This window comes from Phyllostomus hastatus, unplaced genomic scaffold, assembly GCF_019186645.2.
Source record: "Phyllostomus hastatus isolate PE091 unplaced genomic scaffold, TTU_PhHast_1.1 phas_contig_64, whole genome shotgun sequence".
NCBI lineage: Eukaryota > Metazoa > Chordata > Mammalia > Chiroptera > Phyllostomidae > Phyllostomus > Phyllostomus hastatus.
The window spans coordinates 8,746,717-8,868,612 of record NW_025333928.1 but is presented as its reverse complement, the minus strand read 5'-3'; the positions used below and the strand labels follow the sequence as shown (position 1 = coordinate 8,868,612).

At 46.1% G+C, this 121,896-nt stretch overlaps 5 protein-coding genes and 2 non-coding genes across 13 annotated transcripts; 4 read left to right on the top strand and 3 right to left on the bottom strand.

Annotated features, from left to right (window-relative positions):
- The first annotated feature begins 1,398 nt into the window (after window positions 1-1,398).
- Window positions 1,399-36,804, top strand: LOC123825656 (Snf2 related CREBBP activator protein). 2 transcript variants are annotated; one of them, XM_045849251.1, is made up of 34 exons: window positions 1,399-1,547; window positions 3,121-3,194; window positions 3,779-4,041; window positions 5,425-5,676; window positions 7,269-7,454; window positions 7,724-7,864; window positions 9,767-9,989; window positions 10,105-10,382; window positions 11,244-11,337; window positions 11,471-11,560; window positions 12,260-12,448; window positions 12,558-12,886; window positions 12,982-13,159; window positions 14,709-14,845; window positions 15,065-15,234; window positions 15,350-15,542; window positions 16,645-16,781; window positions 16,878-17,064; window positions 20,121-20,290; window positions 20,653-20,918; window positions 21,139-21,423; window positions 21,887-22,051; window positions 22,302-22,487; window positions 22,699-22,965; window positions 23,317-24,776; window positions 28,295-28,560; window positions 28,700-28,902; window positions 30,495-30,664; window positions 30,815-31,011; window positions 31,108-31,222; window positions 31,439-31,558; window positions 33,238-33,432; window positions 33,586-33,669; window positions 33,761-36,804. In XM_045849251.1, the coding sequence occupies exons 3-34, from the start codon at window positions 3,988-3,990 to the stop codon at window positions 36,404-36,406; spliced, it is 9,633 nt and encodes a 3,210-aa protein (XP_045705207.1). In that variant the 5' UTR covers window positions 1,399-1,547; window positions 3,121-3,194; window positions 3,779-3,987; the 3' UTR covers window positions 36,407-36,804. The 2 variants fall into 2 exon arrangements, with proteins under 2 accessions (XP_045705207.1, XP_045705208.1); XM_045849252.1 differs by lacking the exon at window positions 1,399-1,547 and adding an exon at window positions 1,620-1,683.
- Window positions 36,805-36,935: 131 nt separating this feature from the next.
- LOC123825658 (phosphorylase b kinase gamma catalytic chain, liver/testis isoform) lies at window positions 36,936-55,530 on the top strand. Of its 4 annotated transcripts, XM_045849255.1 has the most exons (12): window positions 36,936-37,381; window positions 38,376-38,546; window positions 45,140-45,211; window positions 45,613-45,725; window positions 49,745-49,920; window positions 50,196-50,250; window positions 51,325-51,390; window positions 51,474-51,637; window positions 54,339-54,429; window positions 54,525-54,678; window positions 54,750-54,875; window positions 54,965-55,530. In XM_045849255.1, the coding sequence occupies exons 2-12, from the start codon at window positions 38,379-38,381 to the stop codon at window positions 55,256-55,258; spliced, it is 1,479 nt and encodes a 492-aa protein (XP_045705211.1). In that variant the 5' UTR covers window positions 36,936-37,381; window positions 38,376-38,378; the 3' UTR covers window positions 55,259-55,530. The 4 variants fall into 4 exon arrangements, with proteins under 4 accessions (XP_045705211.1, XP_045705212.1, XP_045705214.1 ...); XM_045849256.1 differs by lacking the exons at window positions 49,745-49,920; window positions 50,196-50,250; XM_045849257.1 differs by lacking the exons at window positions 36,936-37,381; window positions 38,376-38,546 and having other exon boundaries at window positions 45,204-45,291.
- Window positions 43,387-43,490, bottom strand: LOC123825721. The gene has a single exon (XR_006786946.1). It is a non-coding gene; the product is annotated as a U6 spliceosomal RNA (small nuclear RNA).
- Window positions 55,531-55,578: 48 nt separating the features above from the next.
- CFAP119 (cilia and flagella associated protein 119) lies at window positions 55,579-59,671 on the bottom strand. Of its 3 annotated transcripts, none has more exons than XM_045849260.1 (9): window positions 59,181-59,671; window positions 58,837-58,868; window positions 58,193-58,258; window positions 57,854-58,023; window positions 57,216-57,286; window positions 56,914-57,030; window positions 56,750-56,819; window positions 56,576-56,673; window positions 55,579-55,808 (listed from the first exon to the last, which is right to left on the bottom strand). In XM_045849260.1, exons 1-9 carry the CDS (start codon window positions 59,379-59,381, stop codon window positions 55,689-55,691), a joined length of 945 nt encoding a protein of 314 aa, XP_045705216.1. In that variant the 5' UTR covers window positions 59,382-59,671; the 3' UTR covers window positions 55,579-55,688. The 3 variants fall into 3 exon arrangements, with proteins under 3 accessions (XP_045705216.1, XP_045705215.1, XP_045705217.1); XM_045849259.1 differs by having other exon boundaries at window positions 56,587-56,673; XM_045849261.1 differs by lacking the exon at window positions 58,193-58,258 and having other exon boundaries at window positions 56,587-56,673.
- Window positions 59,672-59,781: 110 nt separating this feature from the next.
- Window positions 59,782-71,315, top strand: RNF40 (ring finger protein 40). The gene is made up of 20 exons (XM_045849254.1): window positions 59,782-59,928; window positions 60,044-60,245; window positions 60,639-60,806; window positions 60,940-61,081; window positions 61,688-61,894; window positions 62,466-62,587; window positions 62,696-62,842; window positions 62,950-63,024; window positions 63,749-63,868; window positions 63,965-64,144; window positions 64,333-64,468; window positions 65,323-65,444; window positions 65,533-65,960; window positions 66,046-66,163; window positions 66,286-66,435; window positions 66,621-66,833; window positions 66,913-67,038; window positions 67,947-68,087; window positions 68,195-68,296; window positions 70,121-71,315. The coding sequence occupies exons 2-20, from the start codon at window positions 60,117-60,119 to the stop codon at window positions 70,295-70,297; spliced, it is 3,003 nt and encodes a 1,000-aa protein (XP_045705210.1). The 5' UTR covers window positions 59,782-59,928; window positions 60,044-60,116; the 3' UTR covers window positions 70,298-71,315.
- A 3,140-nt stretch (window positions 71,316-74,455) lies between these two features.
- Window positions 74,456-83,186, bottom strand: ZNF629 (zinc finger protein 629). The gene is made up of 3 exons (XM_045848986.1): window positions 83,023-83,186; window positions 80,443-80,550; window positions 74,456-80,287 (listed from the first exon to the last, which is right to left on the bottom strand). The coding sequence occupies exons 2-3, from the start codon at window positions 80,513-80,515 to the stop codon at window positions 77,757-77,759; spliced, it is 2,604 nt and encodes an 867-aa protein (XP_045704942.1). The 5' UTR covers window positions 80,516-80,550; window positions 83,023-83,186; the 3' UTR covers window positions 74,456-77,756.
- A 21,562-nt stretch (window positions 83,187-104,748) lies between these two features.
- Window positions 104,749-104,912, top strand: LOC123825710. Its single transcript, XR_006786937.1, has one exon. It is a non-coding gene; the product is annotated as a U1 spliceosomal RNA (small nuclear RNA).
- The last annotated feature ends 16,984 nt before the right edge of the window (window positions 104,913-121,896 follow it).

Below are 121,896 nucleotides of genomic sequence, written 5' to 3'. Positions count from 1 at the left end.
ACGAAAAGGTGTACGTGAAGACTAAGAGATGTGAGATCTCTTGGAAGCTTGGGAAGGTTCTATTACGGAATCTCAAATATATAAACCTGGACTAAAAAAAAAATGCTTTGAACTGGGCCTAAGTGGATGGGCATTCATCCACTTATTCAATCAAGAAAACCATTCCTGGGTGCTTCTATGTGCCTTGAGGCTCCATGAGAGGCCACAGGTAGCACACTGGCAGCCTTTGGGCTGAATGTGACCCTTACATGTATTTTGGCCCACATTCCTATAGGGTGGCTGGAATAGTGGTTTGAACAGTGGCTGTTCCTTCAGACAGATCATATGGTCTCTTGTTCTTCAAATTCCTTACTTGCTTCTCTTCACTTTATTTACAATTCTTCCTGGCCCTTTTAGGTTTTTGAGTTTTCAACCCCCTGCTTTTTGTTGTAGGAAAAACAGGACTTCAAGTCAATGACACAAAGAGAAAATGATCAACATTTTGAGTAGAATAGGTAAGAGGGTTTTTTAAAATATACATATTTTATGTACTTATTTTTAGAGAGGAGGGAAGGGAGGGAGAGAGGGAGAGAAACATTAGTGTGTGCCTCTCATGCACCCCCTACTGGGAACCTGGCCTGCAACCCAGGCATGTGCCCTAAATGGGAATGGAACTGAGGACCCTTTGTCAATTCACTGAGTTACACCAGCCAGGGCAGAAGACGTACTAGTTAACCTGAGTGGATGAAAAGGAGATGAGAGCTTTTTCAGGGCTTACTAATCTGGCTCCTATGGTGGGCTTTTGTGAGAGTATGAGCACTCTTATGACTTAGACTGGCATGAATCTTGGCTTTGGGCTCTGTCACTGGTTCATCTATGAGCCTCAGTTCATTTGTAAAATGGAATATTGGTGAGATTAAAGGAGATGATCAGTGCACAAAGTGACCTCAGGAGAAAGTAACTTATTACTACACTATTCTGAGGTTAGGGTATGGATTCTCCAAGGGGTTCTTGACCTAGAAGTTGGCGAACAGATGGCACAGGTGCTTGGGAGCTATTGGGAATACCATGTGCAAATCGAAGAGGCTCTCTGTTAAAGCCCAGGCTTTCACTGCTAACTTCCTGAAAATACCTGACAAATCGTTTCAGCTTTCTAAGTTATGTGTTAAAAATGAGGGAACTGGTCCGACTTGCCAGCCGCAATGCACCCCTGTGATAGTTTCTGTGATAGCGGGCAAGTGGGGCGAGTGGGGCAAGCGCCAAGACTCCAGGCGGACTACACCTCCCAGCCTTCCTTGCGCTTCAGATTGCGCCCTACGCTAACACGCGAGCCTCTCCGCTTTCCTAACCTCCAGTTACCGTCTATCGCGAGAGGACGGGCCGCGCCGGCGGTAGCGATAGCCGTAGTGGTGGTGGTGGTGGTGGTGGTGCTGTTGCTGGTGGCGGCCGAGACGGCGGCGGCCATTTTGGTGTGGCCTCGGAAGCGGCGACGAAGGCGGCGGCGGCTTGCTGGGACTGCTGTCTCATTTTTCCCACTCACCGCCAGCACCTCTGTGGCGTGAGAGGAGGTAGTGGAAGCAAGGCGGTGGCAGTAGCTGCGGGCCCCAGGGGAATTTAAAGGCCGCAAAGGCGGCTGCCAAGAGGGGGCCGTGCCCCCTCCTCTTCCGCGGGAAGGGGGTGGTGCGTGTGCCCCCGAGGACGCAGGTAAGGAGAGAGAGACAAGATGGCGGACGCGCTAGAGTTCCCCCTCCCTTGACGGGTGACTGCGCGCGCATCACTCCGCCACCGCCTTCCCTCCCTCCTTCCCGGGGTGCTGCGCGCGCACCTTCGGCCAGGGCCCCGGGGCCGGTACGCGAGGCTGTCGGCGCGCGCCCATACAGACAGATTGAGGGGGCCTGGCCAGCCGGTGCTAGGCCTGGGCGCGTCTCTTCTCCCTTCCCGCCCGTCTGCGCACGCGTGCCTGAGCGAGCGAGCGAGCGACCCCTGAGAGGACGGACACAGGTGTGCTGCTGCCCGCCCACCGACCCCAGGCCCGCTCAGGGACGCGCGGGAAGAGGAAGGGGGGCGTGGGATGAGTAGTCGGGGCGTGTGCCCACTCTATCCAGATACCAGAACCTGGTGGCTCGAACCCTTCCTTAGCTCAGCCTTTCGTGGTCTGGTAGTGGGAGTTGCTCCCTGACGGGCAGGGGTAACAGGCTCCCCAGCCCTGCGACCCTTGTGTGCGTGGGTTTTGGGTTCTAGCGGGAGCCCCTGGGCGATGCGCGCAGCCGGCTCAGCCCGCCTCCAGCCGCGCACGCGCCGGCCCCTCCCCCACTCGGTCGCGCACGTTGGGTGGGGTGGGAGTCTAGTCGGAGGCGGGGCTATCTTAGGGCTAGTGGCAACTTGGGGCAGAGGTCAAGGGTCATGCTGGGTCAGGCTGTTGGGAGGGCTGAGAGACGGTAATGAAGCCTAGGGTTAAGAGTTCAGGCTTTTTGGATTCCAGTTACCTTGTGTTTTGTGAATCTTGAGAAGGGAGTGAATCAAAGGTAGCACCGTGGTTAAGGAATTTCCTTAAACAGTGGGGTAACACTTCCGGGCCTTGTGAGGGAAAACCTTGCCTGTTTCCGGGCTGTGGTTGGTCGCTATGGGCCATGGTTTGTCGCTATGCGATCTTCCTCACATTTGCTTGTTCCCCTCATGTTTCCTGCTGTAGTTCTCTTGTATTTGGGGAAGTGGCTAGTGGTGCAGGTATGAGAGTCAGGGGCCCCTTCTCTGGGGAAGGGTGGGTTCACCTGTGTTCTGTCCTCACTGGCAGGAGAGAAGGCTGCCAGCAGCCAGCACCTTTTTGAGGTTCTAGATGTGACTTTTTTCTTTTTGTTATTTGTCCTCCATTCAGTAGTTGGAACCTTTACACTTAGGCTTTTTAAACTTTTTTTTTTTTTTTTTTGCTTCCCTTCTCTTACCACCAGCCAGAATCTTGATTTGCTTTTCTTTTTGTGAAATGTGAGCTTTTCCTAATGCTATAACTTTTTTTCAGTCTTTGAACTGGGTTGGGTATGTTTAAAAGCCTCAAAAGTTGGTGTAAAGAAGGCTCTGATGGATGCGGATATACATATACAGCAGTGGATTGAAACCTCACTGCTGTTTTCTTGTTTGTTTCAGTTGTGATTCCCCTCAGTACGGCGGCACCGTGGAAGTACAGACTTTCACAGGGGGTGTGGTCTCAGCTCACACAGGTGAGGGTTCAGATATTGTTTTGTGACTGATGGTAATGGGAGAGGTGTTTGAGATATAATGAGAGAAATTATAGGTTAATACTTCTGGATGGATAATAGCATTGTCATGATAGCACTGGGACTGTGGATAGAGAAAGATCTTACCACACTGGCTCTGCCAAGGAATAGCTTGTGCTCCATGGTTTTGGCATTAGATTTATGTCTTCCTCCAACCACTCCTGTGATCTTTTACAAGTCATTTGGTCTCTTTTTTTCCTGATTTCTTCCTAACTTGTAAAATAAAGAAAATATTAGAATATAATTTCCCTTTAGGTCAGGAGTCATTTTTGCATGGCTCCTCAGTATATAGAAGGAACTAAGTTAACATTTATTATGCTGTAAAAAGTAACTCATTCATAAAGTAGAAGTGAGGGTATAGAATACATCAAGTAAGTACTAAGAAAAGTATCTGACACATAGTAGCTGTTCAAGAAATGCAGACTGTAATCACTGTTCATTTATCTTTTTCAAGTGTTATCTCTGGCAATTTAAAAGATTCCTTAATATAGTTAAGTCCCATTTCTATTCTTTTTACCCTTCTTTAGGTGCTCCAGAGGCCAGTGGACCTGAGCGGAGGCTGGGACGCCCTAGTGGGCCCCGGGCCCTGGAAGGCGGGTCCCGGTGGCCTGTGGCCCAGAATGAGGCCAGCTCCCAGCATGCCCTGCAGCCGGACGCAAGCCCCTCGGCCAGCAGCAGTGGTGACAACGACCCAGTCGTTCTTCAGGCATCCAAAGAGGAGCCTGGGAGTGGGACCATGCAGAGCAGCCCCTCCCCTCCTCACCCTCAGCTCTCAATTCTGCAGACACAGGTTTGAAAGTGGGGAGAGTTCCTTCTCTGCTTCTGCTTTATTGTCTGCTGGCTCTGAGGCAGAAGAAATATGACAGGTCTTCCCTGGCTGGTGTCGCTCAGTGGATTGAATGCCAGTCTGAAAACCAAAGGGTCCGTGGTTCTGTTCCCAGTCAGGGCACAAGGCCTGGGTTTTGGGCCAGGTTTCCAGTGGGGGGTGCACAGGAGGCAACTATACATTGATGTTTCTTTCCCTCTCTTTCTCCTACCCTTCCCCTCTCTCTAAAAACAAAGTCTTTTTAAAAAATATGACAGGTCTTAGCTATATTTTTATGATCATAGCGACCTGGGTACTAAATTTAGAGAATCTCATATGAACTCTTAAGCCTGTTGGGAACTTATATTGTACTTGGTATGAGTGTAACGTTGATCTCTGAGAGTATGGAAACTTATTACCTGACAAAGGTTGAACTAGGCCAGGTTGAAAAGGCAGGATGGGACAACTTGCTTCTAAGACTGTGATTAGAGAATAGCTCAGTTTCTTTGGGTGGTGTGTATATGTGTGTAGTGTTCATTTTTCATACCAAGAAGGTTAAGGGAGTAGGGGGGAAAACCATGACATTTTACCGTAGACAGACCTAGGTTTGTATACAGTAGGCTTTTGATGGTTATGGATTTGATACTTATAATTAGCTTGAGTAGCTAGGAAGTTTTGTGACATAATAGTTTTTTGTCATTCAGCTGAGTAGGAACTTGAGTGGCACACAGAAGCTTGCGTGCTGGAGTGAATTTCATGAGTTCCCTCACTATTCATATTTAATTAGGACTTTTTCGTTATTGCTTGTGTAGGACCTTGTAAAATAATAGATGGGTGTTTGAGGACAGTACCCACCCCCCACTCCCCTGCTTCCCCTCACACCTCCCCAGTAAAGAAAACTACCAAGACTGGTAATGAATATAAAAAGGTTTAGGTGATTTTTTATTTTTCAGGCATTTTGAATTTGGTGGTAGCTCAAATTTATTTACATGGATGACTCATACTTGCCATGAAAAGGAGGGAAAAAATAGGGATTTATTTACGTAAGTGAAATCATTGAGGTTCTGAAAGGCTCATCAAAATTTGAAATTATAGGCTCTATAGTATTGTTGAATACTCACCGTTAAAGAATATTGTGTAATATTCTTTAATACTATTAAACTGTAACTACTATTGCATGTCAAGCTTCTGTAATAAGCTTGGTTCTGCCCTGTCAAACACCTTACTAAAACCTTACCCCAAAGGTTTGTGTTTATAAGATAAGGTTAATACCTTACTTCAGAGTTTTTTTTCTTGTGAAATAATTTACTTTAAATTCCTAGTACAATGCTAAGCATTCATTTTATCTTTCTTTTTCCCCTTTCCTAGATGGTGTCGGACGGCATGACAGGCAGCAATCCTGTTTCCCCTGCCTCATCCAGTTCCCCAGCCTCTAGTGGGGCAGGTGGCATCTCCCCCCAGCATATAGCTCAAGATTCCTCTCTGGATGGACCTCCAGGACCCCCAGATGGTGCCTCAGTGTCCCTGGAGGGGCTCAGCTTACTCCAGGTTGCTGACCTGGCTAACAAGGGTCCAAAGTGGGAGAAGAGCCATGCTGAGATTGCAGAGCAAGCCAAACATGTAAGCATAGAAAAGGCTTGTGAGGATTCTTGAGAGCCTTCTTCCCTGAACTCCTGTGTCCATGGATATTTTACATTTCTTTTCTCGTGGTATATGGGTTCTGCCTTAACATACATGATCTTGAGTAAGTCATTTAAACTCTGAGCTTCATTTTCTTTTCATAAGATAGGGATGACGTAATTGTCTGTAGGCTGTTAGGTTTAAATCAAAGACATAAAAGAGCTTTGTGAGCTGGGAGGTTCTTAAGATTTACAGGTTGCCCTGGCTGGTATGGCTAGTTGGACATCATCCTGCAAACCAAAAGGTTGAGGGTTCAGTTTCCGGTCAAGACACATGCCTGGGTTGCGGGTTTAGTCCCCAGTTGGAGCATGTGCAAGAGGCAACTAATTGACATTTCTCTCTGACATTGATGTTTCTCTCCCTCTCTTTTTCCCTCTCTTTCCCCTCTTTCTGGGGTCAATAAAGAAAAAAAAGTTTTGAAAAGAGGAAAAAAAAGGTTAACTGGTTTCTGCTTATTTGTCCAGTGGTAAGTGTGGTCCATGGGTCTGCAGCACCAGCGTAACCTAGAAACTTGCTAGAAATGCAAATTATTATTTTTTTTTTTAGAAATGCAAATTCTTGTTACCTCTCTTCCACTTACCCATTTAAAATTAAAGAGTAGGGCCCAGCAATCTGTCTTAAAAAGCACCTCAGATGGTTTTGATGAATGTTCACATTTGAGAGCTATTGGTCTAAGTGCCCATTTTTAAAATATTTTGTTCACTATCAGGCCATTTAGTTCCCTGATTCATCTCTGGCTGTTATTTTCTCTCAATCAGTTTTTGTAGGGAGGCAAGAATAATGAGGGCAATTGTCTTATGTTTTTTAAGTTACCTCTATTAAAAAAAATTTTTAATGCTTTTTTCCCCTTATGAAATACAGGGTGGGGCAAAAGTAAAGTGGATTTACAGTTCATATGGAAAATAATACAATAATCTGTTTCTTATACTTAACAACTCTAAACCTGCTTTTGCTCCACCCTGTATAATTAATGTAGAAGCAATGTTATTTTTTGGTTATAGTAATCACTGTTAATGTTTTGGTGTATAACTTTTTAGTATTTTCACCAAAATACACTTTTCTAAAAATAGTACTTTTGGAAGGCAAACAAGATTGTGTAGGTTGGGCTTTATAGCATACTTCTAAACAGGAACACACTCCTGTGTAAGTAGAATACTACAGTGATAAGAACGCTTGTATCTAGAGTCAGTAAAGAAACCTGTGCCCCTTGCTCCTCTGAGAAGTTCCCTTGGGATATGTTTGCCCAATTCTTACCTATATTCATGGGGAGTAGAGAAAGACATATTTTTAATTTTCAGCTTATTAATACTTCTTGGCTTTGTGATCTCAAGTAAATCACGTAATCTCCTTGATCTTTTTTTAATCATTTGGAAAAGAGTATAATACCTACTTGTAGAATTGGTATGTGGACTTAAGTATAAAACACTCAGTCAAGCCAGGTCTTTTATCCAGTCAGTGTTCAGTAATTCAGCCGTGGTCATGAGGTGGAGTATATGTCCAGTAACTTGACTGACCTAGTTCTCCCTCAATAGGAGGCTGAGATTGAGACACGGATTGCTGAGCTGCGGAAGGAGGGTTTCTGGTCACTGAAGAGGCTGCCTAAAGTTCCCGAGCCTCCCCGCCCCAAAGGCCACTGGGACTATCTATGTGAGGAGATGCAGTGGCTCTCTGCAGACTTTGCTCAGGAGCGCCGTTGGAAACGGGGTGTGGCCCGTAAGGTACGTCTTCCATTGGGTACGTCTTCTGTTTACAATGGAAAGGGCCTACTTTCCATTTCTTTTCCAGGTTTGCTTTTTTTTTTTTTTTTTTTTTGGATAGGTGGGTTGATTGGAAGGAAATCAAACAGAACAGTGTAAGATTCTTATTAATGCTCATACCCTCAAGAGGCAAGCTGGCTTTCCTAGTTTCCTGGCCTTGATTATTTTCTTTGCTTTTGACTTGGGATCTGGCCTTGGAGTGCTTTTATACTGGTTTCTAATTCCCACAGGTAGTGCGAATGGTGATTCGGCACCACGAGGAGCAGCGGCAGAAAGAGGAACGGGCCCGGAGGGAGGAGCAGGCCAAGCTGCGCCGAATCGCCTCCACCATGGCCAAGGATGTCAGGCAGTTCTGGAGCAATGTGGAGAAGGTAGGGAGCAGGAATTGAGAAGGTAGATCCCTTGGGTTTGGTTGGTGGGTAGCATGGTAGCAGGAATGGTCAAACTTTGTGAGTAAATGAACATTATAATTTCATGCAACTCTACTGACATTTCTGTTGTGCTCTGGATCTTTCATTAAGTGCTGTGAAGAAGAAAGAAGTACAGTGGAAATAGGCCCTGTATTTGGGGATAGTTTTAAATTTCCATTTTTAATTACAGTTGATATTCAATATTATATTGGTTTCAAGTATACAGCATAGTGGTCAGGCATCCATACATCTTATAAAGTGATCTCTTGATAAGTTCAGCACCACCTTGTTATCATACATAGTTATTCAAATGTTACCATATTCTCTATGCTGTACTTAACATATCCACAACTATTTTGTAATTGCAATTTGTGCTTCTTAATCCTTTCATCTTTTTCACCTAGCCTCCCTAAAGCCCTTCTTTCTGTCATGTATCAGTTCTCTGTATGTGTAAGTCTGCTTCTGTTTTTTGTTTTTGTTTTTTTTTACTTAAGATTATATTTATTTATTTTTAGAGATAGGGGAAGGGATGGAGAAAAGACATCAATGTGTAGTTGCTTCTCACCTGCCAACTGGGGACCCGGCCTGCAACCCAGGCAATGTGCCCTGACTGGGAATTGAACCAGAGACCCTTTGGTTCACAGGCTGGCACTTAATCCATTGAGCCACACTAGCCAGGGTTGCTTCTGTTTTGTTTGTTTGCTTATTTTATTTTTTTATATTCCACATATAAGTTAGATCATGTGGTATTTGCCTTTGTCTGACTGCCACATTTAGCATAATACTCTGTGTCTATCTGTGTTGTCACAAATGGCAAGATTTCGTTCTTTTTTATGCTTCAATAATACTTCATTGTGTATACGTACATCTTTTTATCCCTTTGTCAAAGGACACTTGGGTTGCTTTGTATCTTGGGTATTGTAAATAACACTGCAGTGAACATAGGGGTGCATATATTCTTTCGAATTAATGTTCCAGGTTTCTTTGGATAAATTCCCAGAAGTGGGATTACTGGGTCATATGGTAGTTTTATTTTAAATTTTTAAAGGAACCGCCATACTGTTTTCCATAGTGGCTGCACCAGTTTGCAATCCCAACAGTGCACAGGTGTTCCCTTTTCTCCCATTTCCTCACCAGCACTTTTTGTTGATTTATTGATCATAGCCATTCTGACAGGTGAGGTGATGTCTCATTGTGGTATTAATTTATACTGCCCTGATGATTAGTGGTCCTCTAGGTGTGCTCTTTGAAGAAATGTCTATCGGGTTCCCTGAACCATTTTTGGGGGGGATTGTTAATAGGACTAACGGGCTCCTCTAGGCTATCTGTCCTTGATAGGGCATTTAGCATGCTTTTTCTAATACCTGTTTGTACCATCAAAGTTCTCATTAATTAAGTTATTCACATATATTAACTTGCTATTGTTTCTCAAGAACTACCTGACTTCTCTCTATATTTTCAATCTTTAATGCCCTGCCAGTTCCTTTTCTTCTCCTTTCCACTTCAAACTGTTTCTTCTTTTGCATGTCCCTGGCCTATACCCCTGGCCAATACCTGGCTTTCTTTCTAATGCTGGGAATGGCTTTCTCCTCATTTCCACTTAGGGAAGAGCTACTTAGGCTTTAAGATCAGTTCCAGATACATTTGCAAATGTTTTCTCTGTTGCCTGAAGCTAAGCTGACTCCTCTCTCCCTTTGCTTCCTTTTGTGTTTTCCTTAGACGCAACCCTTACGGTTATTTAGTTCTTCTTTCTAAAAAGCCAGTTCAGGGCTGAGGATAGAGAAGACTTCCCTAAATGTTGAGTAAAAGAGTGCATGAATAAAAGATTATCTTGGTAAACCATCCATATCATGCTTGTGGCAGGTGGTGCAATTCAAACAACAGTCCCGGCTGGAGGAAAAGCGCAAAAAAGCTCTGGACCTGCACCTGGACTTCATTGTGGGGCAAACTGAAAAGTACTCAGACCTTCTGTCTCAGAGCCTCAACCAGCCTCTAGCCTCCAGCAAAGCTGGCTCCTCCCCTTGCCTTGGCTCTTCCTCAGCTGCCTCTAGTCCTCCACCCCCAGTTTCCCAGCTGGATGATGAAGGTGTGTGTCCTCTTTGGCTCTGCTACTCTTCCTCATGTACCCTTTCAAGAGCTGAAAACCCACCCTGTGGCTTGCAGGGGCCCGTGGACTTTGTGACCTTGTTCTCCTGCTATAGATGGGGACTTCCAGCCCCAAGAGGAGGAGGAAGAAGATGATGAGGAGACCATTGAGGTTGAAGAACAACAGGAAGGCAATGATGCAGAGACCCAGAAGCGTGAGATTGAGCTGCTTAGACGCGAGGGAGAACTGCCACTGGAAGAGCTGCTCCGTTCCCTTCCCCCTCAGCTGCTAGGAGGGCCTTCCAGCCCTTCAAGAACCCCATCATCTCATGATAGTGACACCCAAGATGGGCCTGAAGATGGTGGTGAGGAAGAGCCCTCTCAAGCACTGAAGGTATGGGGGTATGCGCAGAAGGGGTAGAGGGAGGCCTGGGGGAGATGGGGAGAGGTTCTTGGATGGAATTCTGGTCTATAAGGTTGGCTGTTGTTTTCAGGAGTTCTCCCTGGTTAAAGGTAATTTTGGGATTCTCATTTGGGGATGGATAGGGAAGACTCTGCATTTGGGCAAGTTGCAGTTGGAGATGGGCAGTTCCTAATGCTGTAGTGGAAAAGTGTACTGTACTCTGCTTTTTTTTTTTTTTAAGATTTTATTTATTTGTTTATTTTTGGCGAGAAGGAGATAAAAACATTGATATGGGAGGGAAACATCAATCAGTTGCTTCTTCTGTGGCCCTAACTGGGGAGCTGGCCTGTAACCTAGGTGTGTGTCCTGATCAGAAATTGAACTGGTGACCTTTCAGTTTGCAGGACAACACCCAACTCACTGAGCCACATCAGTCAGGGCTGTACTCTACTCTTTAAATTGCTGTGAGCTTGAAAAACACATATTCTGGCCTTTGCTACTTCTATGAAATGGTCCTGTTACTCCCTTATTGGTTTGTAGATTTGAAGCTGAGATGGTAAACTTGAAGTTTCTTTTAGACCAGGCCTTTGTGACTCTATATGTCTGAGTGCATGGGAATGGTGTTGGGAGCCTGTATTTCTTACCTAGCACTTTCACAGGTCCTCCCTGAGGCAGTTGGGCCAAGCAAGATTTGGTAGCTTGTGCTGAGAGAAAACCCTTGATTGCATCCTTGCACTGGGACTCTGCCAGTGGCACAGAGAGACTTAACTTTGTGACATTGCATTTAACATTGTGCCTTTCTCTTGTTCCTCTGACTTTAGGCTCTCTACCTTTTTATCCTTTGACATACAGGTAAACCCCCCACCTTCCTCTGTTACACAGCGAAACAAACAGCCTTGGCATCCAGATGAGGATGACGAAGAGTTCACTGCCAATGAAGATGAAGGTCGGGTCTATTTTCTTTATTCTGTTGCCCTATAACCCTTTTGAATAGTTTGGATCTAATGTTTCAGGCTTTCTTACCACTTCCACTTGTGCCTCTGTCCCCATTGATCTTGCTTTATTATTCTCTTTCCTAGCGGAGGATGAAGAGGATACCATAGCAGCTGAGGAGCAGTTGGAAGGGGAGGTGGATCATGCCATGGAGCTGAGCGAGTTGGCTCGAGAAGGTGACATCTACTAGACATTGTAATGTGCATACTCTTTGGTATCTCCTCTGCAGAGTGGCAGGAATAAAGAAATGAATGTGATAACATTTATCCTCTCTGGAAGAACTCTAGTTCTAATGTCAAAGACAGATTTATAAATGAATAATTATAAATAGAATATGATGGAATTTTGAACAAAGTGATGTGAGAGCTCATGGAGAGAAGAGCCATTGTAAGAGAGGATATTGGTTATGTTTTATCTGTACCTTAAAGGGAGGTTCATCAGATTGATAACTGTCCTTTTTTTTTTAGATTTTATGTATTTATTTTTAGAGAGGGAAGGGAGGGAGAAAGAGAGAGAGAGAGAAACATCACTGTGCGGTTGCTGGGGGCTGTGGCCTGCAACCCAGGCATGTGCCCTGACTGGGAATTGAACCTGCGACACTTTGGTTCGCAGCCTGCTCTCAATCCACTGAGCTACGCTAGCCAGGGCAATAACTGTCCTTCCTGTTGGAGGGTGACACCATCCATGGTTCTAGCCCATGTTGTAAGGCTTGGCTTTGGTAGCTGGTAATGAAAGTAAACTTGCTTTTAGTCTTCCCTTGGACCTGGGCCTAGCATTGATTACAGAGACATAGGTAAAAGGAACTGGCACCTCTCAGATATCTCGTCCTCATTTTCCCTGAAGCACCCAAAACTTACCCTTAATTTCTTTTCCAGGTGAGCTGTCTATGGAGGAGCTACTACAGCAGTATGCAGGAGCCTATGCCTCTGATGCCTCTGTCCCAGGTTCTGGGAGTAGTGAACAGGAAGATGAAGATGAGGTTGACACTAACAGTTCTGATTGTGAACCAGAGGGGGTCACAGAAGCTGAAGAGGCTCCTCAAGAGAATAGTAGCAGTCAGTCAGGTAAATGTGTGGTCATAAGGCAGGAACTGGGGAGGGTCAGCACTAAAAAGTAGTGCTTTTCAGTGGTGCTTTTCAATGGTGAGTGCTAAGCCTTGGTCTTGTGCTTTAGACTCTGCTGAGGAGCAGAGCGAGGACGAGGAAGATGAGCATTCAGAGGAGGAAGAAACAAGTGGTGGTTCAGAATCAGAGGAATCTGAGTCTGAGTCATCCGAGGAGTCCCAGTCACAGAGCCAAGCAGATGAGGAAGAGGAGGAGGAGGATGACTTTGGGGTAGAGTACTTGCTTGCCCGGGATGAAGAGCAGAGTGAGGCAGATGGGGGCAGTGGGCCTCCCACCCCAGGGCCCGCCACCACTCTCGGCCCTAAGAAAGAAATTACTGACATTGCTGCAGCAGCTGAAAGTCTCCAGCCCAAGGGTTATACCTTGGCCACTACCCAGGTATTCCTAGACCTCAGCTTTTGCTTTCTCATATTGACTCTCCTGTTGCTGAGTGATAAATGCCTCGGTTTAACCGTAACATCTCTTCCTACCAGGTGAAGACGCCTATCCCTTTGCTTCTGCGGGGCCAGCTCCGGGAGTACCAACACATTGGGTTGGACTGGCTGGTTACTATGTATGAGAAGAAGCTTAATGGCATTCTTGCCGATGAGATGGGGCTAGGCAAGACTATTCAGACCATCTCCCTGCTTGCGCACTTGGCCTGTGAAAAAGGTATCTAGTCAGGGCCCTTCTGCTTGGTTTCCTTGGCCAACTCCTTGGGGAGCTTGTTTAATGGTAACTCCAGCTGTAGGATGGTATTTAGTAGCTTCATTGACTTTGGTCAGTAACTGTACAAGGGGGGGACTCATCCTCCCAAACCTGGAATTTATAAAAAATTGTATTCCTACATGTTTAAATTTCATTCACTTTCAAAGTGCTGTCCATTTGTTGCAGTACACCTATGGAGACATTTTTTCCACTGCTCAAGATAGTTTTTGAACATGATTTTTTGATGCCCGTTAGTGCTTCTGCTGTTTTTTTTGTTTCACCTCTTTCACATTGGCAAAACATTTCCTTTTGAGGACTTTTTTCACCCAGGGAGGCAAAAAAGAAATCACTTGGAGCAAGACTGGGTAAATAAAGAGGGTGGGGCATGGGGGCATGCCAAAACTGCCGAACACTCAGCATGGTGTAGGCAGGTGCACTCGTAAGTCACCCATCATGAAATGGGCAAACATGTTGAACATCTTCAAGAAAAAGTCACTGAAGCCAAAAAGCCTCTCACAACAATGCCAACTGGTACACTGATACAGATGGGTTCCTAGAATACGTGGTGGGGATGGGGGGGCCTGGACAACAAGGGGCCCATCCTCCAGAAGATAATTCTAGGTATTTTTTGGGTCGTCCTCCCCTCATATAGAGAGGCCAACATAAGTGCTACGATTCTTAGGGAGGGCCATTAGGACAGACTGGTGAGAGTTAGGCATAAGGATGAAGACCCTAAAGTTTCCTTGTATATCTTTACCATTTCTCATTTAAAAAGAATTTTTTTTCTTAAAGATTTTATTTTCATTTGTTTTTAAAGATTTTATTTTTAGAGAGGAGAAGGGAGGGAGAAAGAAAGGGAGAGAAACATCAGGGTGTGGTTGCCCTTCACGTGGCCCCCACTGGGGACTTGGCGTGCAACCCAGGCATGTGCCCTGACTATGAATTGAACCAGCAACCCTTTGGTTTGCAACCTGTGCTCAAACCACTGAGCTACACCAGCAAAGGCAAGATTTTATTTTTATTTATCTTTTTTGAAAGATTTTATTTATTTTGGGGGAGAGGGGAAGAGAGACATCGATGTACAATAGAAACATCAGTTAGTTACCTCTCTCACATCCCTGACTGAGACCTGGTCCGCAACACAGGCATGTGCCCTGACAGGGAATTGAACCGATGATGTTTTGGTTTGTAGGACAACGTCCAACCCACTGAACCACACCAGTCAGGGCCTGTCTCTTGTTCTTCCCCCCCCCTTTAAAATTTTTCTATATCTTATTTTAATTGAAGTGCGTTGACATATTATGTATGTTTTAGGTGTACAGCATAATGATTTGATACTTGTATTCATTGAGAAATGATCTCCATAAGTCTGGTTAACATCTGTCACCATACACATTATAAGAAAAATTTTTTTACAATAAGAACTTTTTAAGATCTAAGCAACTTCCAAATATGCAGTACAGTACTGACTATAGTTATCATGTTACACGTCTCTCATTCTTTTGCTAAACAGGTAACTGGGGTCCCCATTTGATCATTGTCCCCACCAGTGTGATGTTGAACTGGGAGATGGAGCTAAAGCGTTGGTGCCCCAGCTTTAAAATCCTCACTTACTATGGAGCCCAGAAAGAGAGGAAGCTCAAGCGGCAGGTTTGCAGCTACATGTGAACACCTCCTCCCTCCCCTGCCCAGCACCTCATTTTCTTTTAGGCTCTTTCCTCAGATGGTTTCTCTCCCCTTTCTGTTGCTCCATTGTGCTCCTGGGACTTTGCTTTCTCCTAACCCGATTTCTGTCCCATAAGGACTTTAACCGCCCCCTCTCCCCTTTTTTTTCATCCCACTATCTGCTGCTTTCTTCTGATACCTCAGGGCTGGACCAAGCCCAATGCCTTCCATGTGTGTATCACATCTTACAAGCTGGTGCTGCAAGACCACCAGGCCTTTCGTCGCAAGAACTGGCGCTATCTCATTCTGGATGAGGCTCAGAACATCAAGAACTTCAAGTCACAGCGTTGGCAGTCACTGCTCAACTTCAACAGGTGGAAATGGAGATGGGGATTCATGGAAGGGTTGACTTGGTCTGAAGGGTGGGATGCTCAGAAAGTTGAGAACTGGCTGACCATCCTCCCTCTAATTTCCTCTGTCTCTTCACAGCCAGAGACGCCTGCTCCTCACAGGAACTCCCTTGCAGAACAGTCTCATGGAGCTGTGGTCTTTGATGCACTTTCTGATGCCCCATGTCTTCCAGTCTCATCGAGAGTTCAAAGAATGGTTCTCTAACCCCCTAACTGGCATGATTGAGGGCAGCCAAGAGTATAATGAAGGTCTAGTCAAACGCCTCCACAAGGTAGGACCTGTAACAGTTTGTCACTTGAATTGGGAAAGGTGAGAACCTAAGGGCAGAAGCCCTTAGGGAAAGGGAATTTAGTCAGAGAGAGATTTAATTCACCCAGATGTCAAGCTGCAGTGTTCCAGCGACTATCCCATTGCCAAACTGACCTTGTCTTAGTCATTGTTCTACTTGTTTTCTTTAATGGTGACATTTCTGTCTTTACTTTCTGAGTAGAATGCTATTGTTCATCAGTCCCTGCTTGGATTTCTCTTTTCCTGGCTTTCCTTAACTTTGTATTTTGTGTTTCTTCTCACCCCACCTTTTTCTCTCTCTCTACCCCTCCACTTTCCTCCCTTTCTTGTCTTTTCTGGCTCCTCTTTCTTTGTCCAGCTTGTAAATAATATTTCTCATCATTCTGATCTTTGCTTTTTTGCCTTCCAATTTATGTATCTCATAAGCATACTCATTCATAAAGCTTTAAAGATTCTAATTTGTGTTTTTATTCCCTTGAATCTGTAGACCATGTGACCTGTATTTAAATTTGATGTGATATCTTTAAAGTTGTTCTTGAACTCAGTATTCTAATCCAAACATCTCAAGCCTTGTAGCCTATTATTTTTATTCCATTTGGTAAATCACACCATCATTTTGTTAAATCGAACTAGAAACCAAGAAGTCTTCCTTAACTATACCTTTTTATCTCTCTTCACTTCTTTCATGTTACCTTGATGACCATGTCCTGTCATATTTTACCTCCTGAGATCTCAGATTTGCCTTTTGTTTTCTGTGCTGCTGTCACTGTGCCACTTTTTGTTCTCAGTTTCTCTCCTGGGCTTAACTTTCATCGTCTTGTTCTCAGTGCTGTCTTTATCACTTCTTATGTTGTGGTATAATTTTTATGGGGGTCTCCTTTGGCAGAAAGGAAATTCCTCGAGAGGAGGGGAAGGCCTGCATCTGACTCGTATTTGTGTGATCAGTCCTGGCATATTCCATGAGTATTTACTGATGGGCTAAGGCAGCACCCAGCTGGTTATCAGGCCAGCATCCAGCTAGATGAGCTAGACTACAGCTCAGTGTCCATTGTTCTCTTGTCAGCTTCTTGATTATTTGCATTTAGGTTTTGCGGCCTTTTCTGCTTCGCCGAGTTAAGGTGGATGTTGAGAAGCAGATGCCTAAAAAGTATGAGCATGTTATCCGCTGCCGGCTCTCCAAGCGCCAGCGCTGCCTCTATGATGACTTCATGGCACAGACCACGTAAGGGAGGACTGAGGGTGGGCCCTGGGACTCTACATTGAAGCAGAGGTCAGAGGTGCCAGTCAGGATACCCCATTTATTTTTCTTTTCTCCCAGAACTAAGGAGACACTAGCCACTGGCCATTTCATGAGCGTCATCAACATTTTGATGCAGCTGCGAAAAGTCTGCAACCATCCAAACCTGTTTGACCCTCGACCTGTGACTTCCCCCTTCATCACCCCAGGCATTTGCTTCAGCACTGCCTCTCTGGTCCTGAGAGCCACTGATATCCATCCCCTCCAGGTAAGTAGTTTGCCCCCAAGGCTATTGGCCCTATCCCAAACCTTCACTTCTTTAGACTAGAGTCTGATCTTTTGTATCTTTCCTTCTCCTATCATCTCAGCATTATTCCCCTAGTTTCATCGTTTTTCAGTTATGTGACTTGGAGCAAGCTAATTATTAATCTCTGTTTGTTTGTTTGCCCTTCAACATAGGGATTATATGGCCCTGTTCTGCAGTAATTTGTGAGAATCATGTTAATCTTTTTGAAAGAGCCTGGCATGTTAATAATACTTAAGTATTATTTTGTTTTTCTACTCCTTCATTCTTTTGGGCTATTTCCTACCCCCTCCCCATTTTTGTTTTTATTGTGGTAACATACATAACAAATGATACTATTTAACCATTTCAAGTACACGACTCAGTGGCTTTAAGTACGTTCACATTGTTGTACAACCATTACCACCATCCATCTTCAGAACTTTTATCTACCCAAACTAAACTCTATACCCATTAAATATTAACTCCCCATTCTCCCCCCCTACTCCCCACTCTTGGCAGCCACCATTCTACTTTTTGTCTGTAAATTTGAATACTCTAGACCTGGCTGGTGTTGCTCAGTGGATCGAGTGCCGCCAGTTCGATTCCTGGTCAGGGCATGTTGCCTGGGTTATGGGCCTGGGTCCCCTGTTGGGGACGTGTGAGAGTCGACTGATAGGTCTCTCTCTCACACATTGACGTTTCTCTCCCTCTGTTTCTCCTTCCTTTCCCCTCATTAAGATAAAGAAATAAAATATTTAAAAGAAATTTTGAGTACTCTAGGTACTTTCTATAAGTGGAATTATACAGTATTTGTCCGAGTCCCTGCTTTCAGTTCTCTCTTTTAAAAAAACTTTTAATAAACATATTGGGGTGACATTGGGTAATAAAATTATATAGGTTTTAAGTGTACAATTCTATAATACATCATCTGTATATTGCATTGTGTGTTCTCCACCCAAAGTGAGGTCTTGTTCTGCCACCATATATTTGACTCCCTTTACCCTTTTCTCTGCGCTTCCCCTTCTCCTCCTTTAACTACCATACTGTTGTCTGTGTCTCAGGTTTTGTTTGTCTTCTTTGCTCATTTCTTGCTTTCAATTTTACATGCCACATGTGAATGAAATATATTGGGTTGGCCCAAAAGTCCATATTTTTTTTTTCTGTAAAATAACATTATTCATTTTCACCAATAACTTTTTTCACTTGGATATTTTGAGTATGTTGGCTCTTTCTCGCTGTTGGTTTCTAGTGTGTAGAGGCCAGGGGTGCTGCTAAACCTCTTAAAATGAATAAGAGAGCCCTACAGCAAAGAATTGTTTGACCAAAATGTCAGTAGTACCAAGAAACTTAGCAGAACACTTCTGACACATTTGATGAGGCATAGCACCTTCTCCATACACTGCACAAATCTTATATTGCATTTCAGTTGCATTTTTACCTTTCTTGAAATAATAAAGCATGATACACTAAAATGTTGCATACTTTCTTCTATTTTCAGTACTAAAATGACTACACACAAATTCAACCATTTTGATAAATATTTTTTTAATGCACCCTGCTATGAAAGCGGTCACAATAAATCTAACAAAATTGTTTCTAATGAAGTTAAAGACAAGCACCACCAGAGCCACTATACGGAAAAAGATGAAACGAACTTTTTAGTCAACACAGTAGTTCCTGACTTTCATTTTTCTTTTGGATATACAGTCATGCTCTGCTTAATGATGGGGATATGTTAAGAAAAACATGTCTTTAGGTGATTTCATCATTGTGGTAAACGTCATAGAGTACACTAACCCAGAATTTAATGGTGTAACTTACTACACAGCTAGGCTGTATGGTGTAGCATATTGCTTCTAGGTTGTAAGCCTGAAGAGCATACTAGACTGAATACTGTAGGCAGTAGTAACACAATAGTATTCATCTATCTAAACATAGAAAACGTACAGTAAAAATATGGTATAAAAGTTTAAAAGTGGTACTGCCGGTATAGGGCACTTACCGTGAATGGAGCTTGTAGGACTGGAAGCTGTGAGTGGTGAATGAATGTGAAGGTACAGGACATTATTGTGCACATTAAATTCACAAAAGAATACAAGACAGAGTGGAGCACAAGAGAATGATACAACAAGACATGTATGAGGCTGCTGCTGGACTAACCCAGCATACTGTTTTATAGCAAGCTTTTTTTTAATGAGTAGAAAAAGTATGCTCTGAATAACAATATAATATGGTAGATACGTAAACTTGTAATACACCTTATCATTATTAAATATTATGTACTGTATGTAATTATATGTGCTATATACCTTTAGCACATATAGACTGGTAGCACATTAGGTTTGTTTATACCAGCATTACCACAAACATGTAATGAGTTGCACTGCAATATTAGGATGGCTAGATGTCACCAGGCAGTAAGAATTTTCAGCTCTAGTATAATCTTAAAGGACCACCATTGTATATGCAGCCCTTCATAGACTGAAATGTCATTATGTAGTATATGACTATAACCAGAAATGGAATTGCTGGAGTATATAAGTAGTAATTCTATTATTAAGTTTTTGAGGAACCGCCATACTGTTTTCCATAGCGACTGCCAATCCTGTTTTGTGTGTTATGTGTGTTTTATTTTTGTTTTTTAGTAATATCTAAATAGATATGAGGTAGTATCTCATGATTTTCATTTGCATTTCCCTAATTATAAGGATGCCAAGCATCTTTTCGTGTGCTTATTGTATATTCTCTTTGGAGAAGGATCTGTTAAAGGCTTTTGCTGATTTTTAAATTGGGTTGTTTGTGTTTCTGTTAATGAGTTGTAGGAATTTTTATGTTCTAGATATAACCACTTATGAGATACATGATTTGTAAATATTTGTCCCATTCTAAGGGTTGCCTTTTTATTCTGTTGATAGTGTCCTTTGATGGAGTTCAGTTTGTCAGTATTTTTTGTGTCTGTACTTTTGGTGTCATACCCAAGAAATTATTGCCACATTGGTATCTTTGACACCATGCTTTTGTGTTCCTTCTTGTGCCAGCGGATAGACATGGGTCGTTTTGATCTTATTGGCCTGGAGGGTCGAGTCTCTAGATACGAGGCTGACACATTTCTGCCCCGGCACCGACTGTCTCGTCGGGTACTGTTAGAGGTGGCTACTGCTCCTGACCCCCCACCCCGGCCCAAGCCAGTCAAGATGAAGGTCAACAGGTACCAAGGCTAAAGAATAAGGGAATGGATTTCTAGAATGAGTGGCTATAGGTGGCTGGGGGGATTGGGATGGAAAGGAAAGAGTTGGAGACTAGGGCTAAAATGTTTATTTGGGATGGATGCAAAATGCTGTGGAGGAGGGTTTGGGGAGAAAATAACTAGAGGGGGGGCCTGAGATTAGAGGAGAAAATAACTAGAAGCTCTCGTGTTTATCATTGATTTTTCCACCCTTTCCGTGCTTAGTGCTTTTTGGTTATCTCAGATTTTTTTTTCCCTTTCTTTTTGGATCTTGTCTTTGTTCTTTTTTTCTTAGTCCTTATTTTCCCTCCTTACCTATTTACCCTCTTGTTTTTCTCTCATAGGATGCTGCAGCCAATGCCTAAGCAAGAAGGCCGGACAGTGGTGGTAGTGAACAGCCCACGGGCCCTTCTGGGTCCTGTCCCAGTCCGACCCTCCTCAGGCTCTGAGCTCTCAGCTCAGCCTACCCCTGGCCCAATCCCTCCAGTGCTGCCAGCACCACTGATGGTATCAGCCTCGCCTGCCGGACCCCCACTTGTTCCAGTGTCCCGACCTCCTGGCCCTGTTTTGTTGCCCCCACTGCAGCCAAATAGTGGGCCTCTCCCCCAAGGTAAGTTGCAAGGGAGCCAGAATGTTGGGTTGGGGCTTATTCATATAGATTGGTCAGACTGGGGAAGAAGTAAATGAAATTAGAGTGTTTGAGAACTTGGGTTAGAGATGGGTATGGTGTTTGTTTGTTGGGTTGGAAAGGAGTCTATATGGAGGCTGCTGGGAGCTGGCTAAGGTTCTGGTCAAGGTATATCTGACAGATGTTTTCTTTGTGTCTACAGTGTTGCCTTCCCCTTTGGGGGTCCTGAGTGGGACCTCACGGCCTCCCACACCAACCCTGTCCCTGAAGCCGGCCCCACCTGCCCCTGTTCGCCTGAGTCCTGCTCCACCCCCAGGCTCATCCAGCCTGTTGAAGCCCCTGACAGTGCCACCAGGCTACACTTTCCCTTCTGCTGCTGCCACCACTTCTACCACAACAGCCACTGTTCCCACCACTGCAGTACCAGCTCCTACTCCAGCACCACAGCGCCTCATCCTATCTCCTGATATGCAAGCTCGCCTGCCCTGTAAGTTCCCAGGTCTCTGAGAGTGAGGGACTTGAGATGGGAGGAAGGCTTATATGCCCTGGAGCTGAAGAAGAAAGGCTTATGAACATGAGAGCATATCATATATATAGGTAGCTAATGTATATTAAGTATTTCATCAGACATTGATAACTTATAATCAAGTAAGAGCCCTCAAGGAGTTCACAGTCTAGTTGAGGAGATGACACCTAAGCCTAGTGGTAGAAAATCATTCGTAGTATGGTAGAAGGCCATTAGATGATGTAAAGGAGATTGTTAAGCAAATAAGTGGGTTTGGAAGGAGGAGAATGTGAAAAATTCAAGACTAGTTGAAGGCTGAACTTGTTGGAATAGGGTAAATTGAAGGGAAGGGTTGGAGGAACTGAGACTTGTGTCTCATGAGAGTCTGCAAAGTAGCATTGAGCAGAGTGAGCCCTGTATACATTAAGCCCTTCTTTATTCATAGCAGGTGAAGTGGTCAGCATCAGCCAGTTGGCCTCATTGGCACAACGTCCAGTGGCTAGTGCAGGGGGAAGCAAACCTCTCACCTTCCAAATCCAGGGCAACAAGCTGACTTTGACTGGTGCCCAGGTGCGCCAGCTTGCCGTGGGGCAGCCCCGCCCGCTGCAAAGTAGGTAAAACCCACCCCCTGTCCTGCCTTTTTCTTCTTCCTTGTCCTCTTGTTTTTCATGGCTTTTTTGAAATGTCAGCCTATGTTTCTTTCTCTAGCGTTTGGTGGGTGGGGCTGAGGGGAATCATTGGAGGAAGTTTTTGATAAAGATGAAGTTATCTCCTCTGTTCTTTCTCCTCTTGCCCTGCTGCTCTGCCTCCCTCCGGCTGATAGCTGCTTCTCTCTTTCTCTCTCTCTTCCTTTACCCCAGGGAATGTGGTGCACCTGGTGTCAGCAGGGGGGCAGCACCACCTCATCAGCCAGCCTGCCCATGTGGCCCTCATCCAGGCCGTGGCCCCGACCCCTGGCCCCACCCCTGTTTCTGTGCTGCCTTCTTCGACCCCCAGCACCACCCCTGCCCCCACTGGCCTCAGCCTTCCGCTTGCTGCTAACCAGGGTGAGGCTCCTGGCCTTCCTACTTAGCTCTTGCAGGCCTTGGTCCCTCCAGGCATGCCCTGGCCTACTGTCTGTCCGACCTTCCCTCAGTATTATTTTTCCTCGCCACTATCTCCATTATCGGTCTGCTTCCCTCTTCTGCCCTTGGACTTCTTCCATTCTTTGGGTTTCTTGTTTCTTTTCTACTTTCTCAATGTAGCTTCCTCTTGCAGTGCCACCAACCATGGTGAATAATACAGGCGTGGTGAAGATTGTAGTGAGACAGGCCCCACGGGATGGACTGACTTCTGTTCCTCCGTTGGCCCCAGCACCCCGGCCTCCAAGCTCTGGGCTTCCAGCTGTGTTGACTCCACGCCCCACAGTAACCCCTGGCCGGCTACCCACACCTACTCTGAGTAATGCCCGGGCCTCTGTACCCACATCCAGTCTGGTGAGGCCCCTTCTCAAGCTGGTCCACAGTTCTTCGCCTGAAGTCAGTGGTGAGTCCAGATGGCTGAGGCCAGAAAATTTTTGGCAGGAGTGGAGATAGAATCGCCCTGAGGGTTTCTTAAGTCACAGCAGATCCCTTCACTATCCAGCATACTGACTGCAGTGGGCCCCAGAACTGGGCTCTTGAGTCTTGAGCCCTTGCCTAATTCCAAGATACATTTATTGGAACTTTGGAGGGAAAGGACATGTTAAGATGTCAGATTTCTTGAACCTTCAACCTTACAGTAGGAGTGAAAGTTTTCTGGGAAATAGATGAAGCTGATGGTTAAGGGAAGGGGTGGGATAGGGTAATAGAAGGAGCAAGAATAATTCTGGAGCTAACTCATCCTCTGTCTCCACAGCTTCAGCACCAGGACCTGCTCCCTTGACCATCTCTTCTTCCCTTCCTGTGCCATCCTCACTCCCTGGGCCAGCCTCTTCTCCAATGCCAGCTCCCAACTCCTCTCCCCATGCTAGTCCTGTGTCCCCTACAGTCTCTGTTCCAGTGTCATCTTCACTCCCTGTCTCTGCCTCCACCACGCTTTCTGCCCCAGCCTCAGCTTCACTTACCATTCCCATCTCAGCCCCCTTACCCATTTCGGCTTCAGGCCCAGCTGTGTTGACCAATGTGACTCCAGCACTTGCACCTGTTGTCTCAGCGGCTCCTGGACCTCCTTTGCCACCAGCTGGGGCTTCGCCATCAGCATCAGCCTTGACCGTAGGTCTGGCCACAACTTCATCCCTGTCTTCACCTCAGGCACCTGGTCACCCTCTGTTGTTGGCTCCAGCCCCTACACATGTTCCAGGGTTGAACTCAGCCATGGCCCCAGCATGTTCACCTGTTCTGGTGCCAGCTTCTGCCCTGGCTAATTCTTTTCCGGCAGCACCAAATCCAGCTCCAGCTCAGGCTTCCCTTCTGGCTCCAGCACCTTCTGCATCTCAGGCTCTAGCCACCTCTTTGGCTACACAGACAGCAATCCTGGCACCTCCAGCTCCTCCTCTGACTCCTCTTCCAGTCCTGGCTCCATCACAGACTCCAGTTCCAGTTCTGGCTTCATCGTCTACTTCAGGAACTCCTTTAGCCTCATCTTCTTCACTGTTGCCAGTCCCAACTTCTGTGTTGGCTCCATCATCAACTCAAACTATGGTATCAGCCCCGATTCCGTCACCTCTCCCAAGCCCGGCTTCTACACAGGCATTGGCCTTAGCCCCAGCTTTAGCATCTACTCTTGGCGGCTCATCTTCATCTCAGACACTCTCTTTGGGAACAGGGACACCCCAGAGGCCCTTTCCAGCTCAGACATTGTCATTGACTCCAGCATCGTCCCTAGTACCAACTCCAGCCCAGACACTGTCTTTGACACCAGGACCACCACTGGGTCCAACTCAGACGCTGTCTCTGGCTCCAGCACCCTCTCTGGCTCCTGCTTCTTCAATGGGCCTGACCCCAGCTCACACTCTGACTTTGGCTCCAGTATCATCATCTGCTTCACTCCTGGCCCCAGCTTCAGTGCAGACACTGACCTTGAGCCCTGCCCCAGTTCCCGTGCCCACCTTGGGCCCAACCACAGCTCAGACTTTGGCACTGGCCCCAGCCTCAACACAGGCCCCAGCTTCCCAGGCGTCCTCCCTTGTGGTTTCTGCATCTGGTGCCACTCCCTTGCCAGTCACCATGGTATCCCGGCTGCCTGTTTCCAAGGAAGAGCCTGAGACACTGACATTGCGCTCTGGTCCCCCCAGCCCTCCCTCCACTGCTACCTCGTTCAGTGGTCCCCGGCCTCGACGTCAGCCCCCACCACCACCACGTTCCCCTTTCTATCTGGTAAGTTTTACTGCCTCAAGTGAGAGGGAATGGGAAATTGAGTTTCTTTGGATTGTTGGTAGAATGGAAAAGAATAATGTTACTTTTATCTTGATAAATTTTAAATCCTAGTTTTGTGGGCCAGAATTTGAGTCATTGAACAAGCCCCTTACTTAACCTGAGCCTTTGCTCTTATCTGTAAAGTATGAATAATAATCCACGTTCTACTTTTCTCATAGGGGTAATTGAGGACCTAACGTGCTTTTAAAACTATTACTCACTGACGTGTTGAAGGCCTCCTTGTTATTATTGATCTCTTTCTTTTTGCTTAGTCTTTTGAGTTAGTGTTTGCATCTAATTGCCCCATTTTACAGATGAAGAAACTAGCGCATTAAGTGATGTCATAAATGTTACACAATTTGTGAGAACAGAGATGTGTTGACTCCATTGCTTTCTCCTCTTCCCCACAAGAGGCAGTCCTTAGAGACAGGAAGACTTACTTTCCTCAGTTGAGGAAAGTAAGTAATGAATCCATTACTATCATTAAGTATTTGAATTTCTAAGGGAGGGATGACACCATGGAATGCAGTTCTGTAAAGATCATTATCTGATTTTGATGGCCATTTCCTATGTTTGTTTGTTTGTTTGTTTGTACCTCCAAGGAACTCAGTTCCCTGTCCTTTCATTAGCTTTCTGGTAGCCTTTTTTTTTTTTTAAATCATATAAATTGTTCTATATATGTTTGGTTAAGGTAAATTCATAACTCAGATTCAAGTAAATAACCTAGGAACAAATTAGAAGAAAGATCTGGTGAGTCCCTGCAGGCCCTCTTGTCTTTTTCTCTGCTATAGAACTGTTTCTTATTCTTTGCCAACCCTCAGTCTCCCACCCTCCATCACTGACACTGACTCCATCTTTTGTCTTCCTAATACTGCTAGGTTGGTTTGATTTATTGCAAGTAGAAGAGAGACTAGATCCTAGCCCAAGTGTGGCAGCCCATGGTGTGTGGTAAATATTGGTTGCTTTGCAAGTACATAGCAGGGGTGGATTTTTTTTTTTTTTAAGATTTTATTTACTTATTTTTAGAAAAGGGGGAAGGGAGGGAGAGAAACATCAGTGTGTGCTTGCCTTTTACACACCCCATACTGGAGACCCATCGCACAACCCAGGCATGTGCCCTGTCTGGGAATCAAACTGGTGACCCTTTGGTTCATAGGCTGGCATTCAATTCACTGAGCCACACCAGCCAAGGAAGATAGCAAGTTTTTGACACTATTTTTTTCCTTAAACAATTTGAGATGTAAATTACATACCATACCATTAACCCATTTAAAGTATACTATTCAGTGGCTTTTACTATATTAAGAGTTGTGCCACCATTAACAGCCATACTTTAGAACATTTTCATTGCCCTAAAGAGAAACATCATACCTTTAACCACCATCCCCTAACCCATCCATCCTTCCTAGTGTTAGGCAACTACTAATCTATTTTCTGTCTTTATGGATTTCTGTCTGTGGAGTTATATAACATGGTCTTTTGTGATTGGCTTTTTTCACTTGGCGTAATGTTTTTTGAGGCTCATTTATGTTACAGCATATCAATACTTCATTTCTTTCTATCTATCTATCTATCTATTTATAGAGAGGAGAAGGAAAGGAGAAAGGGAGAGAAACATTAATGTGTGGATTCCCCTCACGTGCCCAGTACTGGGGACCTGGCCCACAACCCAGGCACATGCCCTGACTGGGAATCCAACTGGCCACACTTTGGTTTTCAGGCTGGCACTCAATCCACTGAGCCACACCAGCCAGGGCTCTTTTTTTTGTTGTTAAATATTCCATTTTATGGATATACCACATTTTCTATACCCATCAGTTGATGGGGACATTTGAATTATTTCTGTTTGTTAGCTGTTATGAATAATGCAGCTATGAACATAAAATTTTGTGTCTTTTCATGTTTTCAGTTATATTGGATGTATACCTAGGAATGGAATTGCTGGGCCATATGGTAACTATGATTAACTGTTTGAAGAACTGCCAAACTGTTTCCCAGTGTAGCTGTACCATTTTACATTCCTACCAGCATCCTGTAAGGGTGGTTCTAGCGTCTCCACATCTTTGCCAACAGTTGTTGTTGTTTGTGTTTTTTATTACATCCTAGTGTGTATGAAGTATGGCTTTGATTTGCATTTTCATGATAGCTAATGATATTGAGCATCTTTTATCTTTTAAGTGGTTGTTGGCCATTGTGTATCTTTGAAGAAATGTCTTTTTGGAACCATTTGTATTACTAAGTTATATAAGTCCTCTATATATTCTAGATATAATTGATCTGCAGATATTTTCTTCTTTGCTACTGTTTTTTTTTTTATCTTTAGAGGGGAAGGGAGGGAGAAAGAGAGGGAGAGAAACATCAATGTGTGGTTGCCTCTCACATGCCTGCCTACTTGGGACCTGGCCTGAAACCCAGGCATGTGCCCTGACTGGGAATTGAACCCTTTTATTTGCAGGTTGGCACTCAGTCCACTGACCCACGCCAGCCAGGGCTGCTACTACTTTTTGAGAGCTTGCCTATATTATTGATTTTTCCCAGTACTAGGATGCTTTCCTTTCTCACTTAGATTACAAGGAGCCGAGAAGTCAGGCTTAAGGTAGCCATCAAGAAGGGAGATTTGGGACACTGCTTTTTTTTAGGACCATTTTCTGGGATCCATTCTATTAACACGTTTATCAAGAGCCTACGTTGTACCAGATACTGAGCTAGATACTTGGTACATTTAGTGAACAAGATCAGATATAGTCTGTGTTATATGGGGCTTATAGTTCAGTGGGTAAAAGATATTAATCAAAGTATCCCCTTTCCCTGCATACAAAATAAAACTAAAGGATGATAGTGCTTAAAAAAAAAAGAAAGAAAAAGAAAAGGTGGTTTTATAGCCTGTGAAACTGGAAGCTCAGAGCTCAGAAAGGACTGGGTCAAAGTCATACATATATACTACCTGTCAGGGCACTCCCCCTTTCCCTTTCTGGATGATGATACCTTGATGTCTGGTTACTATTTCCATTTCTCTGCCTTTCAGCCTGGCTTTTGGCAGAAACTTGCTGTGAATTTGCTTAGCCTCTTGGTATCCTGGTCAGAGATATCAGGAAGGCTTTTAATACATGTTTTGGATTTATTGCAAGAAGATAAATTAACTTGAATGTTCTGGAGTTAAGAGTTATATAGGGAAATGCCCACAAATCATCTGTTGTATAAGATTGGTGGAATTTGGATCTTAAATTGGAATATTCAGGCATTCTGCTTTGGTAGTATACAAGGAAAGATCAGTTTTCTCTTGCAGAGAAGTTATATCATTTAATACTTGTGAAAGGAATAATTTGATGACTTGGAACTAAAAGCATACTGTATTTTTAAATCTTACGGTTTCCATAGATTAGATTATGTTTAATTGTGGAACTGTCAGGTTTTCTATGAGGACACTGATTACTTTTTATGTGTGTTTTTGTGTTTTGTTTTTTTTTTCTCATCCTCAGGAGTCTCTAGAGGAAAAGCGGAAACGACAGCGGTCTGAGCGTCTGGAACGGATTTTCCAACTTAGTGAGGCTCATGGGGCCCTGGCACCCATGTATGGGACTGAAGTCCTGGATTTCTGTACCCTACCCCAACCTGTTGCCAGCCCAATCGGTCCTCGCTCTCCTCGCCCCAGCCACCCCACCTTTTGGACTTATACTGAGGCTGCCCGCCGGGCTGTACTGTTTCCTCAGCAACGACTAGACCAGCTGTCTGAAATCATTGAGAGGTTGGCAGGGCTAAGTGCTAATGGGAAGAGGGTCTTGGGGCCTCTGAGTGGATGTAGTGGTTAGGGCTGCTGAAGGTGTTAACTTCTGGGACCCTTCAGAGTTCTGTCTTCTATACTGCTTGCCTTCTTCCTTTTGCAGGTTCATCTTTGTCATGCCTCCTGTGGAGGCACCTCCCCCTTCCCTGCATGCCTGCCACCCACCTCCTTGGCTGGCCCCACGTCAGGCAGCCTTCCAGGAGCAATTGGCCTGTGAGCTCTGGCCTCGGGCTCGTCCTTTGCACCGTATTGTGTGTAACATGCGCACCCAGTTCCCTGACTTGAGGCTCATCCAGTATGATTGCGGTGAGTTTATTGATCAGTGAGGGTCCCTTGATCTCTTTTTCTGTGTTAGTAGCAAGACTTATATCAGAAGGATGCTCTACATAACGTCTCTGTAGATTTTCATTAAACAGTAGACAGTTTTTTAAGGTTACACTTACTGCCAAGATGGAGAATTGCAGACCTTATGATGGATTCTTGGCATTCATGAATTTGGTTTTGATGAAAGTTGAAAATGTGGGCTCATTTATTGAGTAGTTATTTTGTGAACATCTGTTTTGCTAATCATTTGGGATACAATGACAAATGAGATAGCACAGCATAGTTTTCAGATTTATGGATAAGGGTGTGTGGCAGTACAAGACTTAACAGTAAATTTTGTCTTGTGAAAAGGCCAGAATCCTTATCTTTTGGTTAGAATGCATTTGGCTGCAAGTAACAAAACCAACAGTGGCTTAAACCACCAGAGTGTTTATTTACTTAATGAGAAGTTCTGAGAATAGTGGTGTATGGCTGGTTTAGCAGCTTACTGGTGTCTTCATAGACCCAGGACCTTTTTGTCTTTCTACCTTGCTTTCTACCATCCTTAGCTTTTATCTTTTTATTTTCGTGCTTATTTCTTCATGGTTTTAAGATGGCTGCCATAACTGCAGGGAGCACACCAAATGTCCTAGGCAGGAAGCAAAGGGTTGTATCAAAGTACTCCTAGCAAGTCTTTTCTGGGAAAGTGAACTTTACTTCATAATTCATTGGCTCAAACTGGGTCATATGCCAATCCCTAGAGCCATCACAGACAAAGGGAAATGACAAAGAGGAAAGAACTCTGGTTTATTTAGGACCAATTATGATTTATCTTCTGGGGTTGGGTTGGGGATTGCCTTCCCTGGGATCAAGGGATCTTTGCCAGGCGTCCAAAGTGTTATGCAGTTTCTGTTAACCAAGAATGTCTTTTGGACAGTAGTGAATTGGGGTTTTTTTGCCACAACGCTGCACAGATATTTCTGTAGTAACATGTTTTTGGAGATTTCCTAAATGCCTTAGAATATAAAACAACCAGAATATTTATTGGTATGTGCTCTTCATATTTTAGTAAAAAATAATTTTACAAAATTTGAAATCATTCAGAGTAGATCATTGAAAGTCTTTGTTACAGTGTTTCAGACTCACTCGTCAGAAATGTTATAGAAGTTAATTCTGTGTTTGATGGGAGGTTGAACTAGATTCTAATATTCTGCCTCTATTTCTCATCTCAGTGACCTTCAGTCCTTGTCTGTAAATGATGACATCAGTGAATTTGTTGATGTTTATTCTGTGAATCTGTCCTTTGTTTCAGCTGGTGTAACTCATGCTTAAAGATCACTTGCTCGTAACACTATTATGGATTCCTTTTTTCCCCTTGAGGGTCAATATTACCCTATCCCTAGTTAGACTAGAGAAGTTAGATTGAAGGCAGGAACAGACTGAAGAGGGGAGCCCTTAAGGAAAGAAAATACATAAATTCAGATATTTTTTTTGTATCCTAGGCTAATTGACTTTCAACCATACCCTTCCAGTGCTAAGTGTTCTCCCCATTCCAGTTTATATATAGTTCCCTGTACCCCTTCGTGTCTCTTCAGGAAAGTTGCAAACATTAGCAGTGCTCTTGCGACAGCTCAAGGTGGAGGGCCACCGGGTGCTCATATTCACCCAGATGACCCGAATGCTGGATGTACTGGAGCAGTTTCTCACCTATCATGGCCACCTCTACTTGCGTCTGGATGGGTCTACTAGAGTTGAACAGAGACAGGTAATCTAGGCATTGTAGCCCTTAGAAACTCACCTCAGCTTCTGTCTCCTTTTTGCAGGCTTTGGGGTCCCAGAAGGGGTTACTCTAAGCCTTGGGTCTATTTCGGGGGATATCTTCCAATGCTATCTTTTTTTCCCCCTTTCCCTCTAGGCCTTGATGGAACGATTCAATGCAGACAAACGCATATTCTGCTTCATCCTTTCAACTCGGAGTGGGGGTGTTGGCGTGAACCTGACGGGAGCAGACACTGTTGTTTTTTATGACAGCGACTGGAATCCCACCATGGATGCTCAGGCCCAGGATCGTTGTCACCGAATTGGCCAGACCCGAGATGTTCACATCTATAGGTATTGCGTTGTCTTCCCTTACCTTGCTTCCCCTTTGCTGATAGGGTTTTATTGATGTATTTGGCTGTTTACACATGGTTTTCATCACCCCGCTAGGCTTATCAGTGAACGGACAGTGGAGGAGAACATCCTAAAAAAAGCAAATCAGAAGAGAATGCTGGGAGACATGGCCATTGAGGGAGGCAACTTTACCACAGCCTATTTCAAACAGGTACTGCTATTTTCCAGCCTAGGAAGGGGAGAGAACTGCTATGCCTGTAGCAGTTACTCCTGCCTATGAAAGAGGATGCTTTGATTTCTACAGACCAGTGGCACCTTCTTCATCCAGTGATACCTCTGTTACTTCTAAGGGCCATCAACCTCATAGCTGTAGACCTGGGACCAGGATTCTATTGGCTCTGACATTTTTCCTCTGTTCTTTCCAAAGCAGACCATCCGAGAACTGTTCGATATGCCCCTGGAGGAGCCATCTGGCTCCTCTGTACCCTCTGCCCCTGAAGAGGAGGAAGAGACTGTGGCCAGCAAGCAGACCCACATCCTGGAGCAGGTGAAAAAAGTGTCCAATCCCTAGTGGAGAGCTAATAGTTACAGTGTGTGTTGTCTCTTGGTCTGTTGAGCTTGTCTAGGGGGGAAGAACTCTCTCTGCTGCTTCTTAGCCTTTGGTAGTTGTGAATAGATTGCTTATTGGTTCACATGATTTCATAGAAAAAAGACTATTTAAAGTTTTCATTTCTAATTCTGAATTCTAGCTGTGCTTCTTAATAATTGTATTTGTTAAAACAGGTCTTTTTAATCTTCTGAGCCTTAACTTTCTGCTTTTCTGAAATGCTAACAAGAAGGAAGTAATGAGATTAAGCAGCTAAGTGGATTAAGAAGTGCTTTATACATGGTGTAGAGTTCTTGTTTTCTAAACATTGATGCCAAATAGAATCACTTGGAAAGCTTTTAAAAGGATTGATTCCTGGGCCCCATCCGAAAGTCTACTAAATCATTTTTGGAGGTGAGGTCTGGGCATATGTATTTTTTTCAGAGCTCTTCAGAAGTAGACAAACATTTAAGAACTACAGGTGTAGAGTATTATAGAGATGTTTTTCTATACTAAGTACCTTCCCCTCATTGTTGAGCACACTCCAGGTTCTTTAGTGACTTTGTAAGCTCCCTGCAAATCACAGGAGAAATATTAGATGCAGTTAGTCTGTTGTCATAAGGCATCAGAGTGCAGAATAGAGTTTTGTATTCAAAATTTTCTGCTTTTTAAAAGAGATCAAAGGTTGACTTGAACAGAAAGGAAATAGAGCGAGAGATCACTAAAAGTTATTTTATCCTAGTGGGAGTCCTAGTCAAATTCATTCCATCCTATGCAGACTACTGCATTGCTTTAGTACTTTGGGGGCCCAGAAGAGAGTTGAGTTCTCTTATAAATTTGGTGGTTTGGTATTAACCTTTTAAAAATCTGGGCTGTGACCAGATAATATTTGATTGATTGATTCTACCATCTGTCACCTTTATAGCACTTCATAAATTATAAGCATACATCCTCCTGGCTGGTATGGTTCAGTGAACTGAATGCCAGCCTGGGAACCGAATGGTCACTGGTTTGATTCCTAGTCAGGGTACATGCTTGCGTTGTGGTCCGGGTCCCCATTGGGGGGCATGCAAGAGGCATCTGATTGATGTATCTGTCACACATTGATGTTTCTCTTCCTCCCTCCCTTCCCCTCTCTCTAAAAATGAATAAAAATCTTTTAAAAATTATAAACATACAGTATGTTTAAATATAATAAATGCCTCAGGGTAGGCAGGAAAAGTGCTGTGATACCATTTTACAGATGAAAAAACTGTTCCTTAGAAATTAACTGACTTTTCCATGAAAAAAGACAAGGGCAGAACAAGGACTAGGACCCAGGGTTTTTGAGCCCATTGCTTTTTTCTTTTGGTGTAAATTTGGCCTCAGATTTTGGCCAGAATCGGCCCTGGCCAGGTAGTTCAGGTGGTAGGAGTGTTGTCTCATATACCAAAGCGTTGCAGGTTTGATCCCTGTTGGGGGCACGTATAGGAGGCAACTGATCGATGCTTCTCTCTCCCCTCCTTCCTCTCTCTCTCAAATCAATAAACATATCCTTGGGTGAGAATTAAAAGGAAAAAAAATTGAGGGGGGGCCAGAATCAAATCCTACGATGTAAAGTTTGTTAATTCTCAGGAATTTTCTTCAACACACCCTTGCAGGCATTGTGTCGGGCAGAGGATGAAGAGGACATCCGAGCAGCCACCCAGGCCAAGGCTGAACAGGTGGCTGAGCTTGCAGAATTCAATGAGAATGATGGGTTTCCTGCTGGTGAGGGAGAGGAGGCTGGTCGGCCTGGGGCTGAGGATGAGGAGATGTCTCGGGCTGAGCAGGAAATTGCTGCCCTTGTAGAACAGGTCAGTGTTGGACCCACTAGTTCTCAACCTTACCCTCTATAATTCCTTCCTCTGGACTCTGTGACCCTCCTGTCTTCTCTGGTAAAAATAATCAGGGCTGATGGACCCTGAGCACAAGGTCCCTATGTTTATCATCCCTGCTCCTCCCCACAGCTGACCCCTATTGAGCGGTATGCTATGAAATTCCTGGAAGCCTCACTGGAGGAGGTGAGCCGAGAGGAGCTCAAGCAGGCAGAAGTAAGTAGTTCTAGCGGGTGGGGTTGCTTTTTCCCCACTCACCACCCTGCTTACCTCTTTCTGACCACCCTGTGGGCTCTGTTGTTGGTAGGAACAAGTGGAAGCTGCCCGGAAGGACTTGGACCAAGCCAAGGAGGAGGTGTTCCGCCTACCTCAAGAGGAAGAGGAGGGGCCGAGGGCTGGGGATGAGGTTTCCTGTGGGACTGGTGGAGGCAGCCACCGGCGAAGTAAGAAGGTTAAGGCTCCTGAGAGGCCAGGGACTCGAGTCAGTGAGCGTCTTCGTGGAGCCCGGGCTGAGACTCAAGGGGCAAACCACACTCCTGTCGTATCCACCCATCATACCCGCAGTACCTCCACAACCCCCCGCTGCAGCCCCGCCAGGGAGCGAGTTCCTAAGCCAGCATCTAGGCCTCGACTTACTCCAGGTTCAGCTCCTGCTGCAATTCCTGTCCCAGTTCCTGCCCCAATTCCCATTTCAGCTCCAAATCCATTAACCATGCTTCCTGTCCATATATCACCTTCCCCCCCACTTCCTCTGCAGATTCCTCCCTCCTCTTCTGCCTGTACACCTCCTCCTGCCTGTACTCCTCCACCAGCTCATACCCCTCCTCCAGCCCAAACCTCTGTCTTAACTCCTACCTCCCCTCTCTTGCTTGGTCTACCTTCTGTGCCCATCTTCCCTCCAGTCACCAACCTACCCTTGGGCTTGGGACCTGAGGCAGAGCTGTGTGCACAAACATTAGCATCTACTGAGTCCCTGGAGCAGGCTGATGAGGCCTGTTCTGAGACTTCCTCGCTTATGCCCCCTTGTATGCCCCCTAAGGATCTGTTGCCAGTTGCTGTTGAGATCCTGCCTGTGTCAGAGAAGAACCTTTCTCTCACTTCTTCTGCACCTAGCCCAATCCTGGAGGCTGGCAGCTTCCCCAATGGTCAAGAGCAGGAGGTACCTGAACCTGCTGAGGGGACCATCCTCACTGTACTGCCTGATGGTGAGGAGGTGCCCATGTGTCTTAGTGAGAACAATGGGCTGATGCTCCCACCTTCAGCAGCATCTGATGAGCTATTTCATTTGCCATTGGAAGCTGACAAGAACTCAGAAGAGCTGGTGGAGGCGGGGACCCCAACATCCAGCCCACAGAAGCCACAGGAACTTGTTTCAGCTGAGGTTACAGCTCCATCAACCTCATCCTCAGCCACCTCCTCACCTGAGGGTTCTTCGCCTGCCCGGCCCCCTCGTCGTCGCACCAGTGCTGATGTAGAAATTAGGGGTCAGGGGGCTGGTCGGCCAGGGCTCCCTCCAGGCCCTAAAGTGCTTCGCAAATTGCCTGGACGGCTAGTGACTGTGGTAGAAGAAAAGGAACTGGTGAGGCGACGGCGACAGCAGCGGGGAACTGCCAGTACCCTAGTGCCTGGGGTCTCTGAGACTGGTGCCAGCCCAGGAAGCCCATCTACCCGCAGCATGTTGGGGCCAGAATCCTCACCTCCCACCAGTGGGCCCTGTGAAGCTGCTCCCCCATCCACACTGCCCACCCCAACCCAGCAGCCCTTCGTAGCTCGCCGTCGCATTGAGCTGGGGGTGACTGGAGAGGGCAACCCAGAGAATGGAGAAGGGTCTCTGCTTGCTATCACCCCTCCTGCTGTGAAACGTCGGAGGGGGAGGCCTCCCAAGAAGAACAGGTCTCCAGCAGATGCTGGGCGAGGGGTTGATGAGGCACCTTCATCCACCTCTAAGGGAAAAACCAATGGGGCTGACCCAGTCCCTGTGGCTGAAACCCTTACTGTTGCAGAGTCTGTCCTTGGACCCCAGCCAATTCATAAACCCGAGCCCATCCTGTCACCTGTGGAGAAAAGAAGGCGTGGTCGGCCCCCTAAGGCACGAGATTTGCCCATTCCTGGGACCATTTCCTCTCCAGGGGATGGCAGCTTAGAGAGCCGGACACAGCCACTCCCAGTACCACCACCCGTGCCACCACTCCCAACACCACTTGTATCCTGTCCCGTTGCTACTGTCACCAACACTGTCACCACTCTCACCATTTCAACATCCCCACCCAAGCGGAAGCGGGGCCGACCTCCCAAGAATCCACCATCACCTCGCCCCAGCCATCACCCTGTCTTGGACCGTGACACCTCATCTGTCCTTGAGAGCTGTGGATTGGGGAGGCGGCTGCAACCCCAGGGCCAAGGGGAGAGTGAGGGTAGTTCCTCTGATGAGGATGGAAGCCGCCCTCTCACCCGCCTGGCCCGCTTGCGCCTTGAAGCAGAGGGAATGCGGGGAAGGAAGAGTGAAGGGTCCATGGTAGTGGCTGTAATTCAGGATGACCTGGATTTAGCAGATGGTGGGCCAGGCGGGTTAGAATCGACGGTTCCTGTGGTCTCATTAGCTCCAAAATTGCGGTCCACCCGGCTGCGTCCAGGGTCTCTAGTTCCCCCTCTAGAGACTGAGAAGGTGCCTCGAAAACGGCCAGGGGTCCAAGTTGGCAGGGGCTCTGGGCCTGCAAAGCGGGGCCGCCTACAGTCCCCAAGTCCCTTGGGGCCTGAGGGTTTAGTAGAGGAGTCAGAGGCTGAAGCCTCAGGTGAGGAGGAGGAAGGGGATGGGACCCCACGCCGCCGGCCTGGCCTCCACCGGCTTGGTGGGACAACCAACCAAGGGGACCAGCGCATCCTGCGCAGTAGTGCTCCTCCCCACCCTGCTGGCCCTACTATTAGTCACAGAGGTCGAAAGGCCAAGACGTGAGTAGGCTGCCCTTCCACCTAGGCTTTCCACCATGGCCGCTCTCCCTCCACAACCAGGCCTGATTCTGTTAACCACTACTTGAAGTCTTATGAGGGGGAAAGCCTCCAGGGAGGCATAGGGGCCTTCTCCCTCCTTTCCACCAAAGTAGGGGGTAGGCTGCTGGTTGTCGTGGAAATGGGGCACTTCACATATTCCCTTCCCTTCCACCCCACATGGCTGGGCAGTGTTAGGGTGGCAAGATAGTCTCTGTCCCCACCCCCTTGATTCCCAAGCAACCTTTCACAGCCCCCCACCCTTAGGGGAAGGGGGAGGGGCTTATCTACAATGAGTTTTTTTTCGTTTTTTTCTTTTTTTTTTTTAAGAAGAAAAAAATAATAAACTTAGTTTCTGTATGAGCATCCGCGTAAGGAGGCTTCTGATTTTCTGGTCTGGTGGAGGGTTGGATGGGAACTTGGGCATCTTTTCTCTTGCTCCTGCCAAGATCTTAGTACGTCATCTCTGACCCATACTCACATATCTTTGAGGTAGAAATCTCCGTCCAAGAAGAGGGAAGATTTGGCAGATCTTGTCTCCTGGTAGGGTGCCTTTCCCTAAAGTTTACAGTCACTCAAAGTCATACTTTTCCTCTCCCTTTTCTCAGCTCCTGGACTTTCCGTCAGAGTTCTCTGATGCCTTAGACCTTCCTGTGCTTTTATCTCCCTTACTCAGGTGCTTTTACTCCTTCTTCAGGAGGCAGGCATCACTACCTTGAGTTGCTCCCATTGTTTTCCATCCTTTGGTTTCCTCCATCTAGCCAAACTGGTTTGAGTCAGCTACACCCCCATATGAGCTCCTGGGGCTCTTCAGGTGGTGGCTGGCCACTCAACCCCACCCCTGGGCTTGGCTTGGAGCTCTGAGTCAGTTCCATCTCTACCCAAGCCAAATCAAACCTGAGGCAGAAGCCGAAACTCACAGTACCTCAAAGCCTATAGCCAGGTAAGAGCCCCTGTTCATTTTACATTTTCTCTGATCTCAACTCCCTGGGCCTTTCCTTTTGTCACCCCCAACCGTGTCTGTATCCGTTCACCTCATGGGAATTCTTTCCTCATACCTACTTCTGCAGCTTTGTGGCATATGTTCTTTGTTCTCTGCTTGTCTTGTCTCTTCCACCCTTTGTATCCTGTGTTGTATTCAGAGAACTGTAAATGCTTTAATTTTATCTAGGATGTAGGAGAATGGTTGGAGATGATGGTTTGGTACCAGAGCTCAGAGGACCTGAGAAATAGGGAAATGAGAAATGATTAAATAGGGCATCATTATGCAGGTTTCTGTGTGGGTTACGAAGTCATCCGGACTTGGTGATAATCTAATTGTGTTGTGTGGCCTGGGTTGAAATGGAGAGAGGACATGGTAAGGAGTCAGCATAGCAAAGGAGACCCCAGTTTGGGGAGGTAAGGTCTTTCTGATGTTGTTTGCTCAACTCTAAAGGCAGTTTAGATGGGTATTTTTCCCAATCCAGAGAATTGTATTTTCATGTGAAATGACTGTTCAGGGCCTAGGGTGCCATTTTCAGATCCCTCCTTAATATTCCTGAGGAACTTAAGGAAATTTTAGTGCCCTTTGAAATACAGTTTAAAAATCAGACTTTGATAGTCTCAGATTTCTAGCAGGTGTTGAGATTCTATTTCTTGTTTCTCAGTGTGCATCAGTCATATTGCTTTTCCCTACTTGTCAGAACTATACTACAGATAATGCTATGTTCACACTGGCCTGCCTTTAAAGACTCCGTATCTTAGGCTGAGGAAAAAGGATTTCAGCCACACATGTCCTCTGTTGGTCTATGAGTCATTAGAGGAATTCCCCAGTAAGGTAGCATTCCTGAGAGTTGGGCTAGGCCACAAGACAGGATCAGAAAGGGACAGAGTCTGAGCAAGCCAGGCCAAGGGCTCAGTTTTGGGGCTTAAAAGTACCTTGACTGTATTACCCACAGGTGATGGAGGACGAGGAGAATGCAGTGGAAGTCTTGGTGAGCAACACGGAAGCTGCTCATTCTCCATCCCCCATTCGCTGCTGCTGGCTCCGCCTCCGCTACTTGGCAGCTACTAGCATTATCTGTGGCTGCTCTTGCCTGGGAGTCATGGCCCTTGTGTTTGCCATCAAGGTGAGGAATGCAGTACCTATGGGAGCAGAAGGGTGGGTGTAGTAAGGCAATTGGTACATATATTGGTATATCTACCCTGATCAAATAGTTACTAAGTACCTGTCAAAGCTTAGTGTTGAGCTTTGTGCCAGAACTAAGAATAAGACATGGTTCCTGCTGTCAAGCTTCCACAGTCTAATGAAAGAGATATCTGTGAAAATGGATAATTATTAATGAAAAGTAGCTCATTGGTACTATGGTGGAAAAACCACAGGGTATTCTGGGAGCTGGGGAGGATATATGTGTGTGATTACATATGTGTACGTAAGGGTAGGTGGCAGGAAAATAATCATATAGGATGAGTGAATTAGGGTAAAAGGGCACTGCAGGTAAAGGAAGCAGTGTGTACAATGGCCTGGATTATTAGTTCAGCATGACTGGACCAATGAGAAATAGTGAGAGATGAAGCCAGAGGGCCCAGATCCCCAAGGGCCTCCAATGTTTAGGAGTTCAACTTTAACTCCTTTTGAAACTACTGGACAACTTTTGAAAATACTGGGGAACCATTCAAGGGTTTTTGCAGAGGAGAGGAACGTGGTCAAATTTGTGTTTCAGTAAGATCGACTCTCAAGGCCAACATGGAAAATGAATTGGAAGAGGCAAGACTGGAGGCAGCTGAGCAGTGATGAGAGCAATCTGTAGGAGCCCAGGAGAAGCTATAGGGGTTTTGAGAAGTCTTCACCATTTCAAAATTCCTAACAGAAACTGCACATTTACCTTTTGAAAGGTCACACATGCTAACTTGAACATGCTGGAATTTTCTCAACCCTAGTTGTATTTTAACAATCAGAAATTGTATTCCTGTCATCATAAGAATTTCTGGGCTCCATTAGGGCAAAATCATAAAAAGTAATTCTTAATAATGAAAAAGATGAGGGATGAGGACCATTGGACTAATGAGAATAGGATGTTCTTTGGACATGAGTGAAATACTCCTAGCTTACTATTCCTCACCAAGAATTTCAAATTTGGAATGAATTTGGAATGAGGAGAAAAGCATAGGGAATTAAAGGATTGAAAAGTACTTGAACATGTGTGATCTTGTGAGCTAACAGTGGCCACCCTGAAAAGCAAGCAGAGCAGAATGGATAACTTACTTTGCAGATGAGGCATGAGAAATAGAAACTGGAAAAGGAGGTAGATGATTTGGGTGTGAGGTTTTGAGCCGTGACAAAGATGGAAGATTGGAGTGGGGCACTGGGCACTTTGGGACAGAAGCAGGGAGAGAACCTAATTAAAACCTGCCCCCACAGGCGGAAGAGCGGCATAAGGCAGGCCAATCCGAGGAAGCCGTGCACTGGGGGGCCCGGGCCCGGAGGTTCATCCTGGCCAGCTTTGCCGTCTGGCTTGCCATCCTCATTATGGGCCCCCTACTTCTGTGGCTGCTCTCTTACGCCATCGCTCAAGCTGAGTGACTCTGGGTGGCCTCTGCTGAGAGTCAGCCAGGACCTCCTGGATCCTGCAATGTGACATTGCTGGAGTCCAGTGCCAGCAGTGGTCCTTCCTGGCTGGAGGATGGTGCCTCTCTCAAAGGGCTTTGGAAGAGCTCTTCTAGCCCTTCATAAAAGGAGGCAGCAACTGAGAACAGAACAGGCTGACCTCCCCAATGACCTCCCCTCATTGGGGAGGTCAGCCTGTTCTGTTCTTTCAAGTGTTCATCATTTCCTGTTCCCCCTCAATTTACCTCATCCTAGCTGCCTCTACCCAGAGGTGGGGTTGAAGACCAGGCCTGATTTTATTAGAATTTGTTTTGTAATAAAAACCTTTTTTAGTGGTGAAATGCTGCTGCTGTCTACTTGTTCTTCCCTTACTTTTCCCTGGACCTTGGTGAGACCCAGAGTGTACACCTGACTGACTGTAGAAGTCTGCATTTTCCCTCACCTAGTTGCTCCATGAGAAGGAAAGATTTTTTTGTCTTCTGGAAGTATCTCTTTTTAGAAAGATTCCAGCTTCTCCCTTACACCTGAACAGAGACCCTGAGGCCAGAGAACAAGAGTAGTAGCAATAGCTACTATTTATTGAGTGTTTGATATATCCCAGGCTGTGTTCTAAACACTTTATATTTTTTTAATTCCTTCAGTTCTCACAGTCACTCAATAAATACCATTGTTCTCATTTTATAGTTGAGAAAACAGGCACAGATTATAAGGTCACACAGCTAGCAAGAGGCAGAGCTGGGATTGAACCCAGACAGTTTGGTTCCAGAGTTGAGAGAGGAGTGAAAGGATTAGATATAGCAACCATTACTCTCTATATGGAGATGTCTATGATTATAATGAATTTTTATACCCTTTGTCTTGGGCTTAATGATAATATTTTAAACATTTTTAAAATGAGATATATCATACATACAGGAAAATATCCAAAACAAATACACAGCTCAATAAGTTAACACAAAGCAAACATCTGAAAATCCATCATCCATCAAGAGATTGAACATTGCCAACACTCCAAATCCTCCTTAATATGCCTCCTACTCACTACTTTCTTTGTTCAAACAGGTAACTATCATCCTGACTTCAAACAATGTAGTTTAGTTTTGCCTGCATTTGAATGTTTTATACATGGATTAATATGTATTCTTTTTATGTCTGGCTTCTTAACGTTGCTTGTGAGATTCATCAATCTTTGATGTAACTATACTTTTTGTTGCTGTACAGTATTCCATCACATGACTATATTGCAGTTTATCCATTTTATGTTGGTGGATTTTGGGGATGTTTCTAGTTTTGGGATATCATGAATCATTCTGCTTGTATATTCTTTCTGGTACATGTCTCTTGAAGTACATATGCCCTGGGAGTGGAATTTTTGGGTTATTTTACCATAATTCAGAGACCAGCAGAGCACCTAAAAGAATTAGAGATACTGCAAACTGAAGACAGAAGATTAAAAGGGAAGGAGAAGCATCTGATGGTTGTCTTCAGTGTTTCGATGTGCTCCAGGAAGGAAAAAGTGAAGAGAATTCATTGTTGGTCTCAGAGTTTAGAATGACACAATAGGTAGAAGCCAGGCTTATGGCAGTGATTCTTAACCTTGAACCATGTGGGGGAACCTTAAGAAGTACTTATGTTTGGGCTTTACCTTTAGAGATTCTGATGTCATTGGTGTGAGGTGCTGCATAGTCCTCAGGATAACACATTCTAGAGAGATTTTTTACAGGAACTTTAAAAAGCTGGTATTTGATTAATCAGCAGCTTCAGTTTACTGGAAAAGAGTATCTCATTCCCTCAAACTGATTGAGGTCTTGCAAATTTTTAACTCTATTTTGAAAAAATTTCAAACCTACAGAACAATAAAAGAATAGTGTAATGAACTCATGTGTACTGTTCAGCTAGACTTAAAATATTTAATATTTCCCCATATTTACTGTATATTTTTCTAAATATATATGTTGTGCCCTGACTGGTGTGGCTCATTTGGTAGGGTGTCATCCCACAAAGCAGAAGGTCACTGGTTCGATTCCTGGTCAGGGCACATGCCTGGGTTACTGGTTTGGTCCCTTGTGTACAAGAGGCAACCAATCAATGTTTCTCTCTCACGTCAATGCTTTTCTCCCTCTCTTTCTCTAAAAAATAAATAAAATCTTTAAATATATACATTGTTATTACTGAACCATTTGAAGTTAAGTTGAAGTCTCATCATTCCTAAGTATTTTATGATCTATTTCCTAAGAACAAAAATATTTTCTTGCATAACTAGGAAACAATTATATAATCCACAGAAGTTAACATCAATACAATATTTTCTAATATATCGTCCATATTCAAATTTGATGTTGTCCTTTATAGCACTTTATTTTCTGCTTTAAGGTCCATTGTGGGAACATACGCATTACATTCAATTGTCTCTTATCTTTTGGTCTTCAGTTTTTAGTAGGTCCTCATCTTTTTTTTTTTCTTTCTTTCCCTCCCTCCCTCCTTCCTTTTTCATGACATTTTTGAGGGTAGGGCAGTTTATTAAATGTTCTCAGTTTGGGTTCTTATGATTGGATTCAGGTTAGAAATAGTACATAATATCAATGTGTCCTCAGTATATCATATCAGGAGGCATATGATGTCAGTTTACTCTCACTGGTGGTGGTAACATTGACAGCTTGGTTAAGGGAGTGTCTGTTAGATTTCTGCAAGGTAAAGATACCTTTTATTCTCTGTAATTAAAAAGTCTGTATAAATATCCTGTTCCCCAGCAAATCTTTGCCAATAATTTTAATGCCCAGTTTGCCCAAGACAATTATGAGGCTTACAAAATGCTGATGTTTTATGTTTATCATTCTACATTTTAGTTGGCATTCTGCTGTAAAGAAGGTCCTTTTCTCTTTCATTATTTATTTACAGTTTTTACACTGTAAATGTCAGTGTGATCTCAGATTATTCTTTAGTTCAATTTATTACATCCACTACTGTCATTATTCTTGAAATGTTTTGAGGTATAATTTACTTACAGTAAAGTGCAGAGATCTTAAGTGTGCAGCTTAGTGAATGTTTTGATATGAACATACCTATGTAATCACCATCTAGGTGAATAGACCATTTCTGGTACATCAGAAGGCTCCCTCATGGCCCTCACCATCTCACTATTTCTGTCCCTGATTTTGGCCGGTGGAAAACCCCTTCAACCTGGTTTTTGTGTCCTGATAAGTCCCCACCTTCCTTCACTTTCTGGCACAAATTATTCTAGCTTCATTTTGTACTTCCTCTGTTCCTGCCTGAGAATTGGTCATTTCTCTCAGCGAGCCCTGGTTCCTGTCACTGGGAACTGTTATTTTGAAGTCAGTGTCTAGACACTAGCTGTACTCATTCTACTGAGGTGTTACTTTGCAAATTTGTGTGTCATACTTGTGCAGGGGCCATCCTAATTTCTGGATCATTCCAATTTTAGTGTATGTGGTGCCAAAGTGAGCACTCTACTGGGATGTTATCGCTTCCAGGCTCTTTCAGAGGCTAGAAAACACATATTTTTTCTATTTTAAATCTTTCTAAAATCACATCTCCAATTTAAATCAATCATAAGGTTTTTTCTCTCCCCATTCTAAATTCCATATTCCCACAGTAAGAACCTTGGCTGCCAAATACATAAATGTTTATTCACTTTTTCAATTACAGAATAATTATACTACCAAATAACAAGTCTACTAAGTAAAGTTAAAGGTTTTCTGCAGTTATTTTGTATTTAGATTGATGGTATAGTCAAAGTACTCCATTAAAAAGTTACTTGGACTTTTACATGGTTGCAATCCCAAAATGACATTTCTAAGATGGTTGTTAGGTTAAATGAATTCATTCTGTACCTCCTTTGCTGGAACACAACTTTTACAAGGGCAGGGATTCCCCCCCCCGCCATTGCTGTTAGTCTAGCACAGCCACTTTCAACCCGTGTGCCACAAGAGGCACACTGGTGTGCCACAAGAATTTTTAAAACATACAATACCTATTTAGTCAGGGGCACTGACATCTGTTCCCTTAGATTATCAACTTTAATAAATGACAACAGCCAACACAACAGCTATCCAATGTAAATGAGTCAAAATTATACCTGTTTTTGTCAGATCAGTAAAAATAACTTTTTTTGTGTGCCACGGAATTTCAGAATTAGTTTATGTGTGCCATGAGATGAAAAGGTTGAAAATCACTTCTATCTACGGCATAGATGCTCAACAAATATATATATATATATATCATATCTCACCAAGGATATGTTTCATTGATTTGAGAGAGATGGGGGAGGGGGACGGGGGACATCCATCAGGGATGAAACCCAGAACCTGGGTATGTGACCTGACTCAAAGTCCAACCACAACCCCTTTTTTGGGGTATATAGAACAACGCTCCAACCAACTGAGCCACCCCACCAGGGCTCAACAAATATTAGTTGAATGAGTAAGTGAATGCTGGGATTAGGCTGTGCACTGAGATGGTTTATGAAGGAAGTCGCTCCTGGCGGAATCTCACAACCTGGTAGGCTTAGAACAGAGTGTGATACTCCCCCAAGGTTTTGGGGAGGGGGTGGTGGAAGATTGGAAAAATGTATAGCCCTAGCTGGTGAGCACTGGGGCTTTAGAAGTATACTCAAGAGAGCAGTCACCAGAGGAGGAAGTCCTCACAAAGTGGTGTAAACCACTTACGTACTCCAAATTGGTGTAAAAGCTGTGTGTGTTCCTAGAGTTCTCACGGCTAGAGTTTGCCCCTCAAGCCAGGGCTGTTAATATAGAGCCTAATTCACAGAGTGATGCTGGGAGGAGATTGAGAGGGCCACGCCTAAATAGGGGAATCCTCAGCGCAGCTGGTCGTTCACCTCGGTAACCTAGACATCAAGCTTCCCAGGAAACCTAGCTTCCGGGTCGCTTTCCAGGCCTCCAACCCCACTGGTCAACAAGTTCCTGTCCCCAGCAGATGCCCTGCACCGACTGGTCTTATTTGAAGCCCCGCCTTAGCGGGGCTTACAGTCTTTGCCTTAGGTAACTTCGAGCTCCAACGCTCGCTCGCTCCAGCCCCAATATTTTCGGCTTCCTATTGGACAATCAGTTTCCAATCAGAAGGATTTTTAAATCTCAGTCTTCAGGAGGCGCTGGCTATTGGCGGACAAGGTGGAGGCGGGGCCGGAGGTTATTGCCGGCAGCGACCAGGGTAAGGAACTAAACAGAAGCAAACTCCGCGATTGAGCGGCCTCGCGTGGTCCCCCAGTTTCATTCCTCTCCCCTGCGCAGGTGAACCTCCAGGATACCCCGCGCCCCTTTGCAGTGCTTGCCCAAGTGCGCCTGCGCAGCAACAGCCACTTGCCCTTTTAACCCTTCCCTTTTCTGCACGCCTTTTCCCTCCCCCTTCCCGCCCCCCAACCCTGCCAACCTTCCCGCCCTTAGGCCCTTTGGCGGGGTCTCCCCAGTCCCTATCCTTTCCCAGCCCTGTCCCCAATCCCCAAGATCCTGGCGCCCCAGCCGCAAGGACTGTGCCTCCGCGAGCCGCAATGTGCGTCCTCTCAGAGCCTTTGGGCCTCCCTGCCATCACTACCTTCCGTTTCCTCCACACAGGCCACCACCTCCGTCAGAATGACGCTGGACGTGGGACCCGAGGATGAGCTGCCCGATTGGGCCGCGGCCAAGGAGTTTTACCAGAAGTATGACCCTAAGGACATCATTGGCAGGTGAGGCCATAACCAGGACAACAGAGGTCCAGAGAGGTAGAGTACTAGATAGGATACCCAGTTCGATCTAAGGGTTGCACAGTTCTAAATGAGAAAGGTCAGTGGTTAGTTTGGTGACTAGGCTCTTTTTTAAAGTATATTTTATTGATTATGCTATTACAGTCCTATTTTTTTCTCCCCTTTATCCCCCTTTTGCCCTGCATCCCCCTCCCATCCTCCAGCATTCCCTCCCCTCTTAGTTCATGTCCATGGTTTGTACATATAAGTTCTTTGGCTTCTCTGTTTCCTATACTATTTTTAACCTCCCCCCGTCTGTTTTTGCCTACCAATTATGTTTCTTATTCCCTGTACCTTCTCTCCCCCTTTTCCCCTCCCCCTCTCCACTGATAACCCTCCATGTGATCTCCATTTCTATGATTCTGTTCCTGTTCTAGTTGTTTGCTTAGTTTTTGTTTTTTAGTTTCAGTTGTTGACAGTTGTGAGTTTGTTGTCATTTTACTGTTAAATAGTTTTGACCTTCTGTTTCTTAGATAAGTCTCTTTAACGTTTCATATAATAAGGGCTTGGTGATGGTGAACTCCTTTAACTTGACCTTATCTGGGAGGTACTTTATCTGCCCTTCCACTTTAAATGATAGCTTTGCCGGACAGAGTCATCTTGGATGTAGGTCTTGCCTTTCATGACTTTGAATACTTCTTTCCAGCCCCTTCTTGCCTGTAAGTTTCTTTTGAGAAATCAGCTGATAGTCTTATGGGAACTCCTTTGTAGGTAACTGTCTCCTTTTCTCTTGCTGCTTTTAAGATTCTCTCCTTATCTTTAATCTTGAGTAATGTAATTATGATGTGCCTTGGCATGTGCTTCCTTGGTTCCAATTTCTTTGGGACTCTCTGGGCTTCATGAACTTCCGTGGAAGTCTATTTTCTTCACCAGATTGGGGAAGTTTTCCTTCATTATTTTTTAAATAAGTTTTCAATTTCTTGCTTTTCCTCTTCTCCTTCTGGTACCCCTAGGATTTGGTGTTGGCATACTTAAAGTTGTCCTGGAGGTTTTTAAGCCTCTTCTCTTTTTTCTTCATTCTGTTCCAGTTGAATGTTTATTTTTTCCTTCTAATCCAAATCGTTGATTTGAGCCCCAGTTTCCTTCCCGCCACTGTTGGTTCCCTGTATATTTTTATTTCACTTTGTACAGCCTTCACTTCTTCCTTTATTTTGGGCCCTCCTCAATCAATTTTGTGAGCATCCTGATTACCAGTGTCTTGAACTCTGCATCCGATAGGTTGGCTATTTCTTCATTGCTTAGTTCTATTTTTGGAGCCTTGATCTGTTCTTTCATTTGGGTCATAATTCTTTGTCTTTGTGCACCTGTTACATTATAAGGGGAGGAGCCTTAAGTATTCACCAGGGTGGGGCAACCCACATTGCTGCATGGTGGCTCTGTATGTGGCGGAGGAGGCCAAGAGGGAACAGTGCCACTTGCTTGGCTCTTTCTCTGCTTTTAGTTACTTCCCCTGCTTCCCGTAAGTGAATTGTGTCCTTTCAGGTGCTGACCTGGTGCTGATTTCCTGTGTGGGTAGACTTGGGTATGTTCTAGGACCCCATGGGCTCCTCCAATGGACTCTCCTATGAGACTGGCAGTTTCTTCCTGCCCCCACCTCCCCACTGCAACCCCACACATGTTTACAGCCAGAGGTTTTGAGGCTTTTTTTTTCCTGCTCTGGAGCCTGGGTTGCCTGGTCTGTCTCGATCCCCAGTTGTTCCTCCTGGTTTATCTGCATGGGAGTGTGGGACCACCCAGTCCACCAGCTGTTGTTTTGCCAAGTGTCCTCTCTACCTTGCTGCCCATCTCCACCCCTCCTACCAGTGTGAATGATTGTTTTTTCTTTAACTCCTTGGTTGTCGGACTTCCATACAGTTCCATTTTCTGGCAGGTCTGGTTGTTTTTTGTTTTAAATTGGTTGGTATCCTTCTTTTGCTTGTGCGAGGAAGCAAAGTGTACCTACCACATCTCCATCTTGGCCAGAAACTTCGGTGACTAAGCTCTTATTCCCCGTTAATCCCCATTTAAAAAAAAATCATTCATTTATATGTTCAAACTTAACTGAATTATCTACTGTGTGCAAGACACAAAGCTAAACAGGGGAGGGAAGAAAAGAAGCTTATGCCCTGGAGGTACTCCAAGTGAAATGACTGAAAGAGACATGCAAACAGTCAAAAAGTATATAGATGGTAGTTGGTGAGCGAATATAGATAGAGAAATGAAAGGGGTCTAGGCTCAGGCCTTCGGGCGTATCTTGAAGGAGTTAGAGAAGAAGGAGCCAGAGGGGGAGAGTAAGGAGATGCTGTCTGTGAGTTAGAAAGAACAACACAGGAAGAATGTGCTTCTGGGCGGTTGGCATGGTCTGCTGTGACGGATGCTGCTGAGGCCAGGAAAGCATGTGAGGGTGTGTCCATTAGAATTGTTCATAGTCCTTTGAGAAATCACATGGAGATACCAAAAAGTCGATTGGAATCAGGAATTCTGGAGAGAAATGAAGGCTCAAGGCAATGTAGCAAGAATCATCTACATATAGCTGGTATTTAAAGCCCATGAGACTGGTTGGAGGTCACCAGGGGAGAGTACTCGGGGAAAAAAAGAGAGCTGAGACTCAGGTCCTAAGTCATAGGATTTCAGGACCAGGTAAGGGAGGATTCCCGGAGGCCAGGAAAATCCCTCAGGGAAGATCAGTGGTTCCTCTGCCAAGGGGTGGAACCAGTTATGGAAGGGACAGATCAGAGGGTAGGGTTCTGATCATCTCATTCTGTCTTGTTTTTTTCTGCACAGGAAATTACCTACACATTATCACTATATTAATTTTCCCAAAGTACCACTTTCTTCATGTATAAAGGCCCAAAACTTTAAAATAATTAGACTAGGTCTCAGACTCAGATGCACTTAGTGGTTGGGCGTGAAATGAAACTGAGGTGGCTAAGAGTAAGACAGTGGGAGGTGGTGAGCATTGTGGTAGCTGGAGGGTTCTTATCTAGTGTAAGATATATGAATTCAGATTTGTAAAGAACATTCACTGACCAGACATAACACAGCTGTGGGCTGTGTTTGCCAGAGGGTCAGTACTTTGCATTCTTTGATTGAACCAGCGATGTGGATAACAGGCATTCTAAGCAAAGGGAATTATGTAAGGTCAAGGAGGCCGTGAGAGCACAGTGTATGTGGGTAAGGTTATGAAGGGCAGCCAGGGAACCGGCATATGAAATGTGGTGTGATCATGGAGAGATTTGGACCTTAGTCTGAGGTACTTTCAGGGTCAAATGGAGTTGGTGATAGAGCCCGAGCAAGGAAATCTCTGTCTAGGACTTTATCTTTACAATGCCAAATGGGCTTTCCTATCTTTTCCTTGTTAATGTCTTTTAACATCCCTTCAAGATATTGTTGGCCACATTTCAGAGCTGGAGAAGCAGAAGCCCAGAGACTTTATCTCAGTGGGTCCCTTGAAGAGTAATTAGTGGCAAGTCTGGGGCCTGAACCAACATCTCCTAATTCTCAACTTTGGTCTTCTAGTCAATGGCCCAATATTTATTTGAAGCCTCCTACACTTGAGATAATTAGGGGAACTTTGGGATTTGGATGGGGTAATCAGGAAGTGTAGGTAAAATTTGGAGGGAGCCTTGGATCATTTCTTCCCACTTTCTCCCTGTGGGGTTTCAAGGTAAGGGCCAGATTCTGGGGCTCAGTGTAGAAAGGACTTGCCTAGGCTCACCGTGGATGGCATGGCAGAGGCTGGATTTACATCAGGACCCCTGCCTGCCTTCTCTGTGAGCTTTGTGTTGCACCTTGCTGGTTACCTGGGTTGCTTGCTGCGGCTACTGTGAAGTTACTGTAGGCCAGGATGAGCTTCTTGGGAGGTTACCTTGTCTAGATGGGTCTTCAGTCTGGTGCAATGTGTATGAGGATGCTGAGGCTCTACCCTTCTTGGAAGTGAGAGAGCAGGAAGTCCTGACTCCTATGTTGTCTGACTCTGGCAGAGGAGTAAGCTCTGTGGTCCGCCGTTGTGTTCATCGAGCTACTGGCCATGAGTTTGCAGTGAAAATCATGGAGGTGACAGCTGAGCGACTGAGTCCTGAGCAGTTGGAGGAGGTGCGAGAAGCTACACGGCGAGAGACACACATTCTTCGCCAGGTCGCTGGCCACCCCCACATCAGTGAGGCTGCATTTCCTTCTCCTGCTAGTTGACAACCACCACCTGCTCACCCTGCCCATAGCCCACTCCCCCCAACACTGCCTCCAGCCCTCTGCTCCCTTCCTCCTGGCTCTGCTCCACTTCAAAGTGTGGCCAGCCTTTGGGTCCCTACTGCCTCTTTTGGTTCTCCTTCCTTCCCAGTAAGAGCCCAGTGTTTCCTCAGGGTGGAAAGCCCCTTTAATATGCATCTACTCCTTTCCATCTCTGTCTCTCTGCCTTTCTGCCTCTTTCCCCAGTCACTCTCATCGATTCCTACGAGTCTTCTAGCTTCATGTTCCTGGTGTTTGACCTGTGAGTATCTCCCTGCCCTGATTTGAGAAGCCTCCTCACTTCCATGTGTGGCCCCAGCCTTACAGCACAGTGGGCTGAAGACCACCCTCCTCACACCTTCCTGTCTCAGCTAGGGCTTGCCTGGCAGTCCATGGTGCTGGCCCCTTTCCTAGGTGCCCTGAGCAAGTTCTTCAAGAGTAATAATGACCAAATAACCTGAATACCATGAATACAAAGGGTCTTCATGACCCAAGTCCCCCACTATCCTAGTTCTCCAGGGTTATAAAGCTAGGGAAGAAAGGGCTGATTTGAGAGAGTCTGTCCAGGAGGTGACCACTTATACAACGCTCACCAGTCATCTCTTGTTGTTTAACAGCCTATACTGGTGTCTGTCTCTCCTCATGAGTTCTTTTTCTGGTCACTGTGAATCTGAATGTCACATGTTACACAGTATGATGCATACCAGTTGTAAAGGTACTTCAAAAGAGAATGTTTGAATGCCAAATATTTAAGTGAGGCCCTTGGGGAAAAAATCAGTTTTCACAGAGAAATTACCCTCTGCAAAAGTTTGAGGGATGGTAGAAAGTGTCCATTTTATTTGCTATTATACAACTTTGCACAACATCGATACTCCCCAAAATAATACCTGATGTGTTCTTTATATTTCAATGATTAATGTGGAGTTGCAATTACAACCACTCTTTAAAGAGAAGGCAAAATAAGCAAAATCAAAATAAAGTCCTATTTAACTTTTTGCCACTATGAATTGAAATTTTGGTTAGTAGTATAGATTCACTTTAAAGAGCCTTTTTAAAATATCAGATAACAAGGACCTCCTGTACATTATTGGCACAAGAAGGTATTCATTCATGCTAAAATAGCCCCCTCGGGCACAGTGCAGAAATTTTAACCATCAACTCACTGGGAAAAACTGCCCCTGGCATTCATCTTGCTCTTGGAGTGCTCTGTCTTGAGACCCTCAGTTTGTCTACAGAGGAATCTTTCTTTACCGGCCCCTTCCATAGTATTTTCTGTGAGCACTGGCTTATTTTCTCAGCCCTCACTGTGAGGTGCACAACCACTCCTATCCCTTAGGATGCGGAAGGGAGAGCTGTTTGACTATCTCACAGAGAAGGTGGCCCTCTCAGAAAAGGAAACAAGGTAATGGCTGAACCTGTAGCCCCTGGGGTGAGCAGGGAGTGGGGTGGGGTAGGGAGAAGTAGAGGAGACTGCCCCTCCCCCAGGTCCATCATGAGGTCTCTGCTGGAAGCAGTGAGCTTTCTCCATGCCAACAACATTGTGCACCGAGATCTGAAGCCTGAGAATATTCTCCTAGATGACAATATGCAGATCCGACTTTCAGATTTTGGGTTCTCCTGCCACTTGGAACCTGGCGAGAAGCTTCGAGGTGAGAGGACCTGGTGCCCTAACAGGCTTGAAAGGGAAGGAGACTCAGACCTGAGGCTGGTTGGCTGGGCCTGGGAACTGAGTCCCAGGTACCAAGTAAAGGGAAGTCAGAAAGCACTCCCCAAGTACCCTTTAGGTGCAAAGCTATACGTGCTGCTCAGAATGGGTTTCCTGACCTGGGGAAGATGGAGACAGGCAAGTGAGCAGATAAGTGGTACACAGCAGGGTCTAGAGGCCATGTTGGGGAAGCCAGGAGAAAGGAGCACCTGATTTAGCTGGAGGCATACAGAGCAGAGGCTTGGAGCTGGGCCTTGGGAGGCTGGCTTTTCCCAAGAGGAAGAAGAAGATAGCGGGACAGTGCTGCACACTTGGGGTCTGGGAGGGACAGGAAGGACCACAGTGTGCAGCTTAGGTGCTATGAGGAACCTGGTATGGCCAGACAGCTCTTCTCACCTGGAACCCTGGGGACTCACCCAGTGCTAATACATTTATTGTGACAGAAATAATTATGGTACAAATGGAAAACTAAACAGAGTTGAACTGCAAGACTCCTCGGAGCTCTTAATATGCTACTTTCTCTCCCTCAATGGCTTTGCACTGAGTTTATTAATACTAACACTTACTGGGCACTTACTGTGAGCTTTGCACCATGCTGAGTCTTTAAATGGCTTATTTCTCTGGATCCTCTCAACAACTCTGAGATAGAATTTGTATCTCCATTTTATATATGTGTTGTGACTTTCCAAAGGTCCTATAGCTAGAATTTGAACTTGGGCAATCTGACTGTGACTCACGCTCTTATTCTGTGGACTGTCTTTTTTCTTTTTTTAAAGAGATTTGAGGGTTTTGTTGTGTGTTTTTACTCATGCTCTTATTCTGTGGACTGTCTTTTTTCTTTTTTTAAAGAGATTTGAGGGTTTTGTTGTGTGGTTTTTTTTTGATGATGTACAATATACTAGTTTTTCTATTATATGTTATGCTTTATTTCTTAAAGATTTTATTTATTTCTTTTTAAAGAGGGAGGGAAACTTCAATGTGTGGTTGCCTCTTGTGCTGGGGACCTGGCCCGCAACCCATGCAGTGGGCTGACTTGGAATCAAACAGGCAACCCTTTGGTTCGCAGGCTGGCACTCAATCCACTGAGCCACACCAGCCAGAGCTACTTTTTTATTTTTTATTGTTGACACTATTACCAATGTTCCCTGTTTCCCCTTGTTCACCTCCACCACACCACTCCTGGACTTACATGTCTCATGGATGTTGTGCTTTGTTTTCCTTTGGGCTTCCACATACACTTTTCCTCATTCTGGAATCACCTTTGCCCTTACTCACTCTACCCTCTCCCTTGGCTTGGGTAGTTCAGGTTTCACTTGAAAGCTCTAGGTCAGGTTAGATCCCTTGCTTTTGGTTCTTTACGTCCTTCATGGCACCTGTCTTACTCTGTTATTTTTCATTTGCTTTCTGGTAGACACTGAATTTGGTAAGAACACATCTAATTTACCAGTGTGTCCTGTGTGGTGTTCGGCACATGGTAGGCAATAAATACTTGGTTTAGGAATGAATTTCCCAAGAAAAAGTCATTTTCAGTTTAGGCCTATCAAGATCTCCTGGAAGTGTGCCATGGAATAGAGTTTGGAAATTTCTGGAGGAAATTGGTACCTGAAATGGTATAAGAAACTAAAAATATAGGCTTAGATCAAGTCATGGAGGGCTCTGTACTATAAGAGTAGCCTTGATCCTGAGGCTATAATGGGGACCTATGGAAGGGCTTTAAATGAGGGACTCAGCATGTGCCTTGAAGGAATCCCATGCTCCCACTTATTCCCCTTTGTTTTTGAGTGGTGGTTCCACTGACCAGAGTAGAGATTATAGGAAGAGTGGATCTGGGCAGAAAAGAACGCAGAAAAGTTGTTTTCCATGTGTGTTAGGCATATAAAAATGTTGTAATGTGTGAGCAGTGGGTAGGCTGGTTTGGCCAGAGGGTTGGAGGCAAGTGATATAATTGGGTGGGACCTGGAAGTCAACCCGAAAATCAGGTTTTCCTTGATTTTTCTCAAGGCCACCAGGAGCCTTGGTAGATATTTGAGTTGTTCAGCAGGGTCAGGAGCTAGTGCTGAGACTTGGCAGAGGCAGTCAGGAGCAGAACAGGAGTACTTATGGCCCTGGCAGGGGTTTTTATTGTTTTAAATTTATTTTTAGAGTCCTGGCTAGTGAGGATCAATGGATTGAGCATGGGCCTGCAAGCTGGCGGGGGTCACCAGTTCAATTCCCCGTCAGGGCACATGCCTGGGTTGCGGGTTGGGTGCCCAGTGTGGGGCTCATGAGAGGCAACCACACATTGATGTTTCTCTCCCTGTCTTTCTCCTTCCCCTTTCCCTCTTTCTACAAATGAATAATATAAATTTGTTTTTAGAGAAAGGGGAAGGGAGAGAGAGAGAAAGAGAGGGAGAGAAGCACTGATGTGAGAAACATGAAATGGTTGCCTCTCGCATGCACCCCAACCAGGGATCAAACCTGCAGCCCAGGCATGTGCCCTAACTGAGATTTAAACCTTCAACCCCCTTGCTTTGTGAGACAGTGTCCAGCCAGCTGAGCCACCCCAGTAAGGAAGGCCCTGGCAGTTTTGAGACTCTAGGAGAGGGCTGGTGTTAGGGCCGTTGAGGGAACTGGTGGCATCCCATCAATCTCTGCTCTCTTCTCAGAGTTGTGTGGGACCCCAGGATATCTAGCACCAGAGATCCTTAAATGCTCCATGGATGAAACCCACCCAGGCTATGGCAAGGAGGTTGATCTGTGAGTTTCTTTTATCCCCTGCCCTCTTCCTGTGTATTGTCCTTCCGTACATTTACCCAGCACCTAGTCCTGCCTGACTTCGGTCTTTTTCCCAGCTGGGCCTGTGGGGTGATCTTGTTCACACTCTTGGCTGGCTCACCACCGTTCTGGCACCGGCGTCAGATCCTGATGTTACGCATGATCATGGAAGGCCAATACCGGTTCAGTTCACCCGAGTGGGATGACCGTTCGGATACAGTCAAAGACCTGGTGAGCTGGGGCCATGAGGGTGCAAGGTGGGAGGCCCAAGAGTTGCCCCTCATGCTCTGGAGTTCCCCTAGATTTCGAGACTGCTGCAGGTGGATCCTGAGGAGCGCCTGACAGCTGAGCAAGCCCTACAGCACCCCTTCTTTGAGCGTTGTGAAGGTAGCCAACCCTGGAACCTCACCCCTCGACAACGGTTTCGGGTAAGCTTGAGAGTGTCAAGTCTGGGCCTATTTCTCTGTCCCATTCAGAGGATGCTACATTGAGCTCACACTCTCCTCCCTGTTCCCAGGTGGCAGTGTGGACAGTGTTGGCTGCTGGACGAGTGGCCTTAAGCATCCATAATGCACGGCAGCTGAACAAGAGTGCACTGTTGAGGGATCCCTACGCACTGCGGCCAGTGAGGCGCCTCATTGACAGCTGTGCTTTCCGGCTCTATGGGCACTGGGTGAAGAAGGGGGAGCAGCAGAACCGGGCGGCCCTCTTCCAGCACCGGCCCCCTGGACCATTTCCCACCATGGGCCCTGAAGAGGAGGGGGACTCAGCTGCTATCACCGAGGATGAGGCCATGCTGGTACTGGGTTAGCACATTAGCCCCTGGGGAATCCCAGAAAGCAGGACTCTCCAGAAGGATTTTTATTATTCCAGCTCCTTTGAGCTCTGGCCTCAGGCCCTACTACCTGGCCAGACCCACCACTGATCATACTATCATAAAGACCAGCCCTGTACACCTACCCCCGCTGGCCAAGACTTTGAGATCAGAGCTGCGGTGGAAAGGAGCCACTCAGAATGTCGTGCCTGTCCTTGTTAGTGCTGCCTGTGCTGTGTACACAATAAAGTCTACACCAGGGAGCGTCAGTGCTCTGTGTCTGGTGTCTGGCTTTGACAGGGAATCCCAGAGGGGGGTGGGGATGGGGCCTAGTCTGGCCCAGGTTTTTATTGGGGCAAACGTGGGGGTCACTTGGTCTTATTCTTGCCTTTGCCTGGAGGTGGTTGGAAGGACTGCTCTAGTGTGGTCAACTTGCTGCTGAGCCTTTCCTCACTGGCTTTGAGCCGCTCCTCCACCAGTTGTTGGAGCTGCCCCAGCTCCTTGTTGAGCTGGTTCTTGATGTAGGCTCGAAGGATGGAGATCTGGCCTGCAGGGGCAGAAAGGGAGAGGCAGGTCAGGAGAGATGCTTCTGGTGCTGAAGGATTGCCCAAAGCTGGGCAAATACAATTCCCAAGGTGTCTCTGGGGCTACACAGGTGGCAATGCTGCTTCAATTCAGGAATCGTCAGAAGACAGGTGGGCAGAAAGGCTGGGCGGCACTTTCTGGATTGCTACTTAGTAGCTTTGTGAATTATGTTTCCTCCTATGTAAGATGTGGATAGTGATAGCACCTAGCAACTAGGATTGAGGGAGGATTAAATGATTTAATATATGTAAAATGCTTAAAACAGCCCTGACTGGTGCAAGTCTGTGGGTTGGGCATCATCCCACAAACCAAAAAGTCACCGGCTCAATTCCCAGTCAGGGCACATTCCTGGGTGGCCGGTCAGGTCCCTAGTTGGGGGCACGTGAAGGGCAACCAATCAATGTGTCCTCCTTTTTCACCCCCTTCCCTTCTCTCTAAAAATTAAAAATTAAAAAAATAAATAAATAAAATCTTTTTTAAAATAAAATGCTTTAAAGAGGGCTTGCCAAGCATGTAAGTGCTGGCTATTATTATCATCAGTTTTATAATCCTTTTCTGGAGCTCCCGCCTCACCCAAGCAGCTGTACTTTTATCTGTCATCTGGGACTTCTGCATAAGGAATCATTTGGAGAAAGGACACCATGACTAAAACAAAAAGTCTGAAGTCCTGATGTGGTCTGAACCCTTCATTTTACACCTGCCCAAAGTCACAGGGGGCCTTAACCCTACCAGGTCCTTACTTGGCTCTTGCTGTGGCTTGACCACTGTTTCTGGTTCCTCTTCTTGTAGGGTGACAGGCTGCTCCTCCACCTCCTCACTTTCTTTCTCTGCAAGCCAGAAGCAGGAAGAGACTTGAGCTCCAGCCCCAGCCCAGCCCAGCCCAGCCCCAGCATTCTCCCTTACTTGTCTCATCCTCTGGCCAGAGCTTAGGTGACTGTAGCCCCATGTAAGTCAAAGACAGATCCAGCCGCACCTGAGAAGAGGAAGAGGACAGCTGAGAGGAGGGCACCTGCCCTGATGGAAAGGAGGAGGTGAAGGGTGGTCTCTTACAGCCCATGGCCCAGTACCTGGGGTGTAAAGGCGTATTTGTAGAGCTTGAAGTGGCGGAAGTAGGTGTTGACCACATAATCTGCCAGGGCCAGCAGCTGTTCCTCCTTAAAAAGGTTGATACTGAAGGGGGGCCGCTGTGGGGGTGATTGGGAGTTACAGAACTGACCACCTCTTGAAGCTCTGGGCTCTTCTCCTGCTCAGTAGTCCAGAAGCAGAGAGAGCCTACTGTGGCCTTAAGGGAAAGATGAGTGTGAGAGAACAGGAGATTGAGCTAGGGTTTATCTGGGGAAGAGTGAAGATCCCATTCAGGGGAACTGACCCTGACTCCATGGCAAAAAAGAAGACTGGTGAAGTAGCGGTAACATTCCTCCACATTGCCCAAGGAGGTTTCTGGGATGGAAAACAAGATATTTGACTGAGTTACCTCTCATAATCGTTCACTCATTTCAGGCAGCAGCTACTTACTGAGCATGAACTCTAGAAGTGGACAGACCTGGGTTTAAGTACTGGTTTGTTTTATTAACTCACTCAAATATTGAGTACCCTCCATGATGTGTCTTGGCACTGAACCAGACAGACAAGGCCCCTGCCCTTAAGAGGATATGTTAGTGGAAGTGACATACAATAAATCAAAAAATACATAATTTTAGCTCTTGTTAAAAACATTCTGAAGAAAACCAGTTCTGGAAATAAAGGAAGAAAAGCAAGAGTTACTTTACTGAGTACTATGCATATATTTACATATATTACATATATCTCAGGGAAATCTCATAAAGTATTCTTATTTCATAGATAAGAAAATGGAGGATTTCAAAGGTGAAATAATGTGTATGGTAACGCTGCTAGTAATGACAGACCCCAAATGGTAATCTCCCTATTTCTACCTCCCATGGTTACTTGTGCCAACCAGCCTCTTCCTCTTCCCTGGGCTCAAACTTGGTAGCCTCCTCCTCTTACCAATACAGGCCTTGTGAAGATCTTGGAGCAGGGCACAAGCTGTTGATGTCTGCTCTAGTGAGAAGCCCTTCTGGCGGCAGAAGATGAGTGCATGAGAGAACAGGTCCAGGGTAATGGCATCCCGCAGGCTCTGCTCAGGACAGCCTAGTCCCAGCAGCTTGGCCAGCACCCTTGAGAGGGAGAGAGAAAGGAATGAGTGATGACAGAAGCCTCCTGTCACTATCTGACACTATTGTATGACATGCTTTGGAGCCAGGCTTTCCTCATGCCTTCCCAGTCCACCCTCCTCAGCCTTTCTCATGCATCTTCCCTTCCCTGTTTCTGTCCCTGCCCCCATACTCCCTCATCTCCTCAACGTTGGCCGTCTTCTCTAGCCTGTGCATGGAATGGATGTCCAAGTACTTCCTGTCATAGGAAAAGAGGAGAAAAGGTATTGACAGCCTTTATGCATTAGTCTTATAGCAGGCTTAGAGTACTGGACTGGGAACCAGGAGACCCAGATTTGAGGTTCAGCCCTTCCATTAACTTGCTGTGTAACCTTAGGCAACACATTTTCCTATCTGGGCCTTATTCTGCATCTGTAAATACTGGTGTGGTCTAAAGGAACTCATGATTCTCTTCATTATAAAGCCTAGTGTTAGGAGACTTGAGTTCTTGTCTCTGCACTGTCACTCCCTTGCTGTATGACCTTGGGCAAGTTCCCCTGTGGGCCTCTGTGTCCCCATTTGCACAATGCTCCATGGCAGCTGTGATATGCCATTTACATCCTCAGTCTTTGGCTCCCTTCTTCCCACACTTGCTCTTTGGACTGCGGGGGCAGGAAAGCAGGCTTCTAATCACCTTGGTTAATTGTATCTCTGGGCCTCAGTCTCCTCATCTGTAAAATGGGGATGCCCTGGCTGTTTGACAGGACGTCTGGGGAGGCATTAAAGGACTAATGCAAGCGTGAAATATAATTATTTCCCAAGGCTCTTCACACTCACCACATGCAGATCCGGGTCTGGGGCAGTGGAGGCTGCGGAGAGAAAGCAGATTGGACCAGGGCCCTAGCCCCTGGCCCGTGGCGAACCTCCAGGGGACCTGAGAAATCCTTAATTGCTTTCTGGCTTTAAGGGCTAACAATGAACAAGCAACGTGGGTGGGCTGGGCTTCAGCAGGCCCCAAATACTACTATTAATGAGCATACTATCAATCGGGGTCACACACCCGCCTCTTCACCAGGCAGCCCAGGAAACGTCTTGAGCAGCAGTAAACATAAAGATGGGTGGCGCCCTGCGGGGAGCCCTTTGTAAACATACATAAGCGGACTACTCTTTCTCGCCCTCACCGGGAACAAATTGGCTGCAGGGTCTTCATTCTCTTCTGATGCCGCGGTTCCGGATTCGGTCCGCACACCTGTTCCCTCACGCGTGGCTGGTTCATCCACTGAGCTGAGGTCCTTCTTGGGTTCCTGCCCCAGTTTGGAGAATTGTTCAAGCTCAGACTGACTTCTCAGTCCTTGGAATTGGCTGGAGTTCTGATGGATCATCTCGTTACTCCTCAGTGTCACGGGTCACCGCAGGCTCTATCCTGACTTCTGCGACAACGGATTCTCGGCAGGTCCTTCCAAGGCCTGACCCGCTATGCAAGCTTCAACCAATCTACGCTGTCTAGGGGCCGCGGGTCTCAACCCAGGCGGTTGCTATAGTGTCTCCGGGAATGAGAAAAGAAAGTGTAACGCGCTCGCCAATCAGTGAGAAGGAAATGCGCATGCGTAATAAATTGAAAGTGCGCTTCCGCAGGCTTCTCTAAAGTTGCTAGTAGGGGGCAGGCGGTGTCCTTAGGCCTCAGGCTGGAGAGTGTGGTGTCGGTTACCATGGGCACTGTGTACTGGCCAATCACCGAGAGAAAGAGGAGGTACTCAGGGAGAAACGAAAGGGGGACGGAAACAAGAGACCGACCACGACCAATAGAAACAGGAAATGCAGTTCCACCATATCCGGCACTGCCTTTAGCGGCTGCGCTCTGTGCTGGGGAGGCCGGTGACGTCCGGTGAAGTTCAAGATGGCGGCCCTGGGCTGATTCTGCTCCTGCTGGTGAGGGGCCCAGGGTTGATAGGGGCGGGATGCATCAGGTGTAGATGTGTGCGGGGGAGGATTGGAGCTGCAGCGTACTGGTCGCGTCCGCATCTATGCTCTCTGTCTTCTGCAGGTGACGAAAGTACCGCCGACTCCTGCCTGACGACCCTTGGGGAGACCCTGCGCCTCCCCTTGCCGCCACGGCCATGTCTGGGCCCGGCAACAAACGCGTCGCCGGCGACGGGGGCTCGGGGCCCCCAGAGAAGTTGAGTCGCGAGGAGAAGACCACAACCACCCTTATAGAGCCCATTCGTCTCGGGGGCATCTCTTCCACGGTTCGTGGGTTCTTGCCTCAGCCTTCCCAAATTGTCAACTGTCCCCCACCCAAATCGGCTGGAACCTTATTACCAGTACCCTAAGTTTAGCAGGATCGTCACTCTGTCGAAAGAAACGAAGAACACGTCGTCTACTTTCCCTTTACAGATAGGAAAACAGGCTCCTCGAGGGCGTGTGCCTCAAAGACTGCAGAGTTAGGAAGAGACAGAAGTAGACCCTCCTTACAACCAGGATGCTGTCTGTGGGTGTCTTGAGCCTCTTTTAAATCCTATTAGCAGTTAGTTTGGGGATACTCCCCTTCCCCCCCATTCCATTTGCTTTCCTCTGTTTCGCTGTAATTGGTGTCTTGGGCTCTGTTTGACTTTCTCCTTGGTCCTTTGCTTCCTTGGTAGGAGGAGATGGACCTGAAGGTTTTGCAGTTCAAGAATAAGAAACTAGCAGAGCGGTTGGAACAGCGACAGGCTTGTGAAGATGAACTCCGAGAACGAATTGAGAAGCTGGAAAAGCGGCAGGCCACGGATGACGCCACACTCCTTATTGTCAATCGCTACTGGGCCCAGGTGGATGCCCCTCTGCTTTCCAAGACCTGGCCTCTATCCAGCTGCCAATCCTCAGACTCCTCTTTTAGGAAGGAGTATCATGCTGGGAAGCACCTGAGGGATCCATAACATTTTTGATGCTTTCTCCCTTCAGCTGGATGAAACTGTGGAAGCCCTTCTCCGACACCATGAGAACCAGAGGGAGTTGTCTTCAGGGACAGAGGCGACTGGGACTCAGGAGGGGCTGACACGTGATGAGATCCCTCTCACAGAGCCAGGGACATCGGAACTAAGGGGTAGGACCAGAGATTAAATTCTGGGAAAGGTTCTGGAAAGGAAGGGCCTTTGGTATTAGGCTCCTGAATTCTCCGCCTCCCCTCCCACACATGCACACAAAATTGATTTAATTTTGGGGTACCATAGTACAATGGGCAAAAATACAGACTTCGCAATCTGAATGACTTCATTCATAGTTCATTTCATGTTTTGACATTCATTTAATTAAAAAAAGTATTAATATCAAGTGTGGATTATGTACCAGGCATTGATCTAGACTCAGAGGAAACAGAGATAAGCAAAATGAAATACTCGTCTGCCATTAGGAAAGAAGTGATTATAAACCGTAAGTTAAAAGCATAGGGACTCCTGAACAGGAATTCATGTGTGTACTCGTATGTGTTTCTAATTTAGTTTGAGAAGGCAGAGAAGCTTTCCTAAGGAAGTGATTGGCAGCTCTGTGACCTTGAGGAAATGCTCTTGAATCTCAGTTGTTTTGCTTTCAGGATAGGAATAGCAATGGATCATAGGTGTTCCTTGCGTTGATTCATTGAGCCGTGTATTGAAGGGCTCAGTTCGGAATGTGGCTGCTGTTATCTTCATGAGGCTTTGTTCATCCTTCCCAGAGACCCTGCCAGTGCAGCTGCGGCCCCCACTCAGTGAGCCAGCCTTGGCTTTTGTGGTGGCACTGGGCGCCAGCAGTAGTGAGGAGGTGGAGCTGCAGCTGCAGGGCCGTATGGAGTTCTCCAAGGCAGCTGTGTCCCGTGTTGTAGAGGCCTCAGACCGCCTACAGCGCCAGGTGGAGGAACTCTGTCAGCGAGTATACAGCCGAGGTCAGTTCTTTGTGCCCCTACCCCAGAGGTGTCCATACCAATTTGCAGCTTTGCAAATTGACATCCCTTCCTCAATGCCTCTAGCCCAGAGGTAGCCACAATTCCCCAAGGAATAAGTCAGCCATGTTCTCAGGGAAAGGGTTAAGTTGTAGATGGGGGCTTCAGCTTTGATTTCTGGAGTTGAACTTTAAAAAGATGGGTGAGGGAAGTTGTTGATTCTGGTAGAGCCACCCCCTTTTGGCTGGTTGACTTTTTTGGAGCACTTTGCATAAATCCTGGTGAGAGTTACTGATCCACAAAACATAGCAAGTTCCCAGGCTTTGTAGAAAAACGGGCCTTCTCCCAGCTGTAGTTCTGTCATGCAAGCCTTGGCATTCTGGGCAGACGGCTTTCCTTTCTGAGCTGGTTTCCTTCTTTGTGCAGAGAGGATAAAGATTCCTGGTTTGTCGTGAGAAACTAGCAAGACAGCTGGTGGATCAAACCACACTGGGCACATAGTAGATTCCAGAATGAGTTAGTACTTTTTCCCTTTGCCTTGGACCTGACTCTGACCTGAGCCCTGACTTCCCAGGGGACACTGAGCCCCCCAGTGAGGCGGCTCGGGCACGTACCCGGGAGCTAGGACGTGAGAACCGGCGACTTCAGGACTTGGCCACCCAGCTACAGGAGAAGCACCACCGTATCTCATTGGAGGTGGGAGTTGGGATTTGGGTGGTGGGATTACGTTTAGGTTAGGTGGACACCCAAGGGTCTCAGAGAACCAAGTCTCATTTAAGCATCTGCTCTTTTCATTATTTCTAGTATTCTGAGCTCCAGGATAAAGTGACATCAGCAGAGACCAAAGTGCTGGAAATGGAGACAACAGTAGAGGACCTTCAGTGGGACATTGAGAAGCTGCGCAAGCGTGAGCAAAAGCTTAATAAGCACTTGGCAGAGGCCTTGGAGCAGGTGAGACTAGGGTGCTATGTTAGATGGAGCCAGGGCCCAGGGCTGGGTACTTAGGGCTCAAGGTTTTGTCTTCCACACTTACCTGCCTCTCTCCCTTACCTCCACAGCTGAACTCTGGCTACTATGTGTCTGGGAGCTCCTCAGGCTTTCAGGGGGGCCAGATCACACTCAGCATGCAGAAGGTAAGCCGGCATCATCCTTCCCAGTCCCTCTCAATCTTTATCCTTGAAATTCCCCACAAAATTAAGGACAGGCATCCAATTATGGTCTCTGACGCCCTTCTCTGTCACTTGTACTGCTCTTTGTTGTGTTCACGCACAAATATGTTCAGTAAGTGCTTCCTAAGCACTGTGTTGGGAAGAAAGTGCAAATATCAAACTTGTCATGAGCTTAGGTTCTAGTTGGGAGAACTGACAAGAAGCAAGCAAAATAACACATCAGTTGGTTATAAGTACCACAAAGAAAGATCATAGAAAAGAGAAATGGAAATGTTAGAGGCGATTGGAATTCTTAGTTGGGTGGCTGAAGAAGAGCCTTGCTGAGACAGTGCATTTTAATCACTGTTTCATTGTTCTACCTTTGCTGTCTCATCTCTTGGTTGTTGCACATTTTCTTGGTGCTGTGGGGATCACTCTGCGCTGTTTCCCTTTCCTTCAGTTTGCTCTTCAGGGCTTCCAGGAAGACTTCTCTCACTCGCCTATCAGTTACCAGCCTTGATTTCTGGCATTGACCATGCAGTATTGAGTTTTTCCCACTTGTATGGGAGCTCTTAGAAAAGTGTTTATAGGTCTATCTGAGGCTTCAGAATACATCATTGCTACACATAGGGAGCTTGAATGGGGCTTACGTGAAGGAAGCATGCCGGCTGGCTTGGCCCGGATTCCCACAGTCCTTCCCACTCCACAGTTTGAGATGCTGAATGCAGAGTTAGAGGAAAACCAGGAATTGGCCAACAGCCGCATGGCAGAGCTGGAGAAACTACAGGCTGAACTTCAGGGGGCTGTGCGGACCAATGAGCGTCTCAAGGTGGGCTGTGTTTGGGGCTGGGAGGGCCTGAGAATGCAAGTTGGGGCTGAGCCCTGAATCCTCTTGTTGATCGCTTTTGGGCATCCCTGCCCTTAGGTGGCCCTGCGGAGCCTTCCTGAGGAGGTAGTACGGGAGACAGGGGAGTACCGAATGCTGCAGGCCCAGTTCTCACTGCTTTACAATGAGTCTCTGCAAGTAAAGACCCAGCTGGACGAGGCCCGAGGATTGCTGCTGGCCACTAAAAACTCACACCTGAGGCACATCGAGCACATGGAGGTATAGTCCTGGAATGGGTGGGGGTTGAGGATAGGGCCAGACCTTGAGGGTCAAGGTGTTCCTGGGTCAAGCCCCTGTATGCATGCCTGGGGTCCTTGGGAATAAATTCTTAAGCCAGTAAAGCCTCAGGTGGAGAGGCTTGCCAGGGGGCAGAGGAGTGTATGGATTCTTAGTGCCTCAATCCACAGAGCGATGAGTTGGGGCTGCAGAAGAAGCTGCGCACAGAGGTTATACAGCTGGAGGACACGCTGGCCCAGGTACGCAAGGAGTATGAGATGCTGCGCATCGAGTTTGAACAGAATTTGGCGGCCAACGAGCAGGCAGGTATGTGGTGAGGATAGGGTGGAGGTGGGCCTCATCTGGGATTGGTGAGCCCTGGTGAGGGGCTACTGCTTATCCAGATGCCAGAGGTTTAACCTTTCCTTTCATAGAGCCTCATCTCCCTGTGGAAAACAGGTACCACACCACCTGGCTCAAAGGCATGCACAGTGAGGATCATAACCAGCTGAGATGGCTGATGGAGCAGGCTTAGAACATGAGCTGTCAGTCCCATCTGTGGTTCTCTGCCTTTCTGGTGTCTCTCTGGGATAAATCATTATTTTGCAAAGATTTATTGCATACCACCTATGAGCCAGGCCTGATTCTAGGCTTTGGGATAATACTAGGAAACAAAACAAAGAATTCCTGCTGGTGTGGCACAGTGTTACAATGGCGGAAGACGGGCAATAGAGAAGAAAAAATAAAATGTACTTTAGGTAGTGACAAATATGCCAAGGAAAATAAATCAGGGAGAGAAGACAGGAAGTGTTAGGAGAAAGGGTGTTGCAATTTTGGATGGGGAGGTCAGAGAAGTGTGTAACTGAGGTGACATGTGTTTAAAAATCTAAAAGAAGTAGACTGACTTTTGTGAATTTACACATGTATTTCTTTGAAGAAAACTTGGAAATATTAAAAAATATACAGTAGCTGAAATAACACAAAAGCAGTATCAAGTTACTTTTGGGTGAATTTCCTTCAGGTCTACATTATTTGCCTTGATGAGCTCACACTGGGAAAGGCCTCAGTTTTTCTCTCCTTCATAATGGGAGTGATGGCTGTGGCTCCTCCTATTCCCCCACCGAGGAGTTAGGTCCCTAACCCAGGAGGCAGTCTGATCTTAGTTCCCGATGCTCCCCTAGGGCCTATCAACCGTGAGATGCGTCACCTGATCAGTAGCCTCCAAAACCACAACCACCAGCTGAAGGGGGATGCCCAGCGATACAAGCGAAAGCTGCGGGAAGTGCAGGCTGAGATTGGCAAGGTAAGGAGGGGCCTCCCTGGGAGAAGCCTTGGCAAGCTCCCAATGAGTACCATCCTGCCTTAGCCCTGTTATCTCTTGTTCTTTGCAGCTTCGGGCCCAGGCCAGTGGCTCTACACACTCAGCCCCCAACCTGGGCCACTCAGAGGACTCTGGCCTCAGTGCCCCAGCCCCAGGGAAAGAAGAGGGTGGGCCAGGCCCTCTTGCTGCCCACGATGGCAGAAAGGAGATGGCTTCAGTGCCTGGTGCCACTGTGACTACCTCTTCAGCAAAGAAGGAGGAACTGGTCCCCTCTGAGGAAGATGCCCAGGCCTTAACCCCTGGGTCCCAGGGCCCCTCCTCCCGTGGACGAGAACCTGAGGCCAGGCCCAAACGGGAGCTTCGGGAGAGGGAAGGGCCTGGCTTGGGATCCCAGTCTATAGCCTCTGCACTCTCAAGAGCTGATCGGGAGAAGGCCAAGGTGGAGGAGGTCAAGAGGAAGGAGTCAGAACTCCTCAAAGGTCTCCGAACAGAACTCAAGTGAGGCCCTGTTCCTGTCTCTTTCCCACCACTGCCAAGTGGCTCCAGCCCTACTCACCATGTCCTCCTCCTGTTCCTCTCCCAGGAAGGCCCAGGAAAGCCAGAAGGAAATGAAGCTACTGCTGGACATGTACAAATCAGCGCCCAAGGAGCAGCGGGATAAGGTGCAACTCATGGCAGCTGAACGCAAGGCCAAGGCCGAGGTGAGGTCAGGTAGGGCCTGTAGGACATGCAGAGAGGTTACTCCAGGGAGTTCTGAGCAAAGCAGATCCCTGCACTAGCAGGAAGTTGTGACAACAGAATTCCCTCTTTCTGGTGGCTTTAGGTTGATGAGCTACGGAGTCGTATCCGGGAATTGGAGGAGAGGGATCGAAGGGAGAGCAAGAAGATTGCAGATGAGGATGCTCTGCGGCGCATTCGGCAGGCAGAGGAACAGATAGAACACCTGCAGCGCAAGTTGGGTGCCACCAAGCAGGTGCGACCTCTTGTGGTCCTCTCACTTCTGAATGTTGGGATTCCCTTTATCTCACCCCTGTTGGGTGCGTCCAGCAGATGGCCTGGTCCTACTCTGTAGTTTCTTGGCTCAGCCACGTTTTCCTTTGGTTACCCGTGGTTATCCTGTCCATCTGCCACATTCCTTCTTGTCCTCACTCACTACAGGAGGAGGAGGCTCTGCTGTCAGAGATGGATGTAACAGGTCAGGCTTTTGAGGACATGCAGGAGCAAAATGGGCGACTGCTGCAGCAGTTGCGGGAAAAGGACGATGCCAACTTTAAGCTGATGTCAGAGCGGATCAAGGCCAACCAGATTCACAAGCTGCTGCGGGAGGAGAAGGATGAGCTGGGTGAGCAGGTTCTTGGCCTCAAGTCTCAGGTATGGTCTCCCTGGGCTTGTAGGGTGGAGCTGCAGAGGCAGGGGCATCCTGGCACTGAATCTCCACCCCTCTCCTCAGGTGGATGCCCAGCTGCTGACTGTGCAGAAGCTGGAGGAAAAAGAACGGGCCCTGCAGGGCAGCCTTGGAGGTGTGGAGAAGGAGCTGACGCTGCGCAGCCAGGCCCTGGAGCTCAATAAGAGGAAGGTGAGGCCGGGCCTGAGGGGAAGGCAATGTAGGATGCTGGCTCACATCTTAAATGCTACATTCCAGACCATATGCTGAGGAGTTTTTTGTACTTTGTCAAATTTCAGTCTCACTGTAATCCTGAGAGGGTTTTTGTTGTTATCCATGACAAAACTAAGGCTCAAGAGGTCAACTGACTTGCTCACAAAAGAGTGGAGCTCTCCTTGGCTCCAGGACCCACATCCTGACCACTCATTGGTTACTGTGGAATGGGGGTGGTGATTCCTGTCACGTAGTTGTATTAAAACTAAGACATGTCTAGCTTATGGTAAAGGCTTAAGATTGATGTTCAGTTTCATTTTCTTTCCCCATTGGGTTTTTTTCTTCTTCATTCGTTCATTCGTTTATTTAAGCAATATTGTACATGTCCTTTCTCTATATACCAGTCCCTGTGCTGAGTGCTAGGGAGACCATGGGAACAAGAGGGTCCTATTGGAAGTGGGAACTTCCAGTTTTGAGGGACAGATAGCAAGCCAATAATCCCACGGGTAAAATAGTGTTATTACAGATCATAGTAAAGATGATGAAGGAAACTAAGGTGCTGTGTAAAAAAAAAAATTATGTGACATTTGAGCTTAGGGAATTGCAGAAGGAAAGTATGTGTAGGGAGAGCTGGTAGCAGAGGGACAAGCCCTGTGAAAGCTCAGTGTTAGGAGAGGGCACCATGCAGGTAAGGAGCTGAAAGTGTTGGGAGTGAAGGAGAATAGGAGGGGGTGGGAGTTGGGGAGCGGGACCAGCTCCAGTGAAGATATTGGACTTGATCCCAAGAGCAAGAATCACTGGAATATTTGACACAAGCACCTGTGGACTATGTTGCCTCCCTAGGCTCAGGAGAATGTTGCTTCTCCTCCCTGTCTCTCCCACCTCAGGCTGTGGAAGCAGCCCAGCTGGCAGAGGACCTGAAGGTGCAGCTGGAGCATGTGCAGACGCGGCTGCGAGAGATCCAGCCTTGCTTGGCAGAGAGCCGGGCTGCTCGAGAGAAAGAGAGCTTCAACCTCAAGAGGGCTCAGGTTTGCACATGGTGGGGGCAGGGTGGTCCAGTGTTAATGGTGTGGCTGGAGGCAGGTGGTTCAGGGTGCAGACCCTTACACTTAGCCCAGCCCCTGTCCTGCTTCAGGAGGACATCTCACGGCTGAGGCGCAAGCTGGAGAAGCAAAGGAAGGTGGAGGTTTATGCAGATGCTGATGAAATCCTCCAGGAGGAGATCAAGGAGTACAAGGTGGGGCTCTGGGGCTACATTGTGCCCCATCAATTTAGGAATCTGGGGTAGGGGTTGGTGAAAGCATTAGTTTTGGGACCCCAGAAATAAGGTAGGGTAGCAAAATGTGTGCAGAACCTGATGTGGAGAATCAAACAGCTGACCGAGAATTGTACACATACTGCAAGCCAGGAAGAGAGCCTGGCTAGGTGTGGGAGGGCTTTGAACTAGACCTAGTCTCAGATTTCTTGAAATTGACAGTGTTGGAAGAGGCAGAAAAATAATTCTGAGTGAAGAGCAATGTGATGGCAGAAGCTAGAGGGGCTGTGGGAACTCAGGGGACATCCTTAAACTAGCCCTGGAGGTCAACAGTCTTCCTGGAACAAATGTCATCCAAAAGAACATGAAGAATGAGTCAGAGTTGGCTGTGAGAAATTGGGGACAAGAGGATTTTAGCAAGAGGGAAAGAGGTGAGGCCCTAAGTGAAAAGACGGATGTTGGAGGACAGAGCTGGACATTGTATTTGGAGGCCAGAAGGTGGGTTTTGTGGTGAGCGGCAAGCTGGGAGCATTGTGCGTTGTCAGATCCTGAGAAACAGGGTGGGTGACAAGTGGTATTTAGTAGGATTAGGAAGAATGTGGAAGAGTAGGGATTGGTGGACAGTGTTCAAAGATGTTGAGAATAAGGTGCCTACAGGGCATCTTAGGAGGCTGTCCAGGAAGGCACTCACAGTAAAAGGGCAGGTCTGGAGAACAGGCTTAGGGGTTGTCTGCAGAGGCAGAAGTGGAAGTGAGGGCCTGTGGTAAGAGAATGGACAGGGGGATCATTCTCCCTTAGGAACCTCAAACCTTACATGCTGGGCAGAGGAAGAGAAGCCTGTGGATTGGGAGGAAGGAGAGTGATGTAGAGGGAGTTGATGTGGGAAGAATTTCAGGGAGGGAAGGGTAAGCTGAATCAGAGCTGCCAAGAAGGCAAATGAAGTGAGCAATGAGAGATGCAGTTTGGGTGGGAATGGTTCTTGAGCAGGGGTGGAGGTGGAGGTCAGAAAACCAGCACACTCACTAACTGAAGAGGTGGAGGGTGGGTCAGTAAATAGTAAACCTTTGAAACAGTTTGGCCTTAAAGGGTCAGAGACAGTTGCAGGCAGCCATGTTGGAGAAGGGAAGAATTTCTCAAGAGGAGACAGACTTTGGAGCCTGTCAAATACTGATGGATAGGGTTCTGAGAGCTGGGGAAGAAGGTGATGGGCTGGGCTGGGACCGGATTTCAGGCAGAGCAGAGGATTGTTGGGGAATGCTGATTTGAGGGGATTCCTGCCTGAATTTGGAGGAGAGACCTGCAGACAGGTGTCAGGTTTCAGGATAGGAGTGGAGATTAACTCCAGGGATGTTCTGTAGGGTCTTGGGACAACACCAGGGGTGGGCCCACTGGAGGGTGGAGACAGCATAGTTCTAGTTGCTCTGACTCTAGTAGGTGCAGGTGAAGTAGACAGTTGGTTTAAACCAGGATTGGGGAATTTTTCACAGAAGGCCAAAGGGGAAAGAGATAAAGGCCAAGGGCAGAGGAGCCCAGGCTGAACCTTGTGGGTCAGTGGCCTTGGGAGGCAACACATGACCACTAGCTATCACTGCCCAGGTTAGAATCCAGACTCTACTTTGAAACTTTGAGACCAGCTTCTGAGTCTGTTTCCTGATGTGGACAGTGTGCATCCTGCCTCCCAGGGTTATGAGAAGAGTTAGATGCAGCTGGCTGTAGGAAGGCATAGTCAGGACTACCTCCTGCTGTTAGCTTGGGGTTTGGGCACTGTAAGGATTGTTCCCAAGCTGATACCTTTGCCTGCCCCAGGCGCGGTTGACCTGCCCCTGCTGTAACACCCGCAAGAAGGATGCAGTTCTTACCAAGTGCTTCCACGTTTTCTGCTTTGAGTGCGTACGGGGCCGCTATGAGGCCCGCCAAAGGAAGTGCCCCAAGTGCAACGCAGCCTTTGGTGCCCATGACTTCCACCGTGTCTACATCAGCTAAACCCATAACTCGGGACTTCGGAATACCCATGGACCCTGGGAGCTGTGCCCCCAGCCCCTGCCCACCCCACATCCAGTGGCCCTACCCTTTGTTCTGGACCCTGTGGGCCCAGTCCCTCCCAGTCTAGTTGGTTTGGGGTCCCAAGTGCATGTTAGTGGGAGTGGGATCAGCAAAGTTCAGTTCCACCTTTCCACAGTTAGAGCTGAGGCTCCTGGCCTGCAGGAAAGATCTGCAATGAGAACCTAAGAAGCCCAGACCCTCTAACTGAGCTCCCTGGGAGCTGACTCCAAGCCTTCTCTGTCTCCAGAGAAGTCCTAAAGGGGAAATTCCCCAAGCTGTGACCTCCCATGAAAGAGGAGGCTTACATCCACAAGTGAGGACCAGGAGTGGGCCAGGTCTCCAGCTCCCTGCTCAGAGATGGGGACCTGGAGACTTTTCTTCACTCCCTGCCTTCTGGGCCTGGGCAGGGCTTCGCCTCTGTGGAGTTCCCTGGGCTCTTTGGTCTGGCTCTTGTGCTTATGTCCTAGGGGACTGGGGTGGGGGGCACCATCCTCGTCCTCTGGAGAACTCTATGGTTGCCGCAGTCACCTTGCCCTTATTTTGGAAATGCTGAACCAAGATCATCAGTTTCTGTTCTAATCAGGCCCCTCCCAGTATATATACACTCTCCCAAGCCCTAACCCCTACTTCATGCTTCCCAAGGCTCCAGTGGGTTCTCAGCCCTGACCCTGTTTTCATCCTGGTGGCCTTAAGTGCAGTGGAGGCAGAACTTCCCCGAGCGGGGGAAGGGTCAGACTAGACAATGGGCCAACTTCCAATCATTCCAGGTAAAAGCTTCTGACTGAGCCTGTACCCACAATGCTTGCCCTGCTGCCTGCCCAAGCAAACTGGGCTATGAAGGCAGCAGGCAGGGTCTGGAAGGTGGAGCAGTTGACAGGTGCCAAGGGCCCATTTAGGCCCATAATTCCTGCTCTAGAGATGTGTAGGCTGTGTGCTATGAATAAATGTCCAACCTTCAGCGTGTGGTCTGCATAGCTAGGTGTCCTGCCCCAAACAGGTCCCCCATTTTAGCTGCTACCCTTGTCCCAACTCTGCCCTGTCTACTCACCCAGCTGATGCCAAGACATGGATGGCCGCAGGGATTCTGTACTGTACTTGTGAGAGGAACGCTACCTCAAGGAGAAAACATCTTGATGGCTAATTTGGAACCAGCCAGTCTGTTTTCCCACTGGGAAGGTCTGACCCTACGGGACCCTTCTGCGCGTGCTCGCTACAGCCCTGAAGGTCATTGGCCGCTGAGCTGCTGGGAAACGCCGAGCTGCATCCTGGGAAATATAGTTCCTTATAGGTACCTGGCGAGACCAGGTCCTTGGAGGGGAGAGCCGGTTTCTGGTTGGGCAGGGTTGGACCACTGTCCAATCTGCAGGCTGGGGACGTCCAACTCCTAACCCGCCCCAACTCCTCGGACGAACAGATTATCGGACACTTTAGTGGGTGACTTTCTTAAATGCTTCTAGCTGTGTCCCCCCGGGAACCATTTCGAGTGTCATGGGGTACTTCTGGGTTAAATGTGTCATGGAGTCTTAGGAGCCATCACTGAAGCTGTACTGGGGCTCGCAGTAAGGCTGGTACTGATGGGGGGTTGGTGCCAGAGCTGGCGTCGGGACCATGGCCAGAGCAGTGGCCATGGGCCCAACAGCAGTCCCACTTCCACGCTGTCTTGCAGCTTGGCAGTCGTACCTTCACAGGGTCTTGGAACCTTGCCTGTCTGTGGGTCCCACCTTGTGCCCAGGAGCTGCAGCTGCTGGAGTAGCTCAGACTAGAGACGCAGGGCTACAGTGACTGCCTGCGCCACACTTGAAGGTGGAGGCACGGGCCGCCGCTGCAGATGGCATCGAGCTGCTGAAGAAGTGTGCGTGGCCTGGGGACAGCCATAGCAAGGGTGGGGAAAACGTAGCATATTGCATCATAGGCTGCTTGGCTCCAAGAGGAGTATGGCGCTGGAGAGTGGGTTGGGGTCAGCCAATACTCTGAGCGCCACCCTCTTTCACAGGAGTCACTCTCATGTGGGTTTCTTAAATACATGGAAGTTACTATATATTATCACCTCCCCAAGAATCTCCCATAGGCCAGTCTCCATATCTAGAGGAGCTGAAAACTCCTTGTGAGTCCTCACACCTAATAAAGTAGGCATCAAACCACTCACTCAAGTTCAAACCCAAATGAACGGGATGAAGATGCCAGAATTTCAGTAACATGAGTAAACACTGATGCCAGAAGAAGACAGTAAACTCTCCATAAACGCTGGTTTGCAATAGCTTGCCCAGTGCAGGGAGAATCTGTTTTAGAGGCTGGTCAGGCCCCTCCAGCCAGTTTTGACCTCTCACAACCCCAGTGACTTCAGTGGCTGTGATATCCTGGGTTCCTTGGGATAGGCAGGCCAAAACTGACCTTGGCTCACCCCTTGGGTTGAGCAGATGTTGGCTTCCTGGCAAATGTGCCTGTTTTAGCCAGAATTAGGGCTAGTCTGATTTGCCACAGGGTCCAGTAGTGCATTTAATATTGACCACTCTTCAAAACTTCCCTTGGGCCCTGTGGTGCTATACTCCCGGTTTTTCTCATACTTACTATTTTCTTCTGGTCCTCTTCCTAGACTTTCTACTCTGCCACTCTTCCGTATATTTATCCATGGCCATGGCTACAGCTAAGTTGCTAAGGCCCAAATCCTCCAGCCCAGTTCTCTTTCCTGAGTCCAAACCTTGGGGTGGGGTCTGGGAGTAAGATCATGTCACTATCCTTAAAAATTCCCCAGTGGTGCCCTATCTCTAAGTTTCTTAAACAATATGCTCCTCACTCTGGCCTCGGCTCTCTACCTTCTTTCAATCCCCACCCCTCTATATTCTAAACCCACACCCAACTGTTAGGCACCTTCTATCCCCCATCCCACCCCCAGCCCCTACACATACTATTTCCTGTCTCTTAGGTCACTTCCTCCAGCCAATTTCCCGACCTTACGCTGTGGAAGGCACCGTGTCCGGGTCCACAGTCCTTCTGCTAAGTCTGAAGGAATCACTAATCTTTCCCTGTAGTCTCCTCACTTTACTGAGGAATCCTCCTGTGGTGGGACTAGTTCTGATGTACCTCAATTGTCCCTAGGGCTGGGAACACAGAATGTGGGATAGCCTTCATTTCCTCCCCATGAAAATCAAGTCCCTCCTTCACCCTACCCTACCTCTTGCTTTCCGGAAGGGGAAGGAGACAGTGAACCTGCCCTGGGAGTACAGGAAAGGTGGGGAGACAGCTTCCTGGCTGGAGCAGGAGGCTCCTGGCAGACTGGGGCAGAGGTAGGTGATGGGTTAGAACAAGTGTTGAACTCAGGCTTGGGGGCCATGGCCAGGTTTAGGCCCCGGAGATAGCATAGATGTAAGCTGGGCACTGAGGAATTAGCAGAGCAGAACAGCCCTGCCTGGCCTAGTGTGGAGCCCAGGCCAGGCCCAGTGATGGGGGAGAGGCTTGACTGGATATAGAGCCTTCTTCTGGCCATTCTGGTTTCCCTCCCTGCCTTGCTATGGATCTTGGACAAGTGGCTGCCTTCCCATGAGACTCAGCCTCTCCACGTGGTGAGGGCTGTGGACAACATACTGAGAGTGAGATGACAGGCCAGGTCTTCTCTACCCACCTCTCTTCAGGGTCTAGAAAGCATGCTCCAGAGAAAGGGCTGGGCTAGGTCCAGGACCTGGGATCCAGGTGAATCAGAAAAGGTAGACTTCAGTTTTTGGAACTTGATTTTTCAAGCTTTCCCATGTGGCAGCCTGGGGAGGGTGTGGGTGTTGTGGCCACAGAGGCCGCCCACAAGCTGCACAGCTGGACCTGAGCCAGGCAGTCACCAGGCAGCCACCCAGCAATCAGCAGGTTGTGCTGGTGCCAAAGCCAGACATCAACAAGAGCTGCTTGGCTCTGCCACCACCTCAGAACATTTCTCCCTCTTTCTCCCAAGGGTATGGATTTTAGGGCCTTTGGGGAAAGAATGCAAGGGTGGCCTGGAGCTGGCCCGAGCTTTTGAGATTATATATGGACCCGGGCTCTGGGAGAAGGCAAGATCTTTCAGCTTGCTCTAGGATTGAAAGAGAAGACAGAAAACACCTGGGAAATCTTATTCCCTTTATTCTCTTCAACTAATCAACGTGACCACCAGTGACACAACACTGTTATTGACATACAACACTCAAAAGTGGGGCCTCTCTTCACTCCAGGGGGACAAATTAGGTGAGTGGGGCTTCCCTAATGGGGCAAAGGAGTCTGGGGACTGCTCACTTCAGGGGTAGTTGTCATGGAATCCTACCTCTTGGTTGTGATGGTTTCAAGTTTCCCCATCACTCAGGATTCATGCCCAGTTCTTTCGAGTTCCCATCTGACCTTCATATCTATAGCAGTTTCAAGTTTCACCTTAAGCTCAGATCAGTTTCTACTCTTCCCTTAGCTTTCACCAATGATTCTGTGACCCCATCTGTTGGGCTCCTCAACCGGAACACTTCTGAAGAGTTAGGCCTCTGTGGAATTGGACAAGAGGCCTTCCAGACTGAGCAAGGCCTTCGCCTGAGCTGGCCAGAGGGACTCTGGACACTGCCACCTCCCTCAACCCACTGCTTGCTTAGTTCCTCCCAAGATGGAGCTTGTTCTGGGAGGGAAGGACCTGGCTAGAGGAGTTTGGGGGGTGAGCAAGAGAGAGCAGGTCACAGCCCAGAGGTCTCTGACTTTGCCCCTTTCCTGCTACAAAACCCCAGACAGCAACTCATTGTGTCCACATCATCCATTCAAGTACTGGAGCCTAAACTCCTGGCCCTAACCCGTTCCTCTAACATGCGAACATCCTACTACATATGCTACACCGAAGTCCTCAATAGGCCCATAGTCGGCCTTAACCACACTGACCACCTCTTCCTGGACTGGTCCCCAAGCCTCAAAGTCTGCTCCCCAGAAATCTTCTGGAGAAATTTCTCAGACCTGTTCCAAGAGGAACTGCTTCTAGCTTTAAAAGGGGTTTGTCTACAATTGGAGTTTTTTCTGCTACCATCTTGTTGGGGGGTGGGGTCTGCTTTGACTTGAAGGACTGTCTTCTCTTCCTCAGTCTCATAGGGACACCCCCTCAGTGGATGCTTCTGTCAGTAGATCTGCAGGCAGGCTCCTTCTCCCCTCAGTAGTGCTTTCCGACCTGGCACTCGGGTCAGGTGGGGCTGTAATGCAGATGTTGAAAAGGGTCTCCCCACAATCATACAATGCCTGCCTTTTCCTTGTTCCCAGCAGGCTTGGGTTTTTTCCTCCTACAATGTTCTGGATTTTGATCCTTTGAATTTGAGGATTATCCCTTTGGGGGCAGGGTAGATGAAAGGTGAAGGACTTTTGAACTTCAGGTAATGAAATTAGAGGTCTCTTCCACAGCTCCGTAGGAATCCATGTCACCCTCTTCAGGGATGACTGCAGAAGGGCTACCTCACCTGGCATGTTGGTTTTCTTACTTCAGGGCCACAGTGCATTACTGGTGCCAGCATGGGGTCAGTGGGCATTTCCTTTGGACCCAGCACTGGACAGAATCTCCAGGGTTAGGGGATGGGGTTCTTGTTACAGATGTTTCAAAAGTTTTCTGCAACCATTTTAGATGACAACAGTCTCTTTCCCCTGCCACACACACCCAGTCGTGTTAGCGGGTTTGGCTGGGTTAATGAAAATGTGGAACTGTGTGTGGTGTGTAAGGACAGGAGATAGAGCTGGCAGGGTAGTGTGGTTCTCATCTTTCCATTTCCCTCTGAAGGTTTCTGACTAAGGAGGAGAGGAGCCGAGTGGATGGAATCCGTACCTTCCCAAGACCACAATTGGGGTGGGTTGTCACAACCTCAGAGGGCTCCAGGTTCCGGAGTGAGGAAGGTGGTGAGGCTTCCATATACTCTTCAAGGACCCACGGTCCCTCCTGTGGGGTGTTTGGACACCCATCACTACATATAGGCTGGCTCATCCTGCCAGCAGCCTTGCTATCAGCTCAGAGAGAGTGAGGTTTAAAAGTAGGTTGCTGGCTAATCAAAGCTCTCTGTTCTGTCAACTTGCTGTCCCTTGTTGCCACAGAGAACCTACCTGTGGCACTCATTGACTTGGAGAAGAGCAGCCAGAGGATTTAACCACACACAGGCCTTGAGTCTCTGAAGGGCTTTATTCTTTGGAGGTCGATTAAGCAGCGGTTCTCCCTCTCAACTGAGGACAGAATTTGAGGAAACAGGCTGCCGCTGCAGCAAGACTGGTGGCAGTTAGATTTCAGGAGACACCTCCTGACAGTGAGACCTGAGATGCAGCAGGAGGGACCCTCCATCCCTGGAGGCCTCTCAGAAGTCCCCAGAGGAAAGGGTTGTCCTGCCAGGCTAGGGGAGGACCCTGGCGGTCTGGCTGGGATCTGCTTGCACTTGTAGTTTAACAAGCTCCCGGAAGTGGGCAGACAGTCTGGAGTTTGCTAGGTTCCATCTGAACAGTCTCCACTTGGTTTCCTTACCTCGAAGCACTCTAACAGAATCTCCGCTCCTGCCCCGCCCCCTGCCTGCTCTCCCCACTAAATTTTTGCGGTGGTTTCCCAGTGTTCTTAAAGTTTTTATGCACCCTAAACTTCAGCCTTTAAAAAAGGTGCAACATCATTTTATTCCTTCCCCATATTTGGCTTCTTTCTGATAAGGAGTTCCGTGGGCCTCTCCCTCTAACATACACAATTCATCTAGGATCCACCCCGTGCCCCGAGGAACCCCCAGTGCAATGAGCTGAACTTTCTTTTCCTAGTTACCAGGTTCTCTCTCTTCTGTGGATCCCAGGGCTCATCACTTATTTTTCTCCTGTTTCCCTTTTTGGTTCCACCCAATTCCCAATACTACTTCCCACTGAGCAATTTACTCAGTGTAATTGTCCAAGCCTTCTGGGAATGAGTCTCCCTCTCATATGCCAGTAGGAAAGAAGACTGTGGAACAAGTTGTGGGAGGTTCTTCTACACCTTCTGAGAGTCACTGCTCCCAAGTCAGTGTCATTGCTATATTCCCTGCACTTCCCCAACCCTATAGCTTCACAAGGATTTCAGTACAGTTTTATAGGGTTGTCTAGAGACATATTGGGACCTCATCCTACAATTAATAGGGCTTTTATCCACTATGGTTTATAGGGATTTTCTGCTACAGACTTAAAGGGCTTTTCTTTTTTTCCTACATATTTATAGGGTTTCTAACCCAACAGTTTTTCTCTACTGCATTGTAAGTGGTTCCCACCAACAATTTTATAGGGTTTCTCATCACTGATGTAAAAGCACTACTTTTACCCAGGGTCCTTTCTCCTTTGCATCTCTACAGTCTGATAGGGTTTTCTTCTTTTCCTCACATAATATTTGAGATCCAGTGTTCCTCTCAGGAGAGAGAGGCCCCTGGTCTCCAGGCCCATGTCACAGGGTGACACCTGGGTGGCAGCTCCTATGGAGGAGGAGGGCTGCAACTTCTGTGAAGCCATCTCCACACTCGGGGCACAAATAGGGCTTTTCTTCCAAGAGGGTTTTGGGTGTGTCCCCTTCCCCATGGATGCTACTCCCTGTGGGGGTGGGGGCCTCTCCTTCACCTTCCTGGCTTGTGGACAGGGTGACTGGCTCTGAAAGGGGGTCTTCCGGTCTGGGGGACTTTTCTTGGGTGTGAGTTTCCTGGTGGCGGATGAGGGCCAGGCGATCCGGGAAGGAGGCCCCACAATCCGAACAGCTGTAGGGTCTGGCCCCCAAGGGGCTCCTGAGGTGCTCCAGGAGGACAGAAGAGCTCTTCCCCAGCTCTGGACTCTTCTGGGTTTTTCCACCTGCGTGGACTTTCTGGTGCAGCAGCAGCTCAGAGCTGAGGCCAAAGCTTTTTTTGCATTCCGGGCATTTAAAGGGCTTTCCACTTAGGAAGGGACTAGGCCCTGCCCCTTCTGCTAAACCAATCCTATAATCAGGAAAGAGAAAGGGCTTTTCATTGCCATGGGTGAGCTGGTGCTGGAGGAGCACAGCTCGATCCAGAAAGCTTTCTCCACAGTGGGAACAAATGTAGGACTTGGGTGAGAGCAGGCCCAGCCTTTGGCTGAAGCTCTCCTGCCCTTCAGGCATTTTAAAGGGTTGTCCTGGAGGGTCAGCTCTGCCCTCCGAAGCACCTGGATAGGAATTCCCTCCAAAAGGGAGCCTGGGAGGTCGGAACGGAGGCTTCGGGGCTGGGTGTGTGATGAGGCCATCTGAATTTTTGTAGGGGTTTTCTCCAATGTGGATCCTCTGATGCTGCATGAAAATGCCCTCGTCATTGAACCCCTTTCCGCAGACAAGACACTTGTGTGGTTTGGCTCCAGGGGGCGGGGTTAGCAAGGCTGGATCCCCAAGTCCCAGCATAGTGTCGCCCTGAGCTCTCCGGGCTGGGGTCTTCCCTCTTTCGTGGATCACCCGATGCTGCTCCAGCTCGTGCGCCTCCAGGAAGGCCTTCCCACAGTCAGAGCACACAAAGAGGTTCTCATCCATGTGGGTGCGCACGTGGGTAATGAGGTTCGAGCTCTGGCTGAAGCTCTTGCCGCACTCAGGGCACTTGTAGGGCTTCTCACCCGTGTGGGTTCGACGGTGTTGGATGAGGTGGGAGCTGCGGATAAAACTTTTACCGCAGTCGGAGCACTTGTAGGGCTTCTCGCCTGTGTGGATGCGCTGGTGGCGGATGAGCGTGGAGCTCATGATGAAACTCTTGCCACAGTCGGCACAGATGTAGGGCCGCTCACCACGGTGGATGCGCTGGTGATTGATGAGGTTAGAACTGACACTGAAGCTCTTACCGCACTCGGGGCACTTGTAGGGCCGCTCGCCCGTGTGTGTGCGCTGGTGCCGCAGCAGCGTGGCGCTTAGCGTGAAGGTCTTGCCACAAACGGGGCACTTGAAGGGGTCCTCGCGCAAGTGGGTTCGCTGGTGCTTGATGAGGGTAGAACTGTGGCCGAAGCTTTTGCCGCACTCTAGGCACTCGTAGGGCTTCTCGCCAGTGTGCGTGCGCTGGTGTTGGGTCAGCTCCGAGCTCTGGATGAAGCTCTTGCCGCACTCAGTGCAGCGGTATGGCTTCTCGCCGGCGTGGATTTTCTGGTGCTTGAGGAGGTTGTGGTTCTGGCCAAAGCGCTTGCCACACTCCGGGCACTTATAGGGCTTCTCGCCAGTGTGCGTGGCCTGGTGCTGGATGAGGTCAGAGCTACGGTAGAAGGCGCGCCGGCACTCGCCGCACTTGTAGGGCTTCTCGCCCGTGTGTGAGCGCTGGTGTTTGATGAGGTTGGTGCTTTGGGTGAAGGCCTTCTCGCACTCGGTGCACTTGTAGGGCTTTTCTCCCGTGTGAGTGCGCTGGTGCTGCACCAGGTTGGAGCTCCAGCTGAAGCATTTGCCGCAGTCCGGGCACTTGTAGGGCTTCTCGCCAGTGTGTGTGCGCTGGTGCTGCACCAGGTGTGAGCTTTGCGTGAAGCTCTTGCCACACTCAGAGCAGGTATTGGGCCTCTCGCCTGTGTGGATGCGCTGGTGCCGTAGCAGCTTGGACCATTGACTGAAGCTCTTGCCACACTCGTTGCAGATATAGGGCTTTTCAGCCCCAGAGGGGCGGCCTTGCACCAGCTCCCGCAGGCTGGACTCATTGGCAGGGACCACTGGGGGGCTGTTCCATGTGGTCAGAGTCCCCCACTGCCAACTGGCCTCACAGGCCTTGGTCCAGTCAGATGGGGCAGGAACTACCTCGGGGGCTGGGGAGTCAAGAGGAGTCTGGTGGTCCAAGGGGTTGGGGTGACCCAGTGGACTTGGGGAGTTCTGGGAGACTGAGGGATCCTGGGAGGGTCTCTCCAGGGGCATCTCTGGTGGGTCCTTGAGTTCTGGACTCTGAGCTGGATCTCCCAAGATGATCTCCTCCCCAGAACTTTCCCGCTGAGGGCTCTCCTCTTCATTCCCACTCTCGGTACCTATAGAGAGAAAGGGAGTCTCCAGCCCCCATCTCCTTTCAGAACATGGGGTCGGTCTCTCTTCCCTGCCCTGGGTTTCCCCCTAGAGCCTGGGCCCCTCCCTGAACTAGCACCACTGTCTTGTCAGAACTGCAGTCCCTTCTTGTGCCCCTCACCTCTATGAGCATCGCTGGGGCTCTGTACAGGACCCTGTGGATCTGGGCCCCACAGCACTGCTTCAGGCTCCATCCCAGAGCTCAGGACCGCCCAGTGTTCCAAGGACCCTGGGGGAGAAGAGAGAGGAGCACACAATGGGAGCTGATCTCCCACTTTTTTTTACTCCTTACCTGTGCCTCCCACCCCCACAGCTCTCATTCCTCCTTATGTAAACTTTAGTTTCCTACCAACCCATGTTTCTGGGCATTAGTTCTCATCATCCCTATCTATCCCACCCCCGCAGGCCTTCTTCCAGACCTTAAAATCACAGCTAAGCAAGTAGGTGAATTTAAGAGTAATTAAAAGCTCATCAGTCATAACCCTTTGAACCCAGACTGGGGGCTGGAGAGGTATCTGACACCCACAGGGGAAGAAGGCTCTCACCCCACTCCTCTGATGCCCAGAGGCTGGGAAACTTGTTATCTTACTAATCAGAAGAAGCTCATTAAGACTCTAATTTTCCTTCTTAATGAGGCTGCTAATTGGGACCAATAAACTTTCCTTGAGAGCCTCACAGAGAACTGAGACTGCCTAGAACACTTAAAGAGTTAAAAGACAGAGAGAAAGGGGAAAACCACTCTGATTTTCCTAAGGCAAGAGGGGCCCTCCGAAAGGACTGGGACATCTAAGCACAGAAAGATTGGGCCAGAGGTGGGGGGAAGGGGCATTTTAAAGCCACTAGGGGCTGTGCCACAATGACCTTGAGGGGAAATGGAAAGGAAAAGAAGGTGAAAGAAGTGTGTGAAGACCATCTGCAGCTGACAGTGCCTGCGGTGTGTCCTCATTACCTCACCTAATCTTCCCCACAGTCCCCTTAGGAGGCCCAGGAATCAGATTGTCCACTTTACAGATTAGGGAATCAACCCTCAGGGAGAGTTCTCCAAGGTCACAGGCTGGGAAATTGCCTCGACCAGAAATGCAACGTTCTGTGTCTGGCTTGTCCCAGCCTCTAAGAGAGGAAGATGACCTTGGGAGTCACATGAAACTCATAAATGTGGGCTGTTGGCAGGGATGGGTGAAGAGGCAAGCTCCAAGGGAGCCTACTTGCCTCAAGAATGGGATGCAGAAATTCCTGGGACCAAAAGGTCCTTGGCTGTAAAAGCAGGGGTTGGATCTAGTGACTGGCCTGACAATCTGTGCTGATAAACTCCAAACAGCCCTCCCCAGGGAAGCCTTCCATATCAACCCCATTCAGGTTTTCCATCTTCCGTACTGTCTGTTCTGCTTCGTTGCTGCTATATGCCGTGCCTAGGACGATGATGGAACCTAACCCAGAACAGGTGCTCAATACATTTTCTTGAATGAATGAACAATGAATGAGATGCCCCTTGTTCCTGGAAAACCATCAGTTTGCAAGGGGATGGCAGCAAAGAAACAGTTCAGAGCGGCCTCCTGGTAAAACATAGCCAGCTCATTCCAAAAAGGGTGATATGATTTCAGCATGAGGGAACAACAAGGCCACAGGAGTAAAGTGCTGGGACAACTTCGCACAATGTAGAGACCCTCAAGTAAGTCCCTGGGGAAAGCCTGGGGTTCGGGTGGCTGTGTGGGATGGGTACTGTGTGTTTGGGGGCAGGGGTGCAAGCAGACCTGTTCAGGATTCACGAGGAGGCAGCTGGGAGGTAACCCAAGTGAAGCAGGAGCTAGCTGAACCCTGCCTGCTAAACAGCAGCAGGGGAGACAAGAAATTTTAGGAAGTAACTTAATTTCTTCACCTCTGTAGCTCCTTAGGCATGAGAATTTCCCCTCCCCCATTACTAAGTGTCTTTGGGGAGGTGGAAGCAAGCACCTCTGCCAAGCTGGGGCTGCCTGTCCTGAGGAGGCTTGGAAAGTTGCCCTGCTGTTTGCTGAGGACAGGTGAGAACTTATGTACCTTGATTATTTCGAGAAATTCAAACTCAGCGGTCCACAGTAGAGGGAAGAGGTTAATGACAAGGCCACCAGGGAGTACGAAAGTGGGGAGACCCAAAGAGGCAAGAAGTGCTCAGAGCCCCAGGCAGCCCTTGGACTCCGAAGCAGTCCCACTGCGGGGGGGGGGGGGGGGGCGGCAGAAAGGCTCCCTCGCAGAGAGGTGTGGAGAGCGACCCAGGTGACCCTGAACTGGAGGCAGCGAAGGGCGCGCAGCCATCCTGGCCCCTGGCCCCCTACCGCCGCACCAGCCCAGACCCTGGACTCTGGCTCCAGCTGGTCCCCGCCACCCTCTTTCGGCTCCCAACTCCCGGGTCCGGGCATCCTCCGCCTCCGGGCCCCCAGGGGCCCCCAGGATTCCCCGCTGGCTCACAGCCCCCAAGCCCTGGCCTGGCGGTCGAATTCCCTCTTCCCAGAATGCTCATGCCTCCCCTCCCCCACAGCCAGACCCTCGCGCTCTTCCCAGAATCCTCGGCCTCTGCCCCCCTGCCCGGCCCCAGCCCTACCCCTGCGACCAGGGGCCGGGCAGGGGTCTCAGGCCCGGAGCAACCCGCCTCCCTGACCCATTGTTCCCGGGAGGCCGTCTGGGCCCTTCAAGCCACCCCTCGGGAGCCCAGGCGTCCCCAACTCACGACTCTGGGGTCTGGGAAAGGTGGAAGGCAGAATCCAGCCCCAGGGGACTTAACCCCTTGAATGCCCTGCCTGACGGGGGGTGGCGGGCTTGATGCCGAGGACTCTGGGTTCCTTCTCAAGGGGTGATCCCAGGCTGAGGACCCGGGGACCAGTTCAGGGTGACTGGGACGGAGCAGGAAGTGACCCCAGCTTCCCGGGTCCCTCTAGCCTGGAGTCAGAGCATCAGCTCTATGGGATTTAACCCTTTGCCTCCCACAGCCTGGGAAAAATAGAGGACGGAAGGCGGGGAGGTGGCTGAGACGATGACCTGCTTTCTGCCTCCAGTGGGAGCAGATTCTCTGGGAAACCCAATACCAGTGAGGGTCTCTGGATTTCTGGCCGCTCTGCATCTTGCAGGGGCTCTGCCAACCGCTCCCGGGAAGCAGATTGGTGGCTGCTGGTCCCCTGGGGCCTGCCTTTGTTGGGACTCAGACCTAGGGATGCCCCACCACCACCCATGCCTGGGTTGTGGGGTGGGAGCAGGGGCTGGCAGGGCAGATTTGAGAGGGAATATCCTACAGACTAAAAATGACTTAAATGAAATAGTAAGTCCCAGCAACAGGAATTTGGGTTGAGGGGAAAAGCACGGCCAGGAGGAATGTGGCAGCCTATGCTCCCCGCCCCAGCCTCACTGGGAAGTATGTGCTGGCCCTTCTTCTGCCATTTGCCACCTTCAGAGGAGGAAACTGAGGCCCATTTGCTACTTTCAGAGGAGGAAACTGGCCACAAGAGGGAAGTCAGTGGGAGTTCCCTTAATGCAAGGAGGGCAAGAACCTTTCCCAGTAGTTCATGGGGCACTCAGCTGGTAACAAAAGAAACCTTTAAAACCTGGGAACACTGGTGGCCTCCCAAGGCCCAGGGTATCTAGGATCCTGATTTTTATATCCCTCATCTCATTTTCTCACCACAATCCATTGGGATAGGACAGCATATTATCCCCATTTTACAGGAGAGGAAACCAAGGTGTTAGAAATGAGGTAAGGTGCCTCAGGCCATGTCATTATTTTAACTTAACACATTTGTGTATTGAATCCTATTATTCCTGGCACTGTGGGGATCACAGAGATGGGAAGCTCTCATAGTTGAAGAATAATCAGGCTTTCTGCCCTTGAGAAGTTTAATTGTGTGTGTTCTAGACAAAGGGATTACAGGAGATTGTGGAAAGGGCTACCTGTCCAGAGATGAGAGGGAGCCCAAGGAGCAAACATGTGTCAGACATTGCTAAAGAGGACACCACTCCTCGGGGCCAACATCTGGGATCCACCAGGAGTAGAAGGCCCTGCTTGGCCAGCCTCTGCTCATGTCCCAGCTCAGTCTCCCGTACCCTCCTTGTCATCTGGGCATTTCTCCTCCTACCCTGGCTTCCATCACCTTGGACACGTCACTCTCACTTCAGGGCCTTTGGCCCTCCTGGTCCCCCTTACCCTACTCTGTCTCTCACAGCATGTACCACCCCTGACAGAATATCTGTGTGTTCACCACCTGCCCCTGCCCAGCCCTGCAGTGGACTCATTAATGTCGGCTCCACCAGGGCAGGGGCTTGGCCTCTTGCACTCGCTGCTGTCTCCTAGAGCAGCACCTAGACAGTGACTGGAGTGACTGGCATGTAGTTCGTAGGTGCTCAGTGCATGGGATGAAGGCATGCATTGTCTTCGTGTACTGTCCCATCCATCTTCAGAGCCATCTCCAGGCAAACTTTTGCAGAGCCTCCACTGCTGGGTTCTGGTGCTCAATCCCATTGATTCACCAACATCCTCGCCCTCTCACCCCTCACCCTGAGAGACAGGTGAGAAGCAGGACAACTTGGGATCGGAGGGACTTGGAGGCAGATCCAGCCCTCACTAGTGTCTCTGGCCCTTCAAGGGCTGCGAAGCCTGACCTGGCCTGGGGACCCGGAGACTGTGGGAAAGCTGTGCCTTGGAGGCTCACAGAAGAGTTTAATTTGGCCTACAGAGTTTTACTTTGTTTTAAACAGAATTAATTGCCACACTTAAAAATCAGTACATTCCATATAAAAATCCACATTTCCCGCTTGTTTGGAAAATCAAAAGATGTGGCAACATGACCCACTTTCACATGGCAACTGGTGGGGCAGTAGCTTCCTTCTGTAGAGGGCACTGGCTTTCCAGTTTATCGCAGTCTATACCACTCTGACTGTGTCCCCAAGGTGAGGCTGAGAGGTGGTCTCAGTATATCAAAGTCTTTCACTGTTGGTGCTCCTACGCCTGTTTAACTGCAGGTATTGCCTCTGCACTCTATCATCTGTGCCCTCTGGGTGCAGAGTAGTAAGTGAGGATGATGTCTTCTGACACAGTCATACTATGCAGGAGGCACCGTTCCAAGGGTTTACAGTCACGTGCCACATAACAATGTTGAGGTCGAGGATGGACTGCATATATGACAGTGGTCCCATGACATTGTAAGGAAGCTGAAAAATTCCAATGGCCATGAAAATATCATAGTGCAAAGCATCACTCATGTGTTTGTGGTGATGCTAGTATAAATAAAGCCTGCCGGTCATATAAAAGTATAGCACATATGACTATGTACAGTGCATAATATTTAAGAATTATAATAAATGACTATATTGCAAGTCCATGTATTTATGATGTTTTTATCATGATTTTAGGGTGTACTCTTTCTACTTATAAAAACAAGTTTGCTATAAAACAGTATGCTGTGTTAGGCTGGCAGCAGCTGCATACAGCTCGTGGTGAACATCTTGTATTCACCATGTCTCTTGATGGCATCATTTTTTCTTGTCCCTGATTTAATCTGGCTTTATACCATAACTTGCTCTACAGGCTTGTAGCCCAGGAGCAGTAGGTTCCACCATGCAGCCTCAGTGTGTGGTAGGCCATGCCACGTAGGTGTGTGTAAGTGCACTCCACAATGTTCCCACAGTGGTCTAACAATGCCTGTCTCAGAATGTATCCCTGTGGTTAAATTGCAAATGACTATAGTAATTCCTTGAAAGTTCACAACTTGTGACACCAACACTGTTACTATAATCCTGAGGATAGAGTAAGTGACTTGTAAACAGTTTACTAGTGACAGAGCTGGATTCAAACCCAAGCATGCTGACTCCAGAGCTTCCAAGGTTCCTAACCACAATTCTCTGATTGGCTCATGTGTGTCTAGGATTATAGGGTAAGCCCCCCAACCCCAACATTCTCTCCCTCATCTTGTTCCAGGAGCTGGATGGAGGAGTCTGGAAAGGCAGGGCACTCCCGTTTGTGCCAGGCATTCTCCAGGAACAGTTTGTGTGCCCTGCTCTGAGGGAGACAAAGGGCACTCTGACTATAGGCAGCAGTGTGCTGTTTGTCCTGTTGCCTACAATTGACTGGCACAGTGGCCATGAAGGAGGCTCTCCTGCCAGGGGAACCCCTGGAAGGGTGAGGATGACCCCTTCCCCACCACCATCAGTGTATTTCATGTAAAACCCACCACTGTGCTCTATCTTGGTCACATTGCACCAGCCTCCAGTACGGCCCCCTTCATACAGGCCTTTGTGTGCCAAGGCCCAGGCTGCTATAGGAGCAGTGAGGTCCTGGAGGTGGACCCTGGTTCAAACCCTGTTCCATCCTCACTACCAGTGTGATCCTGGGCAACTCACTTTGCCTCTTGCAGATTTGGCTTCCTTTTTCGAAAGAGGATAAACCTTGACTTCTGGCCAAGATGGAGGCATAGGTAGATACATTTTACTTCCTCATACTCCCAAAAAAAGGACAATAAACAATTTAAAAGCAGAAAACACTCCTGGCTGGTGTGGCTCAGTGGATTCAGTACCACCCTGTAAACCAAAATGTTGCTGGTTTGATTCCCTGTCAGGGCACATGCCTGAGTTGCAGGCTGGTTCCCCAGTTGGGGGCATGTGTTGCTTTCCCTTTCTTTCTTCTTCTAAAAAAATAAGTAAATAAAATTAAACAAACAAACAAATAAGCAGACCTGCCAGAAAATCAAACTGTGTGCAAGTCTGACAACCAAGGAGTTAAAGAAGAAATATTCATCCAGACTGGTGCTCCAAGACAAAGAAATATGATCTAAATGAAAGAACATATCAAAACTCCAGAAAGACAACTAAGTGACAAAGAGATAGTGGACCTGTCAGATGCAGAGTTCAAAACACTGGTGATCAGGATGCTCACAGAAAAGATTGAGTACAGATGAAAAATAAAAGAAGAAATGAAGTCTATACAAAGTAAAATAAAGAAAAATATACAGGGAACCAACAGTGAAGGGAAGGAAACCAGAACTCAAATCAATGATTTGGAACAATAGGAAGAAATAAACATTCAACCACAACAGAATGAAGAAACGAGAACTCCAAATAATAATAATAATAATAATAATAATAATAATAATAATAATAAGAAGAAGAAGAAGAAGAAGAAGAAGAAGAAGAAGAAGAAGAAGAAGCAGCAGCAGCAGCAGCAGCTTAGGAACATCTGGGACAACTTTAAATATACCAACATCCAAATCATAGGGGTGCCAGGAGGAGAAGAAGAAGAGCAAGAATTTGAAAATTTATTTGAAAAAATAATGAAAGAAAACTTTCACTATTTCCGTCTGGCGAAGAAAATAGACATGCAAGTCCAGGAAGCTCTGAGAGTCCAAATAATTTGGACCCAGGGAGGACACCAAGATACATCATAATTAAATTACTCAAGATTAAAGATAAGGAGAGAATCTTTTTAAAAAAGATTTTATTTGTTTATTTTTAGAGAGAGGGGGAGGGGAGAGAAAGAGGAAGAGATCATCACACGTCAATGTGTGGTTGCCTCTTGCACGCCCCCTACTGGGGACCTGGCACACAACCCAAGCATGTGTCTTAACTGGGAATTGAGTGAGCGACCCTTTGGTTTTCAGGCTGGTGCTCAACCCACTGGGCCACACCAGCCAGGACTAAAGATAAAGAGTGCATCTTAAAAGCAGCAAGAGAAAAGGAGAGAGTTACTGACAAAGGAGTGCCCATAAGACTATCAGCTGATTTCTCAAAAGAAACCTAGCAGCCCTGGCTGAAGTAGCTCAGTGGATTGAGCGTGGGCTGCGAACCAAAGCATCGCAGGTTTGATTCCCAGTCAGAGCTCATGCCTGGGTTGCAGGCCACGGCCCCCAGCAACCGCACATTGATGTTTCTCTCTCTCTCTTTCTCCCTCCCTTATCTCTTTAAAAATAAATAAATAAAATCTTAAAAAAAAAAGAAAAGAAAGAAAGAAACCTAGCAGGCAAGAAGAGGCTGGGAAGAAATATTTGAAGTCATGAAAAGCAAGGACCTACATCCAAGATTACTCTATCCAGCAAAGCTATCATTTAGAATGGAAGGGCAGATAAAGTGCTTCCCAGATAAGGTCAAGTTAAAGGAGTTCATCATCACCCAGCCCTTATTATATGATATGTTAAAGGGATTTATCTAAGAAAAAGAAGATGATCAAAAATACAGTAAAAATGACAACAAACTGACAACTATCAACAACAGCCTAAAAACAAAACCAAAAATAAACTAAGCAAACAACTAAAACAGGAACAGAATCACAGAAATGGAGATCACATGGAGTGTTGTCGGTGGGGAAGGGGGAGGGAGAGAATGGGAGGGGAAAAGGTACAGGGAATAGGAAGACTAATTGGTAGATACAAAATAGACAGGGGGAGGTTAAGAATAGTATAGGAAATGGAGAAGACAGAGAACTTATATGTACGACCCATGGACATGAATTAAGGGTAGGGAATGCTGGGGGGTGGGGTGCAGGGCAGAGTGGGATAAAGGGGAGAAAAAAATGGGATAACTGTAATAGCATAATAAAAAAATTATACTTTAAAAGAAAGAAAGAAAGAAAGAAAGAGAAAGAAAGAAAGAAAAGCCTTGGTTCCCAAGAAACACGGTGGTTAAATGAAATGATGCAAGAATTATGAGCTGACCAAGTCTAGCTGGGCCTGCCTCTTCTTCGTCAGAGCACACAGCTGTTGCCCTAGTAAGCAGGAGAGCAAGGAACCTGGAAACCGTGTCCCAGGTAAACTGGGAGAACTTCGGGCCATGATAAGATGCTCCAATCCTCTGCTTACAGATGAGGACGCTTTCAGGGCAGGGTGCAAAGGCCAAGAGGTGAAGCCGATGAGCCATCTCACCAGAGCAGCTTATCCAATGGCAGGTAGGGGAGGCTTTCAGACAGTGCCACTAGGAAAGAATGGCACCTCCTTTCCTGGAGATGTCCATGTCCACAAGATACACTGGGCACTTCTTTTCAGGAATGTGGTCCTCAAAGGTGGGACAAGAACTGGATCTGAGGACCTGGGCATTCCCTTCTGCCTCTGGAGTCTGGGATTCCAGGGCCAGTCACTCCTCTGCTCAAGAACCTAGAGTGGCTCCCCAAGGCTTCTCAGATTGAGTCTTACCTCTCTGGTGCCTCCCAAATACCATGTTCTCTAAGGCTCAGAACCAAGTCTTTCCTTTGCATTCTCCCCCTAAAAAATCTCCTGCTTGATGTTGCCTTGGCTGGTATGGTTCAATAGAATGAGTGCTGGCCTATGGACTGAAAGGTCACTGGTTTGATTCCCAGTCAGGGCACATGCCTGTGTTGTGGGCCAGGTCCATGGTTGGGGGCATTTGAGAGGCAACCGATCAATTCACATTCTCACACATTCATGTTTCTCTCCTTTTCTTTCTCTGTCCTATCCCTTCTCTCTAGAAATAAACAATTAAAATCTTTAAAAATCTCCTGCTCACTGTGGTCAAATTCCAAAATCCTTTGTTGTAGCTATCCACTTGTCCTTGGGTCCTCGTTCTTTCTCTTCATTTGCTTAACACAACTGTCTATCTGAAGTCATGCCAGACTCACCAGCTTCATTTCCCTACACAATACCTAGTCATCCTGCTCCCCAAGGCCTGGGGGTGGGTGCGCTCCTCGACAACCCCTTAGCCAGTAGATCCTCAGGCCTATCTGACCCTGCTGAATCTGCCCACCTCTTATGTCCCCTTGCTCCAGGCCACTGTGCACCCCTGGTTCTTCTTCTATTTTTTAAAATATTTTATTTATTTATTTTTAGACAGAGGGGAAGGGCGGAAGAAAAGAGAGGGAGAGAAACATCAATGTGGGAGAGATACATCAATTGATTACCTCTCTCATGCCCCAAACCAGAGACCTAGCCTGCAACCCAGGCATGTGCCCTGACTGGGAATTGAACTGGCGACCCTTTGGTACGTAGGCCAGCACTCAATCCAGTGAGCTACACCAGCCAGGGATGTATATTAAATATAAATAAAATATATGTATACTATTGTAACCAAATATTTGCATTAAGGTGCAACCGGCAATAATTCCAAATCACCAAGCTTCCTGGGGTTCAGTTTCTTCATCTGCAAAATGACAGGGTCTGATCAGATGTTTTCACCCACATTAGGGCCTGACTCCATGTAAATAACTTGTATATATTTGATTATTTGGGGGAGGACACATGAATGCTTCTGGTGGGTAAGTCTGAGGATCTGGGGTAACAGAGACTTAACTTTGTAAACTTTTGTTCTGTTTGATGATTTCCAGTTAAATGAGATAACTATTTAATTATAAAGTTGGGAAGGATATTATAGGATTAAAACAACATTTGATTTTCTTTTCAGGTTTGCACTGATGTGAGTCATGTTAAATCAAATTCAACTGATTTCCTACCCAAGGTAAAACAGGGACTGACCTTCTAAAGAAGTCCCATCATCCCTAGGAACAAATGTTCTACTATTGCTTATAAGCATGGAAATGGAGATTGAAGATAGGTGGAGGAAAATATTATGTTGTCACACACATTAAAAAATACTTTTTTTAATTTTATAAAAGTTTATTTATTTTATTTTATTTTTAAAAAAATACTTAAAAAAATCAGTGAGCTCTTAAGACATTTGAAATCTGATTCCACCATTGGCATATCCCAAGGAACCTAGAACTGTGTTTGCAGGAACAATGAAGTCCAAACTCCTATGGGGCCTGCTCTATCTGAAACCAAACTTTCTGCCTCTGTACACAGTGCTCTCCTAGGTCATTCCCACTCTCATGCAGCATCAAGGGCTCCACCCCAGGCCTTCCCCAACACAGTAAGGACTGTTCTGCTTCTGGGGCTTGCACCAAGCTGTGACTCCCTCCACCACCTCTAGAATACTTCCCCTTCTTCTCTCCACTTAGGCAAGTCTTATCTGTCTTCAGGGTCCTGTTCACATTCCAGCCTGTGAGAGTTTAGGCCCCAGTATTAACTCACATTGGTTAAGCATTTTACAATTTGTACTTTCATGCACACGAAGGCATTTGTTTCTCCTGACACCCTCGAGGGGCAAGAATTACCATCTTTTTTTTACTCATGAGGAAACAGACTTCAGACAGGTCAGGTAACATATTCCTTGTCATAGAGCAACTGTGAGGTGTTGGGATCCAGGGGTCTTAGGTTTTCTGACTCCAGGTCTAGGGCTTCCCTTCCTCAAAATCCAGCTAAACCTGCCTGGTTCCTCCTCAGACTGCAGTGCCTCCTAGATGACCACCCTCACCTTGTCATGGTCTGACTGCGGGGATTCCCAAGTTTTACTCATCTTTGCCATACCTGGTACCTTCTGTAGTGTTACTTATTTGATTTTTTTTAGTAGCTAAATGAATTTTAATCACCAACTGACAAACTGCTTATAATGAACCTTTATGTTTTTCTCAGAAAAAAATGTACCATATTTTTCAGACTATAAGATGTACCCCCCCACCCCCGGCAATTTGGGAGGAATAATGGTTGTTAGTGCTGCTGTTGAGTTCTGTTTACATTTACATTGATGAAATATTATGTTATTTATGTTATTAAATATTTTACCACATTTTTTGCTTCAAAGATTTTTTCCCTATTTTTTTCCTCTAAAACCTAGGTGTGTCTTATGGCAAAGACGCTACTACATATAGAAGAGAGGGAAGCCTCTGCCCATTACTGGGAAATTTTTCTAATAGTGAAAATATATACCCCACAGGAAGAAGAAAATAGACTATCTAAATAAAACCTAGTGATTTGCTGATACATTAATTTGCTTTGCTTTCCCTGATATAGATATGAGGAGAGAGAGAAAAAAGAGAGTAGAGGAAAAGGGCCCTGACTGGTGTAGCTCCGTGGATTGAGTGTGAGCTGCTGACCAAAGGGTTGTTGGTTCGATTCCCAGTCAGGGCACATGCCTGGGTTGCGGGTCATGTCCCCAGTAGGGGGTGCACGAGGGGCAACCACACACTGATGCTTCTCTCCCTCTCTCCTTCCCCCTCTCTAAAAATAAATAAATAAATAAAAGATTAAGCCATTATCTTCAATTACACGCTGAAGAATCTCACAGGCTAAACGTATAAAAAAAAAGAGTAGAGGAGAAGGGCAAGGAGGGGAAGAAATGGGAAGGAGGAAAAGGGGAGAAGTAGAGTTAGAGGGAAGGCATGGGGCTATTTTTCTTTAATTTGACTCATTTTTCTTAACTTAAAGAAGATACCTGAGGAGAAAACTCAGTATCGTAAATAGAAAACTGCTTATTATAAATTATAAGTATAAAAATAAATACAATACTAAGTTACCTTAAAATTGTTCAAAGACTTAAATTTAATACCTAAAACTATAAAACTTTCAGAAGAAAACATAGGGGTAAATCTTTATAATCTTGGATTTGGCAATGGTTTCTTAGATATGATACCAAAAGTATAAGCAACCAAAGAAAAAATATAGGAAAATTGGACTTTAAAAATTTTTTTAATTTGTATATCAAAGGAAACAATGAAGAAAGTTAACGACAACACACAGAATGGAAGAAAACATTAGCAAACCATATATCTGATAAGAGACTTATATTCAGAATATGTAAAGAACTGTTATAGTCCTGGCTGGTGTGGCTTGGTTGGTTGGAGCATCGTCCCTTGGGCTGAAACATCACGGGTTCGATTTCCAGTCAGGGCACATGCCTAGGTTGCGGGTTTGGTCCCCAGTCAGGGCATATGTGAGAAGCCACCTATCAATGTTTCTCTCTGAAGTGGATGTTTCCTCTCTCTTCCCCCATTCCCCTCTAATTCAATCAATCAATCACTTTCCCCTCCTGAACCCATCATCTAAAGAAAAAAAGAACTATTACAATTCAACAGTAAAGACAAATAACTCAATTAAAAATGGGCAAAGAACTGGAATACACACTTCTCCAAAGAAGGTATACGAATGGCCAAAAAGCACATGAAAAGATGTTCATCATTATTAGTTATTAGGGAAATGCAAAGTAAAATCACAATAAGATGCCATTTCACACCCACTAAGATGGATATGATAACAATTAAATATTTTTATTTATTAATATTTTTTAGAGAGAGAGAGAAAGAGAAACATCAATTGGTTGTTCCACCTATTTCTGCATTCATTGGATGATTCTTGTATGTGTCCTGACTGGGGATCAAACCCACAACCTTGGTGTATCGGGATGATGTTCTAACCAACTGAACTACACAGCCAGGGCCTATAATAATTTTTTTTTAAGAAATAATTTTTTAAAGCCCAAAAAGAACCAGTGTTGGTTAGGATGTGTAGAAATTAGTACATTTGTACATTGCTGGTGGGAATATAAAATGGAATTGCCACTGTGGAAAACAACTTAGCAATTCCTCAAAAAATTAAACATATAATTAGCATAAACCCAGCAATTCCAGGTATATAACCAAGAGAGGTAAAGACAAATGTTCACACTAAAACTTGTACACAAATGCTCATAGTAGCACTATTCTTATTAGACAAAAAGTGGAGACAACCCAAATGTCCATCGACTTATAAATGTAGTCTGTATCCATACAATTCATCTATGAAAAGGAATGAGTCACTGATACATGCTAAAACATGGATCTACCTTGAAAACATACTAAGTGAAAGAAACCAGATACAAAAGGTTGCATATTTTATGGTTCTGTTTACATGGAGTGTCCAGAGTAGAAGAATCCAGAGAGACAGAAAGCAGATAAATGGCTGCCAGGAGCAGGGGGAAGGGAGGAATAGGGAGTGACTGCTGATGGGTAAGAAGTTTCCTTCGGTGTGATGAAATATTTTGGAACTAGATAATGGTGATAATTTGCACATTATCATAAACATACTAGATGTCACAAAACATGTAATGTATACTTTAAAAATGTTGAGCCCTGGCTGGTGTAGTTCAGTGGATTGAGAGCCAGCCTGCAAACTGAATGGTTGCCAGTTTGATTCCCAGTCAGGACACATGCCTGGGTTGCAGGCCAGGTCCCTGGTTGGGGGTATGAGAGGCAATGGATTGATGTTTCTCCGGCACGTTGATGTTTCTCTCCCTCTCTTTCTCCCTCCCTTCCCCTTTGTCTAAAAATAAATAAATAAAATCTTTAAAAAATGTTGAAATTATGAATGTTATGTGAATATTACCACAATAAAACTACAATTGATATTAAAGCACCCAGTGAATGCATGAGTGGAACAACAAACTGATGTTTCTCTCTTTCTCTCTCTCTTCCTAAAATCAATAAAAAAAGTTTTTTTAAAGGTGAGACTCCAGGTCTAAGGGTCTTGTCTTGTGTGTATGTGTGAGAAAGAGAGTGACAGAGACAGAGACACAGAAAGTTAGGAGGTGTAAAAGGCTTGGCACCAACCTGAGACTTCCTCCTGGGTAGAACCAATTGGCTTGAAAGGAGAACCAGAGGTACCACTTTTCTCATGGGGCTATCTCAGCGAGCTGGCAGAGACCACCTAAGATCACCGGGGCACCACCTGTGCCTTAGGTGCATGCTGTGTGAGCACTAGTATAATTCATATACTGCAAAAGGTGCTGGCTATGGGGACAGATGGTTGCATTTCAACCGAAGCTTAATCCTTAAGCCAAAGGCTGTGGTGCAGGGGCTGCTTCAGCACAGAGGAGGGAGTCTTCCAGTATTTGTCTGCCTGAGGGGCACCTTTCTGAGCACTTCTTTATATTTTGGGAAACCTGGTTATAGAAAACGGTATGAACTGGAAAACAAATAAGACTTTGTTGCAATTCTTGTTTCCACCACATTCCAGCTGTGAGACCTTGTTCTAATTACTGGACCTTCTCAAAATCTTTATTTGCTCATCTGTAAAATGGGGAAAACATCTCAGAAGAGTGTAAAGATTAAAAGAGGTGTGTGTACACACTGATTATGAGTTTTTATTGTTTCTTACCCTGTGTTTCCTATTAATTAACTTCAGCTTTCATTTTGGCTTACAAACTTTTTTTTTTGCGCTAGAAAAGTAATATAACCATACAAAAGAAAATATGATAAAAAATTAAATAACACCTTTTCCACCTGCCCCAAGTTCAACTATTTTTGCATTTTGTTTTATTCCCTTTCTATATTTTTTCTAAACTTTTATAATTTTTAAAAATTGGGTTTAGAAACAGAGAGGAAAGGAGAGAAACATCAATTTGTTGTTTGTTTATGCATTCATTGGTTGTTTCTCTAAGCTTTTAAAAAAGCACAGTTGTATGTTTTTGTTGCTTCATTGTCTTCACAGGCATAATTTTCATGGCTGAATACACAATTTCCACAAATACCATATTTTTAGAAAAAAGATTTTATTTACTTATTTTTAGAGAGAGGGGAAGGGAGGAAGAAAGAGAGGGAGAGAAATATCAATGTGCAGTTGCCTCTCATGTGCCCCTTGTTGGGGACTTGGCCCACAACCCAGGCAAGGGCCCTGACTGGTAATCGAACCTGCAACTCTTTGGTTTACAGACTGATGCTCAATCCACTGAGCCACACCAGTCAGGGATCACAAGTAACATATTTTGCTGAGTAATTTCCCTCTTGTTAAATATTTACACAGCCACCATATTTTGCTCTTATATGTAAAACTTTGATGAAAATCTCTGAGAATACGATGATGTCTGTCCAGAAAAAGTACAGCCATTGCTAATATAATGAGAACAGTTTGCACGACATCAATGTAACCTGGCAGCCAAGGAGAGTGGACTGGAACGTGCATGACTGAATGATGATGACTTCACTGTCAGTGGGGGTGGTAGACACCACTGAGTTGAGCATGTGTACTGAGTGGCCACTGCATTCAAAATGACTGAGGAGAGCAATGATTCTGCATTAAATTTCGCCTTAAACTTGAACATTCCTCCATGGAAACTATTTGGATGATTCAGAAGGCTGCAGCAATGAGCAACTGGTGATTGGCAGCTTCATCATGACAACATACCCACTCTTGGATCACGTCTCATGCAGAGTTTTTTTGTGAAAGAGCAAATCACCCAGGTGACTCAGCCCTGCTACAGCCCAGATTTGGTGCCCTGGGACTTCTGGCTTTTCCCCAAACTAAAATCACCTCCAAAAGGGAAGAGAGTTCAGACCATCAGTGAGATTCAGGAAAATATGACGGGGCAGCTGATGGCGACTGGGAGAACTGGGTGAAGTCCCAAGGTGCTTACTTTGAAGGGAACTGAGGTGTCATTGTCCTGTGTACAAGTATCTTGTATCTTCTTCGATAAATGTCTCCATTTTTCATATTACATGGTTGGATGCCTTCTGGTCTGATCTTGTATATGTCTCCCAAATTTCTTTCCTCTTTTTTAAAAATTAATTAATTAGTATTATTTTTTAGAGAAGGGGAGAAACATTGATGTGAGAGGAAAACATTGATCAGCTGCCTCATGTATGAGCCCTGACTGGGAACCAAACCTAAAACCCAGGCATGTACCCTGACTGGGAATCAAACCAGTGACCTTTTGTTTTGCAAGACAAGACATCCAACTAACTGAGCCATACCAGTCAGGATTTGATTGTTTTCTTAAAATACAGTCCCAGAAATAGAAACATTGGGTCAAATCTGTGAGCATTTCTCTGGATTTGGTGGTGCATAATCTTGTAATTATTTGTAACTGTAAATGCAGGATACACAGCTGATATCTGTTCATCTTATCTAAAGGATGGGAGTAGGCATATTAGTACTTGCTTTGCAGAAATCCATCTAAACTAGATCTAGAACTAAATCCATCTATACCTAGATCCTTGGTCTATGAACCTTGTAACCTTATAGCTGTAGAAAATATTTCCCACCTGGGGTGGTGAACACACAATACAGTATACAGATGAGTATTAGAGAATTGTACACCTGAAACCTATATAATTTATTAACCAATGTCACCCCGACAAATTCCATGAAAAATAAATACATAAATAAAAAATAAAAAGAACCAAAAAATAAAAAATAAAAATAAAGAAAATATTTCCCACTTCATAGGGCAGATGTGAGGATTAAACATATTAATGCAAAATAGCTAGATGAGGGTCTAGCATGAGCGAGCACTCAGTCACTGTCAATCCCTGTTCTCGTTCTCACAGAATAAATGCACAGGTGTTGTCTGGACTGTGGCTCTTCGTGGACTCCTGGTGATCAACGCCTTCCTTCCTGGGGACTTAGAGGTTAAGTTTTGTGAGGTTATTATCACTTGACTAATGGCTTCTGACTGCTAAGAGATGCTTGTATTGTTCTGCAGGTTTGTTTGTTTTCAAATACAGATTCATAAGGAGAACTATGCAGTCAAAGACGTGGAGTCTTTCTCCAATACATACAGCCTCAGATATCAGCAAGACACCTTTAGGTGGGTAACAGAAAGGAGGTGAGGGAATCTGGCAGTTGTGTTTGTTTATTTCTTTATTTATACCTTGCTTGGTTTCAAAAAGGACATGAGGCATTTATAGGGCCACGTATTCTGCGGCAGGTACCTGGCATCCAGTAAGACTGATAGCCATTAGCTGCTGGCTATTATTTCTGATAGTAACCGAAGGAGCAAAGTATCATTAACAAGTTAAAAAGAATAAAATGCTAGAGGGAAAATACGGGGAAGTGATAACATGAATCCGAGGCTGGTACACAAACACACAGCACAAAGTTCTGCTTACACAACTGCTGAAAGTGGGTTACAGATCTGTTGAAATTTCTAGAGGCCCAAGCAAATATTTGTTACATAATTCACATGAGGCTTGGGAGAAAGTTCTCCTGTAAGTCTCCTTCAGTTTGTATTATTAGTATCTACCCCCACTTTTTTTTTTTAAATCGGCATGTCCCTTGTCTAGCTCCAGTCTTCTGCATCTCTTCTCCAAGGAGTCAGGTGGCGTGGAGTGCTCACTGGGACATGTTCTCATTTTATGTGTCCACGTCAGGTCAGGAGATGTGAACTAATTCAAAGCAGCACAATGCTTTCTTAAAATTACACACTTCCAATGTTAGATTTCAATTTCCTCCTATCAGTGTTATAAAACAAATCTCATAATGCAAAAAAAAAACCCCATGAAATATTTTTAATCTAAGGTTATCAAATATAAAGAGATATATACTACATGGAGAAACAGGCATTCTCAAACATGATTCATAGAGTATGCATCTGCACTGCCTCTTTGGAGGAAGGAAAATTTGGCTATGCTGGTCAGAATTCAAAATGCGCACACCCTTTGAGTCAGCAGGTCTGCTTCCGGATCCCACAGGCACCCAAAGATGCGCGCACAGTGATTGCATCGACATGTTCTTTTGGGAGCAAGACTGAAAATAACCTGCATGTCCACCAGTAGGGGAGTTGGTTAAATAAAGTGTGGTATATTGCCCTGGCTGATGGCTCAGTTGGTTGGTGCATCGTCCCATACACCAAGAGGGTTTTGGGTTGGACCCCTGGTTGGGGTGCATGCAGGGAGTGGGGGTCAACCAACTGATGTTTCTCTCTTTCTCTCTCAAAACATTGAATGTGTCCTTGGCTGAGGATTGAAAAGAAAAAAAAAGTATGGCATTGCCATATAATGGAACGCTCAGCAGCTGTGAAAATAAACGAAGCAGATATGTACAAACTGACATGAAACATTCTCCAAAATATGTTTTTATGTGAAAAAAAGCAAGGGGGAAGCAAGTAACTAGCATGTGCTATCATCTTGTGTTTTTCCACAAGGTGATGCACATGCATAAATTATTTCTAGAAAGTTCCACAAGAAACTGGCAACAGTGTTCACCTCAGGAGGTGATGATAGGGCTGGGGTTGGACAGAGGCAGGAGGGCAGCTTGCTTTTCACTTTTCTCTCTTTATACTGTTGAATTTTTTCAAAATATAAAAAGAAGTGAAAAAGAAAAACGTAAAACAAATCTTATTAGAAAACACCTATACTGTGTTGTACAGGCTTTATTTCCTTGCTGGAGAAAGCATATGTGGTCTTTGAACTGGGGTGGCACTACACTCCTCCTCCTGCCCGTGTGTACATTACAAGAGACACTCAATGACCCTTTCTGACCCAACAGTCCTGACTCAATCACTAACTGGTGGAGTGATCCTGGAAAAGCCTGCCTTTCTTGGTGTTAGGGTGCAGCAATGACAAGATGGACAGTGTCCTGCCCTCTCAAAGCTTAAACCAGGCAGAGGGAGCAGCGTGGCCAAGGGCATGGAGGTGAGAAAGTCCATGTCCACCAACTCCAGTTCCTCATTTCCGACTAATCCCACCCCTTTTTCTCATGCTCCCTGTGCCCACTCTCCTGGGCTGCTCTGCCTGGCCACATTCTAAACCAAAGATCTTTAGTACTAAATGCTGGAGCCATGTGGAAACTGCCCAGAGGGACCCTGAGGATAGAATCAGGAAGAAATGGCCAGTTGGACTGGCCTCCGAGGTTTCTTTCCATGGGTTGTGTGAAAGTTCGGGCTAGGTGGTAATAGTTTTTGAACATAAAAATGTAGGTTTATTTTATCCTTAAAACATATACTCAGTGCCTTTGTCTCTTTGGATGTCTGCAACTAGGTCACAAGATCCTTTTCTTTAAGCAAGGCTGCTGTTCATTCTGGGGCAGCACTATTCATTGTCGATTCTTATCCTGTTGTAGGAATTAGGTGATTTTGCACAGTGTCCTCAGCTCTGGACTAACTAGACAGCTATGCCCATGACATTGTCATGGGTTTTGAAGCTTTAGTTAGGAATTCTCAGGAAAAAAATGTCCAAAATCAGAGATGCATTGTGGGGGAGAGAGAAAGGCATGCACCTTGGAATCAGGGGGCCTTGTGTTCAAATCAGACTGTCACATGCACTCAGTAATTAACCTCAGTTTCTTCATAAAATGGGGATAACAACACAGAACTGCCCTAAGGAAACACAGATAAGGCATGTAAGGAACTAGCACAAAGAAGGTCCTCAATAACAGTAGCACTTACTATACTTTCTATCAAGTTCCTTGTTTTCATATCACAAAACTGACCAACTACCAGTAGTCCTTTTTTAAAAGGTGCCAGTAAAAATAATAACTAGCATTCATTAAGCACTTATTATGAGGCACTCTTCTAAGTGCTTTACATGTATTAATTCACTGAGTATTTACAGCAAGGCTTTGAGGTTGATAAAGTTATTTTACAGACAGGAGAGCCGAGGCTCAGAGACGCTAAATAACCTGTGCAAGGTTGCCCAGCATCTCAGCCCAGCTGGGACGGAAACCCAGGCGGTAGGTCTCTGCCGACTAGATAGAGGCGCAGCACTCACTCATCAAAACGTTCCTCTGTGGCAACCCAAGACAGCTCAACCCGGCTCAGGGGGAAAAATGAACGAATTCCTCCAGCTACAGATTTAGCCAACTGGGGCCGAAGGGGTTATTCCCACTGAGACGCCAGCACCCCGGCTCCTAGAGAGGCGCTGTCGTGGGCGGGAGGCAAATGCACTTCCGGCGTGTGTGAGGACTCCGGGAATGTGACCGGTTCGCGGCGCTATACCGGCAAGGCCCTCCCCGCAAAGGATCCCCGTCCTGTGCATGGTGCGGGGGGGGAAAGGGCAGGGCTCCGCGTAAAGGCATCCCTGCCCTCCTGAGTCCCAGAAAGGGAGGATCCTGAACCGGGGAGGGGAGGGCCGGCCCGCGCAGACCGTGAGCGCGCTGGGAATGCGGCAGAGGGCCGTCCTTAAACTTGGTTGCCGCAATGCATTCTGGTCCGCTACTCGCAGGGCGATCGGGAGGCACGTGGCTCCGGGCGGTTCTCCGGGAAGGGTCCTTTGCAGAGAGTGGTTCTCTGCCGGCCCCTCCCTAAGACCTTGAGCCTTCCAAAGCCCCGGGAAAGAAAGCATTCCCTTATCTTCCTCCTGCTTAGTGCTGGCCGGCCCGCTTCTTCCTCGTTCCTCACAACCTCCGTGAGAAGTCAGTGGCATCATTTCCATTTTATAGGCTACTTGTTTGTAAGATCTATTTTATAACCGGGCTCGTCGAGACGCCTGCGCTCTAGAGGCAAAGCCAGGAGCCAGGACTGCAGCTGCGCGGGTCAGGCCTCTTCCCGTGTTGGGGTGATGACTTGACCATCTGGCTAACTCCTCTAAAAAGCAGGTCTAACAGTGACCTTCCTGGACGTTCTGGCAAGAGAGATGGCTCATTCTCAGTCAAGTTGGAACCTTAGTTATCTTTTCTCCTGCTCTCCCTTTCAATTCTCTAATCCTTACCAAGTTTTTAGACTTCATGTTTTTTGGCCCAACCCATCTTTCTAGTCTTCCTGCCACGTCTTTCAACCTCATTGTTAACAAACCGGTGTTGTTGCAGTAACCTGCAGTCTTAGATGTCTCCCCGTTTATTGCATATGCCACTCCACTACCCTTGCGTCTACCCACTCCCTTGTTCGATAAACCATATATACTCTTTAAAACTGTAAGCTAAAGTAACAATTTTTTAGCATGGCACTTAAGACCATTTGAAACTTGGCTTCAGCCCATTTTTCTAACCTGATTTCTCTTGGTTTCCTAAGTAGAGGGTATAGACTGGTCACTACAATTGGAAGTTGTGTCTCAACTGGTTACCAAATGCCTTCTTAAAATTTGAATTGAAATTTATTTTAAAATTGGAAGAGTTCATTTAAAAAGTCCATATTTCCAGCTTCTTTTGCAACATCAGTGGAGCTGGAAACAGTCGGCCCATGTTCTTGCATTCAGAAACTGGTTTAAACTGAGAAGTGGCTGCTCTCTTACATAGGGCTGTGTCCCCAGTTCACTTTAGGTTCTCCCACTCCCAAGTACTCTTTGTCTCTAAGCCTGAGAATCAGCCGTTGTGCTTGCATGAATGTTTTCCATCTCTGTAGAGAAATAGGCTTTTGGTTTCGGTAACTCTATCAAAAGTCACAAATGGCCCTGGCCGGCGTGGCTTAGTTCGTTGGAGCGTCATTCTGTAAACTGAAAGGTCACAGGTTTGATTCCCAGTCAGGGCATATGTCTAGGTTTTGGTTTAAGTCCTTGGTCAGGGTGTGTAAGAGGGGCAACCAGTCGATGTTTCTTTCTCACATCGATGTTACTTTCCCTCTCTTTCTCCTTCCCTTCCCCTCTCTAAAGTCAGTAAGAATGTCCTTGGGTGAAGATTAAAAAAAAAGGAAATTTAAAAAGTGCACAAATGGAAAGTAGACCGAGAGAGATGCATGTATGTGTAAAGACAACAGAATAAGCACCCAGCCTACTTGACTTACTTGCTTTTCTTTATGGAGCCCATAGCCATTTGAATTTTCCACTCAGGCCCTATAGAAACCCTTACATATGGCTAGATTAATTGCCTGACAGCCTCAAATGGACCGGAGGACTGTATCTTTGCATCGTCTTCATGGAGTGAATTCTGTTCAACAAGATCCATGGCTAGTTTTACTTTGAAACGTTCCCTGACAAGCAACCGTCCAGCCAACTCCATCCATCCATCTCGTCAGCATTTCTGGAGGTCAGGCACTGGGTTAGATGGGTATGACCAAGCCACCACCATCTCTCCCTTCTCTGGATTTCTAAGGCTGTGCCTGAATCAATCAATGTCTTATGCATGGTAGGTGATCAATATAGAATTATCAACTTGGTAAATGTCACAGTCACATCTTATCCCCCTGGTTAGATTTTAAGATCTTTGAGAGCGGGCATTGAAATTGTATCTATCTTTGCAAACTAGAACAAACTAGCACAGTGCCTGGCACATAGCTGACATTCGGTAATAGTCTGAGAAAATACGTGCTGTAAGGAGGTGCCTTAGACAAATAATAGATGTGCACCCCACAGCTGGAAGCACCATCCACCCATGTTATCCCCCAAGCTTAGGTGGTGCAGAGGGAGGGAAGGGCATCCCCAGAGAGCAGAGGCCTTACTCAGTCCTAAAAGTGGGGAGCATTTTGCAGCCACCTTGACCTGTTCAGGATCCAGTTGTATCCATGTGACCTTGTGAGCTTAAGCCCAACTTGATTCTGTTTCTGAATTCCAAGCTCTAGAATAACAATAGTTCACATGTAGTGAGGCACTGCCAAATGCTTCATATCCATGGCCTCTGTCCGACCTCACCACTGTCCTAGAACCAATGTGTGTATTGTATCTCCTTTTTGCAGATGAGAAGGCTGAGTCTCCAGTGCCTGAGCAGCTTGCCTGAGGCCAATAGTAACTGGCTGAACCAGGAATTCAAATTCCTGTGAAGTGATTCCAGGGTCTCTGAGTTTAGTACTGTGTTGCTTCTGGACATCTAAGGCTGAAGAAGGATGTTGGGGAGGACCAGATTCCGCTGTCTGTTAATTTGGGTTCTAGGTTATGTGCCGAGTAGTAAACCTAATGCAAATGCCAACCCTCAATGTCTTTATGCTCATTTTTTTCTTATATCCTTCTTTAACTTTCTACCTAAGGACTTAAAATGTAATCTTCACCCTGGCTGGTATGGATCAGTGGATTGAGTGCTGGCCTGCCAACCGAAGTGCTGCCAATTCAATTCCCAGTCAGGGCACATGCGTAGGTTGTGGGCCAGGTCCCCAGTAGGGGGCGTGCGAGAGGCAACCACACCTTGATGTTTCTCTGCCTCTCTTTCTCCCCCCTTCTCCTCTCTAAAAATAAATTTAAAAATCTTTTTAAAAAATAAAATATATAAATATCTTTATAACCAATAAACTCTTTAAAAGTCCAAGGAGAAGACATCAGATTTTAAAAAATCAAACTGACACCGTAACTTCAAACTCTTGAATAACAAGTCTGTGTTCATAGGAGGAAGTCACAAGAGGGAGAAGTAGCTTCCCAAAGAAAAGGCACAGAAGGAATGCAGCAGTGAACTAAACACTCACAACTCCAGGCACTGAAAGGCTTTTATATTTTATCTCGCTGAATTCTTATGTATGAAGGTTTTATCCTGCTGTGCAGAAGAGGGAAGTGAAGCTTCCAGTGGAAAGTTGGGGTGGGGCAAGGATAGAAGTAGGGAGGCCTGCTAGGTTATTGCAATAATGCATGCCACAGTGTGTGGAATATGGTAATTTGTGCAGAAGTGGTGGTAATGGAAGCGGTGAAATATGGGCAGATTCAGGATATATTTCGAAGGTAGAGCTTACAGGATTTCTCAGATTAGAAATTGGCTATGATTTAAAGACAGGAGTTAAGAATCACTCTAAGGTTTTTGACCTGAGCAACTGAAGGAGGAGTTGCCATCAACTGAGGTAGAAAAGGCTGGGGGTGGAGCAGGCTTGGGAGTCTCAGGTGTTTCAATATTTACAAGCACAGTCTTTCAGTGAGAGAAATACAGATATGACCAGAGCACACAACAGGGTTTGGTAACAGGGTGCAGAAGTTAGGATTCAAGATCAACATTTAAAACATCAGTGGTACTTCTATAAGGGCAAAGAGCTACTCCAGAGATTCTCTAGTGAGTAACGTGGGTTCATATCAAAATCACTTGTGAAGTCTTTTCAATCTAAACCACTGATACTTACCCGGCAGGGGAGATACCATGATCAAGAAGGTGGTTTTCTCAGGGCGAGCCTTATCCATTGCACTCCAGATGTGCTGACCCCTGTCATTTCCCCAAATGTGGGAAACTCGACTGCATGATTTGTGGTAGTGGGGGACTGTGTTCATGCTCTCCCCTGGGAAAAGTAAATAAATAAACCACTCAGGCAATCTTTACTCCCTAAAATGTTGGGAGAAGGGGTGGTGGGAGCAGTGGCTGCCACAGTGTGTGCAGTCAGTGCAGCAGTGAAGACTGAGGACGCTAAGAAGGAGGAGGGCAGGGTATGCAGTAAAGGGCTCATCTTAATGGAACAACTATTTCCCCCAAGTTGGAAATCAGTTATCAAGAAACAGGACCAGAGAGAATCATCAGGACCTAGATTTTTATTCTTTTAACCATATTTTTATTTATAAAATGACAACAAAGATGTTAACAGACACTTACTTATCTCTGACTTTTCCTGAAATTTTAAAATGAGAGTAAAGCCGTGGCTGGTGTGCTCAGTTGATTGGAGTGTCATTCCATAGTGGAAAGGCTGTGGGTTTGATTCCCCATCAGGGCACACACCTAGTTTGTAGGTTGGATCCCAGGACCTGGTGCACAGTATGGGAAGCAACCAATCGATGTTTCTCTCTGGTTTCAGTGTTTCTCTTGCCCTTCCTCTCTCTCTAAAATGCAATAAAGCCCTGATCGGTGTGGCTCAGTTGGTTGGGTGTTATCTTGCAAAACGAAGGGTCTTTGGTTCCATTCCCAGTGGGTTCACATCCTTGGATTGCGGGTTCGGTCCCCAGTCATTGGCCCACAAGAGGCAACCAGTTGATGTTTTTCTCTCATATTGATGTTCCTCTTTCTCTCTTTCTCCCTCCCTTCCCCTCTCTCTAAAAATAAATAAATATTTTTTTTAAAAAAGCAATGAGAAAATGTCCTTGGATGAGGATAAAAAATTATGATAATAATAATAAATAAAATGAGAGTAAAGGAATTTTTAACAGGTTTAAGTACATAAAGACAAAGAGCTAGGCAAAAGATGAAAGCAGATAAAAGATAACACTTTTTGAGCTTGAAAGCAGAGAACCCTTTCTGGTAAGTATGGTGGGCTATTCAGACCAATCTACTCTCTGAAAACAATACAAATGTGGAATAAAATGTATAATTTAAAAACTCCTTGCTCTGGCTGGCCTAGCTCAGTGGATTGAGCGCGGGCTGGGAACCAAAGTGTCCCAGGTTCGATTCCCAGCTAGGGTACATTCCTGGGTTGCAGGCCATAACCCCCAGCAACCGCACATTGATGTTTCTCTCTCTCTCTCTCTCTCCCCCCCCTTCCCTCCCTAAAAATAAATAAATAAAATCTTAAAAAAAAACCCCAACTCCTTAAAAGTGCTGACAAACAATGAAGGAATTACCAGGAATTATGTAGGTGAAAGTATGAACCCAGAGAGGAACCTGAGCCCTGAAACTGCCTCTCCCCTGAAAGCGTTTGCGAAAACAGGTGACCTGAAGCAGGCTTCACAGAACAGAAATCCAAGCCTTGGGTCTGCCCATTGATTAATAAGAGATGTACCCTGCTGGGATCAAAAGGAGAAAACCAGCAGTAGGCTAGCACAGGTTCCTTGCCCCAGGGGATTGCTGGTGCTGACTGGAGCAGAGGGAAGAGACTATTATCTGAGAAGCTGTGATGACAAACCAGCCCTGGGCTGGTTATGTAGCTCCAATCACATCACTTGTGTAGGGAAAAAAAGTCCTCACGTTTTAAGTTTGGTTCAAAGAGGCTGCAGATAGACTGTTTTTGGCAACTGGTAGGAGCAATTACAAATGGCCTCAAATACGTTTTCAAGGAGAATATACACTCAGAAACACTCAAGCACACAGGGCAACAGCAGAAAGCAGAAACCAATCTGTAAACATTTCATAGATTGGAATCATTGCACCAAATTACAAAATATCTCTGATTATTATGTTTAAAGAAATACAACATATACTTGAAAATATTTGCAAGGAGCAGGAAACACTATCACCACCACCACCACATGATATAGCTGATTTGAAAATAAGCCAAGTAGAACTCATAGAGATTAAAAATACAATAACTGAAAATAAACCCAATAGAAGGGAATTTCCTGATCTCATAAACAATATACACAAAAAATTTACAGCCGAGATCATACTTAAAGGTGAAATAATGCATATTTTCTCTCTAAGATTGTGAGCATGCCAAAGATGTTCACTTTCACCACATCTATTCAATTTTGTATTGTAGGTCCTGACTGGTACAATAAAAGCAAGAAAAAAAGGAAAAGCATAAGTATCAGAAAAGAAGTAAATTTGTCTTCATTTGTCAGTGACATTATTTACTAGCAATCTGTAAAAACAGCCCATAGAATAAATGAATTTAGCTTTGTCTTGGATGCAAGATCAATGTATAAAAATCAGTTAAGTTGTAATTTTTGTATATCATTAATAACAATTGGAAAATAAAATAGAAAGGATGTCCATTCTTACCACTCTTACTCAATAAAATATTGGATGTTCTAACTCATGTAATAGGGCAAGAAAAGAAAATAAAAGGCATGTAGATTATAAAGGGAGAAATAACTAGTTACCACTTACAGATAACATGATTATTTATGAAGAAAATACCAAGGAATCTACCAAAAACTCCTAGAACTAATAAATAAGGCCAGCAAGGTCTCAGGATACAAGATCAACATTTAAAAAATCAACCGTACTTCTATATGCTAGCAATGAACATGTAGACACTAAAATTAAAAATATAATTTTTAATTTTTAATTTTAAAAATTATAACAACAAAACAACAAAAAATACCTAGGTGTAAATGTAATTAAATGTGTACAAGACTTGTATGCTGAAAACATAACACTGATGAAATAGATCAATGAAGATCTATATAAATGGAGAAACAGGCACTTCCGGCCAAGATGGAGGCGTGGGGAGACTCACTTCTTCTCGCACAACCATAAGAAGGACAACAACCAATCTAAAAACAAAAAAACAACCAGAACTGCCAGAAAATCTAACTGTTTGGAAACCTGACAACCAAGGATTTAAAGATGAAACATTTCTCCAGATGGGCAGGAGGGGCGGAGAGGACACGGTGAGCTGCTGTGAGGCAGAGGCAGCTGTGGCCAGTGGAACTGGTGGTCACACATTCCAATGGTCCTTGATTTCAGTTCATTTAAAGCGGAATGATTGGCCCTGGCTGGTGTGGCTCAGGGGATTGAGTGCTGGCCTGAATCAAAGGGTGGCGGGTTGGATTCCCAGTGTAGGGCCTGGGTTGTAGGCCAGGTCCCCAGTAGGGGGCATGTGAGAGGCAACCACACATTGATGTTTCTCTTCCCTTGCTCCCTCCCTTCCTCTCTCTAAAAAAATAAATAAAATCTTTAAAAAAATAAAGTGGAATGATTGGATCATATAGTGACTTTATGCTTAGCTTTTTCAGGAACCGCCAAACTGTTTTTCATAGCTACTGCACCATTTACTGAATTATTTTATGGCCTAATGTATGATCTATCCTGGAGAATGCTCCATGGGTACTTGAGAAGGTTATGTGCTGGGGTGGAGTGTTCTATATATTTTTGTGAGATTTAGTTGGTTTATATTGTTGTTCAAGTTTTCTATTTTGTTCTCGAGTTCTCTGCCTTGTTGTATTCATTATTGAAAATGGGATATGGAAATCCCACTATTTAACTATTACCACTTTAGGTAATTGTGGTATTGGGTATTAACTAATGCCACTTTAACTATTATTGTAGAACATCTATTTTCCCTTCAATTTTGTCAATGTTTGCTTCATGTATTTTGAGACTCCTTTATTAGGTGTGTGTGTTTATAATTATTATATCTTGTTGTATTGAACCTTTTATTGATGTATAATGTCCTTTGTCTCTTATTATCTTTTTTATTTAAAGTGTATGTTGTCTGATAACAATATAGCCAATCCCGCTCTATTTTAATTACTATTTGGATGGAAAATTTTTTGTCATTCTTTTACTTTCAATCTCTTTGTGTCCTTATATCTAAAGTGAGTCCCTTATGGACAGCATATAGATGGATCCTGTTGATGTTTTAAAAAAAATTCATCTACCAATTTCTATCTTTTAATAGCAGAGTTTAATCTGTTTACATTTAATGTGATTGTTGGTGAAGAATAATTTACTTCTGTCATTTAGCTATTTGTTTTATGTGTAGCTTATGTTTTCTGTTAATCAATTCTTCCATTATTGCTTTTTTGGTATTTAGTTGATTTTTTGATAGTGTACTATTTTGATTCCTTTTATGTATATATATTTTTATTATTTTTTAGTAGTTACTTTGGGGTTATAATAACTATCTTAAACTTATAAAAATGTAGTTTAGGTAGTTACTGTCAACTTAGTTTCTATACTATATAACAACAAGGGAATAAAATAGGCACATTAGCAAGTGTGCAAAGAAGCCTAGCTCTGGAGTTTGTCCTACTTCAGGTGAAGGAACCGGGCTTTGACATACTAGTCATGGCTATAAATCCCTCTGGGGGAGGGTGCGCATGGGGACATAAAAGTTCCCATGGGTAGAGTGGTACCAGTGCCAAGAGCAAGCCTCTGAAGGCTGTGGCTGTAAGATATTGGCAGAGAAACGTAGAATCCAGGCTCACATTGTTGGTAAAAGGAATCTGAAGGTTGGGGGATGAGGTGGGTGATGGTGGTCACAGTATTTAATAAAACATCTAGGGAAAGCTTGGGCCTCTCTCTCCCTCCCACGCCACCTTCCCCACTTTCCATGTGAAGTTGGAGCACACTACTAATACTCAGATGGCAATGCATGAGCTGACTCGATGATCCCACCATCCAAACTAAAGTGTGTCATTGTGTGTTTGCACTGTCAGTCTTTTTTACCTTCCTGTTTTCCACAGCGGCTTCTAATGTTCTACATGAAGCATTCTGTTTACCAAATGTGTCTCAGATAGAGAAAGAGAAAGAGGTTCCTAAAGCCTTTTCTTCTTCTACAGCAGAGGCTTCAAATGCCAGCAGTGGTCAGCCCAGCAAAATAACAATGATCGTAACAGCACATTATAGCTTCATTGAACATTTACCATGTGCCAAGCAGCATTCTAAATGCTTTACATTCATCATCTTATTTAATTCAACAATTATACATGGGAGATACCATTATTATATCCGTTTTATGGATAAGGAATCTAAGCGAATAAGTGGTGTGTAGCTGGGGTTTGAACCCAAGCTGTTTTGACTCTGCAATGTGAGCTCTTAACTTCACTTGCTGAAAGGTGTAATTAAGAGTAAAGGGGTTTAATTTTTTGTTATTCCTCAAATAATAACACCTAGTTTTATTTCATTAATTATGTTATCCAATGAGTTTATCACTTTGCTTTAGTCACTGTGTTTGAGCAAGTTACTTGTGTTCCTCATGCAAAATTTAGAAAGTGGATGCATGATTTAAGCTTTGAGAACTGAAGTGACTCCCTGAGAACACGTAGGAGAGGATGATGCAGGAGTTCTGAGCGCCAGAGGCTGGGTGCTTGGTCACCACGTGCTGGTACCACCCTGAATGTAGTTTCCAAACTCTGCAGCAGCAGGACAAGGGTGAAGCTTCTTGCCAAGGGGTCAGAGTAGGTCCATTTGCTTTGTTCAGCCTCCCTGTTGAATATTCAAGATACCTTGAATCTTTATTTCCTGCCAGGGAGGACACCGCATGAAGGTGGACTGGTGTGGCTGTTATTTTAGTGTCTTTACAATGTGTGGGCCTTGTAATCTGTAGCCAGTATTTCTGCAGTGATGCCTGGTGCCAACCTCTTATGTAACAGCTATTCTCCCGGATCCACATTCTTTAACTTTTCATTCTGCTTCCTCCATCAGCAGCTTGCCAAAGCCCTGGTGCTGAGATTTAGTAGGGCCTGGACTGCTCACAGGGACTACACTTCCATATACATACAGCTCTCGGACTATGGGAACACGCCCAACCAATTCGAAATGTAAGGTTTCCTCCGAACAGTTTTGTAATCGCAGGAGGCCAATCAAAATGTCTTGATCTGGGTCTTCGTATGATAAGAATGTTTCTTAGCCACCATTTGCGACGTACTCTCTCCTTACCAATTCAACCTGGTATGGCCGTACTTTGTGATGAATTTCTTGATTTCCAGCCTCTCTGGTTCTCACATCTCGACACTGTATTCCAAGGTCTTTCATTCTTGTAAATGCCTGCTCTCTCATATTACCATGCCCGAGTCCTGAGCTAAGGGCAATGGAATATCTCTCAGCACTCAGTACACTTGAATCCATGGAGGCTCAAGGGCAAGAATCTGAGCCACCGATTTGATCAGGTCACTAGGATAATAACTCATATCTTCCTGGTTTCCACAGGTCATAAAGCTCAGTACCATGAATCCCCAGGGAAGGGTAAAGTATTAAACCATCAGGATGAAAAGCAGAGTTCTCAAAAAACTCTGTAAACTGTTCAGTATCTTACTCTGTTCCCACACTTGGCTGATCAGGCATCATATGAGCCACAGCTTTGAAAACAGAATCTTTGGCCAGGTGAAATAACTCACATATTGCCTTCACATATGGCCCCTGTTGGTGTCTCTGGCCACATCTTCATAGATACTCTGCACTCCAATCTCTAGCCTCTCACAACCATAGGTCAACATGTCACTTAAAAGCTGTTTCATGCAATAATCAGGTCTGGTTACAATAGTAACTCCCAATACATTTTGTGATGCTCCCCTCAGAATATTTGACTGCCTCATAGATATTGTTGGAGGTATGTCCAGATGAGGTATCATGTAGGTTTCAAATAAAGTAATCTCTGTTTTTCTGGAAAGGCCATAAACATTCCACCCATCATAATAAATCCACTTTATCCACACCGTGACCAAGTTGTTTCAACTGTTCTATTCCATGTCTTGTCTGGAGATAAGGGTTGTATCTAGCACAGATAACTAGCATGGAGGTTGGCTTATATCCATTGTAAGACTGGGTTGAATATTCAAAATCTGAACCAGGTCCATCAGGGCAGTATACAGATACAAGGTCTGTCCAGAAGGTATCCAGCAATGTAATATAAAAAGTAGAGACATGTACTGAAGAAGATACAAATTACAAGAAACACTGTACATAGGACAATGACACCTCTGTCCCCTTCAAAGTAGGCACCTTGAGGCCTCACCCAGTTCTCCCAGTTGCCATCAGCTGCCCCGTTGTATTTTCCTGAATCTCACTGATGGTCTGAACTCTCTTCCCTTTCAGAGGTGAATTTAGTTTTGGGAAAAGCCAGAAGTCCCAAGGCACCAAATCTGGGCTGTAGCGGGGCTGAGTCACCTGGGTGATTTGCTGTTTCACAAAAACTTCTGCACAAGATGTAATGCATGAGCAGGTGGGTTGTCATGATGAAGCTGCCAATCACCAGTTGCCCATAGTTTCAGCCTTCTTTTTATCTATCTATCTATCTATCTATCTATTTATTTATTTTTAGAGAGGGAAGGGAGGGAGATAGAGAGAGAAAAACATCAATGTGCGGTTGTTGGGGGCTGTGGCCTGCAACCCAGGCATGTACCCTGACTGGGAATTGAACCTGCGACACTTTGGTTCCCAGCCTGCGCTCAATCCACTGAGCTACGCCAGCCAGGGCAGTTTCAGCCTTCTGAATCATCCAAATAGTATCCATGGAGGAATGTTCAAGCTTAACATACAATCTGATGCAGATTCATTGCTCTACTCAGTCATTTTGAATGCAACAACCACACAGTATATACACTCATTTAATGGCGTCTACTGCCCCCACTGACTTGTACGGTGAAGTTGTCATTGTTCATGCATGTGCATTCCAGTCCACTCTCCTTGGGCACCAGGTTACATCAATGTCCTGCAAACTGCTCTTGATACATTAACAATGGCTGGACTTTTTCTGGAGAGACTTCATAGTTCCTGTAAAACTGATGTGTGGACATCTGTGGGGTTTGCTCATCACTGCCACCAAAGCTTTGGGTTTTTTGCCTTTAATCTGGGGACTAAGACACTTTCCATAGTGAGGTGGGACTGCAGCAATGATATCCGCCAGGCGAGGCTGTGCTGAAAGGCCGTGTTTGGCAGCTGTCTTGGTTTTCACCTCATTTAGACCAATGTCTCTCCCCTGTTCATGGGCTTCAATTAGTTTAAAAACATCTCCTATGGTCAGCATCATTAGCTCAGCAGGGCTGAGATCTCCTTCTGCTTCTGCCTCATTTCTCCACTGTCATAGTGGCTGCCACCTCACTCAGATAATGTCAAGGGGGTTAATTTCTTTTAATGATGACCCGAGGAAATGTTTATTGATTTGAGAAAGAGAGAGGAAGAGAGAGAGAGGAACATTGATGTGAGAGAAGAATGTTGATCAGTTGCCTCCCGGGCCCACCCCGACCGGGGATCAAACCTGCATGTGCCCTGACTGGAGATCTAACCTACAACCTTTTGGTGTGTGGGACTACCCTCCAACCAACTGAGCCACCCAGCCAGGGTGGTTTAATTTCTTACGTGTTAAATAACACCAAAGATTCATGAAATCAAACATTTAGTAATACAAGGAGCAACATGAGAAACAGTTTTATTGGAAATATTCTAACACATTTTCTGAACAAGTAATCAAAAATAAATACAGACAGATAGAAGATATGAACATAAAATTTTTTTACCCTGAAAACAAATAGTATACCTTTTTTTTCAAGTTTTGTGGACAGTGACAAATTCAATAAATAGTAAGCCACAGAAAATATTTTGGTAAATTTTGAAAGTGAATATTCTAGAAGTCAGTCTTTAATCAAAATGCAATTCAACTAACAATAATATAAAACACATCACTTAGAAATTGAAACAGATAAACAGCATCTCAAATTACCCTTAGGACCATAAAAATCTATTTAGAAAATAATAAAAAAATAGGATATAGTCAAAGCTATCTGCAGAGGTAAAATTAACAAGCATTAAGTGTTTTTAGTGTCAAAAGAAAAATAAAATGAATGAATTAAGCATGCAAATTGATATTTTGAAAAAGTGTATAAAAATGTCCTTTCTAAAGGGAGAAAGGAAATATTTGAAGTAGAAAACAGAAAAAACACACACCCAGAAGCCTAAGAGTAGGAAAGATGTCCCCTCCAGCCTATGGACTGAGAAGTACGTAGCCATGCTCCACATGAACTTGGCCCTCTGACACGTGTCCTCAATCCTCCCCATTCTCACCGCTCATTCTCTGCTTGGTGTGCTCCTCGACTCCCGAGGCTTCAGCTACTGCCAGCTCCTTTCTCTGTCAGCACCACATCTTATACACACTGCGCTTTTATGGTGGCATCTACATGTCCTCTACAGTAAATTCGTTCTGCCTGAAACTCCCTTTTTATTAGACTTGAGGTCTTCCTGGCAGGAAGTATGTCCCAATCATCACTGTATTCTCAGAGCCTGGGATGTAGTGGGTCCTTAGTAAACATTTGCTGAATGAAAGAATGAGTTGGATGGGCTCAAGCACTGATTCCTGAGTTGCATTTGGTCCCTAGTTGCTTCTGATCTGCCTGCTGAGCCACAGCCCCCAAGCCAGTGTCTTGAGGCCTGAAATGAATCATTCCAACACTAAGAGAGCTAACCATGAAGTATCTGCCTGATGAGATATTTATGCAATAATGATTGTGTTGACAATGTCAATAAAATGAGGAAATAGGGCTTCGATTTTTTTTTTATTTCTTCTTTTCCACTGAATAATTAAATATTTTTCTTGTGAAATAGAAAATAGTCCTCTTTACCTTTAAAGCCTGGTTCAAATGGCACCTTCTCTAGGGATCTTCCCTAGATTTCTCCAACTAGAAACAACTGTCCCTTTTCTAGGCTTCCAGAGCATCTGCCCCTTTCTCTGATCTCTTAAAAGTTCTCCCTTTGGTTATTTGTGTCTCCAAGCGGACTGCAGACACCCTCCAGTCAAACTGCAGTTCTCCTGCACAGCACCGCCCCTGCCAAGCAGAGAATGCACTGGGAGACAACACAGGTTTGAATGGGCAGGTGCCTGGGTGCCGGGGACCACACAGAACTTGAAGCGTACTGAGGCAAAGGATCATGGTCTCCAGACAGAGTACTGCACACTCCCAGGACCAGCCCATGCACACTCATACCTACATTGAACCGGGTGGGAAAAGGTCCAAGACATAAGTTGTGGGGCTTCTACCAAAATGAGGCAGGGAGATGGGGGTTTGTGGTCACATTACCTGGGCAGATAAGCGCAGGTGAGGCAGATCTGTTGATCATGATTCTTGTGCCCAGATGAACAAGGAGAGGGCATTCCAGCCATAGGGATTCATCTGGGCTATCTCCAGTGGCAAGAGGCAAGCAGATTAATTTAAAAAGAACCATAGCATCAGTTTCTGCCACAACCCTCCATCTTTGCATGACTGTCAGAACAATCTTTCTAAAATTCAAATCGTACCCTGTCGCTCTGTTCACAGCCCTTTAATGGTTCTCCACACACATCAGGATTTGGCCTTACATTACAGGATCCATGTGATCTAGCCCCCCTAGAACTCTCTCCATTGTCAGCTGCCACGTACCCACAAGGGCCCCGAACAGTGAACTCCCTCAGGATTCCCAGTCTGGCCTCTCTCTCTCCTCACTACATATTCTCCCCTTACAGTATTTTTCCAGGACCACAGAATCAAAGTCATCCATATGTGGCAACCCCTAAATTTTCTTCTGGTCTGGACTTCTATATCCAGCTCTGAAACGATATATCAAATTGTCTACTTGACTTAGATGTCAAAGATAGCGCAAACTGAACTGTCCAAAATAGAAACCCATCCCACTGATGCCCCTCCCCGAGCAGGAAACAGCCCCCACCACCCACCCAGCCACTCCAGCCACCCCGGCTCCTCCCTCCCTGAGCACTCACACACTCGCTCCACCACCAAGTCCTGCGGATTCTACCGCCAGCTTTCCTGAACATCCATCCATCCCTTCGTGCTGCATGCCACCATCCTGGCGTATGCCGCGTTTCCCACTCGGACTGCACAAGAGCCTCCTAATGAGTCTCCCTGCTTCCTCATCTGTGCCCCTACAATGCTTTCTCACACAGCACTCCTGGTGGCCTTATTGACCCACTCCACTGAAGTTGGGATAAAATTCAGGCTTCTAGTTTGAAGGGGCTCCCACTGGCCAAATTTGGGATGATTTGGGCACTGAAATAATTAAGGTTAATAGCTATAAAATTCTTGGAAAATAATAGAAATTCAAAGTCCCTACTAATAATAAATATATAAATAAATGGGCCAAAGAATGTCCAGTGGAGGCAGCGCTGGAGTTGAAGTCATCGTTTTGTAAACATCATGACAAAAACTGACTTGAATCAGGCAAGAATCATCAGTAAATGTTAAATCTCATCTATTTACTGACCTACGAAACAGGATACCTGCACGGTTGTAACTTAACTCCTTGTTGTTTATCAGCTACAAGGGAAAAATAGTAACGATAGACTGGAGAAATCAGACAGAAATCACCAAGGAAGAGCAGATGGACACTGTGCCTCTTGTGTCACACTGAGGACACAAGGCCACGCAGACTTGCAGCCAGTGACGCGTCACCCATATCTAACCATGAAGAAACAGCAAACAAGCCCCAACTGAGGAACATTTTGCTAAAGGGAGAGGTTGCATTCTTCCATAATGTCAGTATCATAAAAGATAAAGAAAGCTAACTACTCCAGATTAGAGACTAAAAAGAAATGGCACTTTAATATAATACCTCCTTTCTAGACTGGATCCTGCACTAAAAAACATGGTATACAGAAGATACTACTGAGACAGTTGACAAAATGGGCGGTAATTAGATACCATGTCACATCAACGTTAAATTTAATAAAGTAGATGACTGTATGTAGTGGACTGTGGTAGGAAATACACATTATAAGTAGGGATAGAAAACATAATGTATGAGACTTGGTCTCTAAAAGTTCAGAATAAAAGTACATGTATATATTGTGTTGGTCAAAAGGTTCATTGGGCTTTACCCACACAATGGCTCTGGTAGTACTTAGTTGTTTTTAACTTCATTCAAAACAATTTTGTTAGATTGTATTGTGACAGCTGTCATAACAGCATGCATTTAAAAAATCAGAATTGGTGAATTTTTGTGTAGTCATTTTAATATTGAAAATGAAGAAAAATAAGCAACATTTTCAGCATATTATGCTTTATTATTTTAAGAAATGTAAAAATGAAACCGAAATGCAAAAAAAAAAAAGATTTATGCAGTGTATGGAGAAGGTGCTGTGACTGATCAAAAGTGTCAAAATTGGTTTGTGAAGTTTCATGCTGGAGATGTCTGGCTGGACAATGGTCCACGGGTGGGTAGACCAGTTGAAGTTGATAGTGATCAAATTGAGACAATTGAGAACAATCAACATTATACCACGCAGGAGATAGCCCACATACTCAAAATATCCAAATCAGTAAAGTTATTGGTGAAAACGAAAAATGTGTCTTTACTTTATGGAAAAAGCTAAATGGACTTTTTGGCCAACTCAATATACTATATATTAAATATATATATATATATAGAGAGAGAGAGAGCAAGTAATTTTAATAGTTAGGGTGAATCCTTTGTATTTTTTGGGTAACTTTGAAATTATTTCCAAATTAAAAGTCAAACCAAAAATTCCAGGTTCCTTACCATGGCCCACGAGGCATCTGCCACCATCCCAGCCAGCCTGCCCAGTCTTGTCTTGACCACACGCCCCAGCATACTCAGCTCCACTGACACAGGCCGGCTCAGCTTTCCCGACATACCAAGCTCTTTCCCACCTCTAGGCCCTTGTGCATACACCTGCTGTTGCCTCTATATGGAATTCTCTTCTCCCAACTCAGACCTACTCAGGGCTATAGTAACTGTCACTTTCTAAAAATGGCCTTTGACCCCCAACCTAGTATAGATCTATTCTGTTCTTTCACAGCATCCTAAACCTTTCCTTCATAATGCTTAGCACTGTTTATAAAATTATGTTCTTGAAGGATTCCTTAATGTCCATTCTCTCTAGTAGCCTGAAAGCTCTCTGAAGCCAGGGATGCTGTCCGTTTCCCTCACAAACGTGTCCTCCACTTCTGTCCCTGGACCTGGCACACTGCCAGGAAGCTGACTGAATGGTGAATTCCACCTTCCAAGTTCAACCCCAAACTGCCAGCAGCTTTCAGGAAACACATCCGATAGTCCATCTCTAGCCCTTATTCCAGAGGTTTTATCTACAAAGGCTGCTTGGATTCCCCACCACTACAACCAGTATTTGAAATGAAGAGGCCATGGTAAGGAGGAAGGGGAACTCGGGAGGAGAGTGAGGCTAAGGGAGAGATGAAAAGTGCAGCTGGGAGCCTGGAATGAGAGGGGATGTCAGGAGGCAGTTGGCTGGATCAGGCTGGTGCTCGGAGGGACAGTCTGGATTAGAATAAGAGATGACCAGGAGCTTCGACTGTGGGCATAAGAAGCTCTTACAGACCTGTGCAAGAGAAAGAGAAGAGAGTCCAAGGACAGGGCCCAGAAGACCTGGACTTAAGGGCCAAGCCGAGAAAAATGTCCCTGGAAGCAAAGAAACTGTCCAGGAAAAGCAGGAGATCTTGGGAGAGAGAGAGTTGTCACAGAAGAGAAGAGAAGAGAAGAGAAGAGAAGAGAAGAGAAGAGAAGAGAAGAGAAGAGAAGAGAAGAGAAGGAAGACACTTAGGTGCTCAACCCCTTACATTCGTGTTTCCGTCTCCCTGTTTCGGTTCAGCATCTAGCTCCTGGTTAGTTGAGGCAGACCGGTAAGGGGTAAAGGCTTGCACTCTCTCTGAATTCTGACTCTACAGCATATAGGCTGAAAGATCCCGGGCAATGGGCTTAACTCCCAGTTTAATACCAAGCTCTCATCTGCAAAATGGGAGTCATTCTAGTATTCACTTTATGGGACTGCTGCCAGGATTACAGAAAATCATCTTGGAAAGCCCTGTGATCCAAAATTGGTCTACAGCCTAGGAATGAATGAGCACCAGAGGTGCACGCGCAGACAGCAGGAATAGGATGTGCTGGTTCTGGCTAATAGGATTGTTTCCTAAGTTCAGCCAATAATAGGGCTTTAGACAATAGTCAGAGCCTCCTCACCACCTTCTATTACACGTCCCCTTCCTCTGTTTCAATTCCTATTAAGCAAATATACAGCAGGAAGGCTCCGTTTAACACTGTTTTTTCTCCAAACCCAGCTCCTGAATATTGTTTATCCCCCTGTCTTCCAAGTGTGTCCCAAGTCAGACAATGCCAGAGTTTGCCTACTTGGTTGCATCTACACCCTGTGTAACCATGGTGACACCTCCCCTTCAACACAGCTACCTTCTATGGATATGAGTACGCATTCTCAGGCCCCTTACTTGGAAATACTACTACCATCTGCCAGTAGCTTCTGGCCATCCTGTTTCTGAAGGAAAGAGAAGTGTGTGGACACCACTTCACAGCTTAGAAAGCACTTGCACAACACAACCTCCCGTTTGTCCTCACAACTGCCCTGTGAGGTAGATACAGCAGATTATAACTACATTGGCCCACATTTATCAAGCGTTTACAATGTACCATGCTCTGTGTTAAGAATTTTCATATGTGATCTCATTTAAACTCCCTAAATCCTATGAAATGTGATCAATCAGTTTTTCCATTTTACAGAAGAGAAAAACAGTGCTCTGAGTGGTCAGACCTTGCCCCGAGTCAGAGAGGTGCTAAATAACGGATTCGAATCTCAGGCTGTCTGACTCCACAGCCACACTTTTAACCTTCTATACTATTGCCTCACAAAGCAAGTATATTATTTCCCAGGCACCATTCTATTCATTAAATTGAAGCTCAGAGAGGTAAAGTGACTTGCCCAATGTCTCACAGCCAGGAGATGGAGGACTGGGACTCATAACTAGATCTGGCTCTGAACTGCCTGAAATTGTGAAGCTTCAGTGACTGGGTTGGAAGACTTGCTAGGTAATTATGTCTGCATCAGATTTGTCTTGCAATCCTGCTCAGACCAGAATAATGTATACATGCAGGAAATCCTTCCTGATATTTTCCAGAAATTTTATGTTTTTCTGAATTTCAAGAACAATCAGTCAAGAAATGGGGAAAATAGAAAAAAGTATTATAATTTTCCTGTGAGAATTAATGCCTAATGATAAACAGAGGCATTCCTGGTTTGAAGGAATCTGCTGATACCAAGTAGAAAGCAAGGGAAGGAAACGCTGACACGCGGAGTCCGCGGTTAAGGAGGGCATCCTGGAACTTGGGCCAGGAGCACATGGGAGAAAAGTGGTCACTGACCAATCAGTCTTTCTGGTGCTGTTGCCACATTAAAGGCGTATTTGTAGTCTGTTAACAGTGAGTCACTCTCGCAAATATTAAACAGTTTACATGCACAGTATATCTTATGCAAATCCCATGAATGATCTTTCAAGAAATAGCAAGTTTTGGAAACAATTAAGTCCTTAAATTGGCAACTTAAACACATGATTCTGTGCAGTGAAGGTAATTTTGTTAGAGATTTAAACATTTTGTTATTTGAATACTACCCAATAATGTTCTCTGGTATTTTCTAGGTTTAGAATATTTGTGATACCCTACAGTTCTTTGTAACTACTACTAAATGTGTATTTCTTATTGATAAAAAATGCATGAAGTTATGAAAATACAGATTAAGATAATTTCAGGAATTCCCAAGAATTCCAATTTTTCATTCCAAAATCTTGAAGATCAATATCTGTTGGGGATTTGGAAACTTGAGCCCCGAGGAACTTCCCAAGCAACCCAGTGGGATGGCAAACAGTGGAGAGGCCATCTTCCTTGGCCTCCAGAAAGGATCCACACAGGAGCTGCTCCCAGGGCAGAACTTCCTGGGAACATCCCTCTAAAGGTAGAGGTCTGGGAAGAGGTCATTTCAAGGTTTCATAGACTGAGGCTGAAAAACATTGGCCTGAGCATGAAACTTCTGTGACATCTCAAGTTGCATCTCAGCCACTGGTGCAATTGTTAACTTTCGTTCCAGGGAGTATTTGCTCACTTAATTCTAAAAAGTATTTTATATAATTACCACAAGAAAAATGGATGTTCCATAGATGGATGCTCTGTCAAACCTGCACACTTAACTCAGGCAGCCAGAGAAGCTGCGCGGTAGGGCAGCCTGTGGAGTCAGGCAGGCAGACCTGGGTCTCAGTGCACTTGGTTCTGCCATATACTGGCTGTGTGACTTTAGGCAGGTCCCTTAACTTCCAAGAATTAGTTTCTCCATCTGTAAAATGCTGATAGTGAGAATAGCAATGTCATAGAGATGTTGAGGATTAAATGGGATCATTCCCATAAATCACAAAGCTTGGCACAGAGTAAGCCCTTGATAAATCGGAGACCTTATTATTTCCTAGTAAACAGGCCCAGCAGTGGAGTTGGCAACAAGAACTTGGTGAAAACCCTTGGAATCACTCAAAGGGCTCATGCCCTGGGCCTTCTCCAGGTGGTGATTTTCCTGCCCCTGAAGCCTCAGGGTCTCCCTGCTAAGTCCATGCCGCCTTTCCCATCTCCCCATGGGTCCTGCGGTGTGAAATGGCCAGGCAGGTGCCCTGGCAAAAGGCCTTTTGCCCACCTGTTTTCTCAGGGGACTGGCAAGGTTAGCACCTGGAGGAAGCTCTTGCTGCTCTTTCTCTGGCAACTGAGGTAATCCTGCAGGCAGGTTTGGCATCGTGGACCTTTCGGGGAGGTGTTAGGTAGGGGATGGTGTGGAGTGTTGGGTCGGGCGGGGCCGCTCAGGGTCTCCACGCAGGTGGGGAGCCTCTGTGCAACGCAGTGGTAACGTGGTCAGGCAATGCCAGTGTTGCGGGAGGTGGGAGGCCTGTGGAAGCCTGAGCAGAGGCACTGCTTCTGCCCCCTCTAATGGGAAAGGCGATGGGCCCTCCTGTTCACATCTGGTTCGCGTGTGGGCCCAGAGCGGGAGTCCTGGCGCCTGAGGGAGTGGGCCCTCCAGCGTGGCCAGGGCCCTAGCTGTGATGTATCCTCAGGCGCTGGATGTGATCTGAATTGTGCTCGAAGCCCTTCCACATTTGGGGTGCTGGTGGGCGCTCACT

Excerpts from the sequence above, each read along its gene's own strand:
- LOC123825656 (XM_045849251.1), top strand. The coding sequence starts at position 3,988 with ATGCAGAGCAGCCCCTCCCCTCCTCACCCTCAGCTCTCAATTCTGCAG. Across the intron at positions 20,919-21,138 it reads TAGTGGGCCTCTCCCCCAAG|TGTTGCCTTCCCCTTTGGGG; the intron begins GTAAGTTGCAAG and ends TTGTGTCTACAG. Across the intron at positions 31,012-31,107 it reads CGAGATGTTCACATCTATAG|GCTTATCAGTGAACGGACAG; the intron begins GTATTGCGTTGT and ends TCACCCCGCTAG.
- LOC123825658 (XM_045849255.1), top strand. The coding sequence starts at position 38,379 with ATGGAGGACGAGGAGAATGCAGTGGAAGTCTTGGTGAGCAACACGGAA. Across the intron at positions 50,251-51,324 it reads ATGTTCCTGGTGTTTGACCT|GATGCGGAAGGGAGAGCTGT; the intron begins GTGAGTATCTCC and ends CCTATCCCTTAG. Across the intron at positions 54,876-54,964 it reads CCCCTCGACAACGGTTTCGG|GTGGCAGTGTGGACAGTGTT; the intron begins GTAAGCTTGAGA and ends CCCTGTTCCCAG.
- CFAP119 (XM_045849259.1), bottom strand. The coding sequence starts at position 59,381 with ATGATCCATCAGAACTCCAGCCAATTCCAAGGACTGAGAAGTCAGTCT. Across the intron at positions 58,869-59,180 it reads CTGCAGCCAATTTGTTCCCG|CCTCCACTGCCCCAGACCCG; the intron begins GTGAGGGCGAGA and ends TTCTCTCCGCAG. Across the intron at positions 57,287-57,853 it reads TCTTCACAAGGCCTGTATTG|AAACCTCCTTGGGCAATGTG; the intron begins GTAAGAGGAGGA and ends TTTCCATCCCAG.
- RNF40 (XM_045849254.1), top strand. The coding sequence starts at position 60,117 with ATGTCTGGGCCCGGCAACAAACGCGTCGCCGGCGACGGGGGCTCGGGG. Across the intron at positions 66,164-66,285 it reads AACGCAAGGCCAAGGCCGAG|GTTGATGAGCTACGGAGTCG; the intron begins GTGAGGTCAGGT and ends TGGTGGCTTTAG. Across the intron at positions 68,297-70,120 it reads AGGAGATCAAGGAGTACAAG|GCGCGGTTGACCTGCCCCTG; the intron begins GTGGGGCTCTGG and ends TGCCTGCCCCAG.
- ZNF629 (XM_045848986.1), bottom strand. The coding sequence starts at position 80,515 with ATGGAGCCTGAAGCAGTGCTGTGGGGCCCAGATCCACAGGGTCCTGTA. Across the intron at positions 80,288-80,442 it reads CCCCAGCGATGCTCATAGAG|GTACCGAGAGTGGGAATGAA; the intron begins GTGAGGGGCACA and ends TTCTCTCTATAG.